Raw genomic sequence first — 130,403 nt, forward strand, 5'->3', positions numbered from 1 at the left:
GTGAGCCTCCCTGTGGGTGCCAAGAACCCAACGGCCGGTGGTCTGCAGGCCCCCCACCCACGCCTCTGTTGCTCTTCTGTCAGCTGCTGGCACTGGCTAGTGAGGACTCAGGGTTCAGATGCTCCTGTCACAGAAACGGGTTTTCCTAAGGTAAAGAGGGCTTTGAGATAGTCATCACGGTGACTGCAGCAGATGACCGCGTCCATGCTGAGTGCCCTCCTGTGACACAGGGTCTGATGGCCTTGGAGAGTCAGCTCCGATCAGGGAAGTCACCAGGGAAACAGCCGGTGCTCAATGTTAAAGACGACTAGGTTCATAAGGACGTAGGGATAGATGGGCGGACGGACAAACGGATGCCCAGCTTTGTGGACTAGCTGGGTCTCCACCCTCAGGAGCCCCTCACTCCAGGGCCCTTGCTTATTTTTGACAGCGTTGGAGCAAACATATGCCCCTTCCTGGGGCTGGAAACAATGCAGGCTGGTGCCCTGGTCAGCAAGAGTCAGGTAAGATGTGTTGTCAGGGACCCAGCCTTCTTGCTCATTCCGCCTCTCCAGCTCTCCTCCTAGAGCCTTCTCTCCACGGGCCTGGCTCCCCGGGTGCCTGGTTAGCTGGGGTGGGGCCACCTCAGCTGACTTTGCCTGAGCTTTCGGGGGCCTTGGTATGTAGGAGAGAAATGGGCAGACAATCCCCACGCTGAGGCTACGGGACAGGCAGTGATCTAGACTACAGCCCCAGTGTGGGGTGGTCCAGAACCCAGGCTGTGTGCACCCCTTTCCCCTGCCACTCTGGTATCCACAGCTGCTCTTCTGCATGTTCTAGAAGGGCGTGGGTGACAGCCCCGATGGCTGTCTAGGAAGGAGGAGCTCTTGTGTCCCAATGTAGGGGGCATAGAGGGTCCCTTAAGGGAACAGACTTAGTTTCAAGTCTTTAATTTTTTTTTTAAGTATTTACGCCAGGCGTGGTGGCGCACGCCTTTAATCCCAGCACTCGTGAGGCAGAGGCAGATAGATCTCTGACTTCAAGGCCAGCCTGGTCTACAAAGGGAGTTCAGGACAGCCAAAGCTACACAGAGAAACCCTGTCTCACAAAACAAACAAAAAGTATTTACTATATATACAGTGTTTTTCCTGCATGTACACCTGCAGGCCAGAAGAAAGCATCAGATCACATTATGGATGGTTGTGAGCCACCATGTGGTTGCTGGGAATCGAACTCAGGACCTCTGGAAGAGCAGGCAGGGCTCGAACTGCTGAGCCATCTCTCCAGCCCCCCAGGATTTTAGTTTAACTGGCTTTAGCCTGGAACTGCTCTGCAGGCTGTGCACTCAGGTTGGCCTGCCTCTGCCTTCTGAGCACAGGGAGAGCTGCTTGCTACACACTTCCCACCACGCCCGCCTCCTGGGTGGGGCAGAGGCTCCAGCTACCTCCCCTCTTTTAACCCTAAGCCTGTCACATCACCTGTCAATCTCACCCTCGTTTATTTATTTACTTATCTATTTATATGTGCCTGCATGTCTGCGAGGGTGTCAGGACCTCTGGAAGAGCAGCGGTGCTTTAACCATTGAGCCATCTCTCCAGCCCTCCGCTTGGCTAAGATTCAGCACCGTGTCACTGAGCTGCTGGGCTGACACACAGCCTCTGCGCCCCATGGTTAAGACAGTTGTGCCCGGGAGCCGGAGGCCACACAGAAATCAGCCAGAAACTGTAGCTGGCACTAGACACTGACGTCTTTGGTTACGCGCCTTGTTCCAAACAGTGGCCCAGACCCTGGAGCTGGGGTTACCTCACCTGGTGAGAGGTTTCCGAGGGAATGAGGCCAGTGCATCAGTCCATCCCACGAGCCCGAAGATCAGAGTACAAGTTGTGAGGATCCAGTTTCCTCAGGTTCTGCGCCAGGAGGACAGGAGCACTTGGCACCTGGCCCTCAGTCCCCTTTGGCCCTGTCTGCTGCATTGTAAACAGGGTGTGCAGAAAGACTTGGTGACAAGCCGAGGACAGGCACAGGGTTTGTTGGCTGCAGGAGCCACTCCCAGATAAGAGCTGAACAAGGAAAGTGGGGGTGCTTTCAGGAGAGAAGCGGAGGGGCAAAACTGTCCATTTCGAAGTGCAGTTATGAACGAGGGGCTTTCCAAGCTGGGCGCAGCGGCACAAACCTGTCATCCCAGCGCTCAGGAGGCAGCGGTAGGCGATTGCTCTGAGTTCCAGGACAGCTAGGGCTACACAGAGAAACCCTATCTTGAAAGGCAACCAATAAAAACCCATTTGGGCGTCCTACCCTCTCCCAGGCAGCTGTGAGGCTTGGGGAAGTGGAGAGCAGCACGGGTGCTGTGTGAACACTGGGCGCAGCCCAGGAAGGGTCTGGTTTGGACTGGAGACGCAGTGCGTGACGCTAAGGCACTGAGAAATTAAGGTGGTCTGAGTGGGGCTTCTGCTCTCCTCCCCTAGCCACCTGCTGCCTAGAGAGACGTCTGGAGAGTCTCACAATCAGTCAGATAGTAGAAAAAATACCTTTTTATTATTAGCAATAAATCATTCATTTAATGCGGGGTGTGTACCAGGGAGAGCTAAGTGCTTCCACATGGATGAGGGAAACGTGCAAGAGGACGGGCCACAGGGCATCCCCCACGCCCTCCCAAGCTTGTCCTTCCAGAAGAGTCTAAACGTGGTCCCTAGAGGTGCCAGGGCATCTGGAAGTGCTGGGCCGGGAGTGGAGTGCAGTGTGTGGCCTCAAAGTTGTGTAGGTGTTTCCGGGCCTGAGGAGAAGAGGCAGGGCAGGTGGGTGGAGGGCGCCTTGCCCTCTGAACCCCGCACCCGGCAGGATTCCACGCCAAGCCCTGTCGAAGCCGCTCCACGCAGGCCCTTCCCCTCACCCAAGTGCTGGGCTCACCAGAAACAGTGCCAGCTGCCTCCGTCCATCTGCACTCATGTCCTCCCCTGCGGAGAAAAGGCCCTCAAATCCCGAGTCTGGGACCGCCCCGCCCGACGGCTCGCACCCCTCCCGCCCTGCTTACCCACACTCCAGGGGAAGTCGGGGCCGTGCTCTGCCTGGTAGGAGCGAAGCACAGACACACACCAGTCCTCCTCCACCTCCCATCGGCTGTAAATGGAGGCTGCGGGAACAAGGGGTCCACCGTCCAGCAGCAAGCTCCCCGTGCCGGCCCTGCCCACCAGCCTCCCCACACCTCACCTTCCTCCAGCTGGGAGGAGGCCTCCAGCCACTGCCTCACAGCTCTGAGCCCCTCCTCCGCCATGACTCGCGGATACCTTGGGACAGAGTGGAACCACTTGACTCCTCTGCCCCTCACTGCGTCCCCTCGCGGGTGTGAGCACTAAGGGGTGTCCTCCCCCAGCCCTCACCGGAACTGCAGGAGCTTCAGCAGGAGGTCATTGCCTCTGTTGGACATGATGTCCTCAGGAACCCTGGGGCAACAAGAGTGACCCTGGTTGGGGGAAGCTGGGTCCTCGGAGGCACGGGTGGGAGAGGGAGGCACAGCCCAGGCACTCACGTGGTGGTGATGATCTCATCCTTGGTTCTCCGGATCAGCAGCACAGGGCCCTGGAACCTTAACAGAGCAGCAGGGAGAGGGCTGAGAGCCAGGCCACAGCTGACCCTGGCGCCCACTGCCAGCCAGGCTTAACCCTTCAGTGCCCGACCTTGAGTGAGGAGGCTCAGGGTCTCACAGAGCTGGGAAGGCCTGGGCCAGCTGGAGTGGTGGCTGCTTACCCCTGAGCACCCAGGTGCCGTGTGGTCCTCACCTGCACAGCTGCTCCGAGTTGTTGAGGTTGAGATGCTGCCTCACAGTCCTGGTCACCAGGACGCCTAGAGTGGACACAGTGAATGGCAGGGATGAAGACCTCATGGGATAAAGTCCCCACGGTCCACTGGAGAGAAGCCCTGCTTCTCAGCCATCGGGTGGCCTCTCTCCACCCACATAATGGCGGGACCCCATCAGAAGAGCCCCATGCTGGCCACCGCTCCACCGAAGGACAGGTCTAGGAGCTGCACTTACGCCAGCTGTCCGGCATGACCTTCAAGGCCAAGGGCACCAGGTCATCGAAGGAAGCGTCCAGGATAACGGCACTGATGTCTGGGTAGGACATGGCTGCCCATGTGGCTAAAGTACAACAAGAGGAGATGGGGCAGCTCAGGAGAGCCAGTGGGGACCAGGCTCCCTCTTACCCACTTCCAACGACCTTTCTGAAAGCTTCCACCCCGCTTGGGAGCCACCAGTGCTGGTGGCCACATCTGGGCAGGGACAAGAGTCTGTGTGAGGTGGGCTGGCAGGTACCAGTGAAGCCTCCGATGGACCAGGCGTAGAGGACGATGTCCTGGGGCTGGAAGCCCAGGCGGTGGATGGCGAACTGAAGGACCACATCCATGGCGTTGGCCTCGTTTTGTGGGAACGGCACTCCCTGCAGGGGGACGGGCAGAGCAGGGGGTCAGCCAAAGGGCCGCCCCTAGTGTGGGCGCTCTGCAGCCACGCCCTGCAACATCCACTGCACCCACTGTGCCCTCTGCCTGCCACGGGAGGAGAGCTGCAGCTCCTCCGGCTCCCCAGCACCGGGCAGTGGGAGGCCCTGCAGAAACAGGCACCAGCTCCCTCTCCCCACGCTGACCAAGGAAGACACAGGATTCTAGAGGAGGATAGGTCTCCAGAGAGGCTCTCACCGTGCTTCCAGCAAAGCCTGGATGATTCCAGCCCAGGACAGAGTATCCAGCTGTAACACAGGGGGTGGGGGTGGGGCACTGCGTGACTGTGTGGGGAGGGGTGGGGGGGCTGCGTGACTGCATGAGGAGGGGAGGGGTGGGGGGCTACATGGGAAGGGGAGGGGAGGGGGAGCAGAACAAGCATGACAGAGCCACAGGCAGCTGGGGAAGGAGAGTATGGTCAGCAGAGCTGGAGTGACTTCCCTCAGTGAGACATGAACCACACCCTGATGGGCTGGAGGTCAGGCGGGGAGGTGACAGCGGTGTGGGAGGGGCACATTCAGGCCAAGCACAGACAGGCGACGTGAGCCAACACCCACCTTCCAGCGGCGTGGAGACGCAGCCCACCTCATAGAAGCCCGCATTCCCCTCGCAGCAGATCACCTGGGGAGGAAACGAAAGGGCTGGGCGGGTGCCGGGGTGAGGCCGTCTGTACAAGGGGCAAAGACCCCTGAGGCTGAGCTCAAGCCAGGCAGCACAGTGACCACACCCCCTGGGATGGCACCAGGGAGACCTCTAACAGGACAGGATGCGGGATTGGGGACAGCAGTGGAGGACGCAGGCCTGACCCAGGTGTGCAGACAGCTCATCTTCCTGTTCTCCATGCTACAGGCTGAAGCTCAGACTTGGTGGCAGATGGCAGGGCCAGCACCAGCCCAACCCCCAGACGCCTGTGCAGTGCTCTTCCCAGGCCAGGGCCGCCTTCAGGACACACAATGCTGGGGCCTGGCTGCCCAGCTCAGGCTGCAGCATGGCTACTCGCTGACAGCCACTGTGCACACACACACCCCCAGGCTGCTGAGGACTAAATATTGCATGTGTCCATGTTTTTCCTTGAGATGGGCTCTTGCTAGGTAGTTCAGGCTGGCCTGGAACTCAAAATCCTGCCTGGACCTCCTGAGTGCTGGGATCCAGGCCCACACCACTGTCTCATCTTTTATTTGTTATTGTGGGACAGGGTCTGCATATCCTGGTCAGGTCCTGAGACAGGACACCTTAAACTTCAGCTTTGTCTGCTTCTCTGTGCGCCTCCTGCACTCCTCAGGCTCTCCACATGTCTAGCCCAAGGAACAACCCTTTCCCCTTCTGGGGCTGGTGACTGACTCCAAGCAGGGTGGACACACTGCAGTGCTGTACCCCAGCCTGCTATGTGGATGCACTGCAGTGCTGTACCCCAGCCTGCTATGTGGATGCACTGCAGTGCTGTACCCCAGCCTGCTATGTGGACACACTGCAGTGCTGTACCCCAGCCTGCTATGTGGATGCACTGCAGTGCTGTACCCCAGCCTGCTCTGATGGTCCCATCTTTAGAGACACAGGCTGGCTGCAAACCCCCCATGCAGCAAGGACACCTTACTGTGTGTGTGCATGCACTATAGCATGTGTGTGTGAACACTATAGCACACGTGTGCTCTATAGCACGTGTGTGTATGCTACAGCACATATGTTGTGGTCAGAAGGCCACACTGGCACGCCTCACCTTTGACTTGGTGTAAAAGGAACTTCTATCTGCCTGTTTCAGCTGCTGTCTCGGAGGCTCACTGCCCCCAACTGTTGACCTCGGCCTAGGCCGGAAGCTTTGAGTCTGCACCATCTAACCTAGGTCTACAGTGTTTCAGCCTCTGAGACTCACTGCTTAAGGAGCTCACCCTTTCCTGTTCTTTCTGAGCTCTGGGCTGCTGCTTCAACTCAGCTGCTGTGACTCAAACTCCTCTCCCAGCTGACTTATTCAATCTGGTTTTGCTCTCTGCCCCTGAATTGCTCTGCTTGGCCTCAAACTAACTCCAGCAATCTGCTCTAATCTTCCGGCTCCTTCTGTCCTCACCTGTGTCTGGCTTGTCCCCTCACTCAGCCTCTCTCTGCAGAACTCTCCTGGTGACACTGCCTCTCACACTATCTCCTCCTCTGTCTTGCTCCCTTAAGTCGCTTCCCTCTCCTCTCTGTTCTCATGAGTTGGGCGAGTCCTATTCTGTCAAATCTTCTCTGATTTGTCACTTATTCTGCCACTCAATTAGACATAACTTTCAAACATGGGTGCTTCCTTCTACAAACTTTACCTTCATTATTTGGCATTAAAGGTGCGTACCATATGACTGGACCTAAGCTTTTCTTTACTTGAAACTTGCTCTAGACCAGGCTGGCCTTGAACTCAGATCTGCTTGCCTCTGTCTCCTGGATTATGCGTGTCTGTATTCCAGCCGGATCACACAGACCTAGGTCTTTGGATGAGATCTCTTGCCTGAGCAGCCGTTTTCTGAATTAACATTCCTAGGCCAGGCATGGTGGCACAGGCCTTTAATCCCAGCACTTGGGAAACAGAGGCAGGTGGATCGTTCTGAGTTTGAGGCCAGCCTGGTCTACAAAGTGAGTTCAGGATAGCCAAGGCTACACGGAGAGACCCTGTCTCAAAAAACCAACAAAACATTCCTCAACACTTGGAGGCAGGGTCTTCTTGCTGTCTGTGACTATGCTGCATGTGTCAGGCTGTACACAGCTCTGAACACCAGACAGAACTTGGGACTTCCGGCTCGCATGGCGAATCCTTCACTCAAGGAGCTGCCCACCCAGCCCTGAACTTCTCACCCTCTTGTCTCTATCCTGGGTGCTGGGGTTATAGTCAAGTACTCTAGAGCTCACTGGGTACGGGCTGGTGTGAGACCTGCATGCAGCTACGTGGGCATGGCAGCCAGCTGCACCTGTCCCCATGTGCACCACACCCCCCCTCAGCTCTCCTGTGAAGAGGCCTGGGTGGAGCTGGAGGGTACATTATTTCTAAGTGTGGTCTCACAGGCAAGGCGGTGTAGCACGGGGGCCCCAGTCTCCCCTGCCCTCCATCATCCCCTGTGGCTCCAGTCTCCCCTGCCCTCCATCATCCTGTGTGGCCCCAGTCTCCCCTGCCCTCCGTCATCCCCTGTGGCCACAGTCTCCCCGGCCCTCCATCATCCTGTGTGGCCCCCGTCTCCCCTGCCCTCCATCATCCCCTGTGGCCCCCGTCTCCCCTGCCCTCCATCATCCCCTGTGGCCCAGTCTCCCCTGCCCTCCATCATCCCCTGTGGCCCAGTCTCCCCTGCCCTCCACCATCCCCTGTGGCCCCCGTCTCCCCTGCCCTCCATCATCCCCTGTGGCCCCAGTCTCCCCTGCCCTCCATCATCCCCTGTGGCTCCAGTCTCCCCTGCCCTCCATCATCCCCTGTGGCTCCAGTCTCCCCTGCCCTCCATCATCCCCTGTGGCTCCCGTCTCCCCTGCCCTCCATCATCCCCTGTGGCTCCAGTCTCCCCTGCCCTCCATCATCCCCTGTGGCCCCCGTCTCCCCTGCCCTCCATCATCCCCTGTGGCCCAGTCTCCCCTGCCCTCCATCATCCCCTGTGGCCCCCGTCTCCCCTGCCCTCCATCATCCCCTGTGGCCCCCGTCTCCCCTGCCCTCCATCATCCCCTGTGGCTCCAGTCTCCCCTGCCCTCCATCATCCCCTGTGGCCCCAGTCTCCCCTGCCCTCCATCATCCCCTGTGGCCCCAGTCTCCCCTGCCCTCCATCATCCCCTGTGGCTCCAGTCTCCCCTGCCCTCCATCATCCCCTGTGGCCCCCGTCTCCCCTGCCCTCCATCATCCCCTGTGGCCCCAGTCTCCCCTGCCCTCCATCATCCCCTGTGGCTCCAGTCTCCCCTGCCCTCCATCATCCCCTGTGGCTCCAGTCTCCCCTGCCCTCCATCATCCCCTGTGGCTCCAGTCTCCCCTGCCCTCCATCATCCCCTGTGGCTCCCGTCTCCCCTGCCCTCCATCATCCCCTGTGGCTCCAGTCTCCCCTGCCCTCCATCATCCCCTGTGGCCCCCGTCTCCCCTGCCCTCCATCATCCCCTGTGGCTCCAGTCTCCCCTGCCCTCCATCATCCCCTGTGGCTCCAGTCTCCCCTGCCCTCCATCATCCCCTGTGGCCCCAGTCTCCCCTGCCCTCCATCATCCCCTGTGGCCCCCGTCTCCCCTGCCCTCCATCATCCCCTGTGGCTCCAGTCTCCCCTGCCCTCCATCATCCCCTGTGGCCCCCGTCTCCCCTGCCCTCCATCATCCCCTGTGGCCCAGTCTCCCCTGCCCTCCATCATCCCCTGTGGCTCCAGTCTCCCCTGCCCTCCATCATCCCCTGTGGCCCCCGTCTCCCCTGCCCTCCATCATCCCCTGTGGCCCAGTCTCCCCTGCCCTCCACCATCCCCTGTGGCTCCAGTCTCCCCTGCCCTCCATCATCCCGTGTGGCCCCAGTCTCCCCTGCCCTCCATCATCCCCTGTGGCCCCCGTCTCCCCTGCCCTCCATCATCCCCTGTGGCCCAGTCTCCCCTGCCCTCCATCATCCCCTGTGGCTCCAGTCTCCCCTGCCCTCCATCATCCCCTGTGGCTCCAGTCTCCCCTGCCCTCCATCATCCCCTGTGGCCCCCGTCTCCCCTGCCCTCCATCATCCCCTGTGGCCCCCGTCTCCCCTGCCCTCCATCATCCCCTGTGGCTCCAGTCTCCCCTGCCCTCCATCATCCCCTGTGGCTCCAGTCTCCCCTGCCCTCCATCATCCCCTGTGGCCCCCGTCTCCCCTGCCCTCCATCATCCCCTGTGGCCCAGTCTCCCCTGCCCTCCACCATCCCCTGTGGCTCCAGTCTCCCCTGCCCTCCATCATCCCGTGTGGCCCCAGTCTCCCCTGCCCTCCATCATCCCCTGTGGCCCCCGTCTCCCCTGCCCTCCATCATCCCCTGTGGCCCAGTCTCCCCTGCCCTCCACCATCCCCTGTGGATCCAGTCTCCCCTGCCCTCCACCATCCCCTGTGGCTCCAGTCTCCCCTGCCCTCCATCATCCCGTGTGGCCCCAGTCTCCCCTGCCCTCCATCATCCCCTGTGGCCCCCGTCTCCCCTGCCCTCCATCATCCCCTGTGGCCCAGTCTCCCCTGCCCTCCACCATCCCCTGTGGCTCCAGTCTCCCCTGCCCTCCGTCATCCCCTGTGGCTCCAGTCTCCCCTGCCCTCCATCATCCCCTGTGGCCCAGTCTCCCCTGCCCTCCATCATCCCGTGTGGCCCCCGTCTCCCCTGCCCTCCATCATCCCCTGTGGCCCCCGTCTCCCCTGCCCTCCATCATCCCCTGTGGCTCCAGTCTCCCCTGCCCTCCATCATCCCCTGTGGCCCAGTCTCCCCTGCCCTCCATCATCCCCTGTGGCTCCAGTCTCCCCTGCCCTCCATCATCCCGTGTGGCTCCAGTCTCCCCTGCCCTCCATCATCCCGTGTGGCTCCAGTCTCCGCTGCCCTCCATCATCCCGTGTGGCTCCAGTCTCCCCTGCCCTCCATCATCCCCTGTGGCCCAGTCTCCCCTGCCCTCCATCATCCCCTGTGGCCCAGTCTCCCCTGCCCTCCATCATCCCCTGTGGCTCCAGTCTCCCCTGCCCTCCATCATCCCGTGTGGCTCCAGTCTCCCCTGCCCTCCATCATCCCGTGTGGCTCCAGTCTCCCCTGCCCTCCATCATCCTGTGTGGCCCCCGTCTCCCCTGCCCTCCGTCATCCCCTGTGGCCCCCGTCTCCCCTGCCCTCCATCATCCCCTGTGGCTCCAGTCTCCCCTGCCCTCCATCATCCCCTGTGGCCCAGTCTCCCCTGCCCTCCATCATCCCCTGTGGCCCAGTCTCCCCTGCCCTCCATCATCCCCTGTGGCTCCAGTCTCCCCTGCCCTCCATCATCCCGTGTGGCTCCAGTCTCCCCTGCCCTCCATCATCCCGTGTGGCTCCAGTCTCCCCTGCCCTCCATCATCCCCTGTGGCCCAGTCTCCCCTGCCCTCCACCATCCCCTGTGGCCCCCGTCTCCCCTGCCCTCCATCATCCCGTGTGGCTCCAGTCTCCCCTGCCCTCCACCATCCCCTGTGGCCCCCGTCTCCCCTGCCCTCCATCATCCCCTGTGGCCCAGTCTCCCCTGCCCTCCATCATCCCCTGTGGCCCAGTCTCCCCTGCCCTCCATCATCCCGTGTGGCCCAGTCTCCCCTGCCCTCCATCATCCCCTGTGGCCCCCGTCTCCCCTGCCCTCCACCATCCCCTGTGGCCCCCGTCTCCCCTGCCCTCCATCATCCCCTGTGGCTCCAGTCTCCCCTGCCCTCCATCATCCCCTGTGGCCCCAGTCTCCCCTGCCCTCCATCATCCCCTGTGGCCCCCGTCTCCCCTGCCCTCCATCATCCCCTGTGGCTCCAGTCTCCCCTGCCCTCCATCATCCCCTGTGGCCCCCGTCTCCCCTGCCCTCCATCATCCCCTGTGGCCCCCGTCTCCCCTGCCCTCCATCATCCCCTGTGGCTCCAGTCTCCCCGGCCCTCCATCATCCCCTGTGGCCCCCGTCTCCCCTGCCCTCCATCATCCCCTGTGGCCCCAGTCTCCCCTGCCCTCCATCATCCTGTGTGGCCCCAGTCTCCCCTGCCCTCCGTCATCCCCTGTGGCCCCAGTCTCCCCTGCCCTCCATCATCCCCTGTGGCTCCAGTCTCCCCTGCCCTCCATCATCCCCTGTGGCCCCCGTCTCCCCTGCCCTCCGTCATCCCCTGTGGCCCCCGTCTCCCCTGCCCTCCATCATCCCCTGTGGCTCCAGTCTCCCCTGCCCTCCATCATCCTGTGTGGCTCCAGTCTCCCCTGCCCTCCATCATCCCCTGTGGCCCCAGTCTCCCCTGCCCTCCATCATCCCCTGTGGCCCCAGTCTCCCCTGCCCTCCATCATCCCCCAGTCTCCCCTGCCCTCCATCATCCCCTGTGGCTCCAGTCTCCCCTGCCCTCCATCATCCCCTGTGGCCCCAGTCTCCCCTGCCCTCCATCATCCCCTGTGGCTCCAGTCTCCCCTGCCCTCCATCATCCCCTGTGGCTCCAGTCTCCCCTGCCCTCCATCATCCCCTGTGGCTCCAGTCTCCCCTGCCCTCCATCATCCCCTGTGGCCCCAGTCTCCCCTGCCCTCCATCATCCCCTGTGGCCACAGTCTCCCCTGCCCTCCATCATCCCCTGTGGCCCCCGTCTCCCCTGCCCTCCATCATCCCCTGTGGCCCCAGTCTCCCCTGCCCTCCATCATCCCCTTGGCCCCCTGCCCCTCCTCACCAGCTTCTGGCCCTGGGGCTCAGCTGTCCCCCGGCGATCCACAAACATGGTGTCAATCTCGTTGCCGTCACAGGCCAGCAGTTTTGCCCGACGCCCATTATACTGTGTAAGGAAGATGCAAAGACCTGGTCACGAGGGGCCGGAGCCCACATCCCCTCGGAGGACAGGCCAGCAGCAGGCGGGGCCTCACCTCTTCCACCAGTCGGGCCTGGCCCTGCAGCAGCACAGGCATGAGGGCCTTCTGGAGCAGGTACACAGATCCGGGATACAGCATGCGTCGCCCCAGGGTGTGCGCGACCAGATAGCTGTGGGGACATGGGTTAGTGAGCCCCACCAGCAGGGCCCAGGACTGACCTGTTCAGACTGGGGCATGCCAACATTTCTCTCTCTTGGCCCTCGATTAAAAACAATGTGAGCCTGGTATTTTCCAAGCTCTTCTCTTTCTTTCTCCTTTTTTTGAGACAAGGTTTCTCTGTGTGGCCTTGGCTGTCCTAGACTCCCTTTGTAGACCTGCCTGCCTCTGCCTCCCGAGTGCTGGGATTAAAGGTGTCTCCACTTTAGGATTTTAGGAATGGGGACATAGCCTAGGAGCAGAGCGCATGCCCAGCATGTGTGAGCCCCTGGGTTTACCCCAGCACTATGAAAACCAACCCAAGCCATTTCCTATTGCGGCCTAGTACAGTTTTATTACACGGATGCCCCTCGGCTTAGAATGCCAAGTCTTTAAACAATCGTGAGTCGGAAATAAGAGGCTGCAAATGCACTTGACGCCCATTACCTACCCAACATGACAGTGGAGCCACCACGGGGAGGAAGAGCACTCTCACCTCATGGGGCTGCGGCTCACACAATACACTGCCCACTGCTAGGCCAGGAAAAGATAATTTCTAAGCACAGTGGACAGATATAGTTATGAAATATTCTGTTAATGCATAAAAATACAACTTATTAAAATCTCTCAAGGGCCAGCAAGATGCCCTCTGGGTAAAGGCGTTTGCTTCGAGGCCTGGCAACCAGAGTCCAGTCACCCCTTGGCTTCCACAGGTGGAAGGAGGGGACTGCCAAGTGCGCATGGCGCGTGAGTACCCTACATGTGCTAAGTCCTCACCAGGTGACATCTGCCTACTATGCACAAACCGTCCCTAGCACCAAACAACAACAAAATGGTGGCTCCTGAGTCACTTAAGTGATTTCCAGACTGAGGAAACCAGGTGTGGTAGTGCACACATGGACTCCTAGCACATGGGAGAATCAGGAGTGCAGGGCCAGCCTTAGCTACACCACGCGGTCAAGGACAGCCTTGGCTACATGAGGACATGTCTCAAATAAGACAGCAACAGGCCAAGATCTGTAGCCTGGAAGACACCAAACTAGATCACACAGACAGCAACCTAGCTGTCATGTTCATGGTGACAACACCTACCACAGCTGTCCAAGCTCAACAAATGTTTGTTGAGTGTGTGGACCCACACAGACAGGAAGATGTGCTAAGTACTGCTGCAGAACAGCTTAGCCGCTTGTGTCCTCAGAACACTGCGCCACCTGCCAACATGCCCTCAGAAACCTCAAAGCTGGTCACCCTCTGGGACAATGCAGGGTGTCATCAGCCGGATAAGCCCACCCCTTTCTTGGTGCCCATTCCCAACGTCTGCTCTGGGCAACATAAGGGGGGCACTGAGCAAGGGCAGGTGGGTGTCTGTGCACCTAGGGCCGGTCTGACCCTATCAGCATCCAGGACTAAGCTCTCTCTCCAGCAGGCAGGTAAAACGGCAGCCTGTGCTGGCCCCATAGCCTCCTGTGTATGAACATTTGCCCCATGGGGGGGGGCACTATTAGGAGCTGTGCCCTTGTTGGAGTGTGTCACCATGGGGGTGGGCTTTAAGGTCTCCTATGCTCCGCTCAGCTCCACCCAGTGTGGCTCACAGTGCTGCTCCGTGTGCATCAACACAGAACTCTCGGCTCCTCCTCCAGCACCACATCTGCCTGCACGCCACCATGCTGCTAATGGACTACAGCTCTGACACTGTGAGCCAGTCACCGTGAAATGCTTTCCTTTCCAAGAGTTGCCGTGGTCACGGTGTCTCTTCCCAGCAGTGAGACCCTACCTAAGATGCAGCCATTCCCAGTGTTACCAGCTCATCTCAGCAATCTGAGAAACTGAGGCACAGTGGGGCCTCCAGGAGCAGGGGACAGAACAATCACACAGCAGCACACTAGGACCCAGTAGCAGCGAGGGCTTTTCTCTTCACTGCAGTGCTCGTTGCTCCCGTCAGCTGCTGAGGGTCTGGCACCAGCAGACCCATCTGCCCCGAGGCTGGGCCCCCAGAGCTTTTCCCCACAGGGGACACGCAGAGAATACAGTCCTAGGCCCCATAAGTGACAGGTGCTGTACAGCGAAGCTCATAGTCCAGTGGGCATGGCCTGTGCCCCTCAGCCCGGCGGCTCCCCACCCCACTCGGCCACAGTTCCCCACCTGGTGATTTGACAGGGAAGCTTCTTGACCCTGTTGAGAAATGTGTCTGCTGTTCCCCGGTGCAGAGGCTCTGGGCGAAGCAGGGCCACACCCCTGCGGGAGAAGCCACCTCGGGACCCCTTCCTGAGAAAGAGAAAGGAAGGGGACAGTTAGGAGCAGCAGTCTAGACCCAAGATGTTGGAGGATGGGAGAGAGCACTGGAGGATGAGGAGAGCACTGGAGGATGGGGAGAGCACTGGAGGATGGGGAGAGCACTGGAGGATGAGGAGAGCACTGGAGGGTGGGGAGAGCACTGGAGGGTGGGGAGAGCACTGGAGGGTGGGGAGAGCACTGGAGGATGGGGAGAGCACTGGAGGATGAGGAGAGCACTGGAGGATGAGGAGAGCACTGGAGGATGGGGAGAGCACTGGAGGGTGGGAGAGAGCACTGGAGGGTGGGAGAGAGCACTGGAGGGTGGGAGAGAGCACTGGAGGGTGGGAGAGAGCACTGGAGGGTGGGAGAGAGCACTGGAGGGTGGGAGAGAGCACTGGAGGGTGGGAGAGAGCACTGGAGGATGGGGAGAGCACTGGAGGGTGGGGAGAGCACTGGAGGATGGAGAGAGCACTGGAGGATGGGGAGAGCACTGGAGGGTGGGAGAGAGCACTGGAGGGTGGGAGAGAGCACTGGAGGGTGGGAGAGAGCACTGGAGGGTGGGAGAGAGCACTGGAGGGTGGGAGAGAGCACTGGAGGGTGGGAGAGAGCACTGGAGGATGGGGAGAGCACTGGAGGGTGGGAGAGAGCACTGGAGGGTGGGAGAGAGCACTGGAGGGTGGGGAGAGCACTGGAGGATGGGGAGAGCACTGGAGGGTGGGAGAGAGCACTGGAGGATGGGGAGAGCACTGGAGGATGGGGAGAGCACTGGAGGATGGGGAGAGCACTGGAGGGTGGGGACAGCACTGGAGGACGAGGACAGCACTGGAGGGTGGGGAGAGCACTGGAGGGTGGGGAGAGCACTGGAAGATGGGAGAGAGCACTGGAGGATGGGAGAGAGCACTGGAGGGTGGGAGAGAGCACTGGAGGGTGGGAGAGAGCACTGGAGGGTGGGAGAGAGCACTGGAGGGTGGGGAGAGCACTGGAGGATGGGGAGAGCACTGGAGGGTGGGAGAGAGCACTGGAGGATGGGAGAGAGCACTGGAGGATGGGGAGAGCACTGGAGGGTGGGGAGAGCACTGGAGGGTGGGGAGAGCACTGGAGGGTGGGGAGAGCACTGGAGGGTGGGGAGAGCACTGGAGGGTGGGGAGAGCACTGGAGGGTGGGGAGAGCACTGGAGGGTGGGGAGAGCACTGGAGGGTGGGGAGAGCACTGGAGGGTGGGGAGAGCACTGGAAGATGGGAGAGAGCACTGGAGGGTGGGGAGAGCACTGGAGGGTGGGGAGAGCACTGGAGGGTGGGGAGAGCACTGGAGGGTGGGGAGAGCACTGGAGGGTGGGGAGAGCACTGGAGGGTGGGGAGAGCACTGGAAGATGGGAGAGAGCACTGGAGGATGGGGAGAGCACTGGAGGGTGGGGAGAGCACTGGAGGGTGGGGAGAGCACTGGAGGGTGGGGAGAGCACTGGAGGGTGGGGAGAGCACTGGAGGGTGGGGAGAGCACTGGAAGATGGGAGAGAGCACTGGAGGATGGGGAGAGCACTGGAGAGTGGGGAGAGCACTGGAGGGTGGGGAGAGCACTGGAGGATGGGGAGAGCACTGGAGGATGAGGAGAGCACTGGAGGGTGGGGAGAGCACTGGAGGATGGGGAGAGCACTGGAGGATGGAGAGAGCACTGGAGGATGAAGAGAGCACTGGAGGGTGGGGAGAGAGCACTGGAGGATGGGGAGAGCACTGGAGGATGGAGAGAGCACTGGAGGATGAGGAGAGCACTGGAAGGTGGGGAGAGCACTGGAAGATGGGAGAGAGCACTGGAGGATGGGGAGAGCACTGGAGGATGAGGAGAGCACTGGAGGGTGGGGAGAGAACACTGGAAGGTGGGAGAGAGCACTAGAAGGGAGGCTCTGGGGGAGAGTGGGGTGTGAGACTGAGCCAACGAAGGGAAAGAGCTCAGCAAGGGCTGCCTCACCGGCTGCTGGGCTCCTCCCAGTGGAAGTCGACGGGCCAGCTCCTGAAGTCGAAGTTATAGTTGGCCAGCTGCCTCTGTGGACAAAAAAAGATGGATAACTGTGGGAAGGCCCAGCCTCAATGCCTTCATCCTGCAGGGCCTGTCCCCATGTCACAGGGAGGCCAGGTGCAGGTCAGCATGCTCTCACTCCTGGATGGAAAGATCTAACAGGAGCACATGTTGGGATAAGGCGGCTGCCCTGCCTGCCACCCCACCCCAGCCCATCTGCCCATCTGCAGAATTCTTAACCCTGCCTTCCTGCAAATCTAAAGCTGGGGTAGGGTGCTTGCTTAGCATGCATGATGCTCTGGGTCAATCCCCAATGGTGGCACACATCTTTAATCCCAGCACTCGGGAGGCAGAGGCAGGTGGATCACTGAGTTCAAGGCCAGCCTGGTCTACAAAGTGAGTCCAGGACAGCCAGGGCTACCCAGAGAATCTCTGTCTCAGAAAAAGAAAAAAAGAAAAACAAACAAACAAACAAACAAACAAACAAAAAACAGGGAATTTAAGGCTAGCCTGGGACATGGAGTGAATCCTGTTTAAGGACAGGTCATGGTAGCATATACTGTGACCTTACCCAGGAGGCCAGAGGATCACCAGAAATACTAGGTCAGCCAGGGCTACACAGCATGAGGAGCCTGACTTAAAACAACAACCACCCAAAACACAGACACACTTAAGGCTGACTCACGGCAAGGACAGTGCTTCTGTGCAAAGGTGGGGAGAGGGTGCTGGCTGGTCACAGGACCATCCTCCCACCTGGTCTATAGAGTTCCAGGCTGACACTGCTACACAGGGAAACTGTGTCTTGAGAAAAATAAAAATAGACATAAAGACACAAATGGACTGAGAGGACGCCCATGCCAGAGTGCTTCCTGTGCCACCCAGGGTCAGCGCCACCCGTAAACACCTGTGCCCGTGTCACTGTGCCACCCAGGGTTAGCGCCACCCGTAAACACCTGTGCCCGTGTCACTGTGCCACCCAGGGTTAGCGCCACCCGTAAACACCTGTGCCCGTGTCACTGTGGCACCCAGGGTCAGCGCCACCCATAAACACCTGTGCCCGTGTCACTGTGCCACCCAGGGTTAGCGCCACCCGTAAACACCTGTGCCCGTGTCACTGTGGCACCCAGGGTCAGCGCCACCTGTAAACACCTGTGCCTGTGTCACTGTGGCACCCAGGGTCAGCGCCACCTGTAAACACCTGTGCCCGTGTCACTGTGGCACCCAGGGTTAGCGCCACCCGTAAACACCTGTGCCCGTGTCACTGTGGCACCCAGGGTTAGCGCCACCCGTAAACACCTGTGCCTGTGTCACTGTGGCACCCAGGGTCAGCGCCACCTGTAAACACCTGTGCCCGTGTCACTGTGGCACCCAGGGTTAGCGCCACCCGTAAACACCTGTGCCCGTGTCACTGTGGCACCCAGGGTCAGCGCCACCCGTAAACACCTGTGCCTGTGTCACTGTGCCACCCAGGGTTAGTGCCACCCGTAAACACCTGTGCCCGTGTCACTGTGGCACCCAGGGTTAGCGCCACCCGTAAACACCTGTGCCCGTGTCACTGTGGCACCCAGGGGTCAGTGCCACCCGTAAACACCTGTGCCTGTGTCACTGTGCCACCCAGGGTTAGCGCCACCCGTAAACACCTGTGCCCGTGTCACTGTGGCACCCAGGGTCAGCGCCACCTGTAAACACCTGTGCCCGTGTCACTGTGGCACCCAGGGTCAGCGCCACCTGTAAACACCTGTGCCCGTGTCACTGTGGCACCCAGGGTCAGCGCCACCCGTAAACACCTGTGCCTGTGTCACTGTGCCACCCAGGGTTAGCGCCACCCGTAAACACCTGTGCCCGTGTCACTGTGGCACCCCGGGTCAGTGCCACCTGTAAACACCTGTGCCCGTGTCACTGTGGCACCCCGGGTCAGTGCCACCCGTAAACACCTGTGCCCGTGTCACTGTGGCACCCAGGGTCAGCGCCACCCGTAAACACCTGTGCCCGTGTCACTGTGGCACCCAGGGGTCAGTGCCACCCGTAAACACCTGTGCCCGTGTCACTGTGGCACCCCGGGTCAGTGCCACCCGTAAACACCTGTGCCCGTGTCACTGTGGCACCCAGGGTCAGCGCCACCCGTAAACACCTGTGCCCGTGTCACTGTGGCACCCAGGGTCAGTGCCACCCGTAAACACCTGTGCCCGTGTCACTGTGGCACCCAGGGGTCAGTGCCACCCGTAAACACCTGTGCCTGTGTCACTGTGGCACCCAGGGGTCAGTGCCACCCGTAAACACCTGTGCCTGTGTCACTGTGGCACCCAGGGGTCAGTGCCACCCGTAAGCACCTGTGCCTGTGTCACTGTGGCACCCAGGGGTCAGTGCCACCCGTAAACACCTGTGCCCGTGTCACTGTGGCACCCAGGGGTCAGTGCCATCCGTAAACACCTGTGCCCGTGTCACTGTGCCACCCAGGGTCAGCGCCACCCGTAAGCACCTGTGCCCGTGTCACTGTGCCACCCAGGGTCAGTGCCACCCGTAAGCACCTGTGCCCGTGTCCCCATACGACTGTGGGAAACAGGGTGTGGGCAGTAGGGCCACATCCATCTCCACAATTCACTGTCCTCCCCCACACCCAGAGCTCCAGGGTCTCTATTTTGAGGACTATTTTTTATTTTTTGTCACCGAAATGTTTTTGACATTTTCAAAAAGAACTGAGAAAGAGCATCAGAAAAACTATACAAAAATATAAATGACAAAACAAAATAAAATGAAGCAGCCACTTCAGCCAGGCTCGGCCCAGATCTACGCCCAGCTCTGGACTCAGCCACTTCCTCACGCTGAGAAAGGTCCTTTTCCTCTTTTGCCTCCCTTTCCACAGATGTAAAATTGAGGGTCATTGTGCCACTTCATGTGGTGACAAGAGAGCTGGAAAGGGTGAGTGCAGCAAGCACAATAGCTCACGGCCCACAGAGCGTGATGACGCAGCCCTGTGAACACTGGCGTGGCACGATCCCTTCATACCAGGAAGGGGCTTTCTGAGGCCTCAGGGCGCATCTCAGAGATAATCGCGCTCCAGGAGCAGCGGGCCAGCTGGCACAGCTTAAAGGACATGCGCCCTGCTGGCATCGCTCTGCTGTTGGGCACAGGAGTGGATGCACCTGCCCATCTTGTTCCAGACCCAAAGAAAGCTGGTGTAGTGTCTATGGCACACAAAGAGGTAAGCACAGAGGCTTCTGTGTTGTGTGACTCTTGCGCATGAAGTCAGGATGGAATGTCCTAAGCAATATCCACCAGGAGCAGGGAGCACAGCTCACTGGGAAAGGCCGTGGCCGTGTGCAGAGAGGCCGGGCCTGGGCCCTGGGGGCGGCAAGACACACCCTGGCACTCTTTCTAGAACTTCTCACCTTGTTTTCTGCAGACTGGTTCCGGTGTGTGGCTTCCAGGATGGTGATGAACTGTCGGTACTGGGGGTTAGTCCAGCGGCCGATGCCTGGAGAGAGAGGGCGGAAAACGTACAGGTGACTGGGAAGCCAGGCGCCTCGGGATTAAGAGAAGAACAGGAAATGGGCAAGCAGGCCCTGGGAGGAGGAGGAGGAAGAATCAGGGCCTCTTATGTGGGGACTTGCTCTTTCCTCCTCACAGCAACTGGCTGCAGGACTCTTCTCCTGAGTCTTCAGGTTTTGTATTAATAATAAGAATTATATTGTGTGTGTGTGTGCGTGTGTGTGTGTGTGTGTGTGCGCGAGTGTGTGTGTGTGAGAGTGTGTGTGTGTGTGTGTGAGTGTGTGTGTGAGTGTGAGTGTGTGTGTGAGTGTGTGTGTGTGTGTGTGTGTGTGTGTGAGTGTGGGTACACAAGTACCACGGCAGGAATGCAGACGTCAGGACCAGCTTCAGAAGTCAGTTCTCTATCCACCGTGGGATCTGGAGACCAAACTCAAGTCTCCAGGTTTGTGCAACAAGCACTTTACCTGCCAAGCCATTGCACCAGCCCTTTTGGCTCTTTGCTGGCCTGGAACCCATTATGTCATAAAGTCTGGCCCAAGAGACCCACTGGCTTTAGCCTCCCAAGTCGCAAGACCCCAGGCAGCAGCACAGCACACCTGACACTTGCTCAGTTTATTTCCTTTTGTCTTCAACAAGAGCTTTAGCCTGAGCCCAGGCTGGCTTGCAAATCATGACCAAGGCCCGGCTGTCCTACAGCCCTCAGCAGTTCTCCTGCATCGGCCTCCCATGTGCTGCCGCCAGGCAGAATGTTCACCTTGCCCTGTGCTGGACAGTCCTGACCTGACTGCTCCCTGCTGACAGCGGCTTCCTTCCTGCCCTCGAGGCATTCCCGCGCTTGCTTTCTGCATGACCCCTGCCCTGGTGCCAAGGCTCTGCCCACAGCCACTTCCCACCTCCCTGCCTGCATCTGCCCTGAGACGCCAGCTACTGAGGCAGCTCTTCACTCCCGACACAGGAGGAAGACAGAGCTCTTTTCCCCTCCCTGACCTGGCAGGTGCTGCGTGCTGGGGACCATCCTACCCACAGGGACGGGCAGGAAGTAGGAAACACAGCTGCTGGCCCTGAGAAGGTCTGTGCTTGAGACTGGGGTAGGACTGGGGAAAGACAACAGACCCACAATCAGAGGGTAAGTGCTGCTACAACAACACAACAACAACAACAACAACAACAACAACCCTGGAACTCCAAAGCATCAATACAATAAGGAGAAAAGCAGCAGCTGAGAGGGGGTCAGTCATGCCAAGACTGTAAATGCAGGTGGGTGTGGTGGGGTGTGCCTATAGTCCTGGGCTGCCCTGTGGTGGGGTGTGCCTACAGTCCTGGCTGCCCTGTGGTGGGGTGTGCCTATAATCCTGGGCTACCCTGTGGTGGGGTGTGCCTATAGTCCTGGGCTGCCCTGTGGTGGGGTGTGCCTATAGTCCTGGGCTGCCCTGTGGTGGGGTGTGCCTATAGTCCTGGGCTGCCCTGTGGTGGGGTGTGCCTATAATCCTGGGCTGCCCTGTGGTGGGGTGTGCCTATAGTCCTGGGCTGCCCTGTGGTGGGGTGTGCCTATAGTCCTGGCTGCCCTGTGGTGGGGTGTGCCTATAGTCCTGGCTGCCCTGTGGTGGGGTGTGCCTATAGTCCTGGCTGCCCGTGGCCAGCAGACAGTTACCAGCTGTAGAGCCGGCTCAGTGATTCCCAGCGCCCACACGTATGAGCATAAATCCACTCCATGCTACACGACATCCACTAGCCTCCGAGAGATTCTGCACACATGATGCACGTAAGGAAATTCAGAGCCAGGCATGGTGGCACACGCCTTTAATCCCAGCACTCGGGAGGCAGAGGCAGGTGGATGGCTGTGAGTTCAAGGCCAGCCTGGTCTACAGAGTGAGTCCAGGACAGCCAGGGCTACACAGAGAGACCCTGTCTCGGAAAAAAAAAATTTCAGGCACATCCACCACATAAAAAAACAAACTTTTAAAAACGCACAGTGTGGAGCCAGAGAGATGGCCCTGTGGTCAGAGCACATACCGTCTTCCAGGGCCCAGAGCCCAGGCACACCTGACTGCTCTGGCACCTGCACTCATCACACACAGCTACACACAGACACACATTTATATCAGTAAATTTTTTTTTCCAGAGCTGAGGACAGAACCCAGGGCCTTGCGCTTGCTAGGCAAGTGCTCTACCACTGAGCTAAATCCCCAACCCCCAGTAATTTTTTAAATACATACTAACCATGTAACTATCACTCAGGTCAAGAAGGAGAACACTGGGGCTGAAGAGAGTTTGGTTCCTAGCACCCATCAAGTGGCTCATGACAGACTGTGATGCCAGCTCTGGGGAATTGAGGAACCTTGTCCAGCATTCATGGGCAGCCCCCACATGCACACTCCCACACAGTGCCCCCCACATGCACTTCCATACATGTACCCCCCACATGCACCCACACACGCATGCACAGTCCCACACCTGCACACTCCATACATATATGCACAAAAAAATAAGTTAGAAAAAGAACACTGGTTCAAGGCCAGGCTGAGCTATCTCAAAAAGAACAAAAGAGCCAGGGAGGCCGGAGCTCTGCACGCCTGACAGCCAGAGTTCAAGCCCAGGACCTGCACGCCAAGAGGAGAGAACTGACCCCATCAAGTTACCTCTAACCTATGCATGCACGAACACACACTGGCAAGAACTTAAAGAATCCAATGAGTTTTTAAAAAAAAAATGGGGGGCGGGGGGCTGGAGAGATGGCTCAGTGGTTAAGAGCACTGACTGCTCTTCCAGAGCTCCTGAGTTCAATTCCCAGCAACCACATGGTGGCTCAGAGCCATCTATGATGAGATCTGATGCCCTCTTCTGCAAGTGTACATGCAGACAGAGAGTAATAATAAATCTTTCAAAGAAAAAACAACCCTCTTTTAAAAATGGCAGTTTCTCAGAAAAACTGGAATAGGTCTACCTCAAGACCAAGCTATACCACCCCTGGGCATACACACAAAGGATGCTCCACCACACAAGGACACTTGCTCAACTAGGTTCAGAGCAGCTTTGTCTGTGATAGCCAGAAACTGGACACTACCTAGATGTCCCTCAATCAAAGAATGGATAAAGTACATTTATACAATGGAGCATTACTCAGCTATTAAAAGCAATGACATCATGAAATCTGCAGGCAAATGGACAGAACTAGAAAAGATCATCCTGAGTGAGGTGACCCCACCCAGAAAGGCAAATATGGTACACACTCACTTATAAGTGGACACTAGCCGTAAGGTACAGGAGAACCATGCTACACGCCCCAGACCCAGAGAAGCTAAGTAACAAAGAGGGCACGCGAGTCTCACTGACAAGAGGAAATAGAACAGATGTCATGGGTGGGTAGGGGCACTGGATGGGGTGGGGATGGTGACAGGAGGGACCAGGTTGGGGAGGACAGAGGGAGAGAGTACAGGAGATCTGGAGTTCAGGGACAGGGATGAGGCTAAAAACCTAATGCAGTGGAAACTCCCAGGAATCCATGAGGGGGACCCCAGCTAAGACTGCTAGCAATGGGGACGTGGAGCCTCAGTCAGCCATCTCCTGTAGCCAGGCGGGACTTTTTAAATTTATTTATTTTATTATGTATACAATGTTCTGCCTGCATGTGTGACTGTCCACAAGCTCTCATTATAGATGGTTGTGAGCCACCATGTGGTTGCTGGGAATTGAACTCAGGACCTCTGGAAGAGCAGACAGTGCTCTTAACCACTGAGCCATCTCTCCAGCCCCCAGGCGAGACTTTTAATGGAGGGATTGGACAGCAACCCAGCCACAAAATATTAGACCCACAATGTGTCCTGTCTACAAGATGTGCAGGGGTCAAGATGGAGCAGAAATTGAGGGAGTGGCCAACAATGACTGGTCCAGCCTGAGACCCACAGGAGAGGGAGCCCACGCGACACTGTTCCTGATGTTCTGCTGTGCTGTGACAGGAGCCCACGCGACACTGTTCCTGATGTTCTGCTGTGCTGTGACAGGAGCCTAGCGTAACCGTCCTTGAGAGGCTTCACTCAGCAACTGATGGGGACAGACACAGACACACAGCCACACAGCAGGCGGAGCTTGGGGGATCCTGGGGGGTGGGGTGGGGAGGAAGGACTGTAGGAGCCAGAGGGGTCAAGGACACCACAGGAAACCTACAGAATCAGCTACCCTGGCCATAGGGGCTCACAGAGACGGAACTGCCAGCCAGAGAGCATGCGTGGGACTGACCTAGGCCCTCTGCACACATGAAACAGCTGTGCAGCGGGGTCTTCACTGGGACCCCTGAAGCGGGGCTGTCTCTGACTGCACTGCCTGCCTGTGGATCCCTCTCCCTAACTGGGCTGCCTCCTCTGGCCTCAGGAGAAGACGCTCTAGTCTTACTGCAACTTGCTGAGCCAGGGCTGGTTGATATCAGGGGAGGAGTGACTGGGAGGAGAGTTGGGAGGGGAAACTGTGGTCAGGATGTAAATAAAAACAAAACAAAACAAAAACCACAACAGAGGCACCGCCCACCCGGGGTCTCCCCAGCCTGTAACTTTTGAGAGGCCCACACCCTCCTATCTTCTGGGTCTCATCCATTCTGACCTTCCTTACACTTACTCACTCACTGAGTCCCACAGTGTAGCCCAGGCTAGCCGGGGAGTCCTTCTTACTCAGGCGCTGAGAAAGGAGGGCAGATACTCACGCTTCTCTGCGCCTTTTGTAAGTGAAAACTAGTGTCGCCCACACAATACTGTACCTGCCAGTACCTATAGCGCAGACCTCGCGATGTCCTCACCACATTAAAGTTTACAGCCAGGCCTGGAGAGATGGCTCAGAGGTTAAGAGCACCGACTGCTCTTCCAGAGGTCCTGAGTTCAATTCCCAGCAACCACATGGTGGCTCACAACCATCTGTAATGTGATCTGGTGCCCTCTTCTGGCCTGCAGGTGTACATGCAGGCAGAGCACTGTATACATAATAAATAAATCTTTAACAAAATAAAAAATAAAACAGTTTGCAGGCACTGGTGCTGTCTCCAGCTGAGAATTACTTAAGTAGGGTGTGCTGTGTTCCTGGTCACGTATGTCTGCTCACATGTGGGATGTATTATAAGCTACTTGAGGAGGGCGCACACTTAGGTCACTGTCAGTTATTCCCCTCAGGGCTACGCTTATTATTCACACAGTTTCAGATGCAAACCCAGCCCCCTCTCCCTACCTCGGAGGCAGGCCACCCCTGCCAGGAGTAGCAGCAGTGTCCCGGCATAGTGAGAAAACGGCACCACCTTAGACAGACTCAAGTAACCTGGGAGGGAAGAGAAACAGCGTGAGACGCGCTCGGGCTGCCAGCAAGCCTCCCCCGCTGGCCCGCCAGCAAGCCTCCCCAGCTGGCCCGCCAGCAAGCCTCCCCAGCTGGCCCGCCAGCAAGCCTCCCCCGCTGGCCCGCCAGCAAGCCTCCCCAGCTGGCCCGCCAGCAAGCCTCCCCAGCTGGCCCGCCAGCAAGCCTCCCCAGCTGGCCCGCCAGCAAGCCTCCCCCGCTGGCCCGCCAGCAAGCCTCCCCCGCTGGCCCGCCAGCAAGCCTCCCCCGCTGGCCCGCCAGCAAGCCTCCCCCGCTGGCCCGCCAGCAAGCCTCCCCCGCTGGCCCGCCAGCAAGCCTCCCCCGCTGGCCCGCCAGCAAGCCTCCCCCGCTGGCCCGCCAGCAAGCCTCCCCCGCTGGCCCGCCAGCAAGCCTCCCCAGCTGGCCCACGACCTCCAGCCCAGGCCCTGTCTGCTGCTTAGCCATTCCCTGAAGGGCAGCGGCTCTCAGACTGTGGGCTGCAAACCCTTTGGCAAAGCTCCATCTCCACAGATGTTTACATTACAATTATAATGGTAGCAAAATTACAGTTTTGAAACAGCAATGAAAATAACTTTATGGTTGGGGTCACCATGAAATGAGGAGCTGTGTGGCAGGGTCACAGCATCGGGAAGGCTGAGAACCACTGCCTTAGAGGGAAAAGACCTGGTGAAGAGGGAAGCCAAACCATCCTCAGGGGACCCGCCTCCTCTGGGGAGCTGACTCCCCTGGCAGCGCCCTGCCCACCTCGCCCCCACCACCTGTGAGAACACACTGACCTTTCCTGTACAGGTAGAAGAAGGCGAAGGGGGAGGAGTAGTAAGAGACGGACCAGAAGACTGAGGCCTGCGGCAGAGACAGACACGGCACTCAGGGCGGCTCTGAGCACGCTGCTCCGCCCTGCCCAGGCCCGGGAGCTGAGCAGGACCTGGGGACCATCACTCTAAGCAAATGTATTGTTCATGACATCATGCAAACAGTAGGGACACTAAGCAAATGCTTTGTTCATGACATCATGCACACAGTAGGGACACTAAGCAAATGCTTTGTTCATGACATCATGCACACAGTAGGGACACAGACATCTGTCGTGAGGTAGTGTGTCCGGGCATGATGGAGGCTGACGTAATTTCACCACATTGAAAACACCAGGCTCCCTGTCTACTCAAGTTAATCAGGCCTTCACATTTGGCCCCAATCAAGACAGTTGAAGGCTTTGTCCCCAAGAGATGTGAGAGTGTCACCATAGGAACTGTGCCAGCGAGAACAGCCGTCTCTGCAGCAGAAGAGTTTGGTTGCCAGGGCGGACAGGCCACTGGGGCCCGCAGGACTCAGAGACCTGCACACAGCCCCAAGGGTAAACCTGGTACTCTCGGTGCGCAAACTACCCCAGAAAAAAGCTTACGTGAGGGGGAATTCCTCAGAGGGGATGCCAACCGTGTGCACTGGGGACATGCTGGCGCTCTCTGCAAGCTCTGCCGATGCAGCCTCCCGGGATGGAGAGAGCAGCCGGGCCTGACAGGGGCTACTGGACCCACGTGCCGGAGCTGACTTACCAGTGCCAGGATGCTGTCAGCATGTTTCTCCAGGGCGCGAGGCTGATAATACGCATCCTGCCAAAACAGATGGCCCGCTGAGGACCCTGCCAGTCGCAGGCCCTTCCTCGCTTCCCGAAGCCCTAATGTGTGCCACCTGGCCTATCCTCTCTGGCCGTTTCCCTTGGGATGCCCCTGGCCCCTACTGAAGCTTCCCTTCCCTAGCCTGACCTCTGCACCTGAAAGCCATCACCGGGTGCTGGACTTGGAAGCAAAAGTGAAACTAGCTTTTCCCCCAGAACACAGCTATAAATATGAGTGTGTGTATACGGGGAGAGCGTAAGAGTGGAAAACGAAACAATTCTAAGAGGGAAGAAATAGCATGTGGCATAGGGTGATCCGGGAAGACCGTGGCTATGTGTGGGCAGTTTGGAAAGCCCCTAGGCACAAACTGCAACCAATAAAAAAGGAAGAGAACGTTTTTTTCAGGCAGACCACCACCTGCAGCTGGCGGGGCTGCAGTAACCCTGGTCTTCAGGCTTTGGGGGGGGGGGGTGCAAGGAGCACACGTGGGTACATGACATGCACAAGTCAGGTTAAAGAAAAAGCCCCAGCACTAGGGAGGCCGAGGCAGGCGGATCACTGTGAGTTCGAGGCCAGCCTGGTCTACAAAGTGAGTCCAGGACAGCCAAGGCTACACAGAGAAACCCTGTCTAGAAAAACAAAAACAAAAACACAGAGAGAGAGAGAAACAGAGAGAGAGACAGACAGAGAGAGAGAGACAGAGAGAGAGAGAGAGAGAGACAGAGAGAGAGAGACACACACAGAGAGAGAGCGCGCGCGAGCGCCCCGGGGGAGGAAAAACAAATTGAGAGTTATGGGGGCAAAAGCCGACAGTGCGCGCGGGGGACCCCACACTCAACTGGGATGAGCCATGAACTCTGACAGCCAGGGGCGGGAGACGGGAAGGGGGCAAAGCACGCCCTGCTGCGGGGGGCGAGAGGAAGGGTCCTCCAAAGCCGGCTTGGCTGGGAGCCGGGAAGCGCCCGCGGGCGGGCGGGCGGGCTGCGCTCGCTCCCCCGTTCCCGGCAGTGGGCGCGTCCGCGGGGCGCGGGCCCAGCGCGGTTCGGACCGCACCATGTTCTCAGCCGGGGGTGGGGGAGGAGCTCGACTCACCCAGGAGCTGGAGGAGGGGGCGGACACGGCGGTGGGAGTCTCGGGGACGCTGGCCGCGGCCCGGTCGGTGTCCCTCTCCCGGTAGATCTTGTAGAGCCGGGGACCGAGGACGCAGCTCAGCAGCTTCGCCATGGCCCCGGCTCCGGCCGCTGCTCCTCGGCCTCAGGTCCCCGCCGGCCCCGCCCTCGGCCTCCGGGGCGCTGCGTGTGTGACGTCAGCACGTACCGGCTCTGCCCTGTGGCGGGGTCCGGCCCGGCGTCCTGGCCGCGAAAGAAGGGTTCCGCGCAGTTTGGGTCTGCGGTGCACCGACGGTCGCGAATTAGTCGGAGGCGTGCTGAACCCCTGGAGTAATAATGATCGTAACAATAATAAGTAATTAATAATAATGATAATATAACTCCGCCATACACAGTGGTGCACATCTTTAATCCCAGCACTCAGGGAAGCAGAGGCAGGGGGTATCTGTGAATTCAAGGCCAGCCTGGTCTACAAAGTGAGTCCAGGACAGCCAGGGCTACACAGAGAAACCCTGCCTGGAAAAACCAAAACCAAAACAAAAACAAAAACAAAAACAGTGGGGCTGGAGAGATGGTTCAGAGATTAAGAGCACTGTCTCCTCCACGGTGGCTCACAGCCATCTATAATGTGACATGCTGCCCTCTTCTGGCCTGCAGGTGTATATGCAGGCAGAGCACTCATACAAATAAATATTTTTTCTTTTTTTTTTAAAGTTATAGCTGGGTGTGGTGACACACACCTTTAATCCCAGCACTTGGGAAGTAGAGGCAGGCATATTGATGTGAGTTTCAGGCCAGCCTGGTCTACAAAGCGAGTCCAGGACAGCCAAGGCTACACAGAGAGACCCTGTCTCAAAAAACAAAACAAAGCAAAAAGACAGTTATGCTAGGCTTCTGGTGGGACTGGAGGAGAGGAGGGAGGGGAGCTGATATCAGGCTGTAAAGCAGTTTAAAAATAAATATATAAATGAAGAGAAAAATATGCCCTGGTGTGAGTGAACCTTTTTTTCTTTGCCTGGCTCTAATGTCAGCTCTGGAACGATTGCTGGATGAGACAACCCTGGGATATTGAGAGAGACGGAGACAGAGACAGACAAGGAGACAGAGAGATTTATAGATAAACCTCTAAAACAGTTATTAAAACAGGTAACCCAATCTGCCCAGTGTAGCGGCACCCACCTTTGACAGGCAGGCGTGTTGGCAGATGGCTATCTTGAATTCCAGGCCGCCTTGGTCTACATATGTGGCGAGTTCTAGGCCATTCAGGTCTACATAGAGAAACCCTGTCTCAAAGTGCAAGGTTGAAGGCATGTGTCACCGCCACACCAAAATTCTTTCCAATTTTTAAAAATTAAGTTGTGTCTGCATCCATATAGGCATACAGCCTGCGAGTCTGAGAGTTTTGGATTAGCCGCGTTGACAGAGGAGATTTCAAGACAGTCTTAAGCAGATCTATAAGGAAAAGAAGCAAGCCAGTGAGCAGTACCCTCCATGGCCTCTGCGTCAGCTCCTGCCTCTGGGTTCCTGTCCTGACTTCCTTCAGTGATAAACTACGATATAAACCTTTTCCTCCTCGAGGTGCTTTGGTCGTGGTGGTTCATCACGGCAACATCAACCCTAACTAACACACTTCACTAGGGCTCCCCCAGGTCTGCTTTTGTTTGTTTTTTACTTTTTATTTTTGAAGCAAGGCCTCCCTCTGTAGCCCTAGCTATCCTGGAGCTCACTGTGTAGACCCAAGTGCTGAGACTAAAGGTGCATACTACCCTACCTACCTTAGTTAGGGTCTCTATTGCTGTGATGAGACCCCAGGACCAGAAGCAACTTGGGGGAAAATGGTTATTTCATCTTCCACTTCCACGTCACAGTCCATCATGAAAGTAGTCAACGCGGGAACTCAGGTCAGGTGGGATCCTGGAGGCAGGAGCCTGATGCGGGGGCCTGTGGTGGAGCACTGGCTTCTGGCTGAGTAAGCACTGAGCCTGCTTTCTTATCCCACGCAGGATCGCAGGTCCAGGTGTGCACCATCCGCAGTGAGCAGAACCCTCCTACAGCAGTCATCAACCAAGACAGTTCCCTGCAGACATGCCTGTAGGTCAGTCCTACGGAGGCGTTTCCTGGATTAAGATTCGTTTTCCCCACAGGGCCCTAACGTGTAAAGTTGACATTAAAAACTAACCAGCACGCCGAGCATGGTGGCGCACGCCTATAATCCCAGCACTCGGGAAGCAGAGGCAGGTGGATCGCTGTGAGTTCGAGGCCAGCCTGGTCTACAAAGTGAGTCCAGGACAGCCAAGGCTACACAGAGAAACCCTGTCTCAAAACAAACAAACAAACAAACAATAAATAAATAAATAAAAAACCCAAACCTAACCAGCACATTTTATGTGAAGGTCAGGGGGCAGCTTGGGAGATTTGGTTCTTTCCCCTCACCATGCGGGTTCAGAGGGCTGAGCTCAGACTGCTGGGCCTGGTGGCAAAGACCTTTTACCCTTGACACCATGTCGCCATCCCAAAAGAAAATAATTTCATGGCTGGGGATATAGCTCAGTGTCAAAGAGCTTGCTCTGTATTTGGAATAAGCAGCTAGCTGTTCATAAGGATGCATGCCTGTCTCCTCATACTTTTGGAGGCGGGTGAGCAAGATTTCAAGGTCATCTCTGGCTACACAGTGGGTTTGAAGTCAAACCTGAACAACTTGAAACCCTGCCTCAAAAAAACAAAAAAGACAAACAAACAAAAGCAACTAACTAACTAACTAAAATATTATAAACAAACAGAGTTGTCCAGGCCACTGTTACACTTCTCCTTGAGTAAGAGCTAAAGACACTCCTCAGAAGTTCTGGAACGGTCTATGATATGCCAGGTAACAGGAAGAGTCGTTGGAGATCACATATGGCCTGGATGTACAGTTTAGTGCCGCGTGCCAAGGACATCAACAAGCAACTCCTTCCACACGAGAGAGCAGCTCGCACCAGGACCTGACTCCACAGCCAGACAGATGGAGCCTCCCTCTCCCCGAGAAGGCGTGCAAGGGCCTTTTATCTCCCCCACACTCTCCTTCTCTCCCGGGGCCCCCCACCTCCGGGCCAGGAAGTGTGGCCCCTTTATCTGTGCTCTGCTTCCTCCCTGGAAACACCAGCTCTCGGGAGCAGGGGCGCTTGGCAGGCTCTCCCCATGGCGGTGGCCGCCGCCCTCCTTCTGCTCCTGTGTGGGCTCCCCCAGGCTGCTGCAGGTAAGGCCTGGGGGATTTGAGATGCTGGGAGGGGCTGCTACTGCTGCCCCTTAGCGCTTCTGAAGAGGCACGTGACTCAAGGAGACAGACTGACCTTGTCTGAAGCCTCCTTAGTTCTGGGGAGCCCAGAGGCATCACAGCCCTAGGTTTACAGTTTCCTGTAGTTTAAAAAAAGATATAAGCGCTGGGCCTGGGAGTGTAGCTCAGAGAGTGCGTGCCTAGCATATACAGAGTCCTTGGTTTGTCTCCAGCCAAGAGTTTGATCCGTGTTACCACATAAACTTGGCATGGTGTGCAGTGCCTGTAACCCCAGAACCCGGGAGGAGACTGCAGCAAGCTCGGGCAAGCCAGGTGATCTTCACCTACACAGCCAATGCGAGACTACAAGATGAGGGTCTTGCTGTGTGGCCGTCATGGTGACTCTTCTAATATACGTCTCCCCGGGTGTGTCTGTGAGGGCATTTTCAGTGTGAGGAGACTGTTGTTGTTTGTTTCTGAGACAGGGTTTCTCTGTGTAGCCTTGGCTGTTCTGGACTTGCCGTATAGACCAGGCTGGCCTCGAACTCACAGGGATCCACCTGCCTCTGCCTCCCGAGTGCTGGGATTAAAGGTGTGGGCCACCACTTCCCAGCTTCCAGAGAGTTTTAACTAAGGAGGGAAGAGCTACCCTGCATGTGGTTGGCACCACCCAGTGGGCTGGCGTCCTAGAGAAAATAAGAACAAGGAAAGGACAAAGCCCATGAGCCAAAATAAGTCTTAGTTCTAGCCGAGCAGTGATGGTGGCACAGCCGCCTAATCCCAGCACTCAGAAGACAGAAGCAGGCAGATGTCTTAGTTCGAGGACAAGAGAAACCCCATCTGGAAAAACCAAATCATCCTCCTCCTCCTCCTCCTCCTCCTCCTCCTCCTCCTCCTCCTTTAACTTGCTTTAGCTGGGCATTTTGTCAAATCAATGAGAAAGCCACAGTAGCCCAGGCTGGTCTTGAACTCTCAGCTCAAGCATTCCTCTTTCTTCTGCCTCCTGGATGCTGTGATTGCATCTGTATGCCACCACGCCCGGCTCACAGCTCCACTTATTTTACTTATTTATTTTGTTTGTTTGTTTTGGGATTGAGTATTGCGTTATACTCGCCTTGGCTGGCCTGGTACTCATAATGTAGGGCAATCCCCCTTCCTCATTTTCCCAAGTGCCAGGACGGGCTACCACACTTGGCTCGGTTCCCTTTAGAAAATAAAAACAACAAGCTGGGCAGTGGTGGCGCACGCCTTTAATCCCAGCACTCGGGAGGCAGAGGCAGGCGGATCCCTGTGAGTTCGAGGCCAGCCTGGTCTACAAAGCGAGACCAGGACAGCCAAGGCTACACAGAGAAACCCTGTCTCGAAAAACAAAAACAAAAACAAAAAACCAGATGAGTAAATGTTTGAAGGGATAAGGGCTCTCACCAACCATCACAGCCTCCTTCTGTCCTGACCCAGAACCTCTCTGGCAAGGAAAGATGGAAGGCCTTTGTCCTCTTTCCTCCACCTCCCCGACTCTTTCTGGGGCTCACGTACCCCAGGAGAGCCTTGAACTCCTTAAGCAGCTGAAGATGACTGCGGGTGCTGGAGTTCCAGGCATGCACCAGCAGGTTCAGTTCATGGGTTTGTGCCCTGCTGGGGGCCAAAGTCCATGTTTCGTGCATAACAGTCAAGCACTGTGGCAGCTGAGTGCTGGGTACAGAACCCCAAACCTCAGGCGAGCACCGAGACTAAGCCACACCTCCAGCCCGCCTCCTTTCTTTATAGTATTCTCGTGGAAGGGGTGCTCACCCGCTAATCCAGCGCTTGGAGACCCCAGAGGAAGAGGAAGGCAGGAGGTAAAGTGGGCTTGCTGACGGTATGGACGGACGGCTCTAGTCTGACGCCACCATTTCTCCACAGACAGCATCCAGAGCATCTATGTGGTCTCAGGGGAGTCAGTGGAGCTGCCGTGTCCCTCGCCACCCTCCCTGCCCTCCCTGCACGGGGGCCAGCTCCTCACCTGGTTCCGAAGCCCTGCAGCAGGCGACTCCACCATCTTGGTGGCCCAGGTCCAAGTGGACAGGCCGGCGGCCTCAGATCTTGGGAGACCTGAAGATGAATCCAGGTTCCGACTCCTTGGGAACTATTCCTTATTGCTGGAGGGGCCCAGGGATGGCGAGGCTGGGCGGTACTGGTGCACAGTGATGGGTCAGAACCACAAGTACCAGAACTGGAGAGTGTATGACGTCTCTGTGCTCAAAGGTGAGTTGGGCTGTGAAGACCTCTCTGCGCACTAGAGGAGGCCACACAAGGAACTGAAGGGTCCTTCTCTTCCCGCCAGGATCCCAGTTCTCAGTGAAGTCTCCGGACGGTCCCTCTTGCTCTGCCCTCCTGTGCTCTGTGGTCCCCGCCAAGCGTCTGGACTCTTCCGTGACCTGGCTAGAGGGGAGGAATACAGTGAGAGGACATGTTCAGTACTTCTGGGGAGATGGGGCTGCCCTGCTCTTGGTGTGTCCTACAGAGGGGGTTCCCGAAACCAGGGCCCGTAGGCCGAGGAACATCCGCTGTCTTATGCCTCAGAACAAAAGATTCAGCTTTAGCCTGGCAGGTAAGGTGAGGGAGGGAACGGAGGGGTGGTGTTCTCTCTAGCACATCTCTCAGATTTAAGGGAGAGGGCAAACCAAGCTGGTAACTTGAAGGTGACTTTCCAATAGGGAAAAGCTCCCCCACCAAATCCATCACAAAGAAAGGTTGATTAAACCAACGTCCTGAAGGAACAGACCAGACCAGGAGCCAAGACCACCTTCACTGGGACATGCCACTGTTTAGAAAGACCAACTTCACTGGGACATGCCACTGTTTAGAAAAGGGTTAATCTAGGGGCAAAGAGAGAGCCCAGCTAAGTAAAGGGCTTGCAACGCAAACATGAAAATCCAAGTTTGAACTCAGAAGTCATACAAAAAGGTCCCAGTCATGGTGATGCCTGCCTATAGCCCCCACATTGGGGAGACAAGGACACATGGAGCCCTGGGGCTCTCCAGGCAGCCAGCCTGGCCTGCTTCTAGAGCTCCAGGCCATGAGAGAGCCTCTCTCTCTCTCTCTCTCTCTCTCTCTCTCTCTCACACACACACACACACACAAAGGTGGAATTCTCCTAATGGACTACAGTTGTGTTGACCTCCAGCCTTCACACACATGCATGCACACACATACCCACACGAACACACAGGCATGCTCACCCCCCCACATGAACACACTCACACCCACATGAACACACACACACACAGGCATGCTTGCACACCACACCTACATGAGCACCCACCCACCCACATGAGCACACCCACACCCACATGAACACTCACACAGGCATGAGGCATGCTCGCACATGTACACCCACATGAACACACACACACACATGAGCACACCCACACACATTAACACACACACCCTCCCACATGCACACACCCACACCCACATGAACACACATACACCCACATGAGCACACACACACGAGCACACACATACTCACATGAACACACACCACATGAGCACACACACATACACATGAACACACCCACACACACATGGACACACATACGCCCACATGAACACTCACACAGGCATGAGGCATGCTCGCACATGTACACCCACATGAACACACACACACACATGAGCACACACACACACATGAGCACACACACACACATGAACACACATACGCCCACATGAGCACTCACACGGGCATGCTCGCACACACAGGAACAGGCTGGTCCAAGCAGGCCGTGAGAGGCAGAAGGAAGATCGGAAGTGTGAGGACAGCCTTGGCTGTGTAGTGAGTTCAAAGCCAGCCTGCTTCACATGTGATCCCTAAATAAAATAAAATAAAGTAAAAATGAAGTGCCAGGCAGTGGTGGCGCACACCTTTAATCCCAGCACGCAGGGAGGCAGAGGCAGGCAGATCACTGTGAGTTCGAGGCCAGCCTGGTCTACAAAGCGAGTCCAGGACAGCCAAGGCTACACAGAGAGACCCTGTCTCGAAAAACCAAATAAATAAATAAATAAATGGGCATTATACGGAGAGCGGACGCTACTAGATGTAGAATCACCCATTTATAAGTCAGAGAGAGGAGCGAGCGGCCATTGTTTCAAGGCCCAGCGAATGAATTCATGAACGACGGATGAATAAGCTAATGAAGACATGGAAACCGTAAAGCAATCTTTTGTCCTCTTCCATCTTCACGTGTGTGCTGTGCGTGCATGGGTGCGTGCGTATGTGCGTATGTATGTATATGTGTGTGTATGTGCGAGTGTGTGTGTGTGCATGCGCATTTTCGCATGGTGTGGGCACTGCCCGTCATTCTTGTTTTGCTGTCTTTGTTTGGCAGCTTCCACAGAACCTTCTCCCACGGTTTGCGCCTCTCCTCCGAGCTGGGATGTGCCCTGGATGCTGGTGCTGCTGTTCACAGTAGGCCAAGGCATCGTCATCACAGCTCTCAGCATTGTGCTCTGGAGGCGGAGGGCCCGGGGGTCTCAGGACAGAGGTGCGTCTTTTCCCACAGAGGTCACCTGGGTGTGAGGCGAAGGGCTGGGCTCGCGTCTACGCTCTGGCCTCTGTCTGCTCTGGGGGAGGGGTGACGAGGACAACACTCACCCCTGAACTAGCTGGTGACTTCTGTACATCACATGGCCTTTTCTCCCCCAGAACCCTCAATTCCTCGCTTCAAACCTGAAGTCCAGGTTTATGAGAACATCCACTTGGCCCGCCTCGGGTAAGGAACAACCAGGGGGTGGCGGGTTACACCCCACACGGCCTGAGCACGGGAGATCATTGCCTGGAAACTGGGGTTGGATTGCAGGTGAGGGTCCTGGCTCCTGAGAAGGTGCAGTTGTTCTAACATAACCTTTTGCTTTGCAAACCCTGCAGCCCGCCCACCCACAAGACCAGGTGACCTTGGAGCATCTGCCTCGGACAGCCTGACCTACTCTCCTGTGTCCCCCGCATCTGGCACCTGAAAGATTCCCTGCAAACCTTGGCAAGGGGGTGGGGGGCTGAGGACATGACTCCACGTGACTCTACTTCCCCTTGGTGTCCAACAGCCACCAAGCTAGAGGGGGGGGCAGGGATGACATAAGGAGGGGAGTAACATCATTCTTTCTGTCATGTCACCTACAAAAGAAGGTGTGGTCTCCTGTCTTGAGGAGGGACTCAGAGCGAGAAGTGGGATGGGTCTGCAGTCTCCGCCGTCAGGAGGGACAAGAAAGCCAAGAGACTGGAGAAGTGGTGGGACACCTGTTGTAGGAGAGCCTAAAGACACGTGTGGGGAGAAGCAAGGAAGAGAGGGGATGCAGAGGCTGAGCTGGGGGGGAGCTGACTGCTGAGCTGGGGGGGAACTGACTGCTAAGCTGGCGGGGGGAGCTGACTGCTGAGCTGGGGGGGAGCTGACTGCTGAGCTGGGGGGGGAGCTGACTGCTGAGCTGGGGGGGGAGCTGACTGCTGAGCTGGGGGGGAGCTGACTGCTGAGCTGGGGGGGAGCTGACTGCTGAGCTGGGTGGGTGTGGGGGGAGCTGACTGCTGAGCTGGGGGGGAGCTGACTGCTGAGCTGGGTGGAGTGGGGGGGAGCTGACTGCTGAGCTGGGGGGGAGCTGACTGCTGAGCTGGGGGGGGAGCTGACTGCTGAGCTGGGGGGGGAGCTGACTGCTGAGCTGGGGGGGGAGCTGACTGCTGAGCTGGGGGGGAGCTGACTGCTGAGCTGGGTGGAGTGGGGGGGAGCTGACTGCTGAGCTGGGGGGGAGCTGACTGCTGAGCTGGGGGGGGAGCTGACTGCTGAGCTGGGGGGGGAGCTGACTGCTGAGCTGGGGGGGAGCTGACTGCTGAGCTGGGGGGGAGCTGACTGCTGAGCTGGGTGGAGTGGGGGGAGCTGACTGCTGAGCTGGGTGGGGTGGGGGGAGCTGACTGCTGAGCTGGGGGGGGAGCTGACTGCTGAGCTGGGGAGGAGCTGACTGCTGAGCTGGGGGGGGAGCTGACTGCTGAGCTGGGGGGGAGCTGACTGCTGAGCTGGGGGGGAGCTGACTGCTGAGCTGGGGGGGAGCTGACTGCTGATCTGGGGAGGAGCTGACTGCTGAGCTGGGGGGGAGCTGACTGCTGAGCTGGGGAGGAGCTGACTGCTGAGCTGGGGGGGAGCTGACTGCTGAGCCGGGGGGGAGCTGACTGCTGAGCTGGGTGGGGGGGGAGCTGACTGCTGAGCTGGGGGGGGAGCTGACTGCTGAGCTGGGGGGGAGCTGACTGCTGAGCTGGGGGGGAGCTGACTGCTGAGCTGGGTGGGTGTGGGGGAGCTGACTGCTGAGCTGGGTGGGTGGGTGAGGAGCTGACTGCTGAGCTGGGGGGGGGGGGGAGCTGAAGCCCTAAATGGCAGATGTGGATAGCAGAGAACACTGAAGATTCAAGGGCTTCCAAGTAAATCAGACCCCAGATCTCCTCAGATGGAGGGAACCCAGCCCAAAGGCGGATGCCTCCTCTCAGCCCCACCAGGGCACTCCCATTATCCCCGCCTCACAGGCACCTTCCTCTGTGGTTCCCCATGGGCATGAGCAGCTTATCACTTCCGGCTCCCCGAGAGCTCTGCCCCTGGCACCCACGTGTCCCACCGCTATCTCCCTGGGCAGAGGAAGCATGTACAAGGCGGCAGATAGACCCCTTCGGCGTGAGTGCTCCCAGGCCGTCTGAACAGAGGACAGCTCTGGGCCTGGGGAAGTGAAGAAAGCATCAGTGCTTCGTCCTGGCCTCCTCCCCAAGGAGCTGGGCTCCGGGCTGCACCCTCGCAGGCAGCTCTGCCAGGCGCACTCTCTGACTCTTGGTTCACGCTTGGCTCTCAATGGAGAGGGCAGCTTTCTTCGACTCTGGAGCCTTCACACTGCAGCAGCTTAAGCTCAGGTGTTGGCAGGAAAGAGGACGAGAGCGACACAGATGGAAGCTGGGTGCGTGGGGGAGGGGCTAGGAGGGGGCGGGGCGGGGTAACACACCACTGAGGTCCTAGTGTGCCAGTCCAACCCACTACACAACTACAGTTCATTCTTGTGTGTGTTGTGTACATACATGTGCACATGTGCACACACCAGTGATGTGTGGAAGACGTCAGATGTCCCGCTCTATCCCTTCGAGACAGAGTCTCTCATTCAACTTGGAGCTAGGCTGATGGCCAGCAAGCCCCACAGATCCTCCCGTCTCTGCCCCCTGCTGGCACTGGGGCTACAAACAACTCACGTGTAGCTAAAGTCAGCTTTTTATTTTAATTTTTAAAAATGTTTGCCTGCATGTGTGTCTCTGCACTGCCCGAGGAAGTGAGACTTCCTGGGACTGGAATGGGAAATGACTGTGAACCACCACATGGGTGCTGGGAATTGAACTCAGGTCCTCTGCAAGAACAGCCAGTGCTCTTAACCACTGAGCCATCTCTTCAGGCCCCCTCCCCCTGGCGGATCTGTGCTGCCCTCTAGAGTTCATTCTTAAAGTGCACCCTTGTGTTGGGCATGGTGGCGGCGCCTTTAATCCCAGCACCTGGGAGGCAGAGGCAGGTGGATCGCTGCGGGTTTGAGCCCAGCCTGGTCTACAGAAAAAGTCCAGGACAGCCAAAGCTACACAGAGAAACCTTGTTTCAAAAAATAAACAAAAACAAACAAAACACATCTTTGTGTGTTTCATCACCACTACATGTGACTGCAACAGTATCAGGACCATAGACAGCCCTCTTACTATTTTTACATATTATTTATTTGTTTTTGGGTGGTGTAAGGGGTTGAACCCAGGGCCTTGTGGACGGTAGGCAAGCACTCTATCACTGAGCTACGGCACTTCCCAATAGCCCTCTCATTAAATGTACTCCTTACGGTTCCCCAGGGCAGCCCTCCTTTCTCGAGACCCTCAGATACCAAGTTACAGCTTTTCAGGCAGTACCCTACCCCTCAGCAGCCCCGGTGCCACTTTCGTCCCTTTGCCTGGGACCCACAGCTCGTTCAGAGCAGCTGACCTGGGGCATCTTGAGAAAAGACTGCAGGGGTTCCTTATGAGGCGAGGCTAGGGACGGACGCATGCGTGCAGGAGGCGGGACTCCAGGAATCGGGTCTGTACCCAGGTGTTGGGTTCCATGGCTGAGGTTTTCATACAAAGTCACCTTCTTAAGCATGTTGCAGAAACATCTGCACAGGTGTTTTCATGTCCACGGTGACGTCGGAGTCCTGGATTGACAGTTGTGGACTCACAGGCTAGGGGAAGATATGTACCCCCAGCGCAAAGATGGCCGCCAGGAGCAGCAGGGTGGCGAGGGGGAGGCTTGGGAGCCACCGCGAGGCAGCTCTGTTGCATAGGTCCTGCTCACAGCAATGGTGCCGCAGGGTGTAGGACTGTGACCAATAGGTGGTGCGGCCCAGCAGAGGGCACTGGGCCCTTGGGAGGCAGCCTTTCCTCTCGATGGCCTCCTCGTTTCGATCTGTGGGATGAAGGAAGAATGCTGAGGTTGAGGCAGCAGGAACAGCAGACAAGAGAGAGAGAGACGAGGAGTCATGCCAAGAGCGGCCATTGGAGCAGAGTCCTACCTGAGGTGCCAACAGTGATCCCACACACCTCGTCTTCCTGACACTCCCTGGGTACAGGGTAGCAGGGAGTGGCAAAGCTGCAGGTGTGACAGTGGAGTCGTCCTCTGTCTGGGGAAGTGGTGAGACCTGTTGGGTCAGCAGAGATCAAGGCCGGGAGGAGAAGGTGAGAGGCAAAGCCCGGAGGACCTGGGGCCTGGCTCACAGAGAGTGACACACAAAGGAGGAAGAGGGCACACAGGCAAGGAAAAGCCAGGCAAGAGCAAGAGGGAGGCAGTGTCGGGGCTGGAGAGCTGGCTCAGCGTAAGAGCACTGTCTGCTCTTCCAGAGGACCTGAGTTCAATTCCCAGCAACCACATGGTGGCTCACAACCATCTGTAGTGAGATCTGGTGTCCGCTTCTGGTGTGCAGGTGTACATGCAGGCAAAACACTCATATACAATAAATAACATTTTAAAAAAAGAGGGAGACAGTGATCAGGAGAGGCAGACAGGAACAAACAAAAAAAAAGAGAGAGAGAGAGAGAGAGAGAGGGAGACAGTGATCAAGAGAGGCAGACAGGAACAGAGGCCAAGAGAGACAGGCCAGTGGAGCAGCGATGCAGATGTGAGCCAGATGTGAGCAGGAGGGGGAGACACAGAAGTTAGCTGGGTGGCACCAGAGACAGAGCAAGAAGCAGGAGATAGCATTACCAAGGCACCCGGCACAAAGCCCAGTGTGAGAGGCAAAGGCAGGAACAGACAGCTGGTCTCAAGTGCTCCCCCATCCCTCTGGCCTTGAGACAGCCCAGGCTGGCCTGGGAGACCGGACCCTCCCCCCTCAGACTCCCAGTGTCCGACACGCCCCCATTTCTCTTCACCTCCACCCTCTCACCCTCCACCCCATCCCTGGCACAGGACCCCGTCTTAGCCGTCCACCCCTGTGGATGCCCCGTCTCCCCTTACCCAGTACCCCTGAGAGGAACAGGATGCTGAGGAGGAAGGCGCTGGACAGGCCCATGGCAGGACCGGCTCAGCAGTCTGGGAGAGTGTGACCGTCAGAGCACAGCTGGCCGAGACGGGGAGGAACCAGCAAACAAACAGATCCAGTGGGAGAATCCGGGGTGTGGAAAAGACAAATTTGCAACAGCTCTCTGCTCCTCCACCTGCGCCTCACTCCTGCCAGTGCTGCCTGAAGGGTCTTCCCCCGCTTCCTCTGTGTTTGTTAACTGTCTGCCTCTCTACAGTCGTGTCTGGCACCTTCCCTCCTGCTCCCCTCACTCCCTTCAGCTCAAGCTGTTCCCATTTCACTTTGCTTTGTGTCTATCTCCCCCCCACCCCCCTCTGCCCACCCCAAGAGCTTATATGCCTCTCAAGGTCACGCTCTGAACCCTCTCCTGCCCTAGATGCCTAGAGTATCAGCAAAGCCCACCCCCCCATCCCCACACCCCACCCCACCTACAAAGCCAGGCTGTTGTGGCGGGAGGGGGGGCTGCCCCACCTAGCTCACATCCCTTTGATTCACACAACCCCCCCCCAAGCTTCAACATTGCTACCCCATAATTATCCCTCTTCGTTTTACTATGTTGCCGGAAAGAATTAGTCAGGAGCTGAGCTGCTGAAGGACTTATGTCCGTCCTCTGAGAAGAGACTGGAAAAGGAAGCTTGGCTTCCAGCAGGCAGAGTGGCATTAAGGGAGGTTAGGGACGAAGAGGCTGGGTGCGGACAGGGAGCCGGAGGGTTTGTCCATCTCATGGGCGTCCCTGGGCTCCAGTCGTAGTACCGGCGACGTCACAAAGAGGACTACAGCAAGGAAGAAGGTGCTGGGCATCTTGTTTCACCCCGGAAATGCCTGAAGATGCCACAGATCTTTTCTCCATAGGAACTGTATTAACATTCACCATATCAAAAACTAGCCTGGCTGGTGAGACAGTTCAGTAGGTGCGAGCGCGGCTGTGTGGGCCCTGGGACCAGCATACAGGCGGAAAGAGAACCGACTGCGTAGAGTCGTCCCCTGGCCACACAACGCAGGACGCCACCCATTCACCTGCACCCGGACGGACACGCAAATAATAAAGTGTATTAACTTATTTTGGGGGGCTCTTGGGGGAGGGCCTGGACTGGAACTTACTACGTAAACCAGGTTCACCTTGAGCTCACAAAGACCCGCCTGCCTCTGGGCCTGCGCTACCACACCTTAAAGACTTTTTATTTTCAGTTGTGTGTGTGTGTGTGTGCACGCGCGTGTGTGTGCATGTGGGTGCACGGACAGATGCTTGTGAGTGCAGGAGCCCAGAGGCCCGAGAGAACATTGGCTCCGCGGAGCTGTGGTTACTGCTCTGCTGTCCGACACGGGCACTGGGAAAGACGCTGTTCTGGAGGAGAAGCAAGTGTTCTTTTGTTTGTTTGGTTTTCGAGACAGAGTCTCTCTGTGTAGCCTTGACTGTCCTGGACTCACTTTGTAGACCAGGCTGGCCTCGAACTCACAGCGATCCGCCTGCCTCTGCCTCCTGAGTGCTGGGATTAAAGGCGTGCGCCACCATGCCCGGCTGCAGCAAGTGTTCTTATCCACTGCCTTATCTATCTATTTCTCCAGCCCTAAAAAAGAAAGAAAGAAAGAAAATTACGGGGGCTGGAGAGATGGCTCAATAGTTTAGAGCGCTTGTTGCCCTTGCAGAGGACCCAAGTTCGAATCCCAGTATCCACACGGTGGCTCACACCCAACTGCAACTCCAGCTCCAGGGCGTTGGATGTATTTTTATACCAGGCACACACAGGGGGCACACACAGGGGCCACACACAAGGGGCACACACAGGGGGCACACACAGGGGGCACACACAAGGGGGGCACACACAAGGGGGGCACACTACATGTAGGCAAAACATTCATTCACATAAAACAAACCTTTAAAAAAATTATAAAGGAAGCCAAGTGTGGTGGCACATGTCTATAATCCCAGCATGCAGGAGGCTGAGACAAGAGGATTTGCCTAAATCTGAGGCCAGCCTGGTCTACATGCTGAGCTCCAGGCCAGCCTAGGCTATGTGTAAGACTGTGCCTCAACAATCAAACACACACACACTATATATATATATAATAAAATATGCAGGGCATTTAAAATTGGTATTGAAGCCAGGCATGGTGACTCATGTAATCCCAGCATGAGGTGCAGAAGCAGGAGAATCAGGGGTTCAAAGCCCATCAGCTAGCTAAATAAATAACTAGGCATAGTTTGACTCATTTAACAAATAAAAGCAAATGTGTATTACATGTTAGGAAGGCATAGTTTTGTGAAAACTAATAATTAGCCTCCAACGGCCCAGAGAGAGGCGCAGCATTGTTTTACGTATCCGGGATCCCATTTAAGGTGGTTGTAATCAAAGGTGCCTGGGTTTTCATAGCCTACTTCACCTGGGACGTGGGTGAGCAAGAGCAACCCTCAGATACAGGATTCAAAGAGGAAGGCTCTTGGGGAGGGTTCTGGAGGGGCTTAGGGTCCCCCCCTCCCCCCCCCCGCCCCGGGTCGGGGTGTTCTTGGGCCACCATCGGTAACTGCTGCTGAGAACGGGTGGGGGGCGTCTGGGGCTTCAGAGGATGCTCGAGTCACCCATGGGGCCTCTCCCTGTCCCCATTGGGGCCCTGGTGCCTGCTCGGGGAGACTCTTTCCTCGCTTTTATTGCCCTATAAAGCTCAAGGCAGGGGGGATATAAGGCTGGCAGAGCAGAGCTGAGAGGGGGGTGGGCGGGAGGGAGACGCACTGCTGGCATCAGCAGACATGGTGAACCCCCAGATGGTCGGGATCCTGCTCGGCGCCCTGCTAGGGGCTGCCTCGGGTAAGGAGGGAGCTCGCGCGCCTCTGGCACTGGCTTGTCCTCTCCTGTGCCAGGGCTCCTCAAAGGGCCGCCGGGTCCCACACCTCTCCTTTCCTGCCAGGACACCGCATGCGGTGCTACGACTGCGGCGGAGGCCCCAGCAACTCCTGCAAGCAGACAGTGACCACCTGCGGCGAGGGTGAGCGCTGCGGCTTCGTGGACCGCAAACCTCAAGCCAGCTCGGAACAAGCCAAGCAACGTGAGTGCAGGTCGCCCACCCGCCCCTTTCCCGCGGCTTTTGGCTTTTAACCAGCCCCCTCTTTAATCCTGCCGCCATCCACGCTTCCAAGTTCAGTCTGGCTCTGGGCAGATGGTGCCTCTGTCGTAGCAGAACACTGTCACCCTGCTGGCTCCGGGCACTAAGCATCAAGGAGCCCACACCCCTCAGGTTCGCACCTCCTTCCCTTTCTCTCCATGAAGAGAGACAGACAGACAGACAGACAGACACACACACACACACACACACACACACACACACACACACACACACACACACAGAGAGAGAGAGAGAGAGAGAGAGAGAGAGAGAGAGAGAGAGAGAGAGGTTGCTTATATGGTTTTACTATTTTATTTTGAAACCATTTGATCTGACAGGAAAATTACAAAAGAAATCCAGAGTTCCTGTTTGTGCCCAATTTCTTCAGATGCTAACATCACCAAGATCAGAAAAGGACTAATTAACCTAGACTTAGATTCAGTGGGACCCTCACATCTTTTTCCTGGCCCAAGCTCAAAGCAGATACCCCACTGACTTTATTAATTTATTTAAAGTAATGACTTTGTTTCTTTGGTTTGTGTTTTTGGCTGATTTGATTGGTTGGTTGGTTGGTTGGAAACCGGGTCTTACTGTGTAGTTTTGGCTGGCCTGGAACTCCTATGTAGACCAGGCTGGACTTGAACTCACAAAGATCTGCTTGCTTCTACTTCCTGAGTGCTGAGACTGAAGTCAGGTATGAGCCACCATGCCTTGCTTAAAATGATATTTTAAAAATATTTTATTTTATGTGCATGAGTATTTTCCTGCATGTATGTGTACCACAGGTGTACCTGCTGCCTGCAGAGGACAGAAGAGGGGGTAAAATCCTCTGAGACTGGAATTGTGGGTGATGTGAGCCACCAAGTGGGTGCCGGGAGCTGAACCATGTCCTCTGTAAGAGCAGTGAGTGCTCTTAACCACTGGGCCAGCTCCTCAGCCCCGCTTGTTATTGTTTTTAAACCATTTATTTTTTTTAATATTTATTTATTTATTATTATGTATACAGTGCTCTGCCTGCATGTACTCCTGCACACCAGTAGAGGGCATTAGATCACATTATAGATGGCTGTGAGCCACCACGTAGTTGCTGGGACTTGAACTCAGGACTCTGGAGGAACAGTCAATGCCCTTAACCTCTGAGCCATCTCTCTGGCCCCTGAATCATTTATTTTATTTTATTTTTTTTATTTTTTTGTCTTTCGAGACAGGGTCTCTCTGTGTAGCCTTGGCGGTCCCAGACTCACTCTGTAGACCAGGCTGGCCTCGAACTCACAGAAAAAAAAATTTTTTTTAAACAGATTTTTAAGACGGGGCCTCATATGCCCCAAGCTGGCCTCAGACCAGCTATGAATCCAAGCATGACCCTGGCCATGTGTTCCTTCTTCCTCCACACACTGTGCACAACCACGGCCTGTTTATTTTGGTATTGCAGGTGGAATCCAGGACTTGTTGCACTGTAGGCATTTTACCAAGTGAGCTACATTCCCTCCTCTCTGATGTTTTGTTGGGACTGGATCTTAATATAGGGCCCAGGGTAGCCTTTAACTCAGTGTGTTGATCAGACTGCCCTTGAGCTCCTGGCAATCCTCCTGCCTCAGCCTCCAGAACAGCTGTTGTAGGTGTGTGCCACTATGACCAGCAATGCTGGGTTACTTTACAGATTGTCCCTTTTGAATTCAGCTGTGGTTTTCCCATGTGGAGGCTGAGGCAGGATTGGCACTGAGTTCCTGAGATGTCATAGCATCACTGCATAGGTCAGCATGGTGGCTCTGATCCCTTGGTTTCAGGGAAGTGTGGGTTTTTGTTTTTGTTTTTGTTCTGTTTTTTTTTTTTTGGATGGGGCTAAGTATCCCCTTTGAGTCCCTGGAAATTGCATCTGCTCTTTCGTGGAAGGCAAGTCCTGCAGTCTGGAGTTCAACACCCCGTGTCATTCTTTCTCTCAGTGTCTGTGACCTTGAGCCATCACCACCCAGCCTGTGTGGCCACCCATCATTGCAACCAAGTGGACATAGAGTCACTGGGCGATGTTACTTTCACAACCCACAAAAACTGCTGCGTCGGAGATCTGTGCAACAGCGCCGTGGCAAGCTCCGTGACCCCTTCCTGCGTCTTGGCAGCAGCAGTTACCGCCCTGGTCTGGCTCTTGCCAGGACTGTAGGGTGGATAGTGGGAAGGAAGGTAGGGAAGAGACCGAGGTAACAGGGAGCCAGGGAGCTGAGCATCCGAGATAAAAAGACAACCTCTCCATTGTGTGCCCTTAACATTGACAGACGGTTCTACAGCTGACTGAAAAACTCTTATCTTCTGGTTTGTTTTTGTTTTTCCGAGGCAGGGTGATGAGATTAAAGGCATGCGCCACCACAGCCCAGCTGTTCGTTTGTTTTTTGAGACAGGGTTTCTCTGTGTAGCTCTGGATGTCCTTGGAACTCACACTATGTAGACTAGGCTGGTCTTGAACTCACAGGGATCCACCTGCCTCTGCCTCCCAAAGGTGTGCACCACTGCTCCCGGGGTCTACGTTACCTTCTATTGAAAAGAAGATTGAAGGGATAACGTGTGGGCCTTCTGGTGTCTAGCTCGGTTAACAACAGCCCGTCACCAGACGCATCAGCAGTCCTTAGCAGATACAGACCCTGTCCTCAGTGGCTCCTGGAACCCGAGTCTAGGGGGGATTCTTCCTTCACAGTGAGGGCGCGTTTACCAGGGGTCCATGAGCCTGTCTGGCTGGCTGGCTGGCTTGTTTTCCCTTCTCTGATTCATAACTTGGCTTCCAATGGGACTATTTCAAACTGAGAGAGGAAAGTTGCTTGAGCAGCCTGCTTAGGAAGCCGCCTGAGAAGTTCAAAGAAGACCCGGCTCTCTGCACGCAGTTTTCCTACCCTTTCTGGGGCGCCCTCAATCTAGGCTGCACCTGCTTCTTGGCAGGGTGTAGTCTAAATTTGGAACAAGGGTTGTTTCTCCAAACACTAGTGCCAGTGTGCCACCCTCAATATCCGAAGGGAGAAAGGCTTGAAAAACCTGTCCTTCCATCTGGTCAGCCCATTGTCAGAGGGGAACTCCCTGGAGACCTCTTAGGTAAGGACAAGGGTGTGGTTGGGGGTGTGTGAAAATCCTCCTCCACCACCTGCTCCTCCACCTCATAGCTTTACTTCCCAAAGGTCATAGAGCCGTGCCTGCCCCTTCCTTCCTTCCTTTCTTTTTTGACAGGATTTCTATGTGTAACATCCCTGGGTATTCTGGAACTCTCTTTGTAGACCAGGCTGGCTTTGAACTCACAGCGATCTGCCTTCCTCTGCCTCCCGAGCGCTGGGATTAAAGGCGTGCGCCACCACGCCCAGCCAGCTCAGCCTCCTTTGTGCTTCATGCCATCCTTGAACTTGGCTATGGAGCCAAGGATGGTCTTGAGCTCTGGTTCTGCCGCGTCCTCCTCTCGGTGGTTGAGATTACGTGGGAAAGCCACCATGCCCAGATTAGCATTTATCTCCTGACAATAAGCACACAATTTGTTAGACACTGGCATTTATTTTCCAAGATGGAAAGAGATGAGCAAAAAGTTTGGTGGTTCAACCCCATGCAGTGAGGTCAGCCGGTTCTTTCGGGGTCACTCACTGGGGACAACACAGTAGTCTTTCCAGAGCTGGACCCCAGAGGCACAGCTGTGTGCACCCAGGTAGGGAGCCTTTTCAGCAGCCAGTGGAGGAGGTAGAGTGGTCTAGGAGGAAATGGGAAAAGACGTGGGGGAAATGGAGTGGAAGGTGCTAGGAAGACCGCTCACAGCCCCGCGAGATAAACGGGGCGGGACTAAGGAGACGATCTTCAGAAGAAAGGATACGGGGTGGGGGGGTGAGAATGTTCTGGAAAGCAGAGCTCTGAGGATGGGGGGGGGGGGTCTCAAGGCTATGGTGGATGGGAAGACTGCAGCCATGCAGCAATTCTCAGTGTAACAGCCAGAGACCAAGGCCAGCCAGGGAGGTGAGGGAGATGAGCGCCAGGGCAGGCGTGGGCCTCGGAGCCGGGCTGTTGCAGTTGTCCTTGTCACAGCAGGTGGTGTTGTAGACCAGCCCCAGCTTGTGGTTGGTTTGGTTGAAGGCCTCTAGGCAAGGCTCCTCGGGTGTGCCACAGCGCAGGTTGGAGAACACCCACATCTTCCCTAGAGGTGGGAGCCGACAGAGAAGGGGCCAGGAGTAGGCTTGCCTGCGTCCACTGGCTAATCATCGTCCTCAAAGCTGCTTGGCTCCACTGCTCTTTCCTCTTTCCAGTCTAACCGTGAGCCACAGCCCTGCTTGTGGCACCGGCACCCACTGCGTGAGGTGGTCACAAGCATTCCCTGACACAGCAGAGACGCAGGCCGGCGCCTGCCACATGAACATCTTTGGCCACATGCTCTCAGGGCTCTAACTCTTTCTGTCTAAGCCCTGGGTGGGGATCTCAGTCCCAGGTAGCATCTCCCACCCGGGCCCTCCCATCCAGAGAAGGGGATGTTACCGAGGTACACGTTTGTCGTCTGGCATTTTTGGCCTGGATCCAGGCGGCAGGACTGCCGGTCCACACAGCCCACCACAGGGACCTTGTAGCAGAAGTGACATCGAGTGTCAGCTGGAGAGAGAACAAGGCAGGGTGAGGTGATGGGACATCTGAGTCACCTGAGGATGAGCTGAGTTAGGGGTGAGGGCGGAGACGTGTCCACTGAGCAGCAGTGTCTCTGACCTGCTTTGTTCCCAGAGACAGAGCAGGCAAGGGAAAGGAAGAAGGCCCAGAGTGGGCGTGGGCATGGGGTGGGGGTGTTTGTTCTGTGTGGAAACCTAAACACCTTCCTCCACCCGAGCCTGTTTGGGATGCGTCAAAAACACGGGCTAAGGATGCCTAGGACATGGGAAACACTAGAGATAAGGACGGGGGAGAGGACGAGACTTGAAATGGGAAGAAAGAAGAAACCAACAAGCCTGGGTGTTGACAGTGCCTTCAGAGAGGGCACGGGACTGAGACTGCGAGACCAGCTTCAGGTGGGGTGACCTCTGCCGGGAGGTTGGGAGGAACCAGTCCTGAGTGAATACTCTCTACTGCTGTTCGGGCTCTCACTCAATGGGAGGAGGGACAACACCCAGGAGACATATCTAACAAAAAACGGGGAGAGTGGGGTGCACGCGGCATCCCTGGGTTGGCTAACTCAGCATAGCGCTCTGTGGAAGAACGGTCACTCCAAGGGTGGAGGAGCCTCGTGTGCCTCCAGGAAACCCATCTCACGTTATAGGCACCTCCTCTCCAGAAAGTTCCTGACTCTTGGGGAGGCTGTGTGCAGTCACTGGAACCACCCAGAAGGCTTTGCGCCCCTGGTAGGGATGGAGGTACCTAAGTGAGGAAGAGCCACCACGCCAGGAATCCTTTCTAAATGAGGACGCTGTGCTCAGCGCAGTAGGTGAGGGCAGGCAGGTATGCTAGACCCCGGAGGACAGTGTTGGAGCTAGCTGGACAGAGAGCTGAGTGCCCAGGAAGGGGCACACTGAGTGGGAGGTAAGAGACCCAGTGCTATGGCAGGTAAGAAGCCTGGCCCAAGAGAATACGGGGCTAGGAGACCTGGGTCCTTAATAATGGTCCAAAGAGCTTGGGTGTGTAAGCATCTAGGAGGCAGAGGCAGAGGATCGGGAGTTCAGAGCCAGCTTTGGCCACATGAGACTTAAGAAAGAAAAGAAAAGAAAAGGAATAAGAAGAGCAGGGACAGAAAGGGAAAGAGAAATGGAGCAAAGAGCCCATCACACACAGAGACACCTAACTAAGGGTTGGGATGACTTGGGAGCTTCAGTATTGGGTAGGAGTCAGGTGGGGCTCCCTGGCACTCACCTGAAACCCAGCAGCAGAGCAGGGCAGACAGGGTGAAGAACAGCAGGTGTTTCATGGTGGGGTCCTCAATATGTTCACAGCCCCCAGCAGCTGACAGCAGGTTCTCAGGGATGCAGCTCTGAGAGTTGAGCAGTCTTTTCGGAGTTTATAATCCCAGTGGCTCCTCCCTTCCAGGCCTCTGCCCTCTGTGGCACCTCCCTCCCAATTTATACCCAGCTGGCCAGAGAGAAAGAACAGAGGTGGGGAAGTTCTAAGCAGGCCTGGGTAGGGAGGGAGGACGGGAGAGGGAGACGGGACAGGGCAAGTGTCAGTAGTGGGCAACTCCATTTTGGATCCTGGCTTCAGGACCCCCCAACCGTGGGCCCCACTGCCCTGAAGGAGCATCAGAAAAGCCTCTGTGACTTAAACAGCGACAACGCGGGCTTCTGCTAGTTCTTGGGAAATGAACAGTGGGATGTAGCCTGAGCTCTGGGTCCCAGGGGCTGGGGGGACATTGACCAGGGACATGCGGGCACACATTGATGAACTAGGCTGATTTAATATAGATTCGCTCCCCACCCCGTCTTCCAAGGGATGGGCAGCCAACAGGTAAAGGTTTATGGCATCATGGAGGATTCCTATGATGTCATAGAAGGGGGGCTGGGGCTGTGGATCCTGGAGGATGCTCTCACCCCACTGGGCCTGGGCTTGGGAGGAGCATCAGGGGCCACTGAGAGGCGAGGCAGGGACAGTAATAAAGTCATTCACTGAGTGCCCCTCTATGTCACCTGTTGCTTTAGGCATCCTGCCTTGCATCTATTTGGTTCTCACATGCTTTTATCTCCATTTTCCTGATGAGGGGGCAGGCAGAGGTTAAGTGGCTTGCTCACATCACCCGGCCTATTGCGTGGCAAAATCAGGATTTGAACTCGTGAAGCTGAGCCTCGGAAATTTGTGGCACCTGGGGGGGGGGCATGTTAGTTGTTCGAGAAATTAGCATAGAGCCCTAGCAAAAGGCCTCAAGCTCTCCCCTTCCCTTTTCTTCTTCTTTTATTTATTTATTTTTGGTTTTTCAAGACAGGGTCTCTCTGTGTAGCCTTGGCTGTCCTAGACTCACTCTGTAGACCAGGCTGGCCTTGAGCTCACAGAGATGGCCCTGCCTCTGCCTCCCAAGTGCTGGGATTAAAGGCGCGCGCCACTACACGTTTTAAAACAGTTGGACGACTGCAAATTGGCTTGTGAGGGTTTCTAGAGGGCTGTAGGCATCGGTAGCTGGTGGCGGCACTCTTATCTGAGCCCCCAGTCCCACAGGAGCCCTATTCCTGCCCCTCAGCTTCCCTCCGGTGGTGGTGTCCTGCTGAGTCACTCCCGGCCTCTGACCACCACGTCCCAGCCATGGCCCTGCTCCTGCAGCTGCTGCCTCTGCTGCTCCCAAGGGTCCAGGGGAACCCGGAGGGAAGGCGGTCCCTGGGTAGGTGTGATGGGCCAAGAAAGCTGGAGACAGAGTAGGGCTGCCGTGTGTGTGTGTGTGTGTGTGTGTGTGTGTGTGTGTGTGTGTGAGAGAGAGAGAGAGAGAGAGAGAGAGAGAGAGAGAGAGAGAGAGAGAGAGAGAGAGAGAGAGAGAGAGAGAGAGAGACAGCCTGGTAAACTAGCCGTGACCACTTTGCTCTCCCACCTTTCCTAGTTTCTCTGGAGGGCAGCCCTGGGGACCGGGTGAATCTCTCTTGCATAGGGGTCTCAGATCCCATACGCTGGGCTTGGGCGCCTAGTTTCCCGGCTTGCAATGGCCTGTCCAAGGGGCGCCGCCAAATCCTGTCGGCCTCTCCGAGCGGGACCAGATCTGCGTTCCCCCACTTCTCTGGCCGGCTGCGTTCGCTGGACACTGGTATCAGGCGCCTGGAGCTGCTGCTGAGCATTGGAGATTCTGGCACCTTCTTCTGCAAAGGACGCCAAGAGAATGAGAGCCGCACGGTGCTTCAAGTGTTGGGGGATGAAGTAGCTTGCAGGGATTCAGGGTTTACCCACGGTAGGTCGAGGCGCAGATGCACAGGGACACTTAATTTGGACATACACCCGGGACAAAACGTGGGGCGGTATCTTGCAGAGCGGGAAGGCTACAGACCCTGTGGTCTGTACCCATGACCTCGGCATCCCCTCGGCATCCCTCCCCTTTTCGCGGTCTCCCCAGGGTCCCGGTATCCCAAAGTCCTGATTCCGCTGCTGGGCGTTGGCCTTGTGCTGGGACTGGGAGCTACGGGCTTGGTATGGTGGCGGCGCAGGTGAGCACTGGAGGCGGAGCCTGGCTTAGTATAGGGTGTGGCCATTGGGGGGCGGGGCAGGTGGGGCAGAACCGTAAGTTTTGCAAAGAACAAGAAGAATCCGGAGGCCTAGCAGTGGTTAAAAGAATGCGAGAGGTCAGCCCTTTGGGTACCAAGTAAGCTACAGGCTAGAGCAGGGAGCCCAGGCTGCAGGAACAAAACTAGAAGGGCTGAAAGGCCAGAGAGTGGGCGGGACCTGGTTCCGGAGGAGCCTAAATTGTTTGGCTGGTCGGAGACTTGCAGTTTGCACAGTTCTCATTGGCGCCGCCTGCGGCCGAGGACGAGACTGGTGACTCTCCGAGGACTTCCTTACAGGCGCTCGCCCCCGCCCCCGCCCCCGCCCCCGCCTCGACCACTCCCCACATCTGGTGAGATTAACTGCACCCCATTTTCCCTCTCCTACCCACACAACCCCTAACCCTGAATCCTTGAGTCTGAGTCCTTGCCGGGAGCAGACGCAGTTGGTCCGTTTTCTCTCCGTCCTTCACCTCTGTCCCTCCTTCCCACATAGCTCCAGAGCTGCAGAGGCCTTTAGACCAGGAGCCCAAGATGTCAGGCCACCTGGACCAGGAGTCGGTAAGGGCCTGGGCATGGGAAGGAGAGAGAGGCCAGAATCCCGGAGGAAAGTGGGCCAAGAAAGAGACCTAGCAGCCATGGCACCCCCAGCGCTCTGCAGGTTTACACGAGAGAGTGGAGGCCAGGTTTTGCCATATGGTCTCCTCTACCCACTGTGGGGGAAAAGAAAGAGGTTTTGATTCCAAGCTCAGGGGTCAGACTGCTGAGACCATGCTGCCTTCCCCCTCTGCCTCCTTCAGAGCCTGCACTATGCTGATCTGGACCACTCTGTCCTCGGGCGGCCCCGGCGGATGTCCACAGTGGTTCCTGGTGATGCCTCCACTGTCTATGCGGTTGTAGTATAAGGGGACCGCCTTGTTCTTCCAAACCTCCCAATCTGGGGCCTCCCTTTGTCTTTAGAACCTCGGCAGGAAAGGACAGAGGCACTAGTCTGAGAGACTAGATACCAGGGTTGCAACTTTGTAACTGTTCATCCTTTTCAGCCACTCCCATCTCTTCTACATCTTTCCTGCACCACTGACGCCCTCTCTAAGGATGACCAAGCTGTCAGCCTTAAGTTTTAGCTCCGAAATAGATGCTCTGTCTGCTCCTCTCCCTTTCCAGTCAGGTTTTGTTGTTTTGTTTTTGTTTTTTTGAGACAGGGTTTCTCTGCATAGCCTTGCCAGTCCTGGACTCACTTTGTAGACCAGGCTTGGCCTCCAACTCAGAGATTCCGTCTGCCTCTGCCTTCCAAGTGCTGAGATTAAAGGCGCCTCCCAGACCAATCAAGCAATTTGGATTTTAGACATACACCTGCCTCTTTTCCCTGCCTCCCTCCCTCTGCTTGTTGTACGGTTGCCAGTGATGTCCTACCACGTGATAACGCTCACTGGATTGGCCTTAGATCACCCCTCTTTAAGCGCCGATTTATTTTGCTGCTGATATCTTCCTTCTTGACACCCTGCCATTCTGTTTGCCCACCCCCCTCTCTCTTCCTTACTCCTGGGAAGCAAGCCGATCCTCAGTGCCCAGGGTCCCCTCCAACCCAGATCTCAGACCTAGTACACCCTGTCCCAACGGCCTCAGGCACTCTGCACTGAGTCAAACCTGACTCAGGCATTTGCCATCAGTTGACAAAGCCCAAGTTGCCCAAGCCAGAAACCGGGAGGCAGAGTGTGCCTCCTCCTCCTCTCCCACACAAGGACTTATCAGCCCCCCCCACCCCCCCCACCCCCCCTACCCCGACATCTTTAAAAGACTGGCTCTCTTGTATGTGAGGCTGGCTTTGAAATCCTGACCTCCTTCCTGGTGGCCACCTTCAGCACTGGGATGTGCCGCCACAGGAGGCCTTGTCAGTCTCAGCGGCACTGTCAAACCTGGACCTGTCTCCGTATCTAGTGCTGCCGCTAGAATGCACTTTTATTATTTGCTTCATGGGTGGCCCACAGACCCTGCTGACCCTCCTGCCTTGGCCTTCCTCTCTGAGGCCAGAGAGATCCTCCCCGGTATCAGCCACTGGTTCTCTCCCGAGGCTTGAGCTTTGGGTACAGGCCCTGCAGCACTTTGCCCGTTCCTAGGCTTATCCATCATTTTCTGTGTACACATGCCCTCCATGGGAAGAGTCTCCCTACAGTATTCGTTGGCTCCTTGAAATAAATCCCATTTTCTGGATCCATTTTTCTTGTTCCTCACTTCCTGCCTGGATAACTATCCTCAGGATCTCACCAGGGATGTAGCCTTTCCTGGGGTAGCCTCACTGGGAATGTTTGCCCACTCCTGCACAAAACCTGATGCTCTAGACCCCCTCTGAATTTTCCCATAGAAACAGACTCCTGAGAACCATCCCTTACACAGCCAGGCAAGGCGGCGCATGCCTGTAGTTCCAGCCCTCAGGAGGCAGGCGGATCGCTGGGAGTTCGAGGCCAGCCTGGTCTACAAAGTGAGTCTAAGACAGCCAAGACTACACAAAGAAACCCTGTCTCAAAAAAAAAAAAAAAAAGAAAGAAAGAAAGAAAGGAAAGAAAGAAAGAAAATTATCCCTTACAATGCGTCATCTGTCAGTTTATAAGAAAATGTCAGGAACTATGAGCTTGCTGGCATCAGAAAACTAACCCTTTTGATGTCACTGTTAAGCCTCAGTACCTGAGTAAATGAGTGTCTGGAAAACAGTTTCTCCTCCTCTTCTTCTTCTTCCTCCTCCGGCTTCCACCCCCTCTTCCCACCCTCCTCCTTCTTTTTTTTTTTTTTTTTTTGAGACAGGGTTTCTCTGTGTAGCCTTGGCTGTCCTGGACTCACTTTGTAGACCAGGCTGGCCTCGAAGTCACAGAGATCCACTGCCTCTGCCTCCCGAGTGCTGGGATTACAGGCATGTGCCACCAAGCACAGCAGTTTCTTCTTTATCAAATAAAGGTAGACTGGCAACCACCAGAGCCTGAGCCATCTGACACCGAGGTAAATTCAGAAAGTGACACCATGCACTCAATCCCTTTCCCCCCTTGCCTGTACTCCCTCACAACAGAAATTGTCTCTTGGCCCTCTTTGTACCTGAGTCCTATGCCAGGGTTGGGAGTGAGCCAGGGGGCACAGAAAGAGTCCAGCCTGGTGATGGTGGTCCATGTCTTTAATCCCACACTTAGGGGGCAGAGGCAGGTGGATCTCTGTGAGTTCCAGGACAGCCAAGGCTACACAGAGAAACTGTGTCTCGAAAACAACAGAAAATTAAAGATTCCTCCTCCCTAGCACTGACCCCCAACTTCAGACTTCAGCCCCACCCATCCCTTTGTCCCAGTGAGACAACAGCCACGGCCTTATCTAAAAGCTCAATTTTATTTTATTGGTTCTGACAGAGAGGACTCACCCAACGGCTTGTCTCGCACTAAGTCCTTCCCTACCCTGAGGCATCTCCTCACTACTATCTACTTCCCATCTCTCTAGAGCCTGATTCTACCCCCTAAACGGCTCTATTCCTAGCCAGCTGGAGCCCCAAGGTCAGACCCTCAGCAGTGGGGGCGAGTACTGAGCACCAGGCAAAGGGAGCTGAGGCCAGCGCCCGCCTTCTCCAGTTCTGAGCAGGACACAGGTACCAGGGTGACGTCAGAGAGCTTCTGCAGAGCCTGCGGGGAGGGCACCAAAGCTGTTTCCATACCAGAGCCACGCCCCTCCCTGTAGCCAGTGCCTAATGCTCCCACCCAGGTTTCTGAAGAAAGCCCCCCTCCCTTCTCCCACGGGGTTGGTTGGTGGGGCCTTTGCCCCTCCCTCACCTCCTGGCTGTTGGGCAGGTCCCCACCTCCACGGTGCAGGAGGAAAGGAGTGGTGCCAGGCAACCCTGGGCGCAGAAAGAGACAGTCGGCAGCTGCGTCATCTGGGAGGGTCAGAGAGGCGTAGGGGTGATCGGTCAGCGCCGCCATTGCCTGGAGAGAGAAAGAGGGTGTTGAGTTCTCCACAGCTGAGTCGGCCTGACCTACTACAAAGTAACGACTTAGGACAAGGGTTACACTGGTGAGATAATGCCAGCAAGTACATACCGCCTGCTGTGTCAGACACAGTCTGTCTCAGGCACGCGCTAGCTACGGTTTACTTTTGCAACCCTTCCCCCCGCCCCCGACTCCTGTTTCTTCTGTACCCCATGTTTACTAGAGTGTCTGTTTGTGTCAGATGACCGTCTTAGTGAAGAGGAGGACTGTGGGCAATTCCCAGAGCTAGCCCTAGCTTCCCTGAGGTCTCAGCCCCAGCCACGCCCACTTGGTTGGCCACGCCCTCACCATCCGCTCGGCCCCGCCTCACCCTGACTGCCTTTTGGGCAGCGTCGCTGCTTCCAGCCACCACGGTGCGAGGTCCCCCCATGCCGCAGAGGCCACGCAGGTGCGAGGTGCCCGTGACTGGCACCGTGGAGACAGCGAAGTCCTAGGGAGAGCAGGAGGATTTAGAAGGGTGCGTAAGGAGCCCAGGTCAAGCCTTCTGGCACACTGGCAGCGCTCCCTCCCCAAGCTACTCTGGTTCCTCACCCGGAAAGTGTCTGCCACGATCTCAGCTCCTCGGTGATTGGTCCACTTGGAGAGGCCTACGAAAAACTCCCGGCCTGAACTCCGGGAGGATACGAAGGTTTGAAGGCCAGAGTGAGTTTGGAGTCAAGACTTGAGATGGCCTAGTCTCCCAAACTCCGCTTCCCTGCGCCAAGCCCCCAGAGGTGCTGGCCATCCGAGGCCTCACCAGTGAAGAGGACATCGGTGCCGTCCAACGTCGCGTTCTCATCCCCCAACTCCACAATTCGGAGTCCCAAGTCCTGGAGGGCTTTGCGGACTCCATCAATCTTGGAGAAGAGAGAGCGGGGCTGAGGCATCCTCACTCTCTATTTCCTGCCAACCCCAGACATCCAGCCTTCTCCCCTCGACCTCCCTCCACCTCCGCCCGGCCAATTCTGTCCTTCCAACACACCCGCACCCTGGCGCTCACCTCTGGCCTACGCGCTGGGCTCCAGGGCCTCGTGATCAGGGCTGTGTCTCCTTGGATCACGGCTGTGTCACCAAGCAGTGGTCCCAGCGGCAGTGATTCCTCAGGAGGCAGTTCAAGCAGCTGGAGCCCTAGTCGCTGCCTCAGTTTACCTCCTAGTACTCCATGCTCCCTTTGAGCTTTAGCCAGGTCCAGAGCCGGAAGGCCAGCCCCTGCACCTTCCCCGGATGCCAAGCTCTCGGGGACACCCCGGATCAGGGCGTGGGAACAACGACCCAGCCCCTCCCCCGGCGTCCCCATCCCATCCACACAGATGCCCCTTCCAGCCAAGCTGATTTCCTTTTTCTCTTTACTTCACTTGTCTAAGAGAAGAAACAGAAAAAAAGGGGGGAGGGCAGGGTAGCGGAGAAAGACATGCAAAGAAAAGGGAGGAGTGTTAAAAGCTCCTAGGCCTTTTTCCTACCATCTCCAGGCGCCCCTCCCACTCTGCCCACCCCCTCCTGCCCCCCTTGCACTGTGGACCTCGCTCAGCCTCCTTTCACCACGGATCTGCTTTAAGAGGCGCCCAAGGAACGAGACTTGGATCCTTAATCTCCCAAACACCTGTTGCCCCTGCTCAGGGGCTCCGCTAGGTCCCTGGCCCGCGCCCCTCCTGGCAGCCGCTAGGATGCGCTCACTCCCCAAAAATGCGGCGGCCCCGCCCCCTTAACCCTCAGCTGCTCGCAGCAGGAGGGACCCGAAGTCCTGCCAGGGACCCGCAGAGGTTATGTATGAGACAGGAAAAGAAAGCTGGGTAGTGAATAAGAGCCGGGGTGTGGAAGTCCTGAATGCTCGAAGGAGAAGCGGGAAGACGCGCAAAAGGGAGGAATTAAGGAGTTAAGCATGCTCTCTCCCCACTCCAGATCGTCATTCTGCCCTTCGAGCGACCCAGTATAAACCAGACCTAGTCCCGGAGGACTGGGAGAGGTCTTAACAGAATCCGGACGGCGGGGAAACAGGAGGAGGTGGGTGGTGGAACCCCTCCTGGCTTCAGAACTCGGTGTACATCTTCCACTAAAGTCTACCCCGCCCAGCTCCTCACCCAAGTTGCAGGTTATTCGCACACTCCGTCTGGTGCATGCACGGACGCAACCCCCAAACTCCAGCCTCTCCGTACGGTTCAGGGGAGGGCCCCCTCTTCAGACTCACCAGCGGCCACCTCCACTCCGGCAGCGTTGTGATCTTGGCCTTGGCCCCACCCCCAGAGGACAGAGTTAATGAAGATGAAGCCTGAGTCTTCAAGCAGGAAAGACTGGGAGCTCGGGCTTTTGAGGGGTTCCCTGGGTAGGCGAGCTCACGTACCGCGATGGGGCGGGGGCGCGATGGTCTGGCGGCTCCGGGGCATTGTCTAAGCGGGACGGGGCGGGACCTTCCAAGACCACGCCCATTCCGCCCTGCTAGGCCGCGCCCATTCCCCTAGGACTGCGTGCCCCCCTCCCCCTGCCCGAATTCCGGCACCGCCCCAAAAGCGTTGCCCAGGCCCACCGAGATCCTGCTAGCCCTGGCTGCGGGCTTGCAAACGCAATGTGGAGCACAAAACAGCCCTCTAATTGACAGATGCAAAACATGGCAGCCCCTGTACAAAACACTCCCCTCCTTAATTCCTGGCACATGCACTGAGCTTAGTAAGATCACTGACCCTTCCCTCATTTCGTGTCCTCTACACTTGAAGCGTCTTTGTGTAAAAACAACACTACATTTTTATTCTGTATTTTATTACTGAAATACGTTGTCCTACCAGCCCCATAATAAAAATCTTACCCTAGTCCCCTTTCCTTCCCCTCCCATATCTCCTCCCAGCCCTACCCAAGTGGCCCGGATTTCTGCCCATTGGCTATTTTGGAGTGTGTCCACTGGGTAGCACCGTGGAAGCCCCGGAGCCTCTGCGGAGGGCACAGAGGGGGTGAAGGTGCTCATTTGAGGGCTCTGGCCACCTGCTCATAGGCCAGCTCTATCTCCTCGTCATCTGGACAGGTGGAGGCGAATTCTTCGCGAGCATAAGCGTTGCTCAGGTACCGATGCACTCCACGGAGCGCCTCCGGGATGGTGAATCCTCTGTACTTTTTACACACCACCTGGAGGATGGAGAGAGGCCAGCGTGTCAGCCCCCAGGGAAGTCATGCCTGCTTTGCTATTGGACTTTCTCTTCCTCCAGGGTCTGCCAGGTAAAACTGAACCTTGTCCAGGCTGCCAGACCACCTGGCTTAGCTTCTTATAGATTTGTTGTTGTTGTTGTTGCTGTTGTTTTGAGACAGGGTCTCTCTATGTGACCCAGGCTGGATAGTCTCCAGAACCTTCTGCCTTAGTCTGAGAACTGGTGATAAAGGCATGGACTCCTGCACCTAGTCTTTAAAAACTGTTTTTAGGTTTTGTTCGTGGGTTTTTTTTGGTTTTGTTTGTTTGGGTTTTTTGTTGCTGTTGTTGGGGTTTTTTTTTGGTTTTTTGAGACAGGGTTTCTCTGTGCAGCCCTTGCTATCCTGGAACTTGCTCTGTAGACCAGACTGACCTCAAACTGTCTCTATCTCCCAAGTGCTGGAATTTAAGGCATGTGCCACCATGCCTGGCTAGATTTATTTTTATTTTATGTGGATGGGTGTTTTGCATGTGTGACTGTGTACTACGTGTTTGCAGTGTCTATAAAGGCCAGAAGAGGGCATCAGATGTTCTGGAATGAGTTACAGACGGTTGTGAGTTGCTATGTGGGAGCTAGGAACTAAACTTGAGTCCTCAAAAAGAGCAGCAGGTGCTCTTAACCACGGAGCCATCTATCAACCGCTCCACGAGTCTTCTTACTGATTCTTTGCCCCTCACCCCATCCCCACCCCCACCCCTACCCTCACCTGCATCCCCACCCCCATCCCTACCCTCACCTGCATCCCCACCCCCATCCCCACCCCCTATCTCCACCCACCCCACCCCCATCCCCACCTTCTACCCCTTACCCCTGAGTTCCTCTGTATAACTCTGACTGTCCTGGATGCAGACCAGCTGGTCCTCCCCTTCTGAAACCTCATCACTAATAGCCAGCTCCTTCCCAGACTAACCATTCTGCAGTTTAAATTTTTGAAAAGAAGAAAAGCCAGACATGGTGATTTACGCCTTCAATCCCGGCTCTGGGAAACAGAGGCAGGAGGATCTCTGAATTTGAGGACAGCTTGGTTAACCTAGCAAGTTCCAGGACAGTCAGAACTAAATCGAAAGACTTTGTCTTAAGAAACCTAAATAGGGGCTGGAGAGATGGCTTAAAGGTTAAGAGCACTGACTACTCTTCCAAAGGTCCTGAGTTCAATTCCCAGCAACCACATGGTGGCTCACAACCATCTATAATGAGATCTGATGCTCTCTTTTGGCCTACAAGTATACATAAAAATAAATAAATAAATCTTTTTCTTAAAGCCAAAAGACAAAATAGCTGGAAGTGACGCCACACCTTTAATCACTCTGGGAGGCAGAGACAGTTGGATGGATCAATCTGAGTTCGAGGCCAGCCTAGTTTACAATGGGAGTCCAAGACCGCCAAAGCTACACAGAGAAACCTTGCCTTGAAAAACAAAAACAAACAAGCAAACAAACCAACATAAATAAAAAATAAAAATAAAAAAAAAAAAAGAAATGGCACAGTGGTGAAGAGCAGCAGCCACTGTTCTCGCACAGCTTTGGTTCGCAGCACCCGCATTGGGCAGCTCCAGTTCCAGGGACCTAACTCTCTCCTCTTCCTCCACTCACGTGTAAGTTTTTCGTTTGGCTTTCAGTCAAGTATCTTCAGTTTCAGCTTGTTGTGGGCCAGAACTAATTGAACATCGCTTGGTTGTTTTCTCTCTTGGGGGGCTGGTGGTATTTGAAACAGAGTCCTACTCTGTAGCTAAGGCTGGCCTCCAACTCTCTCTGACCGTCCTACCTCAGCCTGGGGATGCTGAGGACGACAGGTGTGGCCACTTTGCCAGCTCTTTCACTGCCTGGGCTGCTCCTTTTCAGTTGATGGCGGTGACAGTGGGTCTGTGTTTCACTAAGTTACACTGTAGCTTTAAGGAACTCCTGTCTTCCTTGAGAGGAAATGGGAACCTCAGGGGTGTATAGAGTTAGTGTAAACTTGAGAGAATCCTGCTTTCTCTGTTCTGTGGATTTGGCAGTGATACAGTGGCAGGAAAAGCTTTCTTGGAAGTAACCCTGGGCACAAACAGGCAGGCACACTCTAGCACATGACACACACACACACACACAGAGGCACACACAGCAAAGCTGGAATACCACTCTTGATCAGATGCCGTCTACCATGGCTTGTCCCATAGGATGCAATTCTGGTACTTGGTCAACAACTGCTAAGGGACAGCTGGGGCCCTGGGCTGCTGAGATTGCTCAATCGGGTGAAGGCATCTGCCCCCAACCGGCTGCCCTAAGCTCAGTCTTTGGGAATCTACATGGTGAAGGGAAGAAGAACCAACTCCCTCAGGTTTTCTTGTGACTGCCATACCCCATTTGTGGCCACCCCCTTACAATAAACAAAACTTCTTCACCTGAGAGGCTCACCCCAGCCTCCCACAGTGACCACCCTCCCACAGCCTCCCACAGTGACCACCCACCCCAGCCTCCCACAGTGACCACCCACCCCACCCTCCCACAGTGACCACCCACCCCACCCTCCCACAGTGACCACCCACCCCACCCTCCCACAGTGACCACCCACCTGTACTATATGAAGCTTTGGCAACAGGTTGCAGTCAGCTAGCGTGAGCTCATTGCCATCCAGAAACTTCCTCTGGGAGATGCCCTCGTCTTCAGCGCTGGTTTCATCCACTTCTTCCGGGAGTGGGGATATCAAATAGTTGTCTAGAACCTTCAGGGCTTTCAGGAGCCCCTTCTCCAGATCTGTGTGAGACAGGAGGCGATTATTATTTTAAGAGATTTATTTAGTTATTATGTATACAGTGCTCTGCTTACATGTACTCCTGCAAGCCAGAAGAGGGCACCATATCACATTATAGATGGTTGTGAGCCACCATGTGGTTGCTGGGAATTGAACTCGGGGGACTTTTGGAAGAGCAGGTGGTGCTCTTAACCACTGAGCCATCTCTCCAGCCCCCGTGATTACAACTTTAAACACTGAGGTGACAACCTGCCCACGTGGAGCCATCAAGGTGCGTGGACATAGCTCAGAGGTAAAGCACCGGCCTAGTGCGTGAGACCCTGGATTTGGTTTTAAAAATCGACTACACTGTGTATGATATTGTGAAATTGTCTGTGACGTGTGTATACAGGTGTCTGCGTGTATGTGGAGGTCAGAGGTCAATACAATGTCCATTGTCATCCTCAATGGCTCTCCATCTTTTTCTTTTATGATTGATTTATATATATTTTGTTTATCATGTGTACATATGAGAGCCTGTGGGAGTATGTATGCACTTGGTGCATGAGGGAGCCTGAGGGGGCCAGAAAAAGGTTCAGACCCCCAGGAATTAAGAGTTACGGGTAGTTGTGAGCTTCATGTGGGTGCTGGGAACCAAACCCAAGTCCTCCGTAAGAGCTTTTAACCAGTGAACCAAAAGCCGGGCGTGGAGGCACATGCCTGTAATCCCAGCACTCAGGAGGCAGAGGCAGGCAGATCTCTGTAAGTTCGAGGCCAGCCTGGTCTACAAGCCAATCCAGGACAGCCAAGGCTACACAGAGAAACCCTGTCTTGAAAAACCAAAAATAAATGAGTAAATAAATAAATAACCAGTGGGCCATCTTTCCAGCCCCCACTTTATTGTTTGAGACAAGGTCTGTCCTTGAACCTGGAGCTTTACCTATTAGACTAGACTGTCTGGCGAGCCTCAGACCTGTCCAGGCCTCCTTCTCCCTCTACTCCCCATCAGTCACTTCCCACCATGCCTAGACTCTGACAAGGGTACCGAACACCCAACTCAAGCGCTCATACTTGCATGGCGAGCACTTTATTGACAGAGCCACCTCCCATGCCCCTGGCTTGCTATTTGTTCCCCCCCAGTGCTGGAAATGCAGCCTAGGGCTTCATGCACTAGTCAAGCCCTGTACCCTGAGTCACACCCTCAGCCTCCGGGTCAATCCACAGAGAAGTCTCAGCACTTCTCAGGCAAGCCCAGGAAACGGAAATCCTCCCATGCTGTAGATCCAGAGGCAGATTTAGAAAGATGCGGAGACCTTCTCAGAATCCATCCGCATCACCACCAAAATAAATATGCAAAAGCCCATGAGCCTGCTGATGCCGCAGTATCACGGTCATGTGGGGGCACACATGAGGGTGGACTTTAAGAATAAATTCTAGAGGGTGGAGAGACGGCTTGGCGAGGACCAGCACGTGATGTGTGAGCATGAGAGTCTGGCTTCATGCTAGCAACCACTTAAAAAGTCGGGGCTCCGAGCCGGGCGTGGTGGCGCACGTCTTTAATCCCAGGACTCGGGAGACAGAGGCAGGCGGATCGCTGTGAGTTCGAGGCCAGCCTGGTCTACAAAGCTAGTCCAGGACAGCCAAGGCTATACAGAGAAACCCTGTCTCGAAAAACAAAACAGAAAACAGAAAAGCAGATCTCAGGGCTGGGGAGACGCCACAGTGGCTAACAGCACGGGCTGTTTCCCAGAGGACGTGGGGCTTGATTCCCAGCACCAGCATCTGTCACTCCAGTCCCAGGGAATCTGTCACCACTCTCCTCGGGCCTTCTCCACCATGGCACACACACGGTGCACAGATACACACTCAGACAAACACTCATATTCGTAAAGACAAAAATCTCCAAAAACAACACACACAAAACCCCAAACCCCAAAAAATCTTGGCAGTGAGACAGCAGGGAGGTTACAGGGGTAAAGCAGCCGTGAAGGACCAGAGGAGGTCACACCTGCTCCATCTCCCTGACAGCCAAACTCGCAGTGGCGCCTGGTGCCTCTCAACCCTGGGGTTTTCTCTTCTAGGACCCAAGCCCCTGACCCATAGGACTCACTGTCATTGAGTGCTGGGTTTGAGTTCTTGATGTAGGCAGAAAACTTGGCAAATATGTCCAGCCCCGAGGTGTTGGATTCAGGGTTCAGAGCGGCCAGCTTTGGGTACCTGGAAAGCAGAGAGGGAGAGATAAGACAGAATCCTTTCTGAAGGACTCAGCTCCCAGCTCCCCCTCTGCCCCCCCCCCCGCCCACACACTCCTCTTTCCAAGTCCCCCGTACCTGGGAGGGCACAGCACAGCTTCCAGGAACTCCTCGATCTTGTTGGTATCTGTGTGCACTTCGGTGCCATACAGCAGGAATGGGAGCTGTCCACCTGGGCAAAGCTTCTGTACGGTCTCTGTCCGTCTGCAGAAGGGGCCGGGCATCACGAGAGGAAAAGGGCATCAGAAGCAGACGCAGACGGAGGAGAAATAGATTTGTCATAGATGAGAAAACAGGTTTAAGGTAAAAGGGCGCAGGTGGGTGGGCACTCACACACATGCGCTTGCGCACACATGCATGTGTGCGCACGCGTCTACACAAGGGATGCTTAGAGGAACAGAAGTGGGCCCACCTCTTGGTGTCCACGGTGGTAACGTTGAAGGTGACTCCCTTGAGCCAGAGCACCATGAACAGTCTCTGAGAGAAGGGGCAGTTCCCAATCTTGGCCCCATCACTGCCAGCCTGAAAAATAACCCCACCCAGCGTTAGGCCTGGTGTACCCCATCCTTACCCGCCAGGTTCTCTGAATCTACTGCTAGCTCTGACACACACTGCTATGCTCTCTAAGCTACACCCCCCAAAGAGCTGAATTATTTTCCCCTTTGGGCCTAGATCAGCAAGGGGCGGCTTGTGGCATCCCAGTGATTGACAGGTGGGAGGAGGCGGGGCAAGTTAAGTCTTGGCAAGCTCTGAGAGTCTGAATCCCAACCCCTGGTGAGGTTGGGATCTGACTGTTGGATCTCGACTTCTGGGTTCTCCAGTGCAGCAAAGACTGGGTTTGGGTTCGGAAAGGCTTGGAAACCAGGGTCCCTAGTCATTAAACCTCTAATTCAAGCTGTTTCTGGAAGCTGGGGTGGGGGGCACTCAAGAGGATACAAACCTCGCCTTAGAGATATGGAGGGCCTAACAAAGGGGGCAAATCTCTAATTGGCTGCGGGTGACCTCATCCCCCAAGGGACACCTCCCCCATAGGCTGAGGGTGATTCATCTCTGTGTCTTCAGGCCTCAGCAGCTTCCTTCCGGGCAAGGAAGTGGGGGCAGGGAGCTATAGGCACACAGAGGCCTAGGCAGCCGGGGGCCACCCTTAACAGCTCCCCAACCCTTCCCGCTCACGACTGGTCCTCCTAGCTCAGCACTCTGGTTCTCAAGGTCCTCCTCACGACTCTCCACATCATCACCTCACCCGCGAGTAAAAATAGCCCCTGGAGGCGAGTGTGAAGTAGGGGCCACACCTAAGGGGCGGACCCGGGCTCCAGTTGACTTCCCTGGGCCAAGAAAGTGGGAACGGCTGCCAGGGAAACGCAGCAAAAAAGGAGGGAGCAAGACAGGACACACCGACAAAATAAACAAATGGGGGGCAGTAGTGAAAAAGGAGGTGAAGGAGGGGAGGAGAGAGCTCGCACGGGGAGACAGACTGGCCAGGAGCGGAAGGGAGGGGCAGGGAGAGGATGGGACGGCCGCTGCTGCAGGAGACTGCCCAGCGGTTCCTGCACCCAAAAGCCCAGAACCATTTCTCCTTGACCACACCCACAGAGCGGGGCGGGGGACGGGGGGGGGGGAGGAGAGAGGAGGGGGTTCTTCCACACCCTTCAGCCCGGCATTTTCACCTAACCCAAGGAGGGGTCTTCCGTCCCGTTTGGAGCTCTCTTCCTCTCTCTTTGTTAGTCACTATTGCTAAACTTTAATCTCTTTCCTGCCCCGGCCCCTCTAGCCTTCCTCAGCTGGGGGGACAGTCGTCTCAGACCGCTGTGCTGCCTTCCTGAAGGCTCTTTCCTTCCACCCTGCCACGTTCCCGTCGTTCAATCCTTCCAGATTCATCTCTCTGTCATAGCGCCCTCTCAAACATCGCCACTGTCCCAGCCTTGTTCCTTGGTCGTCAGAACCCCCTTGATCCCCGCATCGTACCCCGTTCACTCTCTCACGCCTGAAAACCCCGCTTTCTCCACCCGCTTCTCCTTTAGGCTGCTGGAAACCTCTTCTGCAAACTTTTTTTCTGGGCGAGTCTAGCACTCTCATTACAAGTCCCCCCCCCCCACCTCCCACCCAGCCAGCCAGCCAGCCCAGGGGGGTGGGGTCAGCGAGGAAGGGGTTGGAGAGCCAGTGCTGGGGCTGAGGAGAGGGAAGGATTGGCTTGCAGAAATTCTGAGGCCGGCCAGAGACAGAGAAGGCCTTCTTACCTTCACGAACAATTCAACCTGAGGTTGTTCGTCAGCCATGGTTGCGTCGGGGACCAGGAAGCAGCCGTCGCTGGGGGAACTGGGAGGGGCCGGGGCCAGCGAAGGCGGGTCTCTGTCCTCCAGGCTCCGGGCTGTGTCCCTTCAGCGCGACCCAGGTCCGATCAGACCCTTTCGCTCCCTCCAACAGGGCTCCCCCACCGGCCCGGTGCACCCCACACCCAGCTTCTCCACCTCGGGTCCCTCCCGTTCAGCTCAGGGAGCAGCTGACTCACCGGCCGGCCCCGCCCTGAGTCTGGGGAGGGGACAGGAGAGGGAGGGACTCGAGGATCGTGGGAGTGGGTCCAGGACAGAGGCCATAGGTCTCTGCGATCGCAGGGATAAGGTGTTAGGAGGGAAGTCCGGGGGCTCCCTTGATTCCCTGACCTCTCCTAAACGCAGCACCCCTTTCGTGCCTCAGTTTCCTCGCTTTATTGACGAGAAGGGTGACCACTCTCCCTCAAGGAGACGGCACTAGCGAACTGCTCACGAAGGTGCAGAAATGGAGTTTTTGAGGATGGAAGGGTTCTGAGTTCTTTTCGGTTCCAGTCAGTCTTCTGGTTTGCTAGGACTCAGGGTTAGGCTCTGTGCGCCTGCGTGTGGAAGAGGAAATGGAGGGGAGATATAAGACTGGGGGTACGGAGTGGTGGACGGATTGGCATGGCCGGCGAGAGACCAAGAGGGAAACAGGAAGCCGAAGCCAGGCTTCATGGCAGGAGGCGGTCCTTTGGAAGCCTGTCAAAGCTAGCCTTATCCCCACCCGGGCCCCTTACCCTCCTCCCACTGGTGAAGGTTGCCTTGGAGATGGGGTTATCCTGGCACCCGGATAGCACTGGGGCTCGTCCTGGGGTGGGTGTGGTAGCGGCTGGTTCTGTCCTGAGAAGAAAGCAAAGGTCAGACAGATCAGGGGCAGACATGTCAGTAAATAAGGAGACAGGAAAAAGTAACTCTTCCCCTGGGAGGCTTGATTTTGGAGGCGCTAACTTTACTACCCATTAAAAAAATCTAAAATGTCTGCCAATATCCCAGTCTACGTTCTGAGTTTCCTTACTGCCCACTGTCTGACCACCTCTTTTATTTTCTAGTAGCTCTCCAAACAAACAAAGATTTGCAGTTCAAGCAGGGCCTGGTAGTGCACACCTTTAATCCCAGCACTTGGGAGGCAGAGGCAGGCGGGTCTCTGTGAGTTTGAGGCCAGCCTGGTCTACAAAGCGAGTCCAGGACAGCCAAGGCTACACAGAGAAACCCTGTCTCAAAAAATAAAAATTAAAAAGAGAGAGAGAAAGAGAGAAAGAAAAAACAAAGCAAAACAAAACAAAAACAAAAAATATTTCCAATTCAAAAATATATACTGGACATGGAAAGATCTAGAAGCAAAACTGGGTTGGAAACTGAAAGAGAGACTCGGAGGGCTGACATGAAGTGGTGCCTGTGTTTCTGGAAACCAGTGGCAATGGTTTCCTCTTCTGTTTCCTGCCAGTGGGGAAGGCTTAGCTCTTTTCCTCCCCAGACCGCCAAGAATGAATATACTTGGGAGGTATTTGGCCTTTGAACTCCAGCATCCCAGAAAGATGTGGACTGAGGCCCTGGACGAGTGTGCCCTCCCACCGTGCTGACCCACACCGAGCCCTTCCTACCCACGACAAAGGTGGTAGGGGTCAGTGAAGCCTCCTTTCCAGAGGCCTCCCCTTTCCAGCTGCCCGGTGACCCCCAGGGTACCTGCCCCTAGAGACACCTCTCAGGGAGCCGCTTTCCACTCAAACAGGTTTGGCCGCCTCTCCCCTGCAGGGCTCTGTAGCCACCGCTGCCCTGATCCTCAGTATCGATTGTGGCTGCCTGGATTGCTACCTACAGATCGTCTTTATTTCCAGGCTGCCCTCTCCCGGGACCCTGCAGTGGTGCCTCCCGGGTCTGCAGCCAGCACTGCGGGTGCCCCATCTCGTCTCTGTGCCCTGCTCTCTTACCAGCTCTCCTGGCTTCTCCTCCTGTGCCCAATCCCGTCCCCTAATCTCTTCACACCCCAGACTGGAAGGTGTGTGTCCCTCCCTGCCGCTCCCCAGAGCTGTCACCAACAACCTCTTCCAGGTTTCCATAGCTACGGTGCTCTACAGTTTGCCGAGGGTAACCATTAACCCAGCCCTTAGCTCGGCTCCCCACCTTTCCCTGTGGAGGCAGATTTTCCAGTCACTGGTCAGCAGGCCCGGGTCACCTCACACCATCTCTCAACCTCGGGCAGAATCTTCTTAGTATAGCTAGGACAGTTTTTAAATTATGTGTTTATGTTTTTAAATTGTGTGCGTGCACGCATCTGCCTGTGTGTGTGTGTAAACAGCACAGGTGTGGAGGTCAGAGAACAATCTGGAAGTCCTTCTTTCATGTGAGTCCTGGGGATGGAACTTAAGGTACTTTTTACCCGCCAAGCCAGCTCTGAAGATTTGGTTTGGTTTTGTAAAGTCTCTCCTTGTTTCCCGTGCGGGCCTACCATCAGTTAACAATACCCCGTGTGCTTAGGGGCGAGTGGTCGCTGCTGCGGGCACATGGGTTCTAATTACGTCCACTTTCAGAATGCAGTGCCGTTCAGATACTTGCACTTCCTCTTCCAGGGTCGCGAAATAATCAGGCCTTGGTCACCCCCTACATTCAGGAAACCGGCCAAGTCGGGCTCAAATAAGCTTTGTTTCTGACTTCCTCTTATTTTATTTAAAGGACTCGCGTAGCGCTTACTTTGTTTGCTAGGCACCGGTTCTGAGATCTTTATAAATATTAACTTAGTGGGTACAAATATTAACCGAGTTGTTGCTGTTGGCACCAGTTGAATTAACGTCGCCTCTGTCCACTCTGAGGGAGGAGGGGAAAATGCTGGTGGCGCTTTAAGTCGCCCTCCCCGCCGGCGCGACCCTCTGCCCCGGGTCCGGCTCAGCCGGCGACTGCCGGGCGGGCTCCGCCCAGTGTCAATCAAAGCTCAGAAACCCCGGCCTCGCGAGGCGCGGCTGCTTAGCAACGGCAGAGGGCGGGAATTTTGAACACTCTTGCACCGCCCCCAATGCAAACAGACCAATCAGCACTTAGGCTCTTCACCGCCTCCTCGCTGGTCTACGCCCCATCTTCCTATTGGGTAGCTAAGCAGGCCACCCACCCAATAGCGGCTAAGAGGGCGGGGCGAGCGCTCCCCGCCCCCGCCCCGCCCCGCCCGCAGGCTGGCTCGCCCTGCCCACAGCCTCGCGGCCGTTGGTCCGTCAAGTAGACTGTAGCAACCGAGGTGTGACGAAAAAGGCGGGAAAATGCGGCGAGCTGGCGGCACGGGCGGGGTGGGTGGCAGCGGCTGAGACCTGACGTGACAGCCCGCTCCCAGAAGCCTGGCTTGGAGTGACAGAAAGGAGGGCGGGGCAGTAGCACCGAGGACCCGCCGAGCGCCTGCTGACACGTCCGCCCTCTCCCCCCAACCCCCCTCCCCCGCCCTCATCCCCCCCACCCCCTACCCCCCCCATCGCCCCAACCCCCCACCTCCCCCGCCCTCACCCCCCACACACACACCCCCACCCCGCCCTCAGGGTCCAGAGCCCATGGCTTTCAGGGAGACCCCAGCCCGGACGCCGCTGGGACCGGGACCCGGGATCCCCTCAGCCAGCTTCCCCAGCCCACAGGCTCCCATGGCGGGGCCTGCAGGGATCGAGGAGGAGGAGGACGAGGACCAGGCGGCCGAGGTGTCCGAGCAGCAGGGGCCAGGAGGACTGGGAAGGGCGGAGCGGATCCCGAGGTTTGGCTAAAGGATCATTAATCAGGGCTGGCCTCTCCACGCTCGGATACTGATCTCCTTTCCTTCCTCACGGGACAGATTCATCTGTGCGTGCTGTGGAGCTCGGGACACCTGGGCATTGCTTACTATGACACTAGTGACTCCACCGTCCACTTCATGCCAGATGCCCCGGACCACGAGAGTCTGAAGCTTCTACAGAGAGGTGGGGACAGGACCCTTGATTGCTCCATCTGGGGTAGGGAGTGCGGTCACTCATACGCCCTCAGGTGGCTCAGCCTACATGTTTTTAGGATTTATCATCGTCATCATCTTGGTTTTTGGAGACAGGGTTTCTCTGTATAGCCTAGGCCGGAACTCACTCTGTAGACCAGGCTGGCCTTGAACTCGAAAAGATCTGCCTGCCTCTGCCTCCCGAGTGCTGGGATCAAAGACCAACAACGCCCAGCCTGTTTTGTTTTGTTTGTTGAGATAAGGTCTCTCTGTGTAGCCCTGGCTGTCCTGGCCTAGCTTTGTAGACCAGGCTGGCGTTGAACTCACAGAGACCCATCTGCCTCTGCCTCCCCAGTGCTGGGATTAAGCCACTACGCCCAGCAAATTCTTATATTTTGGTTTTGGCCTTTTGAGTCTCACTATGTAGCTCTGGCTGTCCTGGAACTCGCTCTGTAGACCAGGCTGGCCTTGAACTCAAAGAGATTCTCTTGCCTCTCAAGTGCCAAGATCAAAGGCATGTGCCACCATGCCTGGCTAAGAAGATAAGTTCTGGAGGGGAACAAACAGTGGCAAGAAGAGAGCTGCCACTTCCCTTTTAGTGGAAGTGTAGACTCCTTTCACTCAGTCGGTCCCTTCTCTTTTCAAGTTCTGGATGAGCTCCACCCGCAGTCTGTCATTACAAGTGCCAAGCAGGATGAGGCTATGGCTGGCTTCCTAGGGAGGCTTGGTAAGGAGGACAGCGTGGGGTAGCGGGAGGCTAGGACTGCCTGGGAGGGAGAAGGGAAACAACAGGATGGAAATGTACAGAACCCCGGCTTCTGCCTCCACAGCGTCCCAGGACCACAGAGAGCCAAGGAGACCTGAAATCGTATTTTTACCCAGCGTGGATTTTGGTAACTCCTTCCCTTTATGTTTCCGTCCCCCATCCTAGTGGCTCCGTCCTTTTTCTTAAAGGAGACCCAATTATCAGAGACAGAGACCTCCCTTTGTGTCTTTTTTTTTTTTCCGTGACTGGGTTTCTCTGTGTAGCCCTGGCTGTCCTAGACTCATTCTGTAGACCAGGCTGGCCTCCAACTCAGAGATTCACCTGTCTTTGCTCCTGAGTGCTGGGATTAAATGCGTTGCCCAGCTGTCATAAAAAATTTGTTTTACAATCCCAGATGAGTTTCTTCTGAGTCACTTGTATTTCTCAGGTTGTGCTTATAGCCAGATGTCTATATTACATTAAAAATATACAGTCAGCTGGGTGTGGTGGTGCGAGCCCTTAGTCCCAGCAGATTGGGAGGCAGAGGCAGGTGGATCTTTGCATTCAAGGACAACCTGGTCTACAAGTGAGTCAGGATAGCCAGAACTACAAGAGAAACCCTGTCTCAAAAACCAAAAACTAACCAACCAAACAAACAAAAAGAATAGATTTTTGGTTCTTCTTTGGTGCTAGCTTCCTTAACCGCCTCTGTGCACTGGGACAGGCTGTCTGGTTGCTTTTGTTGTTGTGAAATGGGGTGAGAAAATGGAGCTGTAAGAACTTTTGCTCCTTACCCTCCCCAAACAGGTCCAGAGATAAGCAAACAACGCCTGCTTTCTGGTAACTACTCCTTCATCCCAGAGTCCATGACGGCCACTGAGAAAATCCTGCACCTCTCCTCCGTCATCCCCTTTGACTGTGTCCTCACGGTGAGCTGGGTCCTCGGGGTCAGGGCCGCTGGGGGAAAGGCATGAGCTCCCGCCCCTGGGCACAGTTCTGGACTGCAGAGCTCTAGCCCTGCAAAATCAGTTCCCTTAGTGTGGGTGGGGCCGGTCACTGCTGACCCCTCCCAGGTGCGGGCGCTTGGAGGGCTGCTCAAGTTCCTGAGTCGGAGAAGAGTCGGGGTGGAGCTGGAAGACGACAGTGTCAGCGTGCCGATCCTGGGATTTAAGAAGTTTGTGCTGTACGTGGTTCACCCAGAAGCAAGCCAGGGTCAGGGATGGAGCACAGTGGGCATGGGAGGACCAGAAGGGAGAAGAGAGCGGAGCTCAGCACTGGCCCCTGCCTCAGCCCTTGCCTTGCCTTGTTCTCTGTTCTCAGGACTCATCTGGTGAGCATAGATCAAGACACTTACAGGTGAGGTGGGGACAGAAACAGAAGGGCTGAGCTAATGCTCTCGTAATCCTGAGGAGGCGTGGCTTCTCTAATCCTGGGGCTAAGATCTCTCCTTGAAGGAAAGGAAAGGGTGATTGCTGCTGGACAGTGAAGGGAAAAAGGGGACTGAAGCAGAGACTTCCGGCACTCTCCTTCCCTTCCTTTCTGCAGTGTTGGGGTGAACGGAGCCGCTGGTGCCTGCCTGGCAAGCGACAACTTCAGCCCACCCTTTTCTTTCCTTCCCCCACCCCGTTTCTCTCTCTTTTTAAAAACAGGGTCTCTCTAAACTGGGTGTTGTGGTGCACGCCTGTAATCCCAGCACCCAGGAGGCAGAGGCAGGTGGATCTCTGTGAGTTTGAGGCCAGCTGGTTTACAGCCTTGAACTCATAGTAATCCACCTGCCTCTGCCTCTCAGAGTGCTGGGATTATAGGCGTGTGCCATGATGCCCTGCTCTCAACCACCCTTTGTTATAAAAAAGAAAACATTATTACAGTGCAGATGGGAATATGGTTCAGTGAGTAAAAGCTCTCGCTTCTCAAGTTTGAGGATGTGAGTTTGGATTGGATTCCAAGCCTTTGCATAAAAAGCCACTCAGGTGGTTTGCAGTCTCGGTGCTGGAGGGAGTGGAGACAGGCTTGCTGGCTGCCAGCTTAGCCAAAGAAAATGGAGAGTAGCCAGGCATGGTGTTGCACGCCTTTAATCCCAGCACTCGGGAGGCAGGAGCAGGTGGGTCTCTGTGAGTTCGAGGGCAGCCTGGTCTATAAAGTGAGTCCAAGACATCCAAGGCTACACAGAGAAACCCCGCCTCAAAAACAAAACAAAACAAAAAAACAACCAAAACAACAACAACAAAGACCCTCCAAAAAACAAACAAAAGAAAACATCAGGTTCAATGAGAGACCCTGTTTCGTCTCAAAAGTGAACAAAACAGAGAGATAGAGGACACGGCTTCTACACATACACACCGGAGCATGTGCACCTGCACACAGATATGTGCACACAGGCAAGTGTGGAGGCTCACCTTTAATCCCAGCACTGGGAGGCAGAGGCCGGGGGATTTCTACATTTGAGGCCAGCCTCATCTATATAGTGAGTTCCAGAGTAGCCAGGGCTACACAGAGAGAGCCTGTCTTTAAAAAAAAAAAAAATCTGTGCACACATGCATATACCGTGTGCAGGACGTACTGAGGTTCATATAGACTCCTCCATCTCTCTGTGACAGTGTTCTACAGATTTTCAAGAGTGAGTCTCACCCCTCGGTGTACAAAGTCGCCAGCGGGCTGAAGGAGGGGCTCAGCCTCTTTGGTAGGTGCACCCCATTGTTCACCCCACACTGTAAAAACCTGCTAGAAAAGCAGTTGGCTCCATGGTTGTATGAAGGCTGCCTCTTCTTGCTTCATGCTGTTGCCAGACTTTTCCACAGCAGCCCAAGTTTCTCCATCTTTGTGCCCTCAGCTTAAGCTTCATTTTATACTTGAGCGCCCTTTAGTGTAATTTGTCAGCTGTGACCTTCCAACGCTATGCTCAATCTCTAGTGTGAATGTGTGCACTAATTGGGCGCCTGGTACCTGTCCACGGAGGAGAGTTATATAGCTGCCTTGTGAAGTTTTTCTTACTAGGGACATGGCCCCAAGTGTCCAGTATTTCACTGGGCACCGCTTCAGTATCACACGTTGTGATGGCTACGCCCATTTATATATTTTCCTGCCTGAGCATCCATCCCCTCTCCCAGCTCCACGTGACAATCCAGGCCTTAACTCATGGCCAGGCACCAATTTTGGCTGCTTTTGTTTCCTGTATCTTGGCCTCCAGACCAACCTGCTTGTAACAAGTTCACTCCCTGTGCACGCCCCACAGGAATCCTCAACAGATGCCGCTGTCGGTGGGGGCAGAAGCTGCTCAGGTGAGTGGGTCTCAGATACACACTGCGCGCTGAGGCCTATTGATGCCGCCTCAGCCATGACAAGCCTGGTGCTATGTGGTGCCATCTAGAGCCCAGGGTGGCAGCTGGCGTCACCTTCATCTTAGGTTGTCAGCGCAGCTGCACACATACCCATGGATGATACACAGGCCAATACATGCAGTGGGAACTTGACCACAAACTACTGATGCAACACAAAGTAACTTAATACCACTTCAGAAGCTACGGCCTGGCTCAAGGTGTGAGGCCCTGGGTTCTATCCCCAGTCTAGGAAAAAAAATCTAACAAAACAGGCATGCTAACTATAGGCACCTCAAAACCAAACTACTGACAATAAAATGCTTGTGATAGAAACATGAAGGACCGAGTTCAGATCTCCAAAACATAAATAAAGAGCCAGAGCTGGGGACAGAGACACAAGAATCCTAGGCTCACTGGCCAGCCAGTCTAGCCCAGTAGGTGAGACCAGTTTAGTAAGAGAACCTGTCTCCAAAATAAAGTGGCAGCCTAGCAAGGCAGCGCAGCAGGCCACCGGACTCAGCTCTCCCAGACCCCATGACAGATGCTCTCTGACACTCACTTGCTGTGGTAGCATGGAGCCACACACATACACATAAGCACACAAAAAATACATGTAGCTTCCCTCCTGAAAAGTAAGGTGAAGCCCAGTCGAAGGCACCCAATACCAACCAAGTTCTAGCTTTCACATGTGGGTATGTGCATGCACACACCCCGACCCATAGGTGCACATGCACACACACCAGCTTACATATACACATAAACACACACACACTGACCCACGTACAAACATGCACACACACTGAACCATGTGTGTATACACACACACATACAAATGCACACACACTGACCCACATATGCACATGCACACACACATACAAATGCACACACACTAGCCCACATATACATATGCACACACACACTCTGACCCACATACAAACGTGCACACACACACAAATGCACATACACTGACCCATATGTGCACATGTACACACACACTGACCCACATGTGCACGTGCATACACACTCACCCATATGTGCACATACATATACTGACCCACATGTGCATGTGCACACACACATACTGACCCACATGTACTCACATGCACACACTGACCCACATATACACATGTACACACACCCACATGCAGCATGTACACACACACTCACCCACATATACACATGCACTAGCATACACACAGACATGTACACACAAACAAACAGCTATTCAGACAGAGCATGGTGGCACATGCCCCTGTAATTCCAGCTTTGGGGGGCTGAGGTAGTAGAACCGATCATGAATTGGAGGCCAGGGCTGCAGGCACGAGTCAGCACTAGGAGCACTGGCTGCTCTTGCAGAGACCTCGGTGTGGTTCCCGGCCCTGACTAGGAGGTTCACAACTTTTGTAACTCCAGTTCCAAAGGATCTGACACACCTCAGGGGACTACACACATAATACAGGCAAAACACCCATATACATTAACGCGGTATTTAAAAAGAAAAGAAAATGTTCTTTTAGTTGGCAGCCGGCCTGTGCTACATTAGACTCCCCCTCAGCAGCAGACAACAGAAAGGAGCCGAGGCAGGCGGGTCCTGGTGAGTTTGGGCCACTCTGATCTACATAGTAAGTTCCTGACAGCCAGAGCTACACAGTGAGACCACATTGTTCCCATCCCCCGCATCCATGGGGTGGGGCAGTCGCATGTGTTACCACTTGTAGTTTCCACAGGCCCTGCAAGCTCAGGGTACCCAGACATCTGCCACCTTTTCCCAGTTACCGACATTACTGGCCACCCTGGATTGATGCTTCTCCCTCGTCCCTCCATAGTCCATCAGCCCGGCTCCTGAAGCCTCTTCAGCCGCCCGTCCTCTGTCTCTGCACTGACCCTGTTCTGGCCGTCAGGGTTTTAATGGGGAGCACTTACCTCTAATGTCTCTGCCTCTAATAGCTTCTTTCTCCTCATCAGCCATTCATTCCAAACCACACGCTTCCCTGACAAAGCTCTGACGGGGCACTCCACTTCTTAAAAAGTCTTAACCAGGGGCTGCCATGGTGGCACACATGCCAGTAATCCCAGCACTTGGAGGCAGAGGCAGGTGGATCAAGAGGCCAGCCTGGTCTACAGAGTGAGTCCAGGACAGCCAAGGCTACACAGAGAAACCCTGTCTTGAAAAAACAAAACAACAAAAACCAAGTATGAGGCACTGTTGTGCTGGGCTTAAATAAAACCCAACCAACACTAGGAGCTGATTCGGATGCAAACACACAAGGGTCTCCTTTATTGATTGTTCAGCTAAAGCTGGACCCACACTATCACTGACGCAGTGGATCAGCTATGAGTCCTGAGTAAAGTAGGAAAGAAATTTAGTTTCCAGCACCCACGCCAGGCTGCCCACAGCTGCATGGAACTCCAGTCTCAGACCCTCTTCCGGCCTTCAAAGGCAATTAACTTGCACTTCCATTGCATATACTCACAGAAATTTAAACATACATGCAATTTTGTGTTGTTTTTTCTTTTTTTCTTTTTTCCTTTTTGGTTTTTCAAGACAGGGTTTCTCTGTGTAGTCTTGGCTGTCCTATACTCGCTTTGTAGTCCAGGCTGGCCTCGAACTCACAGCGATCCGCCTGCCTCTGCCTCCCGAGTGCTGGGATTAAAGGCGTGCGCCACCACGCCCGGCTTGGGTTGTTTTTTTCAAGACAGGGATTCTCTATGTAGCCCTGGCTGTCCTGGGACTTGATGTATAAACCAGGCTGGCCTCAAACTCAGAGATCTGCTGTTGTCACCGCCTCTCCCCCACACCCCCAAGATAGGGTTTCTCTGTGTAGCCTTCACTGTTCTGGACTCACTTTGTATACCAGGCTGGCCTCGAACTCTCAGCGATCCGCCTGCCTCTGCCTCTCGAGTGCTGGGATTAAAGGTGTGCGCCACCACGCCCGGCTTTATTTTGGTTTCTTCTGCCTCTACCTTTCTTCTTCTCCACCCCTTGTGCCTCTGACCGCCCCCCCCCCCCATACCAGGAAGGAGAGAAAAAACGCTTAGTGGGGAGAGGGCATGGGACTCCTTACTACTTCTGGCTGGTTAGGGTCCTCCGGTTCTCTGGGGCAGTACCTCAGTTGTCAGGATACCCAGCAGGCCATCAAACCAGAACAGCAGAAGGAGGAAGCAGCAGCAGGGAACAGCAGCCTCTTCCTTCTCACTCAGACTTTCCTGGCTCTCTCCAGAGCCCCACCACCACTACCACGAGTCCTCAGAATTAAACTGTCTGTAGCTGGCAAAGATCACGAGCCTGACAGGCCAACAGACAATCATTGTTGTCAGCTGTGGACAAACGAAAGCAGCCCCACTCACCTGGGATTAAAACAAAAACATGTTGCCAGGCATGGTGGTGCATGCCTTTAATCCCAGTACTCCGGAGGTAGAGGCAGGAGGATTGCTATGAGTTCAAGGCCAGCCTGGTCTACAAAGGGAGTCCAGGACAGCCAGGGCTACACAGAGAGACCCTGTCTCAGAAAACAAACAAACAAACAAAAACCAAAAAAAAAAAAAAAAACCCCCCCACACACAAACCAAAAAAACTCCGTTATGTAAACATGTGCCACCACGCCTGGCTTTAACTGAGTTTTTAAAGAGACCAAAACTCCCACTGCAATCCACCTGCCTCTGCCTCCTGTGTGCTGGGATTATAATGCCATGCACTGCCAGGATAATACATGTAAAAATTTTTTTAAAGAGGAGGGAAAAATGAGGACTGGGTATGGCGCTCTGCTGGTGGGGTGCACCCAGCATCCGTGCGGCTCTGGGTTCCCTCCCAGCATCCGTGCGGCTCTGGGTTCCCTCCCAGCATCCGTGCGGCTCTGGGTTCCCTCCCAGTATCCACGCGGCTCTGGGTTCCCTCTCAGTGTCCGTGCGGCTCTGGGTTCCCTCCCAGCAGCACATGAGGCAAAAGGCAGAAGCAAATGACTAGAAGCTCAAGCTTGTCCTCAGAACAGAGCAACTGTGTACCAGACGGGAGAGGGCATGCTGCACATTTCCACAGGGGTCTGGGAGGCAGGAGATCACAGCAGGCATGATGAGGTTCCCACAGGAGGCGATCCAGTGGCGCACAGCTGACAGGATCCCAGCAGCCTGGACAGCTGAGTTTGACATGCAAATCCACTTCTCATTAGCAGCATGGCTTTAGACAAGTCACTGCCAACAGTCCTTGCTTTCTCAGCTGTAAAATCAGGGTGGCTGCCATGGCTGTGCGCAGCGGTGGTCACTGATGTCATTACTGGACACGAGTCTGGTAAATCTGTAGCAAGTCTTAGTGAGACTCCTGCTCAGATGGTCACTGCCTGGGCTGCGCTGCTGTGGAGAACTGGGATGGCTAACAGCCACCCTTGAACTGAGGTGGACCGTGGCTTTCCCTCTCATTTGGGGTGTTCTGAGTAGCAGAACTGGCTGTGGGCTAAGTGGGAGGCATGCATCCTCAGGTCCGGGTCAGCCGTGGCAACACAACCTGTCTGAACCACGTGAAACCCTGTCTCAAAAAAGCAGGCAGGGTTGTGGCTCAGTGGTGGTGAGCGAGCCTCGCCCCAACCCTAAATACTGCCAAAGCATGGAAGAGTGGGAGAGCCAGAGGGTGAGGACCAGTCTCAGGCATCACACAGGAAGAGCAGGAAAAGATGGCGTGTGCTGTTTCCCTACGGTGCTGTCACAGCTGCACACAGATAGCAAACTCACACTGACTCACCCTCTCTCACTCAGCTGCCAAGAGCTACAGTGTTGGCACACAGATACCACAACACACTGCTCCCCTCTAAAATATTGACAGGCTCTGTCACATATCCACATGGAGTGACACATGGTCTCATCCATCAAAACCACGACGCACACACAGTGATATCCGGCAGTTTTCAGTAGGGACATATGACCATGCTCACACACACAAGGCTCTGCACTTGCCAGTCAGTTCGTTCCTGCTGCAGGTCTGTCTTAACAACTCCCCACAGACTTCCAGCAAACTGGAGAGAAGACATGATTTCTAACCTTCGCGTCCGTCCCGCCCTCCAGGCTGTGGTTTACTCGTCCGACCCGGGAGCTAAGGGAGCTCAATTCCCGTCTGGATGTCATTCAGTTTTTCCTGATGCCTCAGAACCTGGACATGGCCCAGATGCTGCACCGGCTCCTGAGCCACATCAAGAATGTGCCTGTGAGCCCCGGGGGAGAGGTCGCCCGGCTTGGGGATGAGGCTGATGGCTGGTGGGAAACTGCGCTTCTTATTTTTATTTTTATTTTTATTTTTATTTTTTATTTTTTTTTTTGGTTTTTTCGAGACAGGGTTTCTCTGTGTAGCCTTGGCTGTCCTAGACTCGCTTTGTAGTCCAGGCTGGCCTCGAACTCACAGCGATCCGCCTGCCTCTGCCTCCCGAGTGCTAGGATTAAAGGCGTGCGCCACCACGCCCGGCGTCTTATTTTTATTTTTATTACAATTTAGTTTATTGTTTGTTTGGGAATAGGATCCATATGATCCTGTATGGCCTGGAACTCAGAGGTCTACCTGCCTCTGCCTCCCAAGTGCTGGGATTAAAGTTGTACACGGCCACACCTGGCTGTTTAGTGGCTATTGAGACAGGGTCTCATTGTGTAACCCTGGCTGTCCTGGAACTTGCTATGTAGACCAGTCTGTTTTTGTTTTTGTTTTTCTACCAGTCTGGTTTTGAACTCAGAGATCTGCCTGCCTCCGGAGTGCTAAAAGGCATGAGCCACCACACCTAGCCTAAAGTTTATTTTCTTTTTAATTATATCATGTATAGCTAGGCCTATGAGTTTTAGGCCATCCTGGCCTACACAGTAAGTTCCAGTTCAGTCAGAGGTACATAATGGGACCTTACCTCAAACAAAACAAGCAAAACCTAGGCGTGTCTGCATGGCGCATATGCCTGTGAACATGGGTGGCTGCACAGGATGGTGGCTCCCTAAAGCTGCGGTTACCGTGGTTCTGAGCTCCTGGTGTGGGTGCTGGGAACCAAGCCGGGTCCTCTGGGAGAGCATCTCTCCAGCCTGGACCCCGGGCCTCTTGAGGGGCACCATATGGCAAACGGCAAACCATGGCTGCCCTGTGTCTGCTTGTAGCTGATCCTGAAGCGCATGAAGTTGTCCCACACCAAGGTCGGTGACTGGCAGGTTCTCTACAAGGTAAGGCCTCTTTTTTTCTTTTTTTCTTTTGAGTCACGATGCAACCAAGGCTGGCCTCACTCTCAGGGTCCCCCTGCCCGTTCCCCTGGGGTCTGGGAGGACAGGCCTCCTTTGATCCAAAAGCTCAAGTTAAACTTTCACACCCTGTGTCCAGACCTCCTTCCCTCTGAACACCCGGCCACACTTTAGCTGCTGATGTTTCTTTTAAACTTTGTGTTGCCGGAAATATTAAAAATATTTGCAGCAAAGAGTGTAATTTTTCCCCTTGTTGCCAACCATTCAGCTTCACTACCCTGACTCATAGCAATCTCTTTTCATCTCCAGCCATGATATTGCTTCACCCACAAATATTTCATTGCGATATTAAAAAGTTGGCCGTGATAATCCCTGCTCACTGAGAGCCACTAGGCCCCGCCTCCTGAGCTGCCCTGCTCATCTTTCTCACTTGCCGTTTTCTTTTTTTTAATTTACTTTTGTTTTTTTAAGACAGGGTTTCTCTTATATCCCTGGCTGTCCTAGTACTAACTCTGTAGATCAGGCTGCCTTAAACTCACAGAGATCCCAGCACTCGGGAAGCAGAGGCAGGCGGATGGCTGTGAGTTCGAGGCCAGCCTGGTCTACAAAGTGAGTCCAGGACAGGCAAGGCTACACAGAGAAACCTTATCTCAAAAACCAAACAAACAAAAATTTAAGATTTACTTGATGTGTAGAAGTGTTTGCCCGCATGCAACTGTGTGTGTGCACTAGGGATGAACCGAGGACTTCACATGTGCTTGCTGAGTGCTCTCTCACCCAGCTAGACCCCCAGCCCACGTGGCAGTCTATCAGTTTTTAAAAATATTTGCTTGGTTTGGTTTTTATAAGACAGGGTTTCTCTGCATAGACTCGGCTGTTCAACTCACAGAGATCCACCCGCCTCTGCCTCCTCTTGGAGTACTGGGATTACAGGCATGCGCCACTGCAGTGCTTGTTGAACCATTTATTATCTGGTTTGACGCAGGCCTCACTATGCAGCAGAGGCTGTCCTGGACCTTGCTGTGTAGGCTGGCTTCACACTGTAGCAATCCTTCTGTCTCTGCCTCCTGAGCACTGACGTTTGATTCTTTGCTTGGTTGTTTTTGAGACAAGTTCTCAAAATATAGCACAAGCTAGCCTCAAATGCTCTATGTCATCCAAATTGATCTTGAACTTGTGATCGATCCATTTGCCTCAATTTTCAAAGTGCTGGGATTACAGACTTGGGACATCACACCTAAGTGAGCCTTTGTCCCCGCAAACCCAAAGAAGTTCAGAGCTGGCCTGGGCTACAGAGTGAGTTAGGGAGCTGTGTGTGTAAACTTAGTGCATCTCGGAGTAAACAGGGGTGGGGCTGAAGCTCAGCAGGGGTGCACGCTGAGGCCCTGCGGTCAGAGGGAGCAAGGCCTGTGGGCTGCACGCCTGGGTCCAGCCGCAGCCCGTTCATTTGCTGGGAGAGGTGAGGCCTTCACCAGCTCATGTGTGAACTGGAGGAGGCGGAGCTGCCTGCCCCACAGGGCTGTTCAGCAGGGGGTGAGCGAGTGTGTGTGGAAGTAAAGCACCGCCTAGCCCATGAGGGCGCATTGCTGTGTCCCCTGCTCTGTCCCCTGCTCTGCCCCTCTGCTCTGCCCCCCTGCTCTGCTCCCGCTCTCCCCTTTGAATCGTAGTTCAAGAACCAGCTCATTTTCTTTTCTCTGAAAAGGTTTCCCAAACTGTTTCAGGCCCTGCCAGTCTTGTTTTCTGAACTTCTTGTACTTTGTCAGTTGTTCAACTGGCTTTGTCTGCTTCTCTGGGATCACTGTGTCTGTCACTTGTCTAAGCCCTTCCCAGGGTGACACTCCTGGGGACTCAGTTCTCAGGGAGCCCCCTCTCTGCAGGCCTGTGCTGTTGCTGCTTCTTCTCACTTGCTTCTTTCCTGGCTTACTTACTTACTGTATGTTTGCACTTGCATGTTCCATGACTGAGTACAGCCTGTGGGACTGTCCTTCCTTCCACTGTACAGAGTACAGCCTGTGGGACTGTCCTTCCACTGTACAGAGTACAGCCTGTGGGACTGTCCTTCCACTGTACAGAGTACAGCCTGTGGGACTGTCCTTCCTTCCACTGTACAGAGTACAGCCTGTGGGACTGTCCTTCCACTGTACAGAGTACAGCCTGTGGGACTGTCCTTCCACTGTACAGGTTCTGGAGCTGAGCTCAGGGTGTCAGGCTTGGCGGCTCTCACCTTTACTTGCTGAGCCATATCCCTAGCCCCCCCTTTTGTTGACGATTTCTTCATTTATGTATATAAGCAGTCTATTGCACGTATGCCTGCATGACAGAGAGATCATCCGACAGAAGAGGGCATCAGATCACACCATTGAAGGTTGTGGTGCCTGGGACTTGAACTCAGGACCTCTGGAGGAGCAGGCAGTGTTCTTAACTGCTGAGCCGTCTCTCAGTCCCTCCTTATCTCTTTTCTTCTTGACTTTTATTACTATTTCTCTCTTGTCCTTCTGTTACAGAAGCTGAATCTAATAACTTTCTCTCCATGGGTTTGTTTGTTTTGTTTTTCATGACAGCTTTCCTTTCCTTTCCTTTTCTTTTCTTGACAGGGTTTCTCTGTGTAGCCCTGGCTGTCCTGGACTCACTTTGTAGACCAGGCTGGCCCTGAACTCACAGTGATCCGTCTGCCTCTGCCTCCTGAGTGCTGGGATTAAAGGTGTGCGCCACCATGCCTGGCTTGTATTTTCTTAATATGTGTCTTTGCCTTGGATAACATCCCAGTGTTCCTCACTGGTCTTTGTTCCTCTCAGTCTGTCCTTGTCCCCTCCCTTGGCCCCCTGCATGGGGTCACCTTCCTTGGTCATCCCTCCTGCAGACTGTGTACAGCGCCCTGGGCCTGAGGGATGCCTGCCGCTCCCTGCCCCAGTCCATCCAGCTTTTTCAGGACATTTCCCGAGAGTTCTCTGATGACCTGCACCACATCGCCAGCCTCATTGGGAAAGTAGTGAGTGAGAGACAAGACAGACCCGAGGAAGAGGGAGCTGAGTGCAGTCGGGTGGAGGGTCGCCAGGGTCTGCACTGTGGAGAACGCGGTGGGGGGGGGGGCCTGGGAGGTGCTGGGATCAACTGGGTGGTGAGAGGGAGTGTCTGAGGTGAAAGAGTCAGGGCCCAAGGGAGCCGAGGGACAGAACAGAGAAGGGTGTTGGGAGCTAAGAACCAGACTTCTAATCTGTCTCCTCAGGTGGACTTTGAGGGAAGTCTTGCTGAAAATCGCTTCACAGTCCTCCCCAACATAGACCCTGAAATAGATGCGAGTGAGTGCTGGGCATGGGGTGGCTCTGGCGGGCTTGTCGCCAGCATGGGTCCATTCTTGGCACAGAGGCACAGATATCATGACTGGGAATCAGCTTTGCCACCTGAGCAAAAATCTCCCTTTTTTGTTGTTGTTTTTGAGACAGTGTCCCGTAGCACAGGCTAGCCTCAAACCCAGGATGTAACCAAGGACGGTCTCCTGGCCTCTCACCTCCACCTCTGGAGTGCTTGGGTTACAGGGACGCCCCACGGGCCCAGCTAGTCAGGGATTTTTTTTATAAAGTTTCATGTGGTCAAGGTTGGCATTGAACTGCTAACCCTCCTGGACCGCGTTTTTTACGTGGATGTGATTTTCGACACACCTAGAAAAGCGGAGGCTCATGGGCCTTCCCAGCTTCCTCACGGAAGTCGCGCAGAGGGAGCTGGAGAACCTGGACTCTCGCATCCCCTCGTGCAGTGTCATCTACATCCCTCTGGTGAGCACAGGCTGCAGGGGAGCCTCTGCGAGTCCGCTAGGGGGGCACATGCCCGCCTCTGAGCTGGAGGGGAGGGCCGCTGTGCACTTGCCTCAGGTGGAGTGGGGAGGGAAGGAGGGAGGGAGGGAGGGAGGGAGGGAGGGACACCCAGCCAGCCAAGCTCAGTCAGTCCTGGCAACCAGTGGGTGACATGACATCATAGCCAATTGCCCTTAGACCCAGGGATGTGAACACCCTAGGTGGCTTTTGTGCTCTGACAGCGGTGTCTGGTGTCTGGTGTCTGGTGTTCAGCAGGTCACCCCCACTCGTCTCTTCTCTCCCCAGATCGGCTTCCTTCTTTCCATCCCCCGGTTGCCTTTTATGGTGGAGGCCAGTGACTTTGAGATTGAGGGGCTAGACTTCATGGTGAGAGGCTGACCTCTGGGTGGGGGAGGAGTGTGATGAGGAAGTGAGAGAAGCTGGGGAAGCTCTCAGCCATCAGCACTGACCGAGACGCAGGCTCATCGCTGTGGCTTAAGAAGCTTTCCCAGCCCTGAGACAGAAGAGGAGTCAGGGGTGCTGGAAGGTGGAGAGGAGAGGGGAACTGAGATGAACCGCCCTGGGCATGGCGGCACACAACTTACATAGCCTTGGCTGTCCTGGACTCACTCTGTAGACCAGGCTGGCCTCAAACTCGGATCAGCCTGCCTCTGTCTCCCGAGTGCTGGGGTTACAGCCGTGTATCACCACACCCGGCTGGTGGTATACAACTTTAATCTCAGCACTCGGGAGACAGAAGCAGGCTGATCTCTGAGTTCAAATTCAGCCAGGACTTCCTAGTAAAGTCCTGCCCCAAAACAAAACAAAGCGAAACGCAAGAGACAAGAATCCCAGAGCTTGGCATCTTTGCCTCAGTTTCTCTCAGAGGACAAGCTTCACTATCGCAGCACTCGCACCAAGGAGCTGGACACACTGCTGGGGGACCTGCACTGCGAGATCCGGGGTGAGCAGCCATGCTGTCTTCAGGTCTTTCCACAGGCCTCTCTCCTTCATGGTCCCTGGAAACTTGACCCTCGCTCCTTTCCCAGACCAGGAGATCCTGCTGATGCACCAGCTGCAGTGCCAGGTGCTGGCACGGGCTTCCGTCCTGACTCGGGTCTTGGACCTCGCCTCCCGCCTGGATGTCCTCCTGGCCCTGGCCAGTGCTGCAGGGGACTATGGGTATTCCAGACCCCGCTACTCTCCCCGGATCCATGGAGTGCGAATCAAGAACGGCAGGTGAGAGCAGAGAGGGGCAGAGGCGGAGACGCAGTGGGGCTCATGCACCTGGATGCACAGACCATGCAGTGTCCCCCCACCCACCACAGGCACCCTCTCATGGAGCTGTGCGCACGAACCTTCGTGCCCAACTCCACAGACTGTGGCGGGGACCAAGGGAGGATCAAAGTCATCACTGGACCCAACTCCTCAGGGAAAAGCATATACCTCAAGCAGGTGAGGAGCCACGCACCTGGGTGTCCAGCTGTCCCTCGTCCCCTCTGCCAGCCAGGCTGAGTCCTCTGTGCCACACAGCACACATCCCTGTTCTCGGAGGGAGAGCAGCTCTTTAGGAAAGGCCTGTCCTCCGCCACAGTCCCTCGACCACCCTCCAGTTAGCACCGTGCCATGCCACCCTCCAGTCCGCCTTGCCCACGCCCTGACTGTGCAGTTAATGCTGAGGTCGGGCTCGGGGACACGGGTCCATGTCTCTGTCCCTCTCTTTACTCTGTCACTCCTGTCTTTAATTGAGACCTGTGGCACCAGCCATGTCCTGTCTCCCTGCCTGCCCAGGTAGGCTTGATCACCTTCATGGCCCTGGTGGGCAGCTTTGTGCCTGCAGAGGAGGCCGAGATTGGCGCCATCGATGCCATCTTCACCCGGATCCACAGCTGCGAATCCATCTCCCTGGGCCTCTCCACCTTCATGATTGACCTCAACCAGGTTCAAAGGAGCCGGGGGGAGGGACACAGCTGTGGGAGCACACCTCCTCAGCTACATGTCAGGGGCAGGGAGCACGGCCAGAGTCTGGAGGAAGCAACATAAACGTTTCTTGAGACTCCTCCCTGTGACTCTTTCACTGCTGACAAGTGAAGGCTGAGAATGAGCGTCTATTACAAAGTTTGCTGTTTAGGGGGAAGACACATGCAAGGAGCTTGTCATGGTGACACATCATAGCTCTGACTGCTAAGAAGACCCCTTGTTCCCTCACGCCTGGCAGGTGGCAAAAGCAGCAAATAACGCCACAGAGCAGTCGCTGGTCCTCATCGATGAATTCGGGAAGGGAACCAACACGGTGAGGAGGAGGTGGTGATGAGGAGGAGGTGAGGAGGAAGAGGAGGTGAGGAGGAGGAGGTGAGGAGGAAGAGGAGGTGAGGAGGAGGAGGTGAGGAGGAAGAGGAGGAGGTGAGGAGGTGAGGAGGAGGAGGAGGTGAGGAGGAGGTGAGGAGGAAGAGGAGGAGGTGAGGAGGAGGAGAGGAGGAGGTGAGGAGGAGGTGAGGAGGAGGTGAGGAGGAGGAGGAGGTGAAGAGGAAGAGGAGGAGGTGAGGAGGAGGAGGAGGTGAGGAGGAGGTGAGGAGGAAGAGGAGGAGGTGAGGAGGAGGAGAGGAGGAGGTGAGGAGGAGGTGAGGAGGAGGTGAGGAGGAGGAGGTGAGGAGGAAGAGGAGGAGGTGAGGAGGAGGAGGAGGTGAGGAGGAAGAGGAGGAGGTGAGGAGGAGGAGGAGGTGAGGAGGAGGTGAGGAGGAAGAGGAGGAGGTGAGGAGGAGGTGAGGAGGAAGAGGAGGAGGTGAGGAGGAAGAGGAGGAGGTGAGGAGGAGGAGGAGGTGAGGAGGAAGAGGAGGAGGTGAGGAGGAGGTGAGGAGGAAGAGGAGGAGGTGAGGAGGAGGTGAGGAGGAGGAGGAGAGGAGGAGGTGAGGAGGAGGTGAGGAGGAGGTGAGGAGGAAGAGGAGGAGGTGAGGAGGAGGTGAGGAGGAAGAGGAGGAGGTGAGGAGGAGGAGGAGGTGAGGAGGAGGTGAGGAGGAAGAGGAGGAGGTGAGGAGGAGGAGAGGAGGAGGTGAGGAGGAGGAGGAGAGGAGGAGGTGAGGAGGAGGAGGAGGTGAGGAGGAGGTGAGGAGGAGGAGGAGAGGAGGAGGTGAGGAGGAGGAGGAGGTGAGGAGGAGGTGAGGAGGAAGAGGAGGAGGTGAGGAGGAAGAGGAGGAGGTGAGGAGGAGGTGAGGAGGAAGAGGAGGAGGTGAGGAGGAGGTGAGGAGGAGGAGGAGAGGAGGAGGAGGAGAGGAGGAGGAGGTGAGGAGGAGGAGGAGGAGGTGAGGAGGAGGAGGAGGTGAGGAGGAGGTGAGGAGGAAGAGGAGGAGGTGAGGAGGAGGAGGAGGTGAGGAGGAGGTGAGGAGGTGAGGAGGAGGTGAGGAGGAAGAGGAGGAGGTGAGGAGGAAGAGGAGGAGGTGAGGAGGAAGAGGAGGAGGTGAGGAGGAGGTGAGGAGGAGGAGGAGAGGAGGAGGAGGAGAGGAGGAGGTGAGGAGGAGGAGGAGGAGGTGAGGAGGAGGAGGAGAGGAGGAGGTGAGGAGGAGGAGGAGGTGAGGAGGAGGTGAGGAGGAGGAGGAGAGGAGGAGGTGAGGAGGAGGAGGAGGTGAGGAGGAGGTGAGGAGGAAGAGGAGGAGGTGAGGAGGAGGAGGAGAGGAGGAGGTGAGGAGGAGGAGGAGGTGAGGAGGAGGTGAGGAGGAAGAGGAGGAGGTGAGGAGGAGGAGGAGAGGAGGAGGAGGAGAGGAGGAGGTGAGGAGGAGGAGGAGGAGGAGAGGAGGAGGAGGAGAGGAGGAGGTGAGGAGGAGGAGGAGAGGAGGAGGAGGAGAGGAGGAGGTGAGGAGGAAGAGGAGGAGGAGAGGAGGAGGAGGAGAGGAGGAGGTGAGGAGGAGGAGGAGGTGAGGAGGAGGTGAGGAGGAGGAGGAGAGGAGGAGGAGGAGAGGAGGAGGTGAGGAGGAGGAGGAGGAGGAGAGGAGGAGGAGGAGAGGAGGAGGTGAGGAGGAGGAGGAGAGGAGGAGGAGGAGAGGAGGAGGTGAGGAGGAAGAGGAGGAGGAGAGGAGGAGGAGAGGAGGAGGTGAGGAGGAGGAGGAGGTGAGGAGGAGGTGAGGAGGAGGAGGAGAGGAGGAGGTGAGGAGGAGGAGGAGGTGAGGAGGAGGTGAGGAGGAGGAGGAGGAGGTGAGGAGGAGGAGGAGGTGAGGAGGAGGTGAGGAGGAGGAGGAGAGGAGGAGGTGAGGAGGAGGAGGAGGTGAGGAGGAGGTGAGGAGGAAGAGGAGGAGGTGAGGAGGAGGAGGAGAGGAGGAGGTGAGGAGGAGGAGGAGGTGAGGAGGAGGTGAGGAGGAAGAGGAGGAGGTGAGGAGGAGGAGGAGAGGAGGAGGTGAGGAGGAGGAGGAGAGGAGGAGGTGAGGAGGAGGAGGAGGTGAGGAGGAGGTGAGGAGGAGGAGGAGAGGAGGAGGTGAGGAGGAGGAGGTGAGGAGGAGGTGAGGAGGAAGAGGAGGAGGTGAGGAGGAAGAGGAGGAGGTGAGGAGGAGGTGAGGAGGAAGAGGAGGAGGTGAGGAGGAGGAGGAGGTGAGGAGGAGGTGAGGAGGAAGAGGAGGAGGTGAGGAGGAGGAGGAGGTGAGGAGGAGGAGGAGGTGAGGAGGAGGAGGAGGAGGAGGTGAGGAGGAGGAGGTGAGGAGGAGGAGGTGAGGAGGAGGAGGTGAGGAGGAGGAGGAGGTGAGGAGGAGGAGGTGAGGAGGAGGAGGAGGAGGTGAGGAGGAGGAGGAGGAAGAGGAGGAGGAGGTGAGGAGGAGGAGGAGGAGGAAGAGGAGGAGGAGGAGGTGAGGAGGAGGAGGAGGAAGAGGAGGAGGAGGTGAGGAGGTGAGGAAGAGGAGGAGGTGAGGAGGAAGAGGCAGGGGGAGCCTGGGAGGGGGCAGAAGGACGAGGGACACCCTGGCTCTGCTCCCTCCCTCTGCCCCTTGGCAGGTGGATGGTCTGGCGCTCCTGGCTGCTGTACTTCGTCACTGGCTAGCAATGGGACCCAGCTGTCCCCACGTCTTTGTGGCCACCAACTTCCTGAGCCTTGTTCAGCTGCAGCTGCTGCCACCAGGACCCCTGGTGCAGTATTTGGTGAGAAGTCACTGTAGCCCGTGGCCTCTCCCTCTCCTCGGTCCCTGGTGGTTGAAGACACTCTGCCATTGTTTGCTCTCTCTCTAGAGCATGGAGACCTGTGAGGATGGCAACGATCTTGTCTTCTTCTACCAGCTCTGCCACGGTGTCGCCAGAGCCAGCTACGCCTCGCACACGGCGGCCCAGGCCGGCCTTCCTGACCAACTCATTGCTCGTGGCAAAGAGGTGATGAGCGCCAGCGCCACCACTGCCACCTCAGCGCTCTCCACCCCCACAATGCACTCTCACCTCAGGGCTCCCCCTGAGTGCACCTGCTCCTCTCTTTTTAAGATCATTTTATGCATTTGAGTGATTCCCCTGAATTTATTGCATGCACCGCATGTGTGCCTGATGCCTGAGGAGGGCAGGAGAGGCACCAATCTCAGGGAATGGGAGTTACAGATGGTTGTGAGCTGCCACGTGGGTGCTGGGAACTGAACCAGGGCCTCTGTGAGTGCAGTAAGTGCTGTTAACCACTGAGCCCTCTCTGCATCCTCACATCTGCTCTTTTGGCCCACAGGCTTTCTGACCATTTCCCGGCTTCCCTACGGCCCTCACGCGCCCCTCCTGCCGCCTTCTTTGCTAGGTCTCAGAGTTGGTCCGCAGCGGCAAACCCATCAAGCCCGTGACCGAGCTTTTACGGAGGAACCAAATGGAGAAGTGAGTGTGGCCCAGTGTCTTCCCCCAATGCCTCCTGCCTCCTGCCTCCTGCCGTCTTCGCTCTCACCTGGCCTCATCCAGCCTTCCTGCGGCCCTGCGGCCTTCCCCTCACCAAGCCAGGCGTGGTGCCACATGCCTGTGTTCACGGGCAGCCTGGCCGCATAGCAAGACAACACACACACTAGCCACGCTGCTCTTCAGGGCTGCGCTCCCCTGCGCACAGACCCTCCCCTCGGCCTGGGAGCTGGTGACCCAGGAGTCACAAGGCCCTCTCCCCCCTGCAGCTGCCAGGCACTGGTGGGCAAGTTCCTGAAACTGGATTTGGAAGACCCCACCCTGGACCTGGATGCTTTCATGACTCAGGAAGTGCTGCCTGCAGCCACCACCATCCTTTGAGAGGCCTTGCTCCACCCTCCCAGGCACCTGAGGCCGGGGCCACCACAGCTGCTTCCTTCTCTTGTTTCGATGTAGACTTCTCAGTCTGCACAACATTTTGTTTTGTATCTTGTTTCGATGTAGACTTCTCAGTCTGCACAACATTTTGTTTTGTATTAGGAATAAAGTTTATTCCTAAACTTTATCAAGATGTTTCCTTAGGTCACCCAACAGGACAAAAGAGCTGGGGTGCGGAGCAGTCAGAGATACAGTGACACTTGGGCTGGGGGTGCTCAGTGCTTAGAGCCCTGGCTGCTCTGGCAAAGGTTTGGTCCACCACACAGTGGCTCGTATCTGCAACTCCAACTCCAAGGGACCTGAGCCTTCTCATCTTCATGGGCTCTGGGACACATGTACACACACACACACACACACACACATCACACACAGGGATACATGGACACTCTGGGACACATGTACACACACACACACACACACACACAGGGATACATGGACACTCTGGGACACATGTACACATACACACACACACACAGGGACACTCTGGGACACTTATACACACACACTGGGACACATGTACACACATAAATATATCAACAAAGTCAGTCAGCTATGGTGGTGCACACCTTTAATCCCAACACTGGGAAGACAAAGGCACGTGGATCTCTGAGTTTGAGGGCAGCCTAGTCTTTGGTTTTATTTATTTATTTATTTTTTGTTTTGTTTTTGTTTTTTGGCTTTTAGAGACAAGGTTTCTCTGTGCGTATCCCCGCCTGTACTGGACTGGCGTTGTAGACCAGGCTGGTCTCAAACTCACATCAATCCACTGGCCTCTGAGATTAAAGGCGTGGGCCAACACACTCGCCTCCAGTCAGGTCTTTATAGTGAGTTCCAGGCTGGCTCAAAAAAATAAATAAAAATGTAACAAAATCCAGATTCTGGGGGCTGGAGAGATGGCTCAGTGGTTAAGAGCACTGACTGTTCTTCCAGAGGTCCCGAGTTCAATTCCCAGCAACCACATGGTGGCTCACAACCATCTATAATGTGATCTGATGCCCTCTTCTGGTGTGCAGGTGTACATGCAGGCACAGCTCTGTATATATAATAAATAAATACATCTTAAAAAGAAAAAAATCCAGACTCTGCCCTTGGAACTCAACAAGAAAAGCTATCCCAGACAGGCTGTATGGAGCCTGAAGGGTGACACGCCGTTCATGGCAGCCCATCTCCTGCCTTAAGTAGGACTGTCCTGGACTCAGAGGCAGAAAGACAAGGCAGATGGGCAGATGGGTTGGGGAGGGACCAGGCCTGGCTCCACCCTTCCCACTTCAGAGCCATGGAAAGCCCAGGTCCTGGTGGGCCACCCCTGGTGCAGGCGCCCTACACGGTTCTGCTGCTACCACTGGGGACAAGCCTCCGGGACCCAGGGGCCCAGGGCTTCTTCCTCTGGGTGAGTAAAGACCTACGCGGTCTTGGTGCACGCCTCCCATCTGCCCTGGGTATATTTCCTCTCAACTCTGAGGACCCACAGGCTTCCCCAGTGTCTCCTTGCCATCCGAGTCCTCAGGGGACAGCCTGAGCTCACACTAAGCGACCAGATAGTGAGCTTTTAGGGGAGATGGCCACAGCTAGGGGTCCTGCTAGCAGTGAGAGCTTCCGCCGCCCCGTTTCTTGTCTAAGCCAGCTGCAGACGATGCAGGCCCTGGAGAGGGAACAGGATGCTCTGTGGTTGGGCCTGGAGCTGCTGGAGTGTGGCCAAGCCTGGTTTGCAGAGCGTCTGAGGGGAGCACAGCAACAGCAGCTGCGTCTGGGGGCCCTTGGTGAGGTAGGAGACCGCCTTCTGTGCATGGGCCGGGGGGAGTTCTGTAAAGGAGCATGTGGACCTCTCGGAGTCAGCTCTGGACAGGGGAGGGTTAACGCGCAGGGGTCATGAACTGGAACAGCATTGGAATGACAGAAGAATGCCACCAGTGTTCATGGTTGACAGAATGCCACCAGTGTTCATGGTTGGCTGGAAGGCTGGTCTGCATTCCATTCAGAGGGACTCCATTTGATCCCTCCACAGAGTGGGGAGTGGCCTGGGCGTGTGGCAGGAGTGGGGGTGGGGTGGGGGCGGAGGGGTCTGGGTTTCCCAGCCCCTGGAAGGGTGAGGGTATCTACGTGATTAGAGTGGTGAAGAGGTGGGGGGCCGACCTCTGGCCAGAGCACTGGGGCCCTCCACCCCCCCCCCAGGACTTCCTTCTGGACTCCCAAGCAGAGGCTGACATCCCCCAGCTAACCCAGATCCACAAGGTGAACGCTTGTTTGCGCAGCCTGCTTCAGAAGGTCAGTTTATTGTTTCTAATTTCCAGGCTTCAGGGAGCGGGGCTTACGCAGTCACACCAACCCAGCCTCCCCCACATCCACTCGCAAGGCTGGTTCCTGCCCAGCCCAGGACAGGGGGGAAATGTCAGGGAAAGAGACCCTGTAGCAGTGGGTAAACTGAGGGGTGAGACCAACCAGACCCGGAGGGCGGGAACCAGTCAGGTTCTCTCTTCTCTAGGGGCTGCCAAAGCAGCAGAAAGGAGTTGCCCAGTACGTGGGAGAGGCGGCTCTGCCAGGCTCCTCGCAGGGGCAGAAGGGCCCCACCCGAGTGTGAGCCCCGCTCCCTCCCTGCACTGCTGAGTTAGGGTGGAGCTGGGATCAGGAACTGCCTACCATCCCCTCCCCGGTTCACCCTGACCCTGCAGGCTGTGGGTCAAAGGGGTTCAGCCACCTTGGTTTACAGTGCACCCGCTACTCCTGAAAGTGCACTGCCTCTTTCTGATGTGCCTGGCCCTCACCCCCCCCCACGCCAAGTGCAAACCCCATCTTTCTTCAGTGTTTCTGGGGAGAAGGCGTGATCACGGAAACCCTCCTTCAGCTTTAAAGCAAAACTAAGCTAAAGAAGCTGTGGAGACTGTGCATGTCCCGTGTCCCTGCCCGCTCCCCTTGTAGAATAAACAGCAACTTTCCTTTATAAATAAATAAATAAGTAAATAAAGCAAGCCTTTGGTTTGGTTCTTATTCGGGTTAGGAAAGCACCCGTGGGGATCCATCGCCCTCTCTCCGCCTCAGGTTTGCCTCACTGATGTTGTTCTTGAGACAGGGGCTCACAGCTGAGGCTGGCCTTCAACACAGTCTTCCTGCCTCAGGCTCCCTGATACAGGGACAACAGGCTTGTACCACCAGGCCAGGCTCATCACTTTAGAAAGAGAAGGGACAAGTGTGATAGAAGAAAAATTTCCACACTAATTAGGAGGGGCAGGGCGGGCGCTGATGTCATGTGACCGCGGCCGACTGAGAATGGGGTTGGAGTCCTGACCCTGTGGGGGCTGCTGGGCTACCAGGGAGCACAGCCCAGCAGGAGCAGCACCCCTCCCACTGTCCCCCACCAGGCTTTGCCGACCACCCCTCCCCCAGCCCTGCCCTGAGTCACCACAGTGGAAGGAAGCAAGGCCGGGTTGGCTGGAGGGAGCACAGGGGCTGCAGAGTGGGCAGGGGCCTCCAGCTGCTCCTGCGGAGGAGGGAGAAGTTAGGGTGTGCCATGCTCCCCCCTGCCAGGGCGGGATGTAGACGCCCCTCACCTGTGAGGCCTGGGCCAGCACCAGGAGCCGGAGGAAGGCATGTGTTGGGGGCAGCAGGCTAGCCCCTTGGCTCACTGCAGTAACAGTCACCACCACCACACTGTTAGGAGCTGCAGAATCTGGGACCTCCAGCCACAGGCGTCCCCAGGCCGACTCATTGCGTCCCAGGCTAGCCCTGCGGAGTCGACAGCCTTGGATCAGACAGAAGGCTCCTGGTAGGCCGCAGCCAAGGGGCGGAGCCAAGGTAGGCAGGATTGAGGACTGAGGGTCAAGAGGTTGGGGCAAGTCCTTGAGCCCCAGCCCCTGCAGAACTGACCAGGGAGAGCCAGAACCCCAGCAGACAGAAAACTCACCTGGAGAGGTTGGAGGTGAGAGAGAAGCTAGGGTTCACAGATGTCCTAAGATCAAGATCTTGGGGGCCAGAGAAGCTGGCGATGTGAAGGCCAAGAGGGGCCTTGCTGCCTGGAGCCAAGAAACCTGGCGGGCCACTGAGCTGCAGGGAGGGGCGCGTCAGAACTGCTGGCTCTCGCCTCCCCGGGCCGGGCCGGCCCACACTTCTCCTCACCTCCAGAAGCACAGGGGCCACGCTGCAAGGCTGGGGGGCAGTCCTCCACAGGCGCTGTCCCGCTCCGTCCTGGCCAACCAGCGCCAGGGAGAAGGGTGCAGAGACAGCCAGCAGCCCGGGAGGCAGAGGGGCAGCAAGGAGACCTCGGTCAGGGGGTCCCACAGGCTGCAAGGGTACCCGGCCCAGATGTGTGCCCTCCGGCACCCTTCGAAGGACAGCATGGGAAAAATGTGGCCGGCCGCCCGCAAGGTTCGGTCTGGAGACTAGCCCTGTCACTTCGACCAGCAGCTGGGTCTGCAGACCTGAGGTGGAAGGAAGGACAATGGTCTGCATGGAATTGGAGGAGGACTAGGCGGTGGGTAGTGAGCAGTCATGTCATGAACTGGGCAGGGTCACGTGAGTGTGCCATGTCATGTGACATCCATGGAGCTGGAATCTTCCATTGGTGCTCTTTACTCATTAAATAAGACGTACACGTAACTAGCACACTTGTCACGTGTGTCATTTATACACGTATACACACACACACACACACACACACACACACACACACGTGTGTGTGTGTCAAACTGAGGGAGCAGAGGTGAGAGACTGGTACTACCTGCAACCGGCTGACTCAGGGGGTACAGGCCAGGGTGGGGTCCGTCCTCCACGGGGATCCCGAAATGGAAGAGGAAGTCCATGGCGGCCTGGGCTGGGAAGGGAGGCACCCAGATGCCTTGAGAGGGCACGGCCACCATGCTGTGCCCCAGGAACTGTCTCTCCTTACCTTGCACTCTCACCCGGGGGGTTCCCTCAGCGGCTACCTGGATCTCCCAAGACCCTGTCTGAGGGGGGTCAGTCAAGGTCACCGTCCAGAACTGGCCGAAGCGACGAGTGTGACCCAAAGGACCTAAGCCCTCCTCTGGGCCCTGGGTCGCCCCTGGGGTGGGGACGAGAGACAGTCACCTGAAGTAACTCTTCTCTCCCTGCACAGGCCCCTGTCCTCCCCCATGTAATGGTACCTGCAGGGCTCTTGACCCAGAAGCTACTGATGTCCCCGTGCATCCGGACGGTGACCTGTTGGAGCAGACGATCCACAGCAAACACACACGGCTCCCCAGGGGTGAGGACAGGAGGGTCCAGCGGGAGAGTCACCTGGGGACATGAGAAGGACCACAGGAGGGGGGGAGGGAAGCGTGGAGTGAGGTGGGGAGAGGGAGGGGGGAGGGAGAAGGGCGTCCCCGGGCCAGGCCAGTGCTGCTGTGCCTGGTGAGTCAGAAGGTGAGAGGTGAGAGTGAAGCCATCGGGTCCTCTGGGAGAGTAGCCAGTGCTCTCCACCTCTGAGCCACCGTGCCAGCTCCCAACCTGTCATTTCTTGTTCCCCCTTTAAAGATGATGAATGGCTGGGTGTGGTGGCTCATACTTTTAAACCAAGCACTTGGGAGGCAGAGGCAGGCAGGCTGCTGTGATTAATGGCTGGCCTTGTCTACAAAGGGAGTTCTAGGCCAGCCTGGTCTACAGAGCGAGTTCTAGGCCAGCCTTGTCTACAGAGGGAGTTCTAGGACAGCCTTGTCTACAGAGCGAGTTCTAGGCCAGCCTGGTGTACAGAGCGAGTTCTAGGCCAGCCTGGTCTACAGAGCGAGTTCTAGGCCAGCCTGGTCTACAGAGCGAGTTCTAGGCCAGCCTGGTCTACAGAGTGAGTTCTAGGACAGCCTGGGCTGTCCTACAGTGAGCTACAAAGTGAGACTTTGACTCATTAAAAAAAAGAAGAAGAAGAAAAAAGGGGGTGGAAGGTGAGAAGGCATGGCTCTCGCGGGAGGAGAAACCCTGACCTGTCAGACCCCTCCTTTAAGCCGCAGCACACAGCATTTCAGACCTCAGCTCTGGCTAAGGGCACGGACGCCTCCGCCTCTATTCACTCACCAGACCAGCCATGCTGTCCCCAACAATGGCCGCCACGTCCCGGATGTGCTGGTCTTTGGTGAAGATCACCTCCCCTCCCGATGCCAGGGCGACTGCTTCGTACGGTTCAAAACGCAAAGGTGACAAGACCTCTCGCCGCACTCGACCCTGAGCCCGCGATGGGTCTTCAGTTACTAGAAATGTCACCTGTGGGCAAATGACAGCCCACTGCTTGGGGTATCCAAGCAGCCTGTGCTGTAAGTGAGGGCTCCTCCACGCCACCTTCCCAGAGCTGTCTGCCCGCTTGGCAGGTGTGGTGGTGGCTGTTGTGGGGGCTGCTGTTGTGGGGGCTGCTGCTGTGGGGGCAGCTGCTGTTGGGGTGGCTGGTGTGGTAGCTGTTATGGTGGTGGCTGGTGTGGTGGGTGGGGCCTCCCGGCCACACAGCCCCAGGAGAACAGTCCCCATGATTCAGAGGGGTTTGGATAATTCACTTCCCAGGTCTGTTTTTAATTCTGGTTTTGGTTTTTCGAGACAGGGTCTCTCTGTGTAGCCTTGGCTGTCCTGGACTCGCTTTGTAGACCAGGCTGGCCTTGAACTCACAGAAATCTGCCTGCCTCTGCCTCCCGAGTGCTGGGATTAAAGGCGTGCACCACCATACCTAGCTAACAGAAGAGGTCCCATGCCCTTTGCAAAGCTTTATGTTACCAGGAAACGTTTTTCCCCCCAAAGTTGTACCGTATCTTTAAATATGCATAAAATAAATGGCCCAGGCCCAGACTCTAGAAGTCGGAACCAGCACTTGCTACCTTCCTGCCTCTCTTGGCTTCTGCCAGCCCTGGTGCCTAGAGATCCCACAGCCCAGGTCTTTGAATGGCTTACTGGGCCTGTTCACTAGGAACAGTTCAGTACTGGCAAGGACACGGCCTCCCACTGGGGAGCGCCACACCTAAGACGTCTCTCCACTGGGCCTCCCACCCGCTGTGCTCACCCTGCAGCGCCTCTCGCGAGCCAGGGACTCCACCCGGTTGGTAAGAAAGGCATCCTTGGGGGAGGCGTCAGTGAAGACAAAGATGTCTGAGAGGGGAGGTGTATGCAGCAGCGCCAGCTGGCAAGGAAGAGGAGGCTAACGTTAAACCGGTGTCAGCAGGGCCAGGGAGGGCAGAGAGCGAGGAAAGCTGCTGGCCCAGGGTGTGGGAGAGGACAAGGGAGCGGGTGTCCAGCTCGGGCTCCTCCTGGTGGCAGGGCCTGGGAGGGCAGGGGAAGGGGAAGGGGCGTGGCGGGGAAGGGGCGTGGCCGGGAAGGCACCAGACCTCCACCGCTGACAGGCACATCTCCGGCTCGTCTCCACCCCCCAAGGCATGGATCTCGTTGAGTTTCTGCCAGAAGCTGTCGGGGTCACTGGTGGTAAAGACAGGGCCGAACCCTGGGCAGGGGAGAGGAGGCCAGATGAGGAGGAGGGTAAAGAGAGGGCTGTGCGCCTCCCAGTGTGGGCACCAGTACCCAACCCAGGTCCCCTGCAGGAGTACCAAGTGCTCTTAACTGCTAAAGCTTAGAAGAGCTGCTGACTCAGGGGGTAAGTCAGACACTGGCGCCTTTGACACTTTGTGGGGTCTTCCTTTTCCCACTCTTTATCCCCGCCCCCTTCAGCCCCTATCACTAGATAGGAGAGCGAGAAAGACAGAGAGGGAGAGAGACAGACAGACAGACAGGCAGACAGATCTCCCTGTCTAACTTTTTGTTCCTTGTTTCTCCTTTGAGCAGGACAGCTAACAATCCACAACCAATCCCCCAACCACCAACTTCACCTGGTAGCGTCTCTAGCATTTATCTACCCTCTGAAAAGTCCCCAGAATTCCAAACATCACACAATAGTAGAAACTATCTGCAGCTGGCAAAACTAAGCCCCTGCCAGAGCAGGAGGCAAATCATAGTCAGCTGCTGTGAAGCCGCCCCGTGTCCCACACCTGGGGTTAAACAAAAACGGATTCTTATATTTCTGTGGGGTTTTTGTTTGGTCTTTCTTTCTTCTTTTTTGTTTTGTTTGTTTGTTTTTCAAAACAGGGTTTCTCTCTGTAGCCCTGGCTGTCCTGGACTCGCTTTGTAGACCAGGCTGGCCTCGAACTCACAGCAATCCACCTGCCTCTTCCTCCCCAGTGCTGGGATTATAGGCCTGTGCCACTGCACTCAGTTTATTTCTATGTTTTTTTTTTGTTTTTGTTTGTTTTAAGAAACCAAAACTTCAGAATTCTCACTACAAGACACTATAAAACAAACCAGGCTCAAGGCTTTTCCTGAAAGTCTAGGATGATAAACCAGGGATGGGCTGTTCTACGGATAAGGAAGCAAAGAAGGATCAGGCCAGGCCAAGGGTGCGGTAAGGCTAGTAGGCCCAGGCCAGCTACACTGGGAAAGGAGCAGACTTAGCAATCTCTAAGCTCCCCATAGAACACAGCCTACATCTTCATCCTACAGTGGCAGCATGGGGAGCCAGAGCCGGCTCAGCGGGTAAGAATGCGGCCCCTGCTGCCTGCTGCCACCTAACCCTAAACCTGCTGCTGCTGCTGCTGCCACCTAACCCTAACCCTGCTGCTGCTGCTGCCACCTAACCCTAACCCTGCTGCCTGCTGCTGCTGCCACCTAACCCTAACCCTGCTGCTGCTGCTGCCACCTAACCCTAACCCTGCTGCCTGCTGCTGCCACCTAACCCTAACCCTGCTGCTGCTGCTGCCACCTAACCCTAACCCTGCTGCCACCTAACCCTAACCCTGCTGCTGCCACCTAACCCTAACCCTGCTGCTGCTGCCACCTAACCCTAACCCTGCTGCTGCTGCTGCCACCTAACCCTAACCCTGCTGCTGCTGCCACCTAACCCTAACCCTGCTGCTGCTGCCACCTAACCCTAACCCTGCTGCTGCTGCCACCTAACCCTAACCCTGCTGCCTGCTGCTGCTGCCACCTAACCCTAACCCTGCTGCTGCTGCTGCCACCTAACCCTAACCCTGCTGCTGCTGCTGCCACCTAACCCTAACCCTGCTGCTGCTGCTGCCACCTAACCCTAACCCTGCTGCTGCTGCTGCCACCTAACCCTAACCCTGCTGCCTGCTGCTGCCACCTAACCCTAACCCTGCTGCTGCTGCTGCCACCTAACCCTAACCCTGCTGCCACCTAACCCTAACCCTGCTGCTGCCACCTAACCCTAACCCTGCTGCCTGCTGCTGCCACCTAACCCTAACCCTGCTGCTGCTGCTGCCACCTAACCCTAACCCTGCTGCTGCTGCCACCTAACCCTAACCCTGCTGCTGCTGCCACCTAACCCTAACCCTGCTGCTGCTGCCACCTAACCCTAACCCTGCTGCCTGCTGCTGCTGCCACCTAACCCTAACCCTGCTGCTGCTGCTGCCACCTAACCCTAACCCTGCTGCTGCTGCTGCCACCTAACCCTAACCCTGCTGCTGCTGCTGCCACCTAACCCTAACCCTGCTGCTGCTGCCACCTAACCCTAACCCTGCTGCTGCTGCCACCTAACCCTAACCCTGCTGCCTGCTGCTGCTGCCACCTAACCCTAACCCTGCTGCCTGCTGCTGCTGCCACCTAACCCTAACCCTGCTGCTGCTGCTGCCACCTAACCCTAACCCTGCTGCTGCCGCCACCTAACCCTAACCCTGCTGCTGCTGCTGCCACCTAACCCTAACCCTGCTGCTGCTGCTGCCACCTAACCCTAACCCTGCTGCCTGCTGCTGCTGCCACCTAACCCTAACCCTGCTGCCTGCTGCTGCTGCCACCTAACCCTAACCCTGCTGCTGCTGCCACCTAACCCTAACCCTGCTGCCTGCTGCTGCTGCCACCTAACCCTAACCCTGCTGCTGCTGTCACCTAACCCTAACCCTGCTGCCTGCTGCTGCTGCCACCTAACCCTGCTGCCTGCTGCTGCCACCTAACCCTAACCCTGGTGCCTGCTGCCACCTAACCCTAACCCTGCTGCCACCTAACCCTAACCCTGCTGCTGCTGCTGCTGCCGCCGCCTCCGGGGACCAGTCCCAGCACTCACGCCTGTAACTTCAGTTCCTGAGGATCTGACACCCCTTTCCAGTCCTCCATAGGGATACGGAGTACAGACCAGCATGAAGGCAAAACAGTCACCCACATTTCATAAGCAGCCCCCCCCCCACAAATTCATATTAGCACAGAAGTCTAAGGAAGCCAGAGGCCTGTGCCTGAGCAGGCCCTGGACTTGTCAAAGTGCTGCCCACCGTTTTAGAGACAGCAGAAGCAGCTACTGAGCGTCTCCGTGGACACAGGTGCCCAGCCGACTCACTCATGACAACATGGCCTTCTCCTTTCTCCAGATTCCGCCCGGGGCCCTCCTTCCCTCCACCATCTCTGTAGACCACCCATACCCGGGTCGTGGAAGGGCACCAGGACGTAGAGAGTGGGCTCCGTGGGGCTGCCTTGCCGCTGCTCTACGATGTGGCGAGCCTGGATCTTGGCCGCATTGATCTCCTCACCCATACTGCCCGTGGTGTCCAGGACAAAGCTCAGGCTGGAAGCCGGGGTGATGTCCAGCAGCCTGTGCACCAAGTCGGAGACACAGTGAGGGGTACCCACCTGTGTCCCCAGTGCCCGGTTCCTCACTCCCGTGGAACACTGACCCATCAGCGAACCCATCTCCACGAGGCCACCCACCTGGAGAAACCCCTGTCCCCCAGGCGGCTCCGCAGGAGGCTGAAGGCCTCGATGGAGGCCAGGAGGGCCAGCTCGCCAGCCTGGAGGTGCAGCATGTGGTGCGGGGAGAAGCCTGGGGACGTGCTGTCCTTGTTGATGCCGCCCCGTGGTGGCTGGGAGCTGCTCTGGTCAAAATGGCCACCGTGGCTACATTTCCCTGGAGATCGGGCATGGGGGCACGATGGAGGGAGAGTCTCTCTCTGTAGCCAGTCCCCAGGCAGCAGAGCCACTGGTCTCCTCAGAGAGCCTTTACCCACCCACCCGTTCCTACCCCAGCGCCTCTCCTAAGGGGCTGCAACCGGGATCCGGGAGCAACTTTCTTCTCCTCCTCCTCCTCCTAGGGAGCTCCTGTCTGGTACCTGGAGGCTTGGGAGGATGCATTCCGAAGTAGCCGGAGGTGAGTAGTGTGAAGTCAGGCATGTTTCCGGGGCAGCTCAGCCCCTCACAGTCAGAGCAGGTAGGATCACCCACTGTGGACAGAGAGAGCAGGGCTGGAGTCCAAGCCTCGAGGGCTGCTGGGGTTTATCCCCGGTCACCTAACATCTTCCTGTCAGCTGGAAAGAGAAAAGGCCACAGGCGCTGGCCAGGCTTTCTGCACTAAATCTCAGGGTCAGCGTTTGAATGTTTGAGACTGGGGGTGATGGGTACTCAGAAGTGTGGGTACCAATCCCATGGGGATTCTGCAGTCTGAACCACAGGCAGACAGGCTGTGACCCCGTGGTGGACAGGAGGCAGCTCCCACCGAGTTGGGGGGAGAAGACCACAGAGCTGGCATGGGTAGGCAGAACAAAGCACGTAGACGGTGGGTACGAGGCCACGAGGCTGCTTCTGGATGCTCTGCCTGTGTAAAGCCGAGGAAGCTACTGAACAGTTCTGGCTCTTAGCTAGACTAAAGAGCCTCGCAGTCCTTGCAGGGATAAAGCAACGTCACATCCTGTGAGGCTCCAGAAGGCGTCAGGGTGACAGGTACACTGAGAACGGGCTCCCTACAGGGTCATGGCCATACCTTGTGCCAGGCTCCAGAACTCCAGCCGTGGCCAGAGGAGGTGAGGGTGAGGCTGCCGCTCCCCCAGTTCCACCCAGTTACTGTGACTGTAGAAATCCTGGTCACCGGGACAGAGGGAAGGCGCTAATCAGATCAGCATTGCTACCCAGACCTGCAGCTACGTGTCCCCACCCAGGAAGCAGTCCACCACTCCGCCCCTGGTTTCTGTGCCCTGCTTCTGCCCAGAAAAGAGCTTTGTCCAAACTGACAGATCTCAGCCTTTTCTGTCTTGGAGTATAAGCCAACGACTTTCTAGTGGTCCCTAGGATAAGCCATCACCACCCCCCAGGTCCCCCACCCCCGACACACACACACACACACACACACACACACACACACACACACACACACACACACACCTACCTCTGTCCCCCTCTCCCCTCCCCTTCTCAGGACACAGCTCAGGCAGGGCTTGCCCCACCCACCCAGAGCAAGGCAGGCAGGTTAAAAGCACTCTAAGTCACCTGCAGGGCGTGAAGAGCAGCCCCTAGGCGCTGGCGAGCCAATGTATGCTCCAGGGCTCTGGCGGCCACTAGGGTCTCCCGCAGCGCCCCCACCAGGTGAGCACGCCCCTGGACCAGCCGTTCGGCATCAAAGTGGAGGTCAGGGTTGCTCCTAGACGCTGGAAGGAAATCTTGGGCTGCATTGGCACGGGACACCTCTCCCAAAGCTGCTCTGAACCGCCGGGAAGGGGAGCCAGGTCCAAAGTAGGCAGCGAAGATGTCATCGGCGAGGAGGGTCCGGCCCTAGCAAGAGTGTGAGGGAAAGGAACAGATCCTACCCCTGCCCAAATTACCTTAGCGATTGGCACTCAAGGTTGGGTGTGAAGAGAGCACAGGGTGAAGAGGCCCACAAGGGAACGTCAGAGTTGGACTGTGTAGCCCAGGCTGGTCTTAAACTAACTTCAATTTTCCTTACTCAAGTGCCGGGATTACAGGTGTGTGTCAGGAGATCTGGCTAGCTATAGACCTTTCCAAGGCTGGGGGAACTCAGAATTTGAGGTCCAGGTGGTGTCGTTGCAGATAGAGGAGGAGAGTAAACAGGTGAAAGTTGGGTGAGCCTCCTCTTGACCGCGGGGGGGGGGGAGGGGGGGGCTCTGAGAAATCCCAGGGAACTGTAGGACCTAAGGGTGTGGGGAGGCCCCTGGGATGCTCACCCTGTAGTCCTCCAGACGAAGGCGTGGTCGGCTCGGGGGTGGCTGCTCTAGGAAGAGCTGGAGGGTGACATTGAGTGCAGCCTCCTCGGTCAGGTCCTGGTGGGTGACGGAGCCTGGGGCAGCCAGGAGGCTCCAGATGTTGGGGAAGAAGGCGGATGTGGGGGGCAACAGCAGCTGAAGCAGAAGCAGTATTGGGGGGCTCAGGTGGGACAGGGACACCTCCACAGAGAGCATGGCTGAGGTATGGACCTAGGGAACAGAAGGATCTCAAGGAGAAGGAAGCCACCGGTTCCAGGGTAGGCCTGGCCGTCTGCACGCGCCTGCTCTGTCCACTTCCTGCTTTGCCTCAGGTGTCTCTCCTCCAGCCTGGCTCCCCACCCTGAAACTGCAGCCTACTCAACCCCAGGGCTGATCAGGCCAACAGACCTCACACCTGGCCCCAGAGGTGTTCGGAGGGTCCCCTCAGGGCTCTTCTGCCACACCAGGCTGAGCCCCAGCCCTGCCCCACAGACAGGAGTCTCTCAGGCCTCTCCTACCTGGCTGCTGCGTCTCCTGGGCAGTGCTGGAGCGGGCATGGCGTCACAGGGCACTTAGGTCAGAGTTATAATTAACTGGGCCTCAGTACAGTGAGAGAGAGGCCCTTAGCGAGGGCTTGAGGACGGGCAGCCCCTGGCCCTCTTCCATTCATGCCAACCCCGAGCCACAAGATAGTGAAAGCCAGGGCGGGCACAGGGCGGGCCTCCGTAGCCACAGCGCAGTGCAGCGAGGTGAGCTGAGGAGGAGGGGAGCTGGCAGCACAGAAGCATGACTCAGGCCTGGCACCATGCCAGGCAGACCCAGCCAGAACGCATCCCTCTGCCCAGCAGGACCCGGGCCTCTAGGGACTCACAGGCCAGGCCCCGCACCCATGCTGCCCACACCACACAGACACGAGCAATTTTTGGCAAAATATTTTATTGCTGCCATCCTGTTGGACCACGGGGCTGAGGACGGGAGCTGCAGAGTCACAGCATCTTCTGGAATAAAGCGATGGCTTCATCCACCTTCCTAAGCTCAGCTTCTGTCTGCTGCAACTGCAGGTGCAAAAGGTGTGTGCGGTGAGGACCCGTGCCCGAGGAGACGGCATATACCCCACAGCAGAAGGCCAAGCTGCTGAGCCGGTAGGGCCACAGGGAGGTCAGAGTGTATGGTTGGCAGGCCCCCTCTGAAGCCCACCCTGCACTTCCATCAAGTCCCTCCACAGGCTGCCGGCCACACAGCACCCTCTTCCTCACGAGGTGACCGCTCAGGGCCTGAGAGGGAGCACCGGCCGTAGCAGGTCCCTGGGCCTGCTCGGAAGACCCTGGAGGTCAGCCCTGGAGCACAGGCACTACACTTCAGGTTCCTGACTGTCACAGGGGGTGGCTGAGACCCAGGGTGTGATCGTAGGCGATGCTGGGCTGCCCCCACACCACACACCTTTGCTTCATCCGCCTCCTGGACCTCAAGGGGCACCTTTGCTGAGTAGCCGGAGGCGGCACGGCGCTCCTTCAGCCGCTCAGCCTGGCGCTGTGTCTCACTTCGCTTGGCCTGCAGCTTGCCCAGCTCCCGGGCTGGGTCCACTAGACCCTGCAGCTGAAGGTGGATGGAGCAGCGGTCTGAAGCCACAGCCACAGCGCAGCCCTGTGGCACAGGAGCCCCCAGGGCCAGGACAGCCACCACACCCGCACTGGCCAGAGCCTGCACATAGCCTGACACTGCCGATGCCAAGGCACCTGTGGCCTCATCAGCTACTTCCACAAAACCTGCCGAGGAGGGAGAACAGTTAAGCCGGCTACAGCCAGACCCTGGGCTCCCGAAGGGGCTGAGGACAGTGGATAGGTGGGATGGGGCCTGAGGCTCACAGTCGGGCCTGGTCCGGGTCAGGTTGTAGTCGGCACGCAGGGAGCGCACAGCTCGGGTGATGCTCAGCGCCAGCTCAAAAGCAGCTTCAGCCTCAGAATCCTTCCAGGAGCACTGTGAGGCAGGGTGGGGGTTAGGGGAGCACTGTGAGGCAGGGTGGGGGTTAGGGGAGCACCATGAGGCAGGGTGGGGGTAAGGGGTGGGGGTTGGGTGGGCAGCAACATGCCCTCCGGGCCACACCTCATACCTCTGAGGGCTCCGGGTAGGGGGTGACACAGAGGCTAGCAGGAGCTTTTGGTGTCCGGCGGGGCAGCCTCTGGAACAGCTCCTCTGTGACAAAGGGCATGAAGGGTGAGAGCAGGCGCAGGCCGACATCCAGGCAGGTGTAGAGGGTCTGCCGAGCACACACTGCTGCCACCTGGTCCACTCCATTTAGCACGGGCTTTAGGCACTCCTAGAGACGGGGAGGCAGAAGGGGCAGCGTCAACCACTCCAATGGCCACAGGTGACCTCAGAGCCAGAGCTACAGTGCCTAAGCCCTGCCCAGCGCTCACCAAGTAGACATCACAGAGCTCATAGAGCCAAAAGCTGTACTGGGCGGTAGTGATGGCCGGGAAATCGTAGGCCCGGAAGCCTTCATTGCTGAGCCTCACGGCTTCGGTCAGCCGGCTGCGGATCCAGCGGTCCACCAGGCTCTCACGCCCTTCAGGCTTGTGGGGAGAAAAATGTCAGACAGCAGACCGCCACATGCACAGGCAGGGCAGCAGATCCCACGGGGAGCCTGCAGTCCTGACGGGCCGCATGTGGCGGAGGCTTGTCTAGTGTCTGAGGAAAAGCAGAGGCCCAGCCCCCAGGCGAGAGCCTCGGGCCTAGCAGTCATCAACCACCTATCTGTCCCAGACTACAAGGAGGATCCTCGGGCACAGCAGCTACACTGCGTGACACTGGAGGGTGGCGGTGGAGCCTGTGTGGGTGTGGGATCAACGGCTGCCACCTACCAGACCCTCACCTTGGAAGTTGGTGAGGGCACAAAGCCCTTCCCGAGGCCGCGCAGGGCAAACTTGGTGGCATTCCAGAGCTTGTTGCAGAAGTGACGATACCCCAGGATCCTGTTTACATCCAGGTTGATGTCCCGACCTGGGGGGGGGGGTATGACCAGTGTGACTGCACCCCATCTCCCACTGAGAGCCGTCCACGCCAAGCCCAAGGTGGGGCCGAGCACGGGTCTCAGGGAAGGAAGCGGGTCCCTGCGGGAGGGTGGGGGCCGTACCTTGGGATGTGTAGGCACAGAGTCCAAAGCGCAGGGCGTCGGTGCCACACTCAGGAATTCCTGATGGAAAGTCGGCCCTCTATGGAGGACAAAGGGGGAAGAGCGGTCAGCTCTGGCCACTTGCTGCAGCCGCACCCCGGGGTGCGCCCCGGCCCGTACCTGCCCTTCTTTGGCTTTCTCCACCTCGGAGGGATCCAGGTTGCTGTTCAGTAGTTGGTCATGGAGGCCCTAGGGAGGCGACGGGAGACATCAGGCTGGGCCAGCCACAGCTGCACAGCTGCTCCTAGCCGCCTGCTGTGCGCCCCACCTGCAGGGAGACTCCATGGATGACATCCAGGGGGTCGATGACATTGCCAAGAGACTTGCTCATCTTCCTGCCGTGAGCGTCACGCACGATCGCATGCAGGTAGACCTGGGGGCACACAGCGCGAGCAAGAGTGAGGCGAGGTATGGCCGTCCATCCTGATGCCCCCCTTCAGAGTCAGCCCAGCTGGAATCAAGGCTCCAAGAGGCCCTCCCAGCTCCAAGCCTTCATGTGACAGAGACGTGCCCCCCTCCCTCCGGGAAGAGGAGGCCCTGGGCCACACCCCCAGTGAGGAGACACAGGCTGGGGAGGCGTCTCAGCTGTCCTCACCTCTCTGAAGGGCAGCCTCCCTGTGAGTTTCAGGCCGAGCATGACCATGCGGGCCACCCAGAAGAAGAGGATGTCATGGCCCGTCTCCAGCAGGGACCCAGGGTAGAACACACTGAGGTCTTCTGACTGGGGAGAGATGAGGGTGTGAAGGCCAGCCAGGCATTCCCTGTCGAGGCTCCGCCCTCGTCTCTCCAGGAACACACCTGAGTGGGCCAACCGAAGATGGAGAAGGGGAAGAGGCCGGAAGAGAACCAGGTGTCTAATACATCTTCATCTGCAAGAAGCCAAGGTTAGAGGTTACAGGGGTGGGAGCACAGGATCAGAACGCCAAGTGTTGCCACCTCCGTGCCCACTCCCTGCCTTGCTGAAGGCTGATCTTGTCAAGGGACACTCCGAACTCCCGTGCTGCCTTCTCTCGGGCCTCTGCTTCGGTGCGTCCACTCACCCAGTAGCGGCCGTCAGGGTCCTAGCAGAGAGGGCTATCAGGGAGGCTTCCTTTACTTTGCCCAGAGCCCCGCTAACCCACAGCCTGCCAGCCTCACCTCGCCAGGGGGCACAGCTGGGTCATGGACGGTGATAAAGTAGGCAGGGATTCGGTGGCCCCACCACAGCTGCCGAGAGATGCACCAGTCTCTACAAACAGCAAGGGGTCAGTCAGGGTTCTCTGTGTGCCCCTCAGCTGGCCATCCCCCCCACCCAGGGGCCACACACACCGGATGTTGTCCATCCAAGAATGCCAAGTCCGTTGATGGGCCTCAGGCAGGATACGGAGGTCCCCCCGGGTCACTGCGGCACTGGCAGCCTGAGCCATCTCCCCACAGCGCACATACCACTGCGGCCTTAGCAGGGGCTCCACCACATCCTTGGAGCGGCTGGAGGAGGATGGGGGGCATGGGCAGGAGGCCAGGTGCTGAGGCCCAGAGAAGCCCCCACCCTTTGTGTGCACCCGGCCCAGGCTCACTTGCACAGCGGCACCACCATGGGGTTGTCCTTGACGCCACGGAACAGTCCCTGCTCCTTCAGCGCCGCCAGCACTGCCTTCCTGGCCTGGAACCTGGGCAGGCCCTGGAGGGGAAAGGCCTCATCACAGCCGTGTCCACAGAGCTCTCACCTCCCAGCCAGGCGCCCACAGCGCAGACATCTCACCAGGAAAGGTGCGGGCACACTGACGAGGGCTCCCTTTGAGTCCATGATGCTAATGGCCTCCAGGCCGTGCCGCTGGCCCACTTCGTAGTCGTTCTGGTCGTGGGCAGGGGTGATCTTCACCGCGCCTGCGGCACACAGGGGGCGCCGGTCCCGTGGGCTGCTGGGGTTCCCCCTCCCTTGTGCTGAAGGGGCCGCCTGCTAACAGTTCCCTGCGTCCACCCCCGTCCTGTACTGGACTGAGGTAATCTCTCAGTCTCTTCTCCCAGCAGGACAAGGCCCCCGCTCACCTGTGCCAAACTCCATGTCCACAAAGTCATCGAAGACAATGGGAAGGCTCCGCGACACAAACGGGTGAGTGACATACTTTCCCTTTAGGTGCTGGCATGGAGGACATCAGACGTGACACGAGGCTGTGCATGGGACCCTCACCCAGGCACAGCCTCCCACCCCGAGCCAGCACCCATCCCAGCTCCAATGTCAGGGCCAGGAAAGGCTCCCAGGTGATGGTCACACCTCAGGGCCTGTCCCACATGCCCCTCCCCTGCGCCACCTGGTATCTGGGATCCTTGGGGTGCACAGCTACAGCGACGTCTCCCAGCATTGTCTCAATCCGAGTTGTTGCCACCACCACCTCCTCGTCGCTGTCTGGGTTGACAGAGGTTCTGTATGACTCCCCCCTGCGGGTGCCGGCCTCCCCACCCAGCCCATCCTGGTCTCCTCAGCTCCCACCTGAGCCTTGGACCTTGTAGGCAAAGGACACGAGGACTCCAAACTCCACCTTCTCCTTGTAGCCAGGCACAGAGAGCAGCGTGCGGCCTGTCAGCTCCTTCTTATCCACCTGCAAGGTGGGGATTAGAGCCGTGGGCCCCGGCCCAGGCTGGGGCAGACCAGAGAGAGGGCGGGCTGTGGGCAGAGAAGTACCTCAATGTCGGAAATGGCAGAGTTGAGGGTGCAGGACCAGTTGACCAGGCGGGTGCTGCGGTAGATGACACCCTCCTCATGGAGCCTAACAAAGGCCTCTGTCACAGCTGTTGACAATTTCTAGGGTGAGGGAAACGGAAGTCAGAGAACTGGTGCCGGGAGGTCACGGCAGATACCCGAGGCAGTGGGGCCCGCTAGGCCTATCCTAGAGCCCTACACCCAGCACAGACCCCTTTGGGAGCGCCCCTTTTCTGAGAGAGGCTGGTGGTGCTGGGCTGGCATGAGCTCCCTGCTGGGGTCTGGGCCTCACCTAGCCTAGTGCTCCTGCGCCCACGGCGGGGAACCAAGCCGGGACATGGGCTGGAGCTGATGCTTACAGCCTAGGCCTTGGCAGAGGGTAGCCCACCCACCGAGCAGCCCTGCCCTGCCCGAGGCTCCGCCTGCATACAGGGTCCATGGTGAAGCAGGCTCGATCCCAGTCCAAGGAGCTGCCAAGTTTCTTCAGCTGGTGGTAAATCCTGTCGCCCTTCCTAGAGGTGGGCAGAGTCCAGGATAAGCCTCCGCCACGGTGGCTGCTGGGCCTGCGGGGGTCACTCACCCCTCAAACGGAGCCTGGCCTTCAGCCCACCCGAGGACGGTCTGAGGCGGCAGCCAGGGCCGCCACGCCCGCCGTGCGCACGCTGCGTACTCACTCCTCCTTCCACTTCCAGACCTCCTGAAGAAAGGCCTCCCGGCCCAGCTGGTGCCGGCTCATGCCCCGCTCTCTCCAGAGCTTCTTTTCCACCACCACCTGGGTGGCAATGCCCGCATGGTCACAGCCTGGGTTCCACAGGGTGGTCTCCCCGCGCATACGGTGCCTGTGGGAGGGAGGCATGAGGGCCAGACGGTGAGCCAGGCTAGTGGAGGCCCAGGCCAGAGGGGCCCACGGTGCCTAAGAAACAGGGCGATCCGAAAGCCTCTCGTCCTAGAGCCAGGCAGGGAGAGAGGAGTTGGAGGACCGGCAGGACAGCCAGTCAGCTGAGTCCCCACAGACCCAGGCAGGCTGCTCAGGGTCTTGCTCCTAAGCCCATGTTCTTAAGAATCCAGCGACAGCACAGGGAGGAGGGGCGTGCCCTTCAGCGGTGTTAGTGGCGCACGCCGTCACTGGTTCACAATAGCAGCAGCAGGAGGGAGGCAGCACACAGGTGCTGGGGAGGGCAAAGGACGCCACACCCTGGCATGGCAGTGTTATGAGCCAGGAATGGCGGCCATGTCTTTAATCCCAGCACTCTTGAGGCAGAAGCAAGTGGATCTCTATGAATTCTAGGCCAGCCTGGTCTACATCGTAAGTTCCAGACCATGGGAGCTATAAAGTGAGACCCTGTCTAAAAAAAAAAAAAAAAACAACTGCTGACCATGGTAGCATCTTCTGACTTAAAACCACAAAAGCCAAACAAAGCAACAACAAAACTGTGAGAAAAAGAATAGAAAATAACAGTCTTGAAAGTAAAAAAGGTAAAAGCAACACTGCTGTGGTCAAGGCTTGGTAGCACACACCTATAATCTTACCTCTGAGTATGCTCAAGAGAGAGTGGAAGAGCTTAAGGCTAGCGTGGGCTGCACAGCAGCTCCAGGCCACACCGAGGACCCTGTCTCAATGTTCCCACCCACAGAAAAGGCTGGAGACACAACAAAGACTGAAAAGCTGAGTTAAAAAGTGATTTAGGAAAGGACACGAAGAGCTTCTATAAAACGGTGTGGGTGTACACATTCTACCATACTGAAGGGCTGGAGAGCTGGCTCAGTGGTTGAGAGCACTGACTGCTCTTCCAGAGGACCCGGGCTCAAATCCAAGCAACCACATGGCAGCTCACACCTGCCTGTAACAACCTTACACAGACATACATGCAGACAAAACACCAATCACCAACACACATAAAAAAATAAGATAAAAGTATACTGAGTTCGGTGCACATAAGCAGGTGTGCGCACACATGGAGGCCAGAGGCTAACTCAGGTGTCAGGCCCCTTGCCCACCAGTGTATCAAGCTTAGGTGGCACAAGCTTCGCACAGCGCTTTTGAGACAACAGACGTGCACTAGGCGGCCAGCGTTACCCGGGTCCTCATGTTTCTGCTGCAGGTCTTTACCCACGGAGCCAGCTCCCCGTGACCAGACCAGGATAAGATACAATAAAATGAATATTATATTCATGTTTGCTTATCACACTACATTCAGATTTTCTTTTCTTTTTTTGGTGTTTTTTCGAGACAGGGTTTCTCTCTGTGGCCCAGGCTGGCCTCGAACTCACAGAGACCCGCCTTCCTCTGCCTCCTGAGTGTTGGGATTAAAGGCGTGCGCCACTACCACCCACCTACGTTCAGATTTTCTGTGGAAAGGGATCGCAGCAAGTTCATGTTCTTACAGACAGCAAGAAGTCATCCTTGCATATGCCTCAGAAAACATTAACAAACTTTATGAACTTTAAAGTGCTTTGAGGAGCCAGGTAGCAGGGGCACACGCCTTTAATCCCAGCACTTGGGAGGCAGAGGCAGGAGGACTGCTGTGAGTTCTAGGCCAGCCTGGTCTACAGAGTGAGTCCAGGACAGACAAGGCTACACAGAGAAACCCAGTCTGGAAAAGAAAAAAAAAAAAAGGCCAACAATTTTTACTTGGAGTGTTCTGCTGACAGGACCGTGACCCATGCGCATGCCTGCAGAGGAAACGGGGCTAAGGACAGTTGATGAGTCACCACATGGGTTCTAGGAACCAGTCGCAGGGACCCTACAAGAGTGGCCACTGCTCTGAACCCTGAGCCATCTCTCCATTGATTAACGACTTCTGATGACTATTAGAAAAGAAAGAGGGTTGGGGGGGTGGTTATCAAGAGCACTGGCACCCCTCCAGACGACCAACCCCGTCAGGTGGCTCACAACCACTGTAACTGTAGCTCCAGGGCAATCAACGGCCATGGCCCCGCCGGCACCTGCACACACACAAACTTAAATAACAACCACCTCCCCGCCTAGCACCTGGGAAGCCAGATCTCTGTGAGTTCAAGGCCAGCCTGGTCTACAGAACGATTTCCAAGAAGCAGAGCTAGACCTCATAGTAAGACCCTGTCCTGAAAACACCACCAACACCAAAACTTCCATTGCCCGGTAGTGTGTCCTAGAAAGAGCAGTAACTCTACAGCTCTGCGGGCACAAGCAGCCAGCCAGGGAAGACTGGAAAGAGTCTGTGAACAAGCAACGCCTCGACCGTGGGAAGGAGGCGTCTGGCTGGAAATGCCAACAAGAGTCTACTTAAGCTTTTTTTTTTTTTTTTCCGAGACAGGGTCTCTCTGTGTAGCCTTGGCTGTCCTGGACTCGCTCTGTAGACCAGGCTGGCCTCGAACTCACAGCGATCCACCTGCCTCTGCCTCCCGAGTGCTGGGATTAAAGGCGTGCGCCACCATGCCCGGCTCCGCTTAAGCTTTTAAACGCAAAGCAACATGGCTGCAGACCTAGGTGCAGCCGTGAGGTAGGCTCTGAGCTTAGCACATTCAAGGCACGGGCCACAGCACTGCAGCAACAGGGGTAACAGGAAGGTTCTCCTCAGAAGACGACGGTTAGGAGGAACAAAGAGGGTCACCTGACTAGGAAGGACTGCTGGGCGCTCAGGGGGAGCAAGCAGGAAGGACTCCACTCTGAGGGCCCAGCATGGTGAGCCTAGTCATCAGAGAGAAGGGAGCGGAGCGAGGTAGAGGGCACCAGAGGTGCAGACAGGAGCTCACCATCGAGTCAGGGAGTCCTGGATGGCGTTGGTGAGCGCGTGGCCCAGGTGCAGGGAGCCTGTCACGTTGGGGGGTGGGATGCACATCATGAAGACGCCTCGGGGATTTGGTGCTGACACGCTAGGACGCTGGTGGCGGAGGAGGAGGGGCATCTGTAAAGCCTTACGGCACCTCACATGGCCCCTTCCAATGCCCCAAAGTCCTGCCCTTCTCCACCTCAGCCCCCTCCCACCCCGTCACCCCGCCTCTGGGCCTGGCAGCAGTCACTCACCCCATACTCTGGCTTGAAGAAGCCCTGCCGCTCCCACCATGGGTACCAGGCAGCCTCCACATACCGAGGGCTGTAGGAGTCGGGCATGGCGCCACTCACATCTGGGAGGAAGAAGAGGCTCAGGTTAGGGTTCTTAGAAGGGATAGACCGCCTGCCCTTCCCGCCACAGGACAGGCCAAGCTCCTTCTGCAAAATCTCAGCAGGCAGGGCAGAGGCCCGACACAGCCAGGACCGCAGGGAGGGCAGCCAGCGGGGGGTCCTTCCCCAGCCAGCACCTTTCTTCTCCCCGGGTGGGGTAGGGACGTCATAGGTAATAACCCCAGGGTCTCGTCTCTCCTTCTTCTCTGGTTTTGGTTTCTTCTGTTTGGAAGAAAAGAGACACAGACCCAAACATCAGCCACCTCAACGAAGCTCCCAGCCCGCCCTGGCCACCCTGCCCCGCCCCCCCCCACTGCTCCGCCCCCGGCTGCCCACCTCCCCGGGTGGGGGCTGCTGCTGCTGGATCTTCTGCTTCTGCTGGAATTTCTCCAGCTTCTCCCGTTTCTTTGCTTCTTTCTTGAGCTGAGCAGCTGTCTTTTGTGGTGCAGCGACCTCAGGGCCTGGAGAGAGGCAAGAAATCCAGACTCAAGGCTGCTGGGGACCCTCTGTGAACAGCGCTAAATCTGTCCAGGGCCTCATCACCTCCCACAGGCTCACCACCCGAGCGGCCCTGGTCCCCTGCCACTTCCCGTCCTCTCACCGGGTTGCTGAGTGACAGTCCTGGCCCCCGGGAACAGGACCACTTCTCCCAGCACAGCCCGGAATTCCGGTTGCCGGACACAAGTGTTAAACCAGCGAGTCACATTGCCCCAGATCCGGCGGACAGGAGGGTCCAGGACCTGAGAGAAACCAAACCAAGTATCTTAGTCGCCCCAGGTGAAGCCTAGGGGTGCGCGCCTGTCCTCCCCCAGCCCAGTGAGCGACTCACGTATCGGAAGGGCAGCAGCAAGGCCGTCACAGCAGCCAAGTCGGCCAGGGTGGGGGCGTCCCCAGCCAGGTAGGTGTGCAGCCGGAGCCACTCCTCCAAGGGGCTCAAGGCCTTGCCTAGGGCACCGATGGCAGCCTAACAGGAAAGGACGGGACACGAGAAGGCTCACACTTTTCTGCTCGGGGCTCTCGGCCTTCCTGAAGCTGCAGCCCTTTAATGCAGGGCCTCACATTGTAGTGACCTCAACCATACCATTATTTTCGCTGCTACGTAATAGCTTAACTTTGCTACTGTAATGAACTGTACATCTTGTGTTTCCCAAGGTTTTCCTAGGCCACCCTGTGAAAGGGTCATTCTTCCCACCAAAGGCGTGGAGACGCACGGGTTGAGAGCCCCTGCTCTACCCTGACTCGCGCCATTTGGTCTCCACACTCCCACAATCCCCAGCTCTCGGGTTACTCCCTTCCTCATTCAAAGGGTCACTATAAAAACACTTGTGCCAGCCGAGCACTGTGCGCCTTTAATCCCGGGTCTCAGAAGGCAAAGGCAGGGGGTGAGTTTACAGCCAGCTGAGTCTGAGCCGGGCGTGGTGGCACACATTTTTGATCCCAGCACTCACTCAGGAGGCAGAGGCAGGTGGATTGCTGTGAATTTGAGGCCAGTCTGGTCTACACAGCAAGTCCAGGATAGTCAAGGCTGTACAGTCAAAAAAACAAAACAAAACAAAAAGACCCTGTCTCTCAAAGCAACAACAAAGCTATGCCTGACTGGGGATGTGCAGTTCAGTGGGAGAGTGTTTAGCGTGCGGGAACCCCGAAACATATGCATTCTAAGACTGGGTCAGAGGTTAAGAGCACTGGCTGCTCTTACAGAGGCCCAGAGGCCCAGAGGCACCCACACAGTGACACACAACTATAAATCCAGTAACTTCTGGATACACACACACACACACACACACACACACACAGAGCCTCCTTGGGCACTAGGCACACATGGAGGCAAAACACTCATACACATTAAAATTAAAGTCAAATATGGGACATACCAGGCCCTGAAGTTAAGGGACTATATGAAACAACGCTGCCAGGCCTGGGCATCAACAAACACAACCTACTGAGAAGACAATGAACAAGGGCACATGACCCTGCAGGGAAGAGGGTCTGTACTAACGCATCAGCCCACCAGGATGTGAGGAAGCGGGGCCTACGCTACTCACTCGCTCACTCACTCGCTCGCTCGCTCGCTCGCTGACAACAGTAAGCCTCCGCCACGCACTCCCTACAGGGTTGGGGTGGAGCGTCCTGTTAAGTAAGGCACACAAACTCTACAGAAACAATCCGGCGCCTTATGTCCTCTCCCTCCCCCTTTCCTTTATCTCCCCTCAACCACTTCTACCATCGTCGTCCCAGTCTTTCTACATCACAACACTGCTCCCATCGGACGCTCACTCCGTGTGCAGTGCTGGCTGGCGTCTTGTTAGCCTCACACAACAACCTAGTGTCATTTGGGGAGACGGGCACCTCAAGTGAGAAAACAGGCCTGTAGGCAAGTCTGTGAGGGCAGGAGGGCCAGAGCCTTGCAGGTGACACCACCCCTGGCAAAGTGGCCCTGGATGGCCTAAGGCTGAACAAGCTGTGGAGAGGAAGCCAGTATCCAGCTCCTGGGCTGCCTTCCTTTACTGACCGGGCAGAACCTGCGAGCTGTAAGCTGAAATCAATAATTTCCTTCCCAAGTTGCTTTTGGTCACGTTGTTTTACTATGGCAACAAAACCCAAAGGCCCTCAGGACCTTCAGCGTTTCCAAGTCACTGAGCCAGAGCCCCAGAGTGAGACCTTGCTTAAACACACACACACACACTCCAAAAACAAAAGTGAAAACACCGAAAAAGCCCGCACCTGTCCACCCGCCTGTCAGGAGGAAGGGATTCTCGCATCACCTTGCATTCTCGGACATATTAGGCTAAGGCTCTAGACTTCAAAGTCTTCCCAAAGTTACTACCCAGGGTGTCAAACAGGGACTCGGACTTCTGACAACCTACTTCCTGCCTTGGGATCCTTCCCAATCCAGGTTTGCTGGCTTACTCACACTCGTCCCTCCATCCAGCCCCTTCCTTCTCACCTGGGGATCCTGCCCAGGACTCCGAAGTCCCAGGGCGGGCAGCGTCGCCCCGCAGGCAGCTGGTACGAGCTCCGTATCCGCATAGCTGACCCACTGTTGGACGAGGACAGCTGCCCTGCTGCCCCCGGGTCCCCCCAGGCCCGCTGGCCACAGCAGCTGGGCTACAGCCGGGGCGCCCCACACCCACAGGCCGCCAGGCCCCTGCTCCAGGGCGGGCAGGCGAGGTGGCGGGAAAGGAGTCCGGCTGCTCGGGGGAGGCTGCAGGCAGATGCGGGGATGGGGGCCTCCCCACCCGGGACCGTCGCCGGCCTCCCCGTAGCGGGCAGCGATGAGGGCTCGGAGGCTGGGGAAGGCGTCGGGGTGAGGAGAGACGTAGAGGATGGACATGGCTGGGGTCCGGACGCGGTGGAGTGACCTGAGGGGACACGGGGCAGGTGGCGGCGGGGACGTAACCAGGTGCTGCAAGGCAGGCAGGCGGCCGGTAGCGGCGAGCAGGCCCTGGAGGAGGGGAAGGAGGAGGCGGGACCCCGCTCGCCCGCCCGCCCCGGGTCCAGAGAGCCGAGTTCGCGCCGCGTGTACGTACCGAAGGTGGCGATCACACCGGGCCGGGTCTTCTCCTCAGCCGGCCACGGCCGCAGCCCCACAGGGCCGCCAAGGAGGAGGTGGCGGGCGGCGGAGGCAGCTGTCCCGCGGCCGGGCGAGCGGCACCCACGTGTCCGCCTTTGTGACAGCGCGCGTTTCCGGGCCCGGGTCCTCGCCGGGGCGGCCCGGCCCCGCCCGTGCGTGCGCGGTCCCGTGGATCGGGCCTCCGTGCGCGGAACACCGCGGCGGGACAGACCCGGGAAGGGAACGCACCCACGGACACGAACCCGGAGCTGGGTCAGGCGGCGCCGCGGGCAGCCCTGGGGTCCTCGGGTCAGGCGCCGCCGCGGGAAGCCTCGCGGTCCTCGGGTCAGGCGGCGCCGCGGGCAGCCCCGGGGTCCTCGGGTCGGGGCGCGCGCCTCCTGCAGGGCAGCTGCAGGATCTGGGAGCGCTTCTAGCTGGGACTGGCTGCAGGGAATAAAGTTTGAGGGGGGCCGGGGGCCAGGGGGCGGAGGGGGGGGGGACACCTGTAGGCAGGTCTCTGTGAGTTCGAGGCCAGGGCAGCCAGGGCTATTAAAACAAAAAAACAAAAAACCTCTGTCTCCAAGAGCCAAAAAGAAAAAAGTTAATTCCAAAGAGCCAACCAGACTCCGTGACAGGCTTCGGTTTGTGCTTTGCCTGACCGAGGGCTGCGGTCTCATCCGGTTCTGCATCAGCTGTGCAGGACTCCGCTTCTCTCGTGCACAGAGGGAGAGACCGCCCCAGACAGCCCTTTTTGTTTTTCTTTCATTTTCCCGGGCGCATCATCTTTTGTGTTTGACTGTGGGTGTGTCCTTTTTGTTCTGGTCGGTCTGTTGTGTAAATTCCTGCTCTAACCTTCCTCCCTGACACGGGTCAGCCGCACTCCACCGCACTGAGGTGGCCGTACGCCAGGGCTATGGACCTGCATGTTGGCTCAGTTTATTAACAATTAAACTTTATTATACAACCCAACTAGCATATACAAGAAGGAAAAAAAAGGTTAAAGGGACAGAAGATTAAAACCTCCTGGAATCCGTTTGGCAGGACGGGTCCTTAGGTGTCTCAGTCCCACGAGCTGGTCCGGTCCTTTCCTCTCTCTCCGCGCCTTCTTCTTCTTCCTCTCTACCTCTTGTTTTTCTCTCTCCCCCACCTTCCCAGTCATATGCAAAGGGCGGTCCCTTCTCCCTTCGAGGGTCAATTAGGAAAACAATAGCCACGGTGGGGTTCCTAGGTAGGCTTCCTGAATTCCAAGCCCAGGAAGGCTCCAAACAGTCTCTCACAAGGTATTCATGGTGTGCCCCAAGGATAAAGCCCGTCAAGACTGCTTCCACCTGAGACAAAGCTTAATCTTTCCTATACCTCACCATTCTCTCTAAAAAATTAAGAACTATATACACATATATACATATATACATATACACATACTCATCAGGAATTAAGAACATAACAAAGTCCTTTTATACTTGTTAACCTAAGGGAAAGTATACCACTATCCTATCAAAGAGAGTCCTTTTCTTTCATGAGAAATTGTAATTATTAATCTACTAAAGCTTCTAGTAATACTGTGGCTATCTAGTCTTCAATCCCATCAGAGACCCAAGAAGGAAAATCTATCTAATAAAGGAAGTGCTGGCAGGCAACTTCCAAGTTGCAGAGTACAGAGAGAGCAGACTGCCTGGATAGTCACCGAATTCTCTCCTTCATTGGGGCAATCAGTCTTCAGCCTTTCGGCCCAAAACATCCAACGAACTGCTTTTTGAAGCAGGAAATCCGACGGTCTGGTCCATCTATTCTCTTTAAAGCTGGACAGTCATCTTTCCAGCATCATTGTTGATCGTTGCAGACAGTCAGCCTGTCATCAGCCTTAGAGATAAGAGCAGTAGCAGAGCAGTTTTTCCGTCTAGTGACCATTCTGTCACCAGCGTCTCTTGAAGCCCCCATCTTCAATGATGTAAATGGAGAGGCGGCCAGGAGCGGATGTCTCTCTCTGTCAGGAAAGCCCTCATCATTAAATGTCATATTCTGTGGATCTCTGAAGAGTTTGAAGAGCAAATCTATCTATTCTTATAGTTATCAATCTATTCCTTTGAAGACATAGACAAGCTATTAAACAAACCTGTTCTATAACAAAGTGAGTATCTAATAGGATTTCTACGTAACTAAATACTAACTTTTATCCCCGATGATTCCAAACAGTTTTTTATAAGACATTAGTGGTACAAATAATACATCAAATAAACATTGAACAAAAAGAATGTAAATTTCTAACATACAATATACAATATTTTGTCAACATATAACATACAATACATAAGGCAAAAATGAATGGAATATACAATTTAAGTTCATATCAATGTGAAGCAAAAGTTGAAGTCTTAAATTTCCGTCAATCAAAAGTCTTAAATTTCCATCAATCTACAATACCAATGTAGAATTTTTTAAGTTAGTAGATTCAATAATCTACCTTTTATTCTACAATCCTGTATCCTCCCTTCCTTTTTTTGGGATCGATCCTTTTGGCTAGCCGATTTATTGTTAATATGTATGTAATTTCTGGAAGAAGTAGTAGTGCCAGAGGCAGAAGTTTGATCTTCATAATGTCCTGTTTTTTGTTCTGAAAGTAAGTAGACTTTATAAATCATTAGTACAGGTATGTTAGTACATATATAATTTTTAAGGGAACATCATTTGAGGCATTTTGTTTGAGGTGTCAGAGGCATGTTTTTGGGGTTAAATCACCCATGTTGTCTGTTGTCTTTAGCATTGTCCTGCTTTTTGTAAATACAGGGCTCTACCTGTATATACACCAATAGGACAGAAGAGGGCATTAGTTTTTTTAAGCTGTAAGGAACAATGTCAAGCTGTTAAGAACCAGGTAGCTCTTAAGATTTACTTGTTATATGGTCAGATCTAATTTTTATAAGTTTAGTTGGTAGCCATATATTTTTACTCCCTGTGGAAACATACGTATACCCACGACCCCATTTTAAAACTACTGTAGGTTTTTATTTTATATTTTTTAAGTCCTTGAAGAATATTGGTTGTCCCAATTTCTTAGTTTTTTTTATTATCCAATGTCTCTTCGCAGCTGACGTCCCTTCATCATTTACATTAAGAAAATTTAGAGTCAACAAAGCATTATTTAATCGATCCCTGGGTGTCTTTACCCTTTCCTTTTGTTTAATAAGCATTTTTTTTAAGGTACGATTAGCTCTTTTCACAACTGCTTGTCCTGTGGGATTGTGAGGTATACCAGTAACATGTTTTATATTATAATACATAAAAAGTTTTTCATCTTAAGGGACACATATGCAGGAGTATTGTCAGTCTTAATTTGTGCAGGTATTTCCATAAATGTCATTATTTTTAGTAAATGAGTAATCACACAGTCAGCCTTTTCAGAACTTAAGGCAGTTGTCCATTGAAAACCTGAATAGGTATCAATGGTATGATGCACATATCTCATTTTTTCAAATTTTGTAAAATGAAACATGTCCATCTGCCAAATTTTATTCCTTTTGTTACCTCTAGGGTTAATTCCAGCAGGTAATGGTAGTTGACTATATAAGGAACATGTAGGACATTTATTAATTATTTTTCTAGTTTGTTGCCAAGTGATAGAAAATCTTTTCTTCAACCCCTTACCATTGACATGATGTTTTTTGTGAAATTTGGAGGCTTTGAATACATTATCTATTAATAATTTGTCAATCTTTTTATTTCTTTGTGCCAATGGACCTGGTAAACTTGTATGGGATCGAATATGAGTAATATACAAGGGATAATTTTTGTTTCTGATGACCTGTTGTAGCTTTATAAATAAAGTAGTCAATTTTGTGTTATCAGGAGTAAATTCAGCAGTTTTTATATGTAAAACAACCTTTTCAGCATATTGAGAGTCAGTAATTATATTAAGAGGTTCAGGAAAATCTAACAAAACCATAAGGATAGTATATAATTCTGATTTTTGAACTGATGTAAATGGGCTTTTAATCACCTTGGTCATTTTTTTAGACTTATAACCAGTCATACCTGATTTATTTGTATCAGTGAAAAAGGTGGGTGTCCCTGAGATTGGTGACCTCTTTACAATACTTGGAAGGATCCAATTAGTTCTTTTTATAAACTGTATACGTTTGTTTTTTGGGTATCTATTGTTAATGTTTCCCAAATAATTACTACAAGCTTTTTGTCAATCTTTATTAATTACCCATAGTGACATAATCTCAGAATCAGTAAGAGGCACTACAATTTCCGCCGGGTCCATCCCTGACAGTTGACGCAACCTTATTTTTTCCTTTGTAATCAATTTAGAAATTTTCTCTATATATGTTTTTAATTTTTTGTTTTGTTTATTTGGCAGGAATATCCATTCTATAATCCGGTCTTCCCTTTGTATGAGAAGTCCAGTAGGAGAATGTTTTGAAGGCAAAATAACCAAAATGTAACCAAGTTCAGGATCAATTCTATCCACATATGCCTTTTGAAGTTTTTGTTCCACCAGAATTAACTCCTTTTCTGCTTCAGCAGTTAAACACCTAGGACTGTTTAAATCCGAATCCCCTTGTAAAATCTGAAACAAGTTACTTAACTCATAGGTAGCTAACCCGATTGTAGGCCTTAACCAGGTAATATCGCCCAATAATCTCTGAAAGTCATTAAGAGTTTGTAATTGATCTCTACGGATCTGCACCTTTTGTGGTCGAATTTTTTGTTCAGTTATTTTATAGCCTAAATAGGTAATTGAATCTCCTCTTTGTATTTTTTTCACCGCAATCTGTAATCCCCAGCAAGGCAGAATTCTTTGTGCTTCCTGAAACATTTTTTTTACAATACTAGGATCAGAATCAGCTAGCAGAATATCATCCATGTAATGATATATGATAGATTGAGGAAACAGCTTACGAAGTATTTCTAAAGGTTGTTGTACAAAATACTGGCATAAAGTTGGGCTATTTAACATTCCCTGTGGAAGTACCTTCCAATGATATCTCTTCATTGGAGAATTACTGTTCAGAGTAGGTACTGAGAAAGCAAACCTTTCCCTGTCCTTCTCGTGTAGAGGTATGGTAAAAAAACAATCTTTTAAATCAATTGTAATTATATGCCAAGACCGAGGTAATAAGGAAGGCAAAGGAATTCCAGGTTGAAGCGAACCCATGGGTTGAATCACCTTGTTTATGGCCCTCAAATCTGTTATCATTCTCTAACCACCTGATTTTTTTTTTACCACAAACACAGGGGAATTCCAGGGACTGGAAGATTCTTCGATGTGTTGAGCCTCCAGCTGTTCTTGCACTAAACCGTGAAGCGCCTGTAACTTTTTTTTTGTTAAGGGCCACTGCTCCTGCCATACAGGTCTGTTTGAAATCCATTTTAGGGGCAAGGCGGTTGGTATCTCAGCAGTGGCCCCTTTTATAAATTTTGACACTCTAAATCTGAAGAATTTTGAGGTTGGACAATGGGCATAGTTGGTGGTTGCCTCTGATCACTTACATTAATCTCTTCCCTAGAAGCGCATACCAATTCACCCATTGTTTCAACCTTCTTTATCTCAGTATTTGCAGGAATAGTAATCTGAGTACCCCATTGTTGTAAAAGGTCTCTTCCCCATAGATTTATAGGAATGTCAGCCACATAGGGTTTCAGCCTCCCTATCTGTCCATCTGGTCCCACACACTCAAGCCACTGTACACTTTGTTTTATTTGAGATAACTTGCCAATTCCTACAATTTCTGTATAAACCTTCTTAAGTGGCCAAGTTTGGTTCCAAGACTTCTGGCAAATGATGGAGACGTCAGCTCCACTGTCTACCAAGCCTTCTATTTTAATACCATTCAATTGTATAATTAATTTAGGTCTCTGATCATTAATTACTGTTTGCCAGAACACACGGGTCCCTGTGCTCCCGAACGCACCAGTCCTTTCCACTGGAGCGGCTTTGCCCTTAATGTAAGGAAACAGTAGGTGTTGAGCAATCCTATCCCCGGCATCAATTTTCATCTCCTTTTTCACACATACCAAGATTTTTATTTCCCCTTTAGAATCTCCATCTATAATACCAGGATGCACAATAAAACCTTGAGAAGTCAGCCCGCTTCTTCCCAGAACCAATCCTACTGTGCCTGAAGGCAAAGGTCCAAAAACACCAGTATTTAATTTGTAACATTCAACCTGAGGAGTTAGGGTAAGAGACATATTTGAAGCCAGATCCAAGGCTGCACTGCCTTCAGTAGCATGCATTAGATCGCTAACACTCAGTTCCCGTTTTCCTGCGGGTTTGTCACTTCCTGACTGGCCAAAGGAATTTGGCTGGCATTGTTTACGGGGGCCCGAGCCGATGGCCCCCTCCTGCCGTTTCCCGTCGGCAAGATATTGCCTTGCGCATCTCGCTTAGATTGACAATCCCGAGCCCAGTGTTTCCCTTTTCCACAGCGACTACAGTACCCTGGGAGTCTTGGTACCTCATTATCATCATAACCAGAACCCCCCTGTTCTCTTCTATGAGTTACGTTTTCTCCTGGGTTAGTGCGCCTTCTATTTCTACAGTTTCTTTGCACATGACCGATTTGACTGCAATTAAAGCACCGAGTATTATGATATCTGGGCTCTCTGACTAAAGCTTGTCCCACAATATTATTCTGATATTCCTGAGAGTTGATATTAACTGTCTCCTTTACCCAGTTATCTAATGGAGCGCCTCTTTCCTTTAACGGTCTAAGCACCTTCTTACATTCAGCATTTGCATTTTCATAAGCCATGATAAGTTTTAATGCCTTTTTGTTATCAGAATCTGGCATCGCCTTATCCATAGCAGATCCTAATCTCTGCAAAAATTTTGTAAAGGGCTCCAGAGGTCCTTGGAACACCTTAGTAAAAGAAATAGTTGTTTTCCCAGGTTCCTCTACCAGCTCCCAAGCTCTCAAGGCTGTCTTACGACATTGTTCAATCACTCTATCGTCAGCTTGAATTTGTTCTCTCATGTTAGTATATGGTCCATCACCAAGTAACTGATCTCTATTAATATTTATTCCCTGTGCGATATTTTCTTGTTCTATTTTTATAGCCTCTGTTCGCCACCATGATAACCACTGTAACTGTTGTGCTGCTTCCAATACCGCTGAAACTAAATTTTTCCAATCTTGGGGAACAAGTCTATTCTGATAGGCCCAGCTGTTTAACGTTTGTTTAACGAAGTTAGAATGCATACCATATCTGACGACGGATTCCTTAAAATGTTTTAAATCCATCATGTCTACAGGACACCAGGCTATTTCGTCATGACCCTCAGCACCATTTGGCTCGATTACATGTCTTACAGTGACTGGAAAAGCTGAAGGTGCCTGGGTGACTGTGGAAGTATCCTCCACTGGTACATTTACTTTCAAAGACCTTTTGGTCGGTCTGGCTTCCTTTGCCTCTGGTTTTTGACCTTCTCCACCCTTTTTAACCAAAGGTGCCTTCTGCTTTTCCAGCCCTTCCACTTTTCTCTGTATTTTGCCTATTTGTTCAGTCAAGTCAGTAATTCTTTCCAAAAGGATAGAGCTTATTGACTCTTCCTGATTTTTCTGGCTTTCCGGTCTCTCTATTTTCTGTCCTTCATCACTACCAAATGCCAAAAATTCTATCCGTTTTCCCATCCCTTCATTTTCATACCTCAGCCTTTCTATCTGTCCAGTCAAGTCTGCAATCTTTTCCAAAAGGATAGAACTTACTGACCCTTCCGGCTTTTCTATGCCATTAGCCTGTCTTCTAATCCTTCTAAGCATGAAATATTGTAATAAAAGGACAATGAGAAAACAAAGAATTCCCTCTAAGTATAATGCAGGAAAGAGTTTTGCAACAGCAGTTGCAATTTTGCCAATACCCTGAAACAACATTTCTATCCCGTGGAATACTGAATCTTCCCTCATATCATTAGGGATTGTGGAACCCATCGGGCCCCACGTTGGGCGCCAGATGTTGGCTCAGTTTATTAACAATTAAACTTTATTATACAACCCAACTAGCATATACAAGAAGGAAAAAAAAGGTTAAAGGGACAGAAGATTAAAACCTCCTGGAATCCGTTTGGCAGGACGGGTCCTTAGGTGTCTCAGTCCCACGAGCTGGTCTGGTCCTTTCCTCTCTCTCCGCGCCTTCTTCTTCTTCCTCTCTACCTCTTGTTTTTCTCTCTCCCCCACCTTCCCAGTCATATGCAAAGGGCGGTCCCTTCTCCCTTCGAGGGTCAATTAGGAAAACAATAGCCACGGTGGGGTTCCTAGGTAGGCTTCCTGAATTCCAAGCCCAGGAAGGCTCCAAACAGTCTCTCACAAGGTATTCATGGTGTGCCCCAAGGATAAAGCCCGTCAAGACTGCTTCCACCTGAGACAAAGCTTAATCTTTCCTATACCTGCACCTCCCCCTAACCCTCCTCACTGCTTTGAACCAGGTCGGGGTCTAAAGACATAACCGTAAGACCTCGGAGCCTGCTGCAAAGGATCGCATACCGTAACCCTCACCACGCCAGCGGCTGTGAAAGTGGACGGCACGTGAACCTGGAGACATAACTCCCTCAGCAAGCCCCGCAAGCCCCCGGGACGAGAGACAACACAACTGAACCGCCCGCGGGAACAGCTCCCAGACACCACACCCCAAGGACAATGGAGAGCACCCCAGCACCCCAGCACCCCAGCGACCCACTGAAGCTGTGTCTACAATTCTCCTGATGCATAACCGTGCTGAGCCTGCTAACCCACACCAACCCTCACTCTCACCTCCAGCATCAGGTCCAAAGGAACCTGGCTCCCTAATCTGCAGGTACATTTGCATGGCTGGACTCTCTCCCCCGGCAGATGCTGTCTGCCAAGGACAGGACATAAATGAGACTCAAAGAAACAGATGTGGGGGTGCCGGGACTTCTGTGCATCCTGGGACTCGTGTACCTACTGGGCATATCTGGTGGGCTCCGCCCATCACCATGGACTTCATTACGATGTCCTGAGGCTCCAACAGGCATGGTCCCTTTGCCACTACCAAGTTCTCTGAGGTCAGGAAGAAAGCAAATTGGAGAATAGCGATGCAAGGTTTCTGTTTACCATTCAGCTCACTAGCCAGACCTCGGGCTCCACAGGGCAAGGATGTCCCCTGGGCCCAAATAAAAAACTATCAAGGCCGGGCGTGGTGGCGCACGCCTTCAAGCCCAGCACTCGGGAGTTAGAGGCAGGCGGATCGCTGTGAGTTCAAGGCCAGCCTGGTCTACAAAGTGAGTCTAGGACAGCAAGGCTAACACAAAGAAAGAACCTGTCTTTAAAAACCAAAAACCAAAACAAAACAAAAAACCCAAAACTATCTAGAACAGCTCAAATCCAGCCCCCATCTAAAACTACCCCACAGAGGTGTTGCCCGCACGGCCTGCGCCGCTCAGCCGGCTCACTGTCAGCCTCCCGGCCTACGGGGCTATTGGAAGCCACATTCTAGGTCCTAAACTCATCTAGGCCAGACCTCGCCAAAGCCTACTGGTTATGCTTAGACACTCAACACCCCCCCCCCCCATTATGAGGGAATTGCAATTTCAGGAAATGATTCCATAACCTCTGATACTTTAATATGCCAGTGGCAGCAACTGGGAAAAGGGAAATTTAGCCTACAACTGGTAACAGACTTTGTGCTTGGCATAAAATTCCCGGGGGATGTTCTCACTTTGTCTGTCTGTCTGTTTCTTCAACACAGGGTTTCTCTATGTTATCTTGACTGTCCTAGACTTGCTGTGTAGACCAGGCTGGCCTTCAAATTCAACTCACAGCAATCTGCCTACCTTTGCCTCCTGAGTGCTGGGATTAAAGGTGTGCACCACCATACTCGCTGGTCCCACTTTTTTCCCCCCCACTTTTGTAACACAGCTCAGATCCTGACAGGAACTGGCTACTTGATCCCACCAGAGAATGCTTGGTGGGTATGTACCACTGGCCTAACCCTGTGTGTACATACTCAAGTCTTGAACCACACTAAAGATTTTTATGTCTTGGAGCAGTTAGTCCCTAGGGTGGCCTACTATCCAGAACAAGAGGCCTTTTACTGACTGGAGCCATCACAGCTCTACTGTTCCCCAGTAGGCATAGGAGCCTCAGCCCTAGTCCCTCAAGATAAGGTCAGCCACAGATGTGGATCTGGAGCCCACCCTCAGGACCCCCTTTCAGCCCCTGTAAGACACAAGAGGCTTAGACCACTATTCCGCCAGTGACGAGGCCTGTGCGCAGCCCTAGGAGAAGAGTGTTGCTTCTGTGTGGACCACTCTAGGGTTGTCAAGGAATCTATGGCATTGGTCAGAAAACGGCTGCACGAGAGGAGGCTGGAGAGACAACATCAGAGCTGCTGTGAATCACTCTAGTTGGCCCCCTCGGCTGACCACCCTTGTTTCCGCCTTGGCAGGCCCCTCGGTATTATTGTTATCATTGGCCTTTAATTGCGGTCCCTGCATAATCAATGCTTTGGTCAAATTTGTAAAGGCACAAATCTCAATGGTGCAGCTAATGATTCTAAGACAACAATATCAACCCACAGCCGGGCGGTAGTGGCGCACGCCTTTAACCCAGCACTCGGGAGGCAGGCAGATCTCTGAGTTTGAGGCCAGCCTGGTCTACCAAGTGAGTCCGGGACAGCCAGGGCTACACAGAGAAACTGTCTTGCAGGGGGAGGGTGTGTGAAGAGAATATATACACATATATGTGTGTGTGTATGTATGTATGTATGTGTGTATGTATATATGTGTGTGTATGTATGTATGTATGTGTGTATGTATGTATGTATGTATGTGTGTGTATGTATGTATGTGTGTGTATGTATGTATGTGTGTGTATGTATGTATGTGTGTGTGTATGTATGTATGTGTGTATGTGTGTATGTATGTATGTGTGTATGTATGTATGTATGTGTGTATGTATGTGTGTATGTGTGTATGTATGTATGTATGTATGTATGTGTGTATGTGTATATGTATGTATGTACCCTTAGCCTTACCTCAAGGATTTGAGATGGGATCCTACTCAAGAGGGAATAAGAGGACTTATTTCCAATGAACCAACTAGAGCCGGGCGGTGGTGGCGCACGTCTTTAATCCCAGCACTTGGGAGGCTGATGCAGGTGGATCGCTGTGAGTTCGAGGCCAGCCTGGTCTACAAAGCGAGTCCAGGACAGCCAGGGCTACACAGAGAAACCCTGATTTGAAAAACATAACAACAAAACCCATGAGCCAACCAGACTCCATGATAGGCTTCTTTTTGTGCTTTGCCTGACCAGGCCTCAGTTTTGATTTCTTGGAACATGAAACTCCTGTTCTAAGAAAAACCACAAGGAAAGGGCAGCCAATCAGCATCGGCCCCGACATCTGGCTCAGGTCAGATACACTCAATAACAGCTTTGGAAAGTCTCCCAACCCCCAAGCCCCCCTCCCCACCCCCACTAATCCTGATTAACCTAGCACCCCCCCCCCACTAGCTGCCCATCAATCAAAATAAAGGTCACCTAACCCTTCCTGAAATACTTGTATTTAAATTGGGCCTGCCAGCCCTCTTCTGGGTCACCATTTTGCCCGAATGGTGATCCATGCATGCTGGATTTCTGCAGAATAAATGCTTTTTGCTGTTGCGTACTATTTGAGTCTGTGGTGCTTTCTTCAGCGATTCTTGGACCCTTACAAAGTGTGTGATACCCAGCGTGACTGCCCCGTACAGTCTGTGTCACTTGTGTGTGTTTCTCTCCTGGGTGTGCTGAGGGGATCTGGCAGTGTCAGGCTTTAGTAGCAGAGCACACTGCCAGTGCCATGTGCTACATGAGGGGACAGGAGCCTGTACCCTTGGAGAGGTCAGCCTGGTGGAGAGAGAAATCAGGCAGAAAAATGCCAGGCAATAAGCTCATGGCATGAGCAGAAACTGGGCAGAAAAATCTTTCCAGCTGCAGCTGGGAATGGTGGGGACTAGCTGAGAAACCATTAGACTTGTAAGGTACCTGGCAAGTCCTTAAAGAGGGTGGTGGCGCACGCCTTTGATCCCAGCACAAGGAAGGCAAAGGCAGGTGGATCTCTGTGGGTTCCAAGCCAGCCTCATCTACAAAGCAAGTCCAGGAGGACAGCCAACACTACACAGAGAAACCCTGTCTCGAAACAACAAAAACAAATATAAAAGAAAAAAATAGAAGCCTTAACTGAGATTACCTCAATACCGATTATGGTTACTGTCATTCGGATTTATTTTTATTTATTTATTTATTTTGGTTTTTCGAGACAGGGTTTCTCTGTGTAGCCTTGGCTGTCCTGGACTCACTTTGTAGACCAGGCTGGCCTCGAACTCACAGTGATCCACCTGCCTCTGCCTCTCGAGTGCTGGGATTAAAGACGTGTGCTACCATGCCCCGCCTCATTTTTTAACTCTGCTTAAGACTAATGCCTCCGTGAGCCCCCTCCACCCCCCTAATCTCATGCTTTGGCAGTTTTATGCCACACAAACATACTAGGGAGGGATCAGATAGCTGGGAGAGGAGACTGCTCACCAGCAAGTTTTCGAAAGCCCATAAAGGTCTCAATATACCCAATGCCAGGTGTACCCCAGACAACTTGGTTTTCCTTTCCAACAAGCACACCCCATCATGCTTTAAGGATGTTGATACTTTGGGGGATATCGCTGCTCCTACTCCTGAAAGTTTGAAGAGGGTTTTATAAAAGGCCATTACAGTAGCAAGGAGTGGAGATCTAGCTACCTTGCAGACCGTGATGCTTTTTCTGAGTATTTATTGAGGACCCTTGACGTGAGTGCTGGCCTACAGGAGTGATGGGCAAGGTCTCGCACGGCCTTGCTGAGCACCCCACTGCTGCCCTTTGATTCTCTCCGCAGCTTGTACGCACAGCCTAGCCCATGCTAGCCCATCACTCTGTGGGTCTACAGGAAGAGTAAAGGAAGGGGCAATTGAGATCAGCAGCAAACACATCCGTGTTGCTGCGCCCTTTGCCTCTAGCACCTGCCCCTGCTGGCTGCAGTGCCCACAAATACTTCTGTGATAACGCCAACAAACAAAAATGACGTCTGTAGGCAAACTTTTAAAAAGAATCTATTTTATTTTGGATTCTTAGGCCTTTCTCCCTTGTCCATCCTAATCCCAACCCCAAACACCAGGTAGGAGAAAGGTTAGGGGGAAAGGGGGCGCAGTTCTCTTTAGCTACCTCCTGCTGTAGGGTCGCTGGGTTCCTTGGGCACTATATAA

The 130,403-nt window shown here is 55.2% G+C and overlaps 12 protein-coding genes and 1 long non-coding RNA gene across 24 annotated transcripts; 6 read left to right on the plus strand and 7 right to left on the minus strand.

Annotated features, from left to right (window-relative positions):
* Positions 1-2,495: 2,495 nt before the first annotated feature.
* Positions 2,496-28,130, minus strand: ABHD16A (abhydrolase domain containing 16A, phospholipase). Of its 2 annotated transcripts, none has more exons than XM_084754452.1 (20): positions 27,920-28,130; positions 26,765-26,821; positions 25,988-26,054; positions 25,092-25,178; positions 19,784-19,869; positions 16,347-16,420; positions 14,253-14,375; positions 11,970-12,084; positions 11,780-11,881; positions 5,028-5,091; positions 4,669-4,718; positions 4,289-4,412; positions 4,010-4,114; positions 3,756-3,819; positions 3,506-3,562; positions 3,357-3,419; positions 3,187-3,263; positions 3,011-3,109; positions 2,887-2,933; positions 2,496-2,752 (listed from the first exon to the last, which is right to left on the minus strand). In XM_084754452.1, exons 1-20 carry the CDS (start codon positions 28,049-28,051, stop codon positions 2,669-2,671), a joined length of 1,677 nt encoding a protein of 558 aa, XP_084610578.1. In that variant the 5' UTR covers positions 28,052-28,130; the 3' UTR covers positions 2,496-2,668. The 2 variants fall into 2 exon arrangements, with proteins under 2 accessions (XP_084610578.1, XP_084610577.1); XM_084754451.1 differs by having other exon boundaries at positions 3,506-3,586.
* A 2,824-nt stretch (positions 28,131-30,954) lies between these two features.
* LY6G6F (lymphocyte antigen 6 family member G6F) lies at positions 30,955-36,258 on the plus strand. The gene is made up of 6 exons (XM_084754453.1): positions 30,955-31,171; positions 33,092-33,433; positions 33,513-33,779; positions 35,557-35,712; positions 35,874-35,940; positions 36,096-36,258. The coding sequence occupies exons 1-6, from the start codon at positions 31,114-31,116 to the stop codon at positions 36,118-36,120; spliced, it is 915 nt and encodes a 304-aa protein (XP_084610579.1). The 5' UTR covers positions 30,955-31,113; the 3' UTR covers positions 36,121-36,258.
* Positions 36,259-38,804: 2,546 nt separating this feature from the next.
* On the minus strand, positions 38,805-40,928 carry LOC311581915 (lymphocyte antigen 6G6e-like). Its single transcript, XM_084754457.1, has 3 exons — positions 40,702-40,928; positions 39,761-39,886; positions 38,805-39,654 (listed from the first exon to the last, which is right to left on the minus strand). Exons 1-3 carry the CDS (start codon positions 40,754-40,756, stop codon positions 39,431-39,433), a joined length of 405 nt encoding a protein of 134 aa, XP_084610583.1. The 5' UTR covers positions 40,757-40,928; the 3' UTR covers positions 38,805-39,430.
* Positions 40,929-43,454: 2,526 nt separating this feature from the next.
* LY6G6D (lymphocyte antigen 6 family member G6D) lies at positions 43,455-46,227 on the plus strand. Its single transcript, XM_084754456.1, has 3 exons — positions 43,455-43,569; positions 43,670-43,807; positions 45,808-46,227. Exons 1-3 carry the CDS (start codon positions 43,512-43,514, stop codon positions 46,020-46,022), a joined length of 411 nt encoding a protein of 136 aa, XP_084610582.1. The 5' UTR covers positions 43,455-43,511; the 3' UTR covers positions 46,023-46,227.
* A 1,139-nt stretch (positions 46,228-47,366) lies between these two features.
* On the minus strand, positions 47,367-49,898 carry LY6G6C (lymphocyte antigen 6 family member G6C). The gene is made up of 3 exons (XM_084754460.1): positions 49,703-49,898; positions 48,350-48,460; positions 47,367-48,014 (listed from the first exon to the last, which is right to left on the minus strand). The coding sequence occupies exons 1-3, from the start codon at positions 49,755-49,757 to the stop codon at positions 47,800-47,802; spliced, it is 381 nt and encodes a 126-aa protein (XP_084610586.1). The 5' UTR covers positions 49,758-49,898; the 3' UTR covers positions 47,367-47,799.
* A 384-nt stretch (positions 49,899-50,282) lies between these two features.
* On the plus strand, positions 50,283-54,745 carry MPIG6B (megakaryocyte and platelet inhibitory receptor G6b). 2 transcript variants are annotated; one of them, XM_084754454.1, is made up of 6 exons: positions 50,283-51,152; positions 51,366-51,707; positions 51,870-51,960; positions 52,315-52,367; positions 52,511-52,575; positions 52,815-54,745. In XM_084754454.1, the coding sequence occupies exons 1-6, from the start codon at positions 51,077-51,079 to the stop codon at positions 52,917-52,919; spliced, it is 732 nt and encodes a 243-aa protein (XP_084610580.1). In that variant the 5' UTR covers positions 50,283-51,076; the 3' UTR covers positions 52,920-54,745. The 2 variants fall into 2 exon arrangements, with proteins under 2 accessions (XP_084610580.1, XP_084610581.1); XM_084754455.1 differs by lacking the exons at positions 52,315-52,367; positions 52,511-52,575.
* Positions 54,746-55,361: 616 nt separating this feature from the next.
* On the minus strand, positions 55,362-58,444 carry DDAH2 (DDAH family member 2, ADMA-independent). 3 transcript variants are annotated; one of them, XM_084754723.1, is made up of 8 exons: positions 58,345-58,444; positions 58,085-58,230; positions 57,007-57,365; positions 56,764-56,863; positions 56,559-56,632; positions 56,338-56,457; positions 55,815-55,964; positions 55,362-55,667 (listed from the first exon to the last, which is right to left on the minus strand). In XM_084754723.1, exons 3-8 carry the CDS (start codon positions 57,301-57,303, stop codon positions 55,551-55,553), a joined length of 858 nt encoding a protein of 285 aa, XP_084610849.1. In that variant the 5' UTR covers positions 57,304-57,365; positions 58,085-58,230; positions 58,345-58,444; the 3' UTR covers positions 55,362-55,550. The 3 variants fall into 3 exon arrangements, with proteins under 3 accessions (XP_084610849.1, XP_084610850.1, XP_084610848.1); XM_084754724.1 differs by having other exon boundaries at positions 58,192-58,230; positions 58,345-58,402; XM_084754722.1 differs by having other exon boundaries at positions 58,085-58,404.
* Positions 58,445-58,740: 296 nt separating this feature from the next.
* CLIC1 (chloride intracellular channel 1) lies at positions 58,741-68,445 on the minus strand. Its single transcript, XM_084754725.1, has 8 exons — positions 68,375-68,445; positions 67,184-67,286; positions 66,375-67,003; positions 64,550-64,659; positions 64,216-64,341; positions 63,996-64,102; positions 61,727-61,908; positions 58,741-59,117 (listed from the first exon to the last, which is right to left on the minus strand). The coding sequence occupies exons 3-8, from the start codon at positions 66,411-66,413 to the stop codon at positions 58,956-58,958; spliced, it is 726 nt and encodes a 241-aa protein (XP_084610851.1). The 5' UTR covers positions 66,414-67,003; positions 67,184-67,286; positions 68,375-68,445; the 3' UTR covers positions 58,741-58,955.
* A 1,201-nt stretch (positions 68,446-69,646) lies between these two features.
* MSH5 (mutS homolog 5) lies at positions 69,647-91,691 on the plus strand. Of its 3 annotated transcripts, XM_084754719.1 has the most exons (26): positions 69,652-69,718; positions 69,962-70,114; positions 70,246-70,369; positions 71,024-71,104; positions 71,208-71,270; positions 71,930-72,051; positions 72,196-72,305; positions 72,443-72,478; positions 73,720-73,802; positions 74,355-74,400; positions 79,492-79,630; positions 80,554-80,616; positions 83,492-83,620; positions 83,858-83,930; positions 84,295-84,404; positions 84,729-84,809; positions 85,299-85,386; positions 85,472-85,661; positions 85,751-85,877; positions 86,214-86,363; positions 86,641-86,715; positions 89,394-89,537; positions 89,625-89,762; positions 90,163-90,236; positions 90,521-90,743; positions 90,792-91,691. In XM_084754719.1, the coding sequence occupies exons 1-25, from the start codon at positions 69,692-69,694 to the stop codon at positions 90,630-90,632; spliced, it is 2,538 nt and encodes an 845-aa protein (XP_084610845.1). In that variant the 5' UTR covers positions 69,652-69,691; the 3' UTR covers positions 90,633-90,743; positions 90,792-91,691. The 3 variants fall into 3 exon arrangements, with proteins under 3 accessions (XP_084610847.1, XP_084610846.1, XP_084610845.1); XM_084754720.1 differs by lacking the exons at positions 90,521-90,743; positions 90,792-91,691 and having other exon boundaries at positions 69,648-69,718; positions 74,310-74,400; positions 90,097-90,218; XM_084754721.1 differs by lacking the exons at positions 90,163-90,236; positions 90,521-90,743; positions 90,792-91,691 and having other exon boundaries at positions 69,647-69,718; positions 74,310-74,400; positions 89,440-89,537; positions 89,625-89,760.
* A 150-nt stretch (positions 91,692-91,841) lies between these two features.
* SAPCD1 (suppressor APC domain containing 1) lies at positions 91,842-93,925 on the plus strand. Its single transcript, XM_084754726.1, has 4 exons — positions 91,842-92,079; positions 92,314-92,454; positions 92,862-92,954; positions 93,172-93,925. The coding sequence occupies exons 1-4, from the start codon at positions 91,966-91,968 to the stop codon at positions 93,265-93,267; spliced, it is 444 nt and encodes a 147-aa protein (XP_084610852.1). The 5' UTR covers positions 91,842-91,965; the 3' UTR covers positions 93,268-93,925.
* On the minus strand, positions 93,747-104,452 carry VWA7 (von Willebrand factor A domain containing 7; the record flags this gene model as incomplete). 6 transcript variants are annotated; one of them, XM_084754714.1, is made up of 17 exons in its annotated part: positions 104,143-104,452; positions 103,607-103,855; positions 102,915-103,196; positions 102,412-102,508; positions 101,765-101,875; positions 101,367-101,562; positions 101,081-101,250; positions 97,994-98,106; positions 97,672-97,788; positions 96,705-96,890; positions 95,804-95,936; positions 95,569-95,721; positions 95,401-95,493; positions 94,800-95,101; positions 94,588-94,727; positions 94,235-94,409; positions 93,991-94,164 (listed from the first exon to the last, which is right to left on the minus strand). In XM_084754714.1, the coding sequence occupies exons 1-17, from the start codon at positions 104,179-104,181 to the stop codon at positions 93,991-93,993; spliced, it is 2,730 nt and encodes a 909-aa protein (XP_084610840.1). In that variant the 5' UTR covers positions 104,182-104,452. The 6 variants fall into 6 exon arrangements, with proteins under 6 accessions (XP_084610843.1, XP_084610840.1, XP_084610841.1 ...); XM_084754717.1 differs by lacking the exon at positions 93,991-94,164 and adding an exon at positions 93,747-93,852 and having other exon boundaries at positions 94,588-95,101; XM_084754715.1 differs by having other exon boundaries at positions 94,588-95,101; positions 103,607-103,702.
* Positions 95,153-96,841, plus strand: LOC311582036. Its single transcript, XR_014773990.1, has 3 exons — positions 95,153-95,382; positions 95,776-95,904; positions 96,708-96,841. It is a non-coding gene; the product is annotated as an uncharacterized lncRNA (long non-coding RNA).
* A 91-nt stretch (positions 104,453-104,543) lies between the features above and the next one.
* VARS1 (valyl-tRNA synthetase 1) lies at positions 104,544-117,421 on the minus strand. Its single transcript, XM_084754711.1, has 30 exons — positions 117,151-117,421; positions 116,568-116,982; positions 114,450-114,584; positions 114,222-114,360; positions 113,957-114,081; positions 113,758-113,842; positions 113,483-113,583; positions 113,212-113,339; positions 110,151-110,315; positions 109,907-109,988; positions 109,459-109,578; positions 109,267-109,375; positions 109,088-109,182; positions 108,825-108,915; positions 108,538-108,662; positions 108,353-108,456; positions 108,105-108,263; positions 107,934-108,024; positions 107,752-107,857; positions 107,595-107,665; positions 107,392-107,517; positions 107,065-107,169; positions 106,917-106,985; positions 106,758-106,836; positions 106,497-106,624; positions 106,042-106,197; positions 105,735-105,941; positions 105,490-105,601; positions 105,065-105,390; positions 104,544-104,679 (listed from the first exon to the last, which is right to left on the minus strand). Exons 2-30 carry the CDS (start codon positions 116,952-116,954, stop codon positions 104,611-104,613), a joined length of 3,795 nt encoding a protein of 1,264 aa, XP_084610837.1. The 5' UTR covers positions 116,955-116,982; positions 117,151-117,421; the 3' UTR covers positions 104,544-104,610.
* Between the last annotated feature and the right edge of the window lie 12,982 nt (positions 117,422-130,403).

This window comes from Acomys minous, assembly GCF_964271855.1.
Source record: "Acomys minous genome assembly, chromosome: 13".
Lineage (NCBI taxonomy): Eukaryota > Metazoa > Chordata > Mammalia > Rodentia > Muridae > Acomys > Acomys minous.

What these genes read in the sequence shown, in the direction of transcription:
- ABHD16A (XM_084754451.1), bottom strand. Translation starts at nt 28,051, where the DNA reads ATGGCGAAGCTGCTGAGCTGCGTCCTCGGTCCCCGGCTCTACAAGATC. An exon ending in GGTCATGCCGGACAGCTGGC is followed by an intron (nt 3,820 to 4,009) that starts GTAAGTGCAGCT and finishes TGTCCACTCTAG; the next exon opens with GCGTCCTGGTGACCAGGACT. An exon ending in CTGAAGCTCCTGCAGTTCCG is followed by an intron (nt 3,264 to 3,356) that starts GTGAGGGCTGGG and finishes CTCTGTCCCAAG; the next exon opens with GTATCCGCGAGTCATGGCGG.
- LY6G6F (XM_084754453.1), top strand. Translation starts at nt 31,114, where the DNA reads ATGGCGGTGGCCGCCGCCCTCCTTCTGCTCCTGTGTGGGCTCCCCCAG. An exon ending in ATTCAGCTTTAGCCTGGCAG is followed by an intron (nt 33,780 to 35,556) that starts GTAAGGTGAGGG and finishes TTTGTTTGGCAG; the next exon opens with CTTCCACAGAACCTTCTCCC. An exon ending in ATCCACTTGGCCCGCCTCGG is followed by an intron (nt 35,941 to 36,095) that starts GTAAGGAACAAC and finishes CAAACCCTGCAG; the next exon opens with CCCGCCCACCCACAAGACCA.
- LOC311581915 (XM_084754457.1), bottom strand. Translation starts at nt 40,756, where the DNA reads ATGGGCCTGTCCAGCGCCTTCCTCCTCAGCATCCTGTTCCTCTCAGGG. An exon ending in GTTCCTCTCAGGGGTACTGG is followed by an intron (nt 39,887 to 40,701) that starts GTAAGGGGAGAC and finishes CTGACCCAACAG; the next exon opens with GTCTCACCACTTCCCCAGAC. An exon ending in GATCACTGTTGGCACCTCAG is followed by an intron (nt 39,655 to 39,760) that starts GTAGGACTCTGC and finishes TTCATCCCACAG; the next exon opens with ATCGAAACGAGGAGGCCATC.
- LY6G6D (XM_084754456.1), top strand. Translation starts at nt 43,512, where the DNA reads ATGGTGAACCCCCAGATGGTCGGGATCCTGCTCGGCGCCCTGCTAGGG. An exon ending in CCTGCTAGGGGCTGCCTCGG is followed by an intron (nt 43,570 to 43,669) that starts GTAAGGAGGGAG and finishes CTTTCCTGCCAG; the next exon opens with GACACCGCATGCGGTGCTAC. An exon ending in CTCGGAACAAGCCAAGCAAC is followed by an intron (nt 43,808 to 45,807) that starts GTGAGTGCAGGT and finishes TCTTTCTCTCAG; the next exon opens with TGTCTGTGACCTTGAGCCAT.
- LY6G6C (XM_084754460.1), bottom strand. Translation starts at nt 49,757, where the DNA reads ATGAAACACCTGCTGTTCTTCACCCTGTCTGCCCTGCTCTGCTGCTGG. An exon ending in GCTCTGCTGCTGGGTTTCAG is followed by an intron (nt 48,461 to 49,702) that starts GTGAGTGCCAGG and finishes TTCTCTCTCCAG; the next exon opens with CTGACACTCGATGTCACTTC. An exon ending in GACGACAAACGTGTACCTCG is followed by an intron (nt 48,015 to 48,349) that starts GTAACATCCCCT and finishes TCCCACCTCTAG; the next exon opens with GGAAGATGTGGGTGTTCTCC.
- MPIG6B (XM_084754454.1), top strand. Translation starts at nt 51,077, where the DNA reads ATGGCCCTGCTCCTGCAGCTGCTGCCTCTGCTGCTCCCAAGGGTCCAG. An exon ending in GGAGGGAAGGCGGTCCCTGG is followed by an intron (nt 51,153 to 51,365) that starts GTAGGTGTGATG and finishes CACCTTTCCTAG; the next exon opens with TTTCTCTGGAGGGCAGCCCT. An exon ending in TTGGTATGGTGGCGGCGCAG is followed by an intron (nt 51,961 to 52,314) that starts GTGAGCACTGGA and finishes ACTTCCTTACAG; the next exon opens with GCGCTCGCCCCCGCCCCCGC.
- DDAH2 (XM_084754723.1), bottom strand. Translation starts at nt 57,303, where the DNA reads ATGGGGACGCCGGGGGAGGGGCTGGGTCGTTGTTCCCACGCCCTGATC. An exon ending in TCGTGGCAGACACTTTCCGG is followed by an intron (nt 56,458 to 56,558) that starts GTGAGGAACCAG and finishes TGCTCTCCCTAG; the next exon opens with GACTTCGCTGTCTCCACGGT. An exon ending in ACCTGCCCAACAGCCAGGAG is followed by an intron (nt 55,668 to 55,814) that starts GTGAGGGAGGGG and finishes CCCTCCCCGCAG; the next exon opens with GCTCTGCAGAAGCTCTCTGA.
- CLIC1 (XM_084754725.1), bottom strand. Translation starts at nt 66,413, where the DNA reads ATGGCTGACGAACAACCTCAGGTTGAATTGTTCGTGAAG. An exon ending in AGGTTGAATTGTTCGTGAAG is followed by an intron (nt 64,660 to 66,374) that starts GTAAGAAGGCCT and finishes GTTATTTTTCAG; the next exon opens with GCTGGCAGTGATGGGGCCAA. An exon ending in AAACCCAGCACTCAATGACA is followed by an intron (nt 61,909 to 63,995) that starts GTGAGTCCTATG and finishes TGTCTCACACAG; the next exon opens with ATCTGGAGAAGGGGCTCCTG.
- MSH5 (XM_084754719.1), top strand. Translation starts at nt 69,692, where the DNA reads ATGCGGCGAGCTGGCGGCACGGGCGGG. An exon ending in ACGAGGACCAGGCGGCCGAG is followed by an intron (nt 70,115 to 70,245) that starts GTGTCCGAGCAG and finishes CTCACGGGACAG; the next exon opens with ATTCATCTGTGCGTGCTGTG. An exon ending in AGACCCTGAAATAGATGCGA is followed by an intron (nt 83,931 to 84,294) that starts GTGAGTGCTGGG and finishes CGACACACCTAG; the next exon opens with AAAAGCGGAGGCTCATGGGC.
- SAPCD1 (XM_084754726.1), top strand. Translation starts at nt 91,966, where the DNA reads ATGGAAAGCCCAGGTCCTGGTGGGCCACCCCTGGTGCAGGCGCCCTAC. An exon ending in CCCAGGGCTTCTTCCTCTGG is followed by an intron (nt 92,080 to 92,313) that starts GTGAGTAAAGAC and finishes TGTCTAAGCCAG; the next exon opens with CTGCAGACGATGCAGGCCCT. An exon ending in GTCTGGGGGCCCTTGGTGAG is followed by an intron (nt 92,455 to 92,861) that starts GTAGGAGACCGC and finishes CCCCCCCCCCAG; the next exon opens with GACTTCCTTCTGGACTCCCA.
- VARS1 (XM_084754711.1), bottom strand. Translation starts at nt 116,954, where the DNA reads ATGTCCATCCTCTACGTCTCTCCTCACCCCGACGCCTTCCCCAGCCTC. An exon ending in GTCCTGGGCAGGATCCCCAG is followed by an intron (nt 114,585 to 116,567) that starts GTGAGAAGGAAG and finishes CTTTCCTGTTAG; the next exon opens with GCTGCCATCGGTGCCCTAGG. An exon ending in AGGAGGCGGATGAAGCAAAG is followed by an intron (nt 104,680 to 105,064) that starts GTGTGTGGTGTG and finishes TTGCACCTGCAG; the next exon opens with TTGCAGCAGACAGAAGCTGA.